This window comes from Patagioenas fasciata, chromosome 13 (genome assembly GCF_037038585.1).
Source record: "Patagioenas fasciata isolate bPatFas1 chromosome 13, bPatFas1.hap1, whole genome shotgun sequence".
Classification (NCBI taxonomy): domain Eukaryota; kingdom Metazoa; phylum Chordata; class Aves; order Columbiformes; family Columbidae; genus Patagioenas; species Patagioenas fasciata.
The window spans coordinates 21,428,125-21,572,303 of NC_092532.1; positions in this window are offsets into that span (position 1 = coordinate 21,428,125).

The following is a 144,179-nucleotide window of genomic DNA, read 5'->3' on the forward strand; positions in this document are numbered from 1 at the left end:
CTTATCCATTAAAACAGATTTATTGTGTCTTTACATAAATGAGTGCAAGTGAGATTGACACTAAAGGCTTCGACCAAAGACTCCTGACATCAACAGAAAACTCAAGTGACTTCAAAGAGCTTTGCACCCGACCTCGTATCATCTGTAAGACAAACCTACCATAAAAAAAGATATTCAGCATTGGATCTGCTAATTTACACTCCAACTATTATCCTTCCAACCAGCAGTTTAAGAAGGACAAGGAATTACTGGAGGGAGTCCAACCGCAGGCTACAAAGGTGATTAGCAGCCTAGAGCACCTTTCTTACACAGAGAGACTGAGAGAGCTGGGTCTGTTCGGCCTGGAGAAGAGAACTGAGAGGAGATCTCATCAATGTTTATAAATATCTCAAGGGTGGATGTCAAGAGGATGGGACCAGACTCCTTTCAGTGGTGCCCAATGATAGGATGAGGGGCAACGGGCACAGACTGAACCATAGAAGGGTCCATCAGAATATGAGGAGAAACATCTTTACTTTAAGGGTGCCAGAGCCCTGGACCAGGCTGCCCAGAGAGTTTGTGAAGTCTTCTTCTCTGGAGACATTCAAACCCACCTGGACACATCCCTGTGTGATCTGCTCTGGTGAACCTGCTTTAGCGGGTGGGTTGGACTGGATGATCTCCAGAGGTCCCTTCCAACCCAAATCATTCTGTGAAACCAGCATTTATTATGAAAGCAGATCTGATAATTGAACTGAATTCTACAACTGACTCTTTACAGGAGTGCTAATGATCTCTGCCTATTCAGAGCATTAATACAAGGCCTAACTCCGGGAGCCCCAGGGACAACTGTGAAACACTGAAGGTGGTCAGGGAGACTGTGAATCACATTACCACCTATTCCCACGGGGAAGAAACACACCATGCTGAATGAGTAAACATTCTCCAGAATTACGGTACTTTTGACAATTTTAAATGTACAGTGGCAAATAAAAATTCCTCTTTCGTATCAGTCCATAACTTCTTTGTGCAAATTTCCATCTAAGAAGGCTTAATGCCCAAATTAAACCTTTTTATTAGACCACAGACAATTCTTTTGTAAATCCTATGGAAACAAGACATCTTTATAGCCCTATTTAAACCAGAATACCACTTACAGTTCTTATTTGTCCTCTCCTGTCTTACTGAAACAAGGCAAAATGAAATGTTGTTGGCAAATACATTATGACAGCAACTGCTGTACAGCTATTTTGACTGTCATCCACATATTTCCAACAAGCTTGGAAGCACAGTCAGCACTGGGTCCTCACTTCTAGTGACCCAAAGCAAAGAGCAGGCTGTTCTTACTCTTTCTAATATCCTTACATGTTCAGATCACAGCACAGCCCTGGAAGTGCACAGTTCTGCCGTATTTATATGCATGTTTGGGAACATTTTGTTTAGAGAAAATTGCCATGCAATCCTCTCCCATTTAATTGCACTGCTGCAGTGTGACTGAAGAACTAAATTTGTACTATGAATAGAATATAGTCATCTTTAATATTTTACCTGTAAAAGACCTGTATTAAAATAAACCTGCAATTTCATCCATTATCTCTCCTCTCTGCAGAAGAAGGGAAATGTAATCAAAACAGAAAAGCAAAAATTAGTACTGGCTTCAAGGCATCTTTCTTTTATTTTAATGATGACAACATCTAAAAATCAGCAGACTGTCATCAACATCCTAAGACAAATAATGGTGTTACTTATCTTAAGTGTTAATTAACACAATATATTTGGGTATGAATCTTACTTCATATTTTCACTCTGAAGAGTTTATTTTCAGCCATTTTGTTTCAGTATACTCATTGTAAATCTACAACTCTTTGATCACTTTCCTACACAGTTGCAACTTGTGATATATTTTGCTATTACCTTCAGTCACTCCTAGTTTTTAGATACATTTCTAAAGGCCTTGAAATTGCTGGTCCTAAAAAATGGATGGGGAACTTTCTGCTAATGGCAGGATATTTCGCTCTCACAAAGCACGAGATGCCCACATTTTGTCAAGAAGCCATAATCTATGCACTAGTTGTGGTCAGCACTGGCTGATCCTTCAATGTCTGCTCTCCTGCCACTTACTCCATCTGACAGCTGCTACTGCCTTTTCCTCTATTCCAGCAGCATAGTAAATGGCACAACCTACGCGTATTGCTGCCCAAACAAACACCGCGGGAGCCCAGAACCCAAACTTCAGCAGACTTTTCTTCTTTTATACAGAAAGTAGTACAAGATACGCTTATTAGCACATATCAGAAACAGGACTATTGTAGCATATTCAAGCTGCTCATGAACATCCACATCAAAAGCTGGTATTCCAGCCATGACTGGTACAGGTTAGCCAGATCCATTCTGAGTCTGCAGTGAATTTTGAATCAGAGCAAGTGTATACAGATGAAAGTCTCTGGAGGTCCAGCCTAGATCAAAGGAAACAACATGCTCCTTGTTTTCACTGTCTACAGCATTTAGGCCAGTCGAAGGCTTTGGCAGTGGCCATCAGCTTCCTCTTCAGTTGCTATATGTAATTTTTATGGTCATTTAGGCACAGCTCTACATTCGGGTTTGAATTGACTGCAGAGAAAGTACCCACAATAGCATGGTGAGATCAAATGTATTTGCATCAAATTCCTATTGAAGCAGTGCTAGCAAGGAAGAGCAGATTAGCAGGCTGCCAAACCCCAACAAATGTAAAAGGACTGTGTAGACAACAAGCTTTCTCCTCTTCCTCAAACACAAGCAAATAGAAGCAGTATCTGCCCTCAGCAAGCCCCAGCACAGAGGGCTGGCACCTTAAAACATTCAAGAAGAACTCCCCATCTGCCTTCATGGAGTTGCCACAGAATATGGGCATTCTCAGGTGCACAGGATTTCAAGAAATCACCTGCTTTGCAACAGTTTGAAGGGCAAACACTTTTACAAAGTCATTTCCATATTGATGCTACAGTTTCTCTCTAACATAATAATCCACATACGAGCAACTTGAGAAACAAGACCTATAGACATACAATTCTAGCTTCGATCATCTTGCCTGGGCTTCCACGTGGATAAGAAGCACTGTGATAGTTCTTTATAGCGGTTTAATTTCAAAATCACTGAACCCTGAAGGCCTCAAATGAGCTTTGCCTTTCTGAAACAGAAAATAAAACTGCAAGACCCAACTGTTGAAAAGCTTCCCTAAATCTCCTGGGAATCACAGTGCAGTTTTATACAGCTCTAACACTCATCATACCCGTAATTCTTCATTAAAATACAGCCACAGCCACATAAGATAGAATATATCTTCTGTGCAACCTTTCTTACTTTTACTGTAATCTTCAAAAAAAATTGTATTTAAAAATTAGCATATTCAATTCTAACATATATAGGCAAAGTAGTAAATGTCTTCATGCATACAACACATTGATACTAAATGTGGAATTTGAGGGGTAGAGGACAAAAGTTTGATGTAACCCTAAGCACTTGACCATTTCAAAGACACATTGTAAATAGAATTTGGAAGGTACCATGAGTTATCCAACAGCAAAAACAGGTCACTAGCTAGGTCAGACTATTTCTAGAAGCAGCGTTTACAAACTGGTTTTAGTGAAACTTGAAAAAATGGCGAAGTCAAGGGACAACACAGTATTAAGAAAGAATGAAAAAAACAAACCAAAACTGAATTGGAAAAAGACTTTCACACTGATCACTTCCTTATTTCTGGAGAGATGTGCTAATTTTGATATAAAGACAGTAATGAAGTATAACCAATAGAATCCAATATAAGAAAAAAAAAAAGTAATGACACTAAAAACAGGAGGAAAAAGGCCAAGATGTGCAGTTACTGGAAATAAAACCAGAACCTTCTTAGTGCACTGCAAGAGTGCCAAGCTCCTACAATATATAACAGAGCTACCCACTGTGATGTACTCTGTCCAAGGGATCTGCTGCAGACATGCCCGGGTGCCAGGATGGGCAGAGCAAGGCTGGGGAGACACCGGGGTCCAGCAACTGAAGTTCACAGAACTAACGTACAGGAAGCAGACAACAATCAATAGCACAGCTTGAAGCGCGGGAGCCTGTACTGACAACCATCATGGCAAACTGTGTTATTTATAATAGCTATGGATTGCATTATCTTGCAATGACTTCTCATTTTATTCTAGGGAAAAAGGCTACAATATTTGAATGTTATTACTCCAATATGAATTACTTCGCTGTGATTCTTTTCTGTTAATTCTGCAGTGTTGACTCTGCAATTGAGCTGAAATATTTGAATCAACGGAATTAAACTTAGTGTGTTCTCAGGAGAAAGATGTAGGATAGTTTTCCAGTCCCAGTAAGAACCTACCAATATTTTATCCAATTATTCCTCTAATAACGCATAGATCATATTATTCATGTGCTTTCCAAAAATCTAGTTATCAACACTATTCTCACGTAAATAAGAACACCTGTGCTGGCTCAGCTAAAAGACCTGTTTGCTTTAATTGTTCACCTATCATAGCTCCAAAGTGTTGTAAAAAAGACAAGTACTTGCAAAATGATGTCTCAGCAATTTACATTGAGGGGCTTCCTCAGCCAGGTGTGATGCTTTATTCACAGTTCTTAATGGATTTCTTCTCCACAATTTTGAGTCACATCACAATCCGAACAAACTATTAGTTTCTTTACATTCTGTAGTAAGGAGTTGCAGCGCTTAACAGGGTAAATGTTAAAAACAGTATGGTATTTTAGATTAAAACATGAGTACTGAACACAGATTTTTCTACACTTTCCACTCAGTTTGTCTGCATTCAGTATGTGCTTGAAAAAAGAAAATTAATCTACTTTTTAATGCACGCTAAGGCTATACAACTGTGTGGATTTAGGAAGCTACTCTTAATGTGTAAGCGTTTCTAGGTTCAGTAGTAGGCAGAATACAAAATTTTAAACTGTAAAATAGTATGATGACTCAAGAAGGTGAAATGAATGATATTTGGGCTCATTTACTATCTGGCCGTTTGTTTAAATAGGAATTCAGCTGTTATACTCTGTCTTCCCTCAAGATGGTAGTGCTATCACACAAACCTTTCTCCCGGTTAAAAACCACAACTGCACAGTCTGAAGTCAGTCAAACGCCTCATTTTGTCATCCCCAATACAGAACTGAAACCATTTCAGGCAGCTGTTCTGAAATATTTTAATCCTGTTTCTTCTCTAATTTACAGTAATGTAAATACATAATAACAAGTTGTTTGCAGTGCATTACTGTGGAAAGAACATTTAATGAACTTGCTCTTGTACAGTTCTCACTTAGCTTTCCAGAGTGAACATTTCTACAGCTGGGAAAATAATAGATGTTCCAGTTCTGTACCCAAATCCTCAAAAATGGGGAGTGGTTTGGTTGATTTTCAACAGAACTTGAGAAAGGAAGACAGAGAGTGAAAACAGTGGTGACAAAGCAAACAAACCAACCAACCAACAACCAAAATCACCTTGGGGTAGCCTGAAATGCATCACCTGCCCCAAAATTACATATTTAATCAAAAGACACAGCACAGAAACGCTGAAAAATGTTGTTGTGAGGAAACAGTGAACAGTGAGGAAATACTTAAATGTAAGGGTTTATTTTTCATACAAGATTTCAACTTGAAACGGACAATAATGAAGCACTAACCACTTCCTTAGTTCTGGAGAGACTGACTAATTGTGGTATAAAGGCAATAAACATTTCAGTTGTCTTTCCAGTGGGGCAAGACAGACCCTTCATATTTAGGAGAAGGAAGAATTTGGAGGAGTGAGGACTATCACTGATATATATATATCTCTGTAAGATACATATAGGTTATATTCAAAGTCTATATATAAAAGATATCATTAACACTCAGCTGATGTTACTGAGCTAAGCAGCTTTCAATTTACATTTTTCAACTATTTGATCTATTTTATTTGATTTTTTCTTTCTTTACAAAATTGATTGATGTGCCAACAGAATATGAGCTGTTTTACAGCAGAAGAAATCCACAAAAAACCCCATTTTGAATGTTCTAATCTTCCAATAATAAAATAAAAGATTTGAGTAGAAGCTAAAAAAATATATATATATCCCATTAGAGCTCTTCATCAAAAAAGCTTTGTACATGCGAGGCAGCATCCTGGAGTCTAATGGGAAATCTCTTTAATACTGCTGGAGATGAATGATACAATGACTTGAATGGCAGACGATGTTCACCTTGTGTTGAAAATGGGTAGTATGAGGGAATGTTCTAATGTCTGCTCAAATAAGTGGGCAGGCCTGTTTGGATCAAGAACCTTGTGAGCTGTTCACCTCAAATAAAAAGCCTCTTGTTGTGTGAAAGATGATCTAATTCCTGTAAGAGATCTAGAGTCAGCAATAGGCAATATCACCTTGCTATTCTCTCTTCCAAGGCACGGAATTCTCATTGCTAGTTATTCTATTTATCCCAATCTGTGCTGCAGAACATTATACTTGAGTGTTCACAAAATACAGCTAAGTTGTCATGATTTAAGCCCAGCCAACCACTCAGATGTGCAAATACAGTGTCCTCTGCAAGAGAAATAGAAGAAATTGTACTGGATCTCTGCTTGCGTATCTTCCTAGAAATCCATCCTAGAAATTATTTTGCCCACTGGAAGCTTTAATGTAAACTTCCTATGGCTCTAATTCCTGATCTGAGCCAAGTCAACAACAGCACTTCTCAGTGATTTTTATTTTAAGCAGTATGTGTAATTTCTAATGGTCAGTTAATTAGCAGACAGGTTTGTTTTTCAGTATTCTTACTCGTATACGTAAATTACTCAAGATTACAGAATTTCTATGTATGTTTTCTGAAGGTGTATATGCTCTAAATAATGCTGCTGCATTTGGGAATGCATTCTAAATATTTTTGTGCAATTACAGAAAATTGTTTAAATGGAAATTATAGCCCAAATGTATTTCACCTTATTAATAAAAATGGCAGTAGTGCAGCATTTTTGTAACCTTTTGTAACCTTAATTTTGATACTAATCCAGCTCTCACTCTTTACTTTTGTATGTGTTGCATATTAATCATATTATTCTTGGCTCTGTTTATAGCTTCATGAAAACTATACAACCTACTTTAGTATTCTTTAGTCTTTAACAAGTGAGACTGGGAATTGAGGAGTAATCAGTAATGGTTATCTGCCTTTCTATTTAAAAACAATAATGATGTTCACTCATCCTGAACAAGGCCTTTAATTAATCATTGTAGGAATGCAGACTGTAGTCCCAGTGTTGCTATCACTGACGCATAACAGTAATGTACAGTCCTGCTTAAATGCTTTTGTTCTGCGAAATAAATCTTCACATCTATTCCCAATAATTCAGTAAAATTAAAATACAGCCTCGTCATTCTCTTCACTACAAAATTTTCAAGCAGGTGAACCTTTATCATGTAAAAGCTGAGAACTATACTTTATTTAGAGGACTTTTTTTCCAGGCAGTGCATAAATAAATATATTTTAATATATATTCAATCTATATTTTTTCTTATATATATATTTAATTCTATGCTTGTTTTAAAGATTACTCTGCTTTAAGGGGTGTGGGGAGCACTATGAAACCATGTGCATTACCTCCAAGACTGCTACCTCTCTTGACTGAAATACAATGTTCACCTTCTATTTGGAGACGTTCATCTTCTACTACTAACTAATAGCCTAATTAGAGTAAAAGTTACCCAGTGCACCGTCTTTTTCCAAGTGAATAATTCAAATGAAATGACTAATTAAATTCTTAAGGGAACCTCACAGCTATTTATGATGATAACTTGGAGTTCCCATCAAAGTGGCCATGCATGCATCTCATTCTACTGTCATATTTAAGTATATCCCCCTAGGTTGGAAACACTGTAGAAGTAAGGAACTATGCAGATAAATTCACTGGAGAGTAAGAATCAACTGTGCACAGAATTAACAAACTGGAGTTTCTAATGGAGAAAGAAAAAAACAAATCTATTTCTCCAGCAGCCTGAAATGTACATGGCTGCATTTCATCTTTATATACTATGCCATATACTGTGTCATACTCTGTAGACAATAATTGTACACAGCTGTTGGGGTTTTTTCACACCTGTCTAACTGGATTCCACATAGATTCTGTTAGGACTTGGTACTTCTTTTCTCAAGCCTTACCATGGCTTTATCTGCCACACCTACTTTGCTTTCTATCCCAAATTTTCTACAATTCTTATGTATGTCAATAGAAGAATGAGTCAGCAAGGCACTGAGACTACAGTGGTCAAGAAAGTGTGTTGGGTTTATGTTTAATGGGTGGCACAGAATTTCAGACGAGTCCTGTGCCTGGAATGCAAGGCACTCGCGGACAAATCTCTCAAACTCTGAGCTTTCATTATCAATTTAACAGTTGCGGATGCTCACTGTTTCCTATCAAGATCATCAGGTCAAAAGCACAAGTATCAATCAGTGGTTGTTAGGCACCTTGGTAATATTGAAATGAAAGTAATAAGTATTTGTCTAGATAGGTAGAATCCTGGTATCAAGCTCTCTGCATGAAAATTGAATCTGATTTTTAATGAGGCGATTTGGATAGGTGGTCTGGTTTTTGAACTTAAAAACACTGAGAAACACTTTCCAAGTATATTTTTGTCCTTTTAATTAGAGCCTTTTTTCATTTTTCCAATCCCTTTTAACAATCCTCTAATATTTTTACAGCCTTGCCTTTTGAGGGGCAGGCACAAAGTGAGGCAGATACACTGAACAAGGGAATATCAAAGAATGAATTTCCCCTGTCGCTTTAACCACATGAAAGCTCTCCAAATGTATTCCCTTGCTCCTCTTAGTGGTTTGTATAATGAGATCAGTAGAAGCGAATACTAACATCTCCCTGTTCCATTTGCAGCTGCCAGCAGCTGAAGGATAACTGTGCTATGGTAATGATTCTGTTTGAAAAGGGAATATTTGCTACTGCATTCTTTCTTCTTACTTTTTTTTATTATTATTATTTTTAAATGTTCTGACAGTGTTCTCCGTTTTGGTGAGGAAAGAGAAGGGAAGAGCAGAGCTCTGGAGAAAGGGATGATCCCAGTCTCAAGAATTTAAAATCTAAAGAAAGAAAAAGAGGTGGTCTCAGGGGACGGAGAGAATTTTATGATGGGGTAGGGAGGAAGGAAAGCCTCATGGTTGCTTATCAGTCCAACTTTACCTGGATGTGCAATGTCCAAGATAGGTCAGTCTTCAGAACTGGAAACAGTAAAGGTGTACTGAACACACGGTGTTTTCATTGGTGTATACTATAAAATTGCTACCCTTCATTGAATTCATGGTGGTGCCCTGTGAGCGTATAGCTGTATGAATTTTCTAAGGCATTTTCAACCGTGAAAAGTTTCTTGATGTTGCATTACACAAATGTCTGCAGGAGAAAATTAAAATTGAAAGACCGCATGCTTGCACATTGAGAAAAGAGATGTTCATCAGTGAGGTCAACGGAAATCTCTAAGTGAGCATGTCTGCACAGCAACCAAAGTTGGAACCACAGCACATCTATACAAAAACATGGCTTTTGGTGCTCAGCATATTTGCTCAATAGAGATAAACCTCAAACCCCTGTACATAAAAGAGGAGGTGGGTGTTCTGGTCTGTTTTTAAGAAGATTGATCCTTGAGTGAGGACTCTACATTCATGTTACTGTATGATTCCTCTCTCTCAAATTCACAAGCCAACCCCATGCTCCCCTACTACTCCATCCTCCTCCCCTTCCCACCATGCTGCTCTCCTCCTTACCCCACCCTTGTATTCTCACACTATAGGTTCTGATAATGGCTGAGTCCCTGCAGGACTACTAAGATTCTACTTGCATATTTATTTTTGTGATAATAAAAGATGGAAGCTTCCGTGTGTGGAGATCATTGGTATCTTGCTGCTGCCAGGGTAACAGTCACTACTTTTCCTGAGTTTGGAATACCAGCTTATCTGCAACGTTCTCTTACACTTTAACACCAATGTTTGCTGAGACGAAGTATGAACACAAAATATCTTACTCAAGGGGTTAGGAACTGGTATATTTGACCACACTGCCCATGAAACAGTCGCTGATCTCAGTTCCTGAGCTCAGCTGATCGGAGGCAGCTCGGCGGGTCCCAATTCAGCGAAATCTTTGAGGTACAGAGAAGCCTTTTTTGGGTTTGCTTTCTCCCAATCGGGCACTTTGGTTCTCGACAGCCCCGGCAGCTCCCGGCAGCCCTTGCGAGAGCAGTGACGTCATGGGCGGGTGATTTAAAACCCGTCCTAACTCGACCCCGGCACTCGGTTCTGAGCTCAGCTGATCGGAGGCGGCTCGGCGGGTCCCGATTCAGCGAAGTCTTAGAGGTACAGAGATCACACCCCCGCCTCTCGTTTTGAAAAAGCCTCCGGGAGGACAGCGACGCGCCGCTGCCACCAGGCGCTGGAAGGGGCCATCGGCTTGTGCCGCGGGTGAGTGGCACCCAGGCTGTGCTGCAGCAGCGGGTGTGGTAACTCGTGCACTGGGGTGTAGAGGTTGTCACCTTTTGCTGGTTAGACTCTCACCTATTGCCACTGTCTCATTTTAGTCTTTCAAAATCAGAGAAACTAGGCATTTAGGAACTTTACTAATTCTTTGCCTCTAATTACAACATGAGACAGGTGACATAGGACTGCTGTAACATACATAGGACAACAGGTCAATGGCAAGGAGCCCAAAATGGGGTCTTCAAGCAGATATACTGCTTTGTGGGCTGCTTATGTTACTAAAACCAATATCTAGCAACAGAGTTAAACACCACTTACCCCTCCCACCTTTGGTCAGAGAAAAATACCAGATCCTGGCAAGAGGAGGTGTTCTAGTTCTTCTCAGTGCTGTTTCCTGATTAGCTGTTGTTAAATGTGCATGTTCCAGCAGTTGTTAGTTCATTTAAACACAGAATAGGAAAAAACTTTCCCCCTGTTATTTTTTGTAAATGTTTGATGCAGTATGTCATTTTACACAGTCACAATAAAAAATTGATCAAACACTGAAATAGTTGCTTTGTTTGCCAGTCAGAGAACAATACCAGCTGTCAGCATTTGAATTATTATAGAGCCATTTGACATGTGTACAGGAAAGACTATGTATTCTTGACTTGCTTTGTATTGCATCAGCAAATAGAATTACTTAATAGGATTACTATTGAGCTATATTGTACACTTCTATTTCAGTTACAGCCTTTGTACATTGCCTCTCTTTGTACTTCACACATGTAACTATAGTATTAAAAATAAAACACTGAAGAACAGGCTGTTTTGCTAAAGAATTTTATGTGGTATATTTCAAAAAAATTATAAAACTTAACCAATGATGGTAACACAAAACTCCACTGAATCATCAGCTAAAAGTGATTTTAAATTATTTGATTATTAACATTATATAAACACTAAATTTGGCTCCTGTTATTTATGCTATCTAGTTAAAAATGGTGGATCAATCTAACCGATGGGCAAGATCATTATTTTGATTGGTCTGACCCAAAGGTAAACAGAGCAACAATATGGTATCACTGACTGGCAAGAGCGAAAATTAAAACTGCTCAACAGTAAATAAGCATCATCTGGGGGAGGCTACTCTTATGGCATCTGGTCGTAGTTGTGTTCTTAAGCTGATGCATGTCCTGCCATGAGATTAATTGTTCTGAACGTGAAAGAACTGAAAGATAGCTCTGACAATTGCAAGAAACAAGTGTTATGCAAGCACCCCCTCATTCTTACGGAAGCCCTGCTGGTTGAGCTTTCCCAACCTAGAGCGAGCAAACCTGAGTGATATTACACTTACTTTACAGAAGACAACCCTTTTTTCTCTTTAAAAACAAATTATGCATCTTTATCAACATTGTGGTTGCTTCATGCTGCATTTCCTTAAGATGACCACCATTCCGCTCTGAAGATACATTGTATCTGCTTTTCTCAGTTAGCTCTGTCATTTTCTTCTTGGGTCTCTGTTTGTTGTTTGAGGTTTTGTCGTTGTGGCTTGGTTTTTGTTGTTTTTTAAGCAATAGTCTGATGTTTTTAAAGGTATTCTTCAGATAGGCCCTTCACTATTTACTAGGGATGCCCTTTGGATGTAGAAGTGAAGAAAGGAGGGAAGTGGATCAATTTGATAGGACTAGACACTGTCATTTCTAAAGAATCTTCTTTAGCGGTAAACTGCTTCACAACAGATTAATGATACTGACTCCCACTGCTTGATACTGTACACCAACTCATTCATTCTGCTGCTGAGTTAATCTTCACAGCATCCCTTTCTGTCACACAACACTTCTACTCCAATCTTTGCCCAGACATAGCCTTTCTGTAGTAAGTTCCAAATTGAACAGAAACTTTAAGTGAAAAAGGCCTCTATTTCTCTCATTTTTCATGTTCTACAATGGTGCAAAATAAATAAATCAATAATATAATATTGTTTGCTTCTTTCAAGTAGGAGTAGATTATGTTATCTCTCCCAGTCTCCATGACATGAAATATTAATTGTATGGCAGTTATATATGTATCTGCATTTTCTTGAGATCAATTGCCTCAGGTCAAATGGAGCAAGTTCTGGTATCAGTTAAACTAATCTGTCCCACGTTGTGCCCAGTGACCCAGGGCTCCCAGAGTTTACTATACAAGTATTAAATGAGGACACTCCAGAGACACTGCTTTTTCCAGAAGGCAGTAAGACATGAAAACATCTGTTTATAGCATTTCTGAAATGGGGAAAACTGAAGTTTTAGAGGCAACACAATACATTTTTAGGATATCTTTAGCCACTGAGAAGTGCTAAGTATTTATGAAACAAAATAAATTCCAAATAAATACATTGGCTGATTACTGGAATGCATTTTAGGCACAAGACTGTCAATATGAACAGAGGAAGCAGGAGTGTAAGGATGCAGAAGCTAATGGGAGAGAACGTGTGCACATGTGTGTGGTTGTTTGTACGTGAGAGCAACAAGGGAATTCTATGTACCTTTTGGAGTTTCAATGGAAATCCACTTCTTTCCATGAGGAAAGACATTAATAATCTCTCTTAGTAAAAGACCTGCCACTTCATGACATAAATGCCCACTCTAAAAACAAAACTAGGATTTCTTAACTATCTTAGTATCCTATTAAAGCAAAAATACAACAGTGGTTCTCTGACAAGAACCTCAAGACACAGAAAAGCAGGAATCTGGCTTGAGACTCTTCATTTGTGGAATCGTGCTGAACCCTTACCTTTACATCTCGTCAGCACATGACAGAAGTCAAAGAAAATTCTAAGCACAAGACTTTGTTTGTCTCTAGGCTATAAAATACAGACTGTAGGCTTACATGTGTAGGATTCTGGAACTGTGATTGTTTTGACATCACTGTGTTCAGGCAATTCTTATTGTAGAAGAAATTGTCCTTATTCTTGCTCCTCAGATACATAATTCATGTCATGCTGAAATTATTTCCCTTGGACAGGAAGTTTGTATCTACCATTACAATGAATATAATCTGGAAAAAAAAAACGCAATAAATTTTGCAAACAAAATATTACCCATTAATAACACCTTGTCAACAAATTATATCTATGTAACTGTTCCCTACGGAATTTAGTAATATTTAACCTCACCTTTTCCTGATGCAAAGGAGAAGGTAAAACACAAACTTAAGCTTGCCACACAAGACAGTAATATAAATATTTTACATTACATTTTTGTTTGAGCTCTTATGTAAAGTCTTGATTTTAGGATCCAAATTTAGTTGGATCTCTTTCAGAATCAGATATTTCACTTGAGTCCGACTTTTTATTGCTAGGTCCTTTATTCCAATACATTATCCAGAAAGCTGCTAATAAGAACTACTATCTAAATTTTGGCGAATAATTTGTTGCAGCTGTAGTTGTTGCCATGCACCATCAACTCCCTGGGCACATTCAGAAAAATTTCCTGTCTTTTTCAGAGTTTTTCATAGCTTTTCTGCTATAAGACTTGTTAAACTAAGCTATGAAAAATCTCCCAATTCCCGAATATTTCCAGCCCTCTAAGAAAACAAGAATCCAAACGCACCTATTAGAATTATTCACAGTGGTTAGAGGCAACCATCACTTCTGTTTACAGTATAGGATTATAAATTATATTGAAATATCATTCAGTTATAGTCATTCTCCAACACTGCAAAGAGATAGATGGTCTCTAGGGTAAGGTTGTCATAAAAAGGAAAATCAAACCAGCTGAATAATACAATAAGTCTGTGTATCAAGCCAGCTCAACCAAGCAGTGATAAGAACTGTGGCATCCTTTAAGGAGCTAGCTGACAGATTTCATTTGTCTGAGTTCAGATCTTGCCCTAGTGTCATATGTCATATCTTCCCACCATCCCTTTGGTGTTCTACCAGCACCCCTCCAGGTGCTGTCAGGGGATTCGGAGGAGTCTGCCAGTTAAAACGCTTGAATGGATAAGTCAAGAGTACAAGTACAGAGCCTTTTCATTTCTTTTCCTTTTTATAGGCCACAAAATTGACACATCTTTTGCATTTGGTTCTGTAATTAGACATATATTAAACTTTAAAATATAAATGTGTAGTACTATGTTGAAATAAGACATTTCACGTATATATAAATAGCAATGAGAATGGAAAATGAAGATGGTTAAACTCTTTGACAATATCAAGAGTTATCTCTATATCCTATGAGTACTGATGCAATATCTGGAGCCACATAATTTGCTATTACTAAAGTAAAACATAAAGCCTTGCTTACTTGAACATGAAGCACACCAAACTAAAAAGTTATCATGTTTTAGCTACAATGTTTCCAGAGGAAATAATTTTAAAATAAAACAATCCCTCTCTAACTTCATTTCCTCATGGACTTTCTTAGTACATGGATTACCATTGCTTTACATTGATTTTAAATAATTTTTGCATTTCACTGCACTGAGGCAATTAGTAAAGAGTTATATTTTATGGACCTAGGACAGACTCCTGAGTTAGTTCTGAATGAGTTTTGGAGAACAATTCAGATGACTAAGGCAGGCAGACACCTTAGATGCTTAAGTATCCTGTCTGTTGTCCAGCTGTTGCTCTAGAACAGTGTGATGCATGCACATCGTATCTGCCATGGCTACTACGGATGTCATGGTTACACCAGGTGTGTCCAAAACAGCAATACATGTCTATGCTTGGGCATCTGAATCACAAAGAACGCATGCACACCATGGATCAAAAGCAATTGTGCTCAGTTTATGGAGGCAGCTCAGGTGTGTTAAGGTAACGGTGCAACCAGCCTAATATATGTAGAACAACTTTGTACCTGTGTTGCCCACTATTCCAGCTCAGCAGGGGCTAGGGGCGGTGTCACCACGAATAACAGATGTCCACCCAAGCACACACCTATCTGGGCCTTTCAGGGGACAACAAAATCATGAGGAACAAATCCTTCTCTCAGGGCTTCAAGCTGTGATCTTCAAGGCTTCAAGCTCTGGCACACAGCAAATTTCATCCTGTTTAACACAAATCTCTCTCTCACATTTACCTGCACACAAGATGTGTGCAACAAGAAAAAAATTCAACATAGTACTTTTTATGTGTAAAATTCAACATCACACTTTTGATGTGTAATGCTGCTATAATTTGAAAACCTAATATAAAGCATGCAAACTAAACAGCAGCTTTTTCCGAAAGTATTCTTGGTGAACACTTGATGAAAAGGTTAACATTTTAATCAGTTTAAAATCCTTTGCTTACAGGAAGAACACTTGGACATCATCAACACACTGAACAGAGTTGAGGGAGGATAAAGCACAGTTTGAAACTCAGTTGACATTTCTATTTCAGATCAAAATTGAAGGTTTTGCACAGCATTTGTAGTTAAGTACAAAAGGTTTCTAAAATCAAGGGAATAGGATTCAAATCTCATATAATCTATCTATCTATCTATCTATCTATCTATCTATCTATCTATCTATCATCTATCTATCATCTATCTATATCTATCTATCTATCTATCTATCTATCTATCTATCTATCTATCTATTAAAATCAGCAAATTCCACTTTATTTCTATTGAATTGACAAGAATAATTAATCCCACATCAATGCTAGGCTTTTTGATCATATACACATCTCCTGAACGAGGTGGCCAAAGACACAGGATAAATATCTAAACATTCCTGTAACGAGTGCCAAGTATACCTGAGCTACATAACACAAAAGAGAAGCAAGAGCCTAACTTTAGAAGAAAAATATCTCCAATTCCATCCCACATCTAGCCAAGATGCAGACTCACTTTAATCAGTAGCATTCAAGAATAAAACAGCTGTCAAAACGCAGTTTCACTGTATTGTAGTTATCAGTCCAGCCTGACGCCGGAATGCCTCCGGCAATGTTGTTTTGTCACACTAGTAATGTCTGCAACTTGTTAGCAAGAGTTGTATTAAATCACCTTGTCACCAATTCTGGCTTTTATCAAGTTAACTTAAACAAATTCACCGCTTAAAACAGAAACTATTGTTTTCGGTAAAGTGAGTCTAGATACAACATCTTGGGAATCACATTTCCTTGTCTATATCTAGCGCTAGACTTGCACATGTAAGACAGAACAAAGGGTAAGTCTTTCTGTTTATTAAAAATAATAATAATAAAAAAAGTAAAATTAAATTATTTTTCACTACCTTTTAAATGTTGATTTTAGCCAAAAGGAGAAAGAAACACAGGTGGTGGTGCTAGATTTATTTAACATCAATAAAGAGCTCGCTATAAGAAACAACACTTTTGAAGAGTCTAAATTTAGTACTGTCAGTCATATTTTGAAATGGGGCATCTTGAATACTTCAGGCCCCAAAATCAAATAAAGAAATTAAGTGATAGTGGAGTCAAAGTATGTATATTAAGGGTGATACAAAAAAAAATCACGTGGAAGCAGTAGATGGATTGATTGCATGACAGACAATGCTCTCAGTGTGACTCAAACATCAGCAAAACTGCCAGAGAAAAGGCATCCTGACCTCCCAAGAGAGCACAAACTCTTGAACGAACACATATGCACGTGTCCTGATGTTTGTGGAGTACGTTTACTTCCACTTTCACTACAGAAATCTGCGGAACAGAAAATTAATGCAAGCACTAAACACTTTCAGAGAGCTCATAATCAGAACAGCTTATTTTCCTGTGTCAGTCCCTTGTGTCACAGACAGAGCCAAGGACAAAAACACCAATAGAGCACCTCTGCATCCTGGTCCTCTGTCTATAAGCAGTAGTAGTACTCAGGAGATGGTTACTGCAAGTGAGTGCATGATACCCACCATGACTCTTTTCTGACTTTGAATTAGAGTTGCAACTCTAACAATACCTTGGAGAGTGGAATATTAGTTTTGTTCTGCTTTTAAATGGACTTTATCTTAGTTTCTTAGATACCAGTGGCAAAAAGTCCTACCAGCAGCTCAGTCTCACTTCCAATGCTTGCTCGGCTTTCTGAAGACAAACAAAAAAGAGAAGATGGGAGTAGAAGGCAAGGAAAAAAGCAGCGAATCTAGACTTCCACTTAAAGTTTAATTCAATTCTACATGAGAAAACAGTTGCTACTTTTCCCCAGTGAACGTCATGGCACATCGGTTTTAAACTTGGTGAACACTGGGAAAAGAGCGGACTACTGTATTTTAGTCTATCTAAGCTCTTATATTATGCAAAGATGTAATAAAAATGCCTAGAAATATTTCACCAGTTTCTAATTAAAATACCTAAAAAATATCCTGCATTCTCTTCACTAAAATCAACATAATTTTAGTTCTCATGGTAGATTGAATCACATCTAAGATTATCTTTATTTTTTCAGCCTACGCTTAGACTTCTAATTCAAGATTTATGTTGCTAACAAATTACTTGATAAGAAATTAAAATCATCTGCTTCTTTGTCAACCATTATTTACTTTCCTAAACTAAATCAGGCTGGTTTTGACAAAGTTGGCAGAAATTGCTTGTGGTACATCTCACAGGGATATCAGTGTCTTAGACAGAAAGATCTTAAACAGGGAAGGAAAGAGTTGGATGTGTAGCCATTTTCCAGCAAAATGATGGCTAGAGACACATGCCATGTCTCCTGGCTCTGGACTCACGATATCTGGGTCATGCACAAGCTTCCTAAACTTTCAGAAAACAGGGAAAGTTAACATAGCTCTCAGAGGAACGGGACTTCATATGTTCTTCTGGGTCAATAAACAGCACAATTGTTTTGAATGAGCTGTTCTGAGTCTCTTGAATTAGTGAGAGTTCCCAAAGGATGTTTTCCTACGCATGGAAAATTCTTTGGGGATTGTCATGTAAGCACAGTTTTATAAGAGAAGATTCTAAGTAGAGGATTTAGACTAAGAATGATTAATCCCAGTGTTCTACCCTTGTGATTAGGAAAGAAGGCAGCAAATATTCCTATAGAGAAGTGTTTGGAAAAAACTGCAAAATTACTGTCCAGTAATCATGCTGTCCATCCATGAAGAGTACTTGCTAAAACTTTACTATTCAAGATGGGGTTTTACACTGTCCAAACTGACCTGCTTTGCCAGCTAGACCTCTCTGAAGAAAATTACCTCCACTGGTCACCTGTAACAACAAGTCAAAAGCAAGCACCTTCCTATATGTAGAGAAGGACACTGCAAAATACCCCACAACTGACATGAGTGCTCCGTTCCCTTTGAAGAGCTAAATAGAATATCATCAGGGATTTCCTGCCTCTTTTCGAAAATCCGTCAACTACCACAGTACAGTATAAGGTGGGCAAACCTTACGCCTTACCTGGTAACTTTCATGATAGTTCTGCAAGACTGACTTACAATGCGTCTTGATGCAGAGCTGGTAAAACTCTTTAAAGTTTCATATCTTAGTAAAGTTGCTAAAGCTTTTTGATTTTTAGTAAATACACAATCACAGACTTCTGACCTCCTCTCTCTGCGATTTACAGCAAATGCCACGTTCCTCACCTTAAAAATTCCCTTGTTGCGAAGAGAAGTCAAAGCGGTGTCAGGAGGTGATGGCAGCCTTGTCTGTCACTCAGGCGTTTAGCGAGATTGTTGGGCTCTTGGCTGTGTTCTCTCCCTCTGGCTTGCTTGCAACACGGCTCTACAAAGGTGGCTGCTTAGAGGCCAATGGGCTACCTGATTCCAAGTGAATATGCACTAATGGGTTAGATTTAGTGTGCTGAACGACAAAAAACCTTTTCCCAATAGATCTTCTCATTACTCTAATTCTGGAAAAACATCAAGGAATCAGTTGCTGCTTCCTCTCCTCCAAAAACCATTAGGTAAATCATCAGTTGGTGGGTTTCTTTAGCATTCTGCATTAATACCGTGGTATTCCTCACACTTCACTGAGCTCTATCTTCAGTTAATTCCTTAGAGCATGACCGCTCATATACTCTCAGATAACAGCACAGAATATCTTTATCTGAGTGAGGGAGGGAAAATAAACGGAAAACTGACTTCACAAAGGCTAAGATTAGTATTTGTGTGACAATAAAAAGTCACCAATCTGCCCTTGACAACAGATGTCTAGAAATGGGATCCACTTTTTAATTAAAAACAAACAAAAAAATCTGTTTATGCAGAAAAATAAAAAAGATGAAAATATGAAATGTTTCATTTGAGTTGTAAAATTTGAAGGAATGACAAGTCTTTTAATATCAGCCTCTGAAATAGCAGATTGCATCTAGAAAGGTTTAAACAGTTTATTAATCTAATAGAGAACAAACTCAGACCCACTCAGTATGACTCAGAATAAAAACTAGAAAGTTCTAAGTCTGCACTCCTCAAAAAAAGGAAACAGCATCTTTCCCCTGGACTGCAGTTGCCATTGGATCAACCCTCAGAATGACCATATTTTAGGTAAGAAAAGAGTTGAAGACCATGAAGAGAGGTTTATCATGTCTTACGTTAATTGCAACTTCCAGTATTTATTCTGTCTGGTTAATTTTAAGACGTTTGGAACTAGAAATCTCACCACTCCTCTCCCTTCCTCTCTGCAAATACGTTGAACAATTTTGAGAAGCATCACAGATAGTTTTCATTAACAGAGACCTCTAAGCTACGGCAGGAAAATGTCCAAAGAAAGTTTAGTGAACACTTCTCCATGTTTAATAATAAATATTGATTACTTAATGGCCAGGTTTCCAGACGCTGAAATGACAAAAACCCAGTTGGCAGTTGGGAATCTCTACACTGAATATAAACTTAAAAACACCCAAAAAGTTAAATGCAGTCATGTTGGGAATCATTTTAATCCTCTAAGTGCAATGCCTCAGACCCCATTGGTTTTCCTTTTATTATTTCCTGGTCACCAAATTCTCCTTGTGCTGATGTTGTGCTTCAGTTAGTGATTGTTTCCAAACAAACCTTAAATTTAAGAAAAAGATTAATTTCAGCGAAGAGAGGAGATACATGTGCACATATACCTGTGTTTACACAGATATGGCTAGGAAATAACCTGGATGATTGCATACCCAGAGAGTTCAACAGCCATTCCATTTCAGTTTCTCTCAGATTACTCTTGTACATCAGAGAAAGCAGCATGTGTTTCCCATTAAAACTCAAAAATCTGCAAGGAACAGGGGTTTTTACTTCACCGTTGGTTTATGATAAGAATCAGTTTGAAGAAATACTTCAGAAAGTACTGTATTCTGAAAACTACTTGATTGTTTGCAGTATGTTAAGAGAGCTAATTACTTAATTTGATAGAATCACAGCATTGTTTTGGTTGGAAGAGATCGCTGGTGGTCATGCAGGCCAACCTTCTGCTCAAAGCAAGACCAACTTCCAAAGTCAGATAAGACAGATTTCATTGTTCAAAGGCTTATATAATATGTAGTACTGCGAAAAGAAAAGCTCAACGCCAGAATACAAGAAATTTATTTCTAAAGGGCCACATCTCGATCTTATTCTTTTTTGCCCACACAGTGACTGTAAATCTATAATAACACAACTGGAAAACTCTGCTTGCTAAAAGTGTAGATCCTTTCATGTGTTTTACCATTTCACTATTTGAGTGGCAACACCATTTTTAGCATATGTGTTTGTTACACATATGCTTAGGGTTCTATCCTAACAAACCTGTAGCCTAATACAAATGGTGGAATAAAGCAACTGTAAAATGAAACGACTCTTTCCACAACACCAATTTTGTGGTTATTGTTATTGAAATGCTTCTTGTTTGCTAAAAAATAAAGGGGTATAAGGAAAAATCACGTTGGTTCTTGTTTTGTATTTATTGACGAAAAAATCCATTTAAACTTAACTTGTTCAGTGCCTCATTACACACAAGGAACGTGACCTAACTAGTGCTGAACAACTTCGGAGAAGAAGCCTGATTGATTTCAAATCCCAGTCATTTAAGCATAAGCCGAAAAGAGCATTGGTCTGCAGTGAAGAAATGAATATGCTTACAATCAACTGTTTATATGAATCTAGGTAAATGGGGAAAGCTACCTAAGGGCAAACAGAGAAAAAAGAATGAATGTAGAGACATGTGAGCAGATGGGAATTGTTCATTATGTTTATACCATAATTGAAACAAAGGATGTTTCGAGAAAATCCAAAATATCTTAAAAACCATGTTATGCAAACTGAATTCAAAGATGCTATGTGCATCACCACCTGTTCCATGAGTTTTAGAGACTTCAGAGTGATTGTAGTCTGTCCAAAGGCTGAGAAAGTTCTTGAACCTGGTATTTCAAAGACTGGCAAACCTTCTGCAGAATAGGTTTGATGGAGCTTTCACACTTACAACCAGAGTTATCTTTCAAACGGAAATCATATCTCTAATCTCTTCTTGATATACATTCAGAATTAGAACTACCTGTAATTCTGCAAATAACATTATCCAATAGTCAGCAATTTGAAGCAATTATCCATTCAGTTTCGGGTATGGCACACAGAGATATATATTTGGTTTCTGATGAGGTGGAATGGTCTTTCATCTGAAGAAGACAAACCATTGAAAAAAATCTGTAAACTCAGTTTATTTATAGAATCCCAGAATCATTTCTGTGGAAGAGACCCTCACAATTGAGTCCATCCATAGCCTAAGCCCAGCACTAACCCGTGTCCCTGAGAACCTTTTCTAAAAGCCTTTTGAACACCTCCAGTGATGGTGACCCCACCACTTCCCTGGGCAGCCTGTTCCAAAGCCTGACAACCCTTTCCATGAGAAATGTTTTCCTAATATCTGATCTAAACCTCCTCTGACACAACTTGGGGCCATTTCCTCTTGTTATATCACTTGCTACTTAGGAGAAGAGATCAATACCCTCCATGCTACAACCTCCTTTCAGGTAGTTGTAGGCAGCAATGAGGTCTCCCCTTAGCCTCCTTTCTCAAGGCTAAACAGCCTCAGCTCCTTCAAATTTAATCTTTGAGAACCTCATTCTAAATAAGTACTGTAATATTATTTTACCATAGGTATGGCATAGACTAGAGATACCTGTGAAGAATGCTTTAGCATATAAAAATATTTGGCCTAGCATCCCTGAAGAGAGACAATAATTAATCTTTCATACACAAATGTTAAAATTTATTAAGCATCAGCCTGAGACTATTATATTTTAGATGGAAACACAGGATGAGAAATTCCACACAGCACAGCATGAATCGTGGTAACAATAGGCGAGGGATACTCAGAATAGACATCTCTGTACATAACTTACATAAGTATTACACGTAATAATGCCAATTAATAATGCTAATAATAATACACTCAACTGACAAATAAGAACTTCCTCTGTGACCTGCAAAGCTTGTTTCTGAAAACAATCTTGCTAAAGTCAACCTGAGTACTTTATAAAAACAAAGGAAATCTAAGCTTCTCTGATAAGGATCTGTCTCTTACTCAGTAAAATGGATTAGTACAATGGTTTTTGATTCTGAAAAAGACTTCCAGTGCATCTGCTTTCTTTTGATCTTTTTTTTCTTGGGGTATAACACTAACGATGAGAATTATATTTCCTGTGTTTAGAATAAAGCTGGTATTAGGTATGTGTTTTTAATTAAAGCTTTAAGTATTAGACAAGGGCATGAACAGAATTAAAGGTACTAAAATATTCTTTGAAAAAGTTTCAGCATTTTGCACTTTGCTTCTAGTGCAGAGATTTCCCAATGGAACCAGTGCTGAAGACGTTTCAAATAGGAGCGGCGTTCCAAAAGCATACAGAAGAACAGGAACTAGGCATCATTCTTCAATAATTGAGGTGCAGCAGAGAATGAAATTCAGTTTCAAAACCTCCTGTGCAGGAATCTTCTCAACTTTTTCTGGACTATGGGGGTTTTCACTCCCTCATTTGTGTTCAGTAGCAAGTGTGAATATTAGGGTGGTGAGAACTCCTTTTCTTGGGCCGCTTGCTGAGAACTTTATGCCATGGACTTCAGGAAGAGAAACCAAAATATGAAAACGCTGTTGGTGAAACCAAAGAAAGCGTTAACATCAGACCTGAGCATATTTCTTTGTCTAAATGAGTTAAAAGAAAACTTGAACTAGGTCTGCGTGACTCCACTCTTCATGTACACTGCTCTAGTTTTTATTGGTCAACTTGAACCAAATTCGACAAAGATATCACAAAGATAATTCAGTCCCCTCAGTTAAAATCTGAATGGGTGGATTGGTGAAGGAAAATGTCTTGTAACTGTTGTCATTGATGAAAAGACTTCTGCCACGGAGTAAGGCTCAAACTTGTAAGAAAAGCTCCAGTTCTCAGTTGATTTCTGTCTATAAGTTAATCTTTCTTTAAAGTGAAATGCCCTGTTTTGGAGACAAACCAGAAACTAAGTCAAGCCCCAGTGCATGTTTCTGTCTGATTATAGACATATTTCCTGGGGATTTTTCTTTCAGTTATACTTTGCTACTGAACTAAAAGCACCGTTAGTTCACCTTTCCACCTCAAGTCAACTGGTTCATGAAAAGTATAGAACCATTTGACCTTGGTTGATACTGGCACTGAAGTTGTTATTCATTTGTCCGTCATCCTTGACTAAAGCTGTGAAAACACTGTGCAAAGGATCTGAAACAAGCAAACAAACCTGAATGTCCACTCCTCCACCACTGAAATTGTTTCCTTTCCGAAATTATTTTCACTAACCGCGTTTATCAGTGGTGTTGCAACTTCAGTTAAGCTGCCAATAAAAACTGAAATGGAGTGGAGATGAGGAAAGCAATCAGTACTCCTCTCGGCAAATTAACAAGTTATTATGCCATTTTTGCATTTTGAAGTACTTTTTCGTTATTTCTCCAAAGCTAATAGAAAACGCTTTATCAGCTCATTATCTCAGTGGCCTATGGACTAAACCACCTCCCTCGCTCTAAAATCTGACACTATCTTCTGTGACAAAATACAGTAAGAAAGAGGCAATAAATTTATTGGCATAAATGAAAGTTGCATCTATATCTGAGAAGACCAGCTATGATCATCAGAGTTACTATCACCAAGGGAAAGTCAGGAAACCCTAATCCCTGGTTGTACGTATTTCTATTGGCCTTTTGAATAACTTGTCCAATTTCCACATACATTATCTGCATCACTGCCATGAACAGCATAACATGCTTTCCAAGAAAAGGCAATGAATAGCATAAAACATACCTCTCTCTCTTAAATAGATGTTGGTGTATGTAACATGTTGTTTTCAGCTATTAGGAATGAAAACATAATTACTAAGTTTTTTTAACCTCTGAAAAGAGCCCCTTTGGTTGCTATTACATACAATTAGGGATTTATGAGTAATTAGGGATTTATGAGTTTCACTGCAGAGACTCTGCACCTACCATATGCTTCTTTCATATCTCTAAACTACTGTAGGTTGCCATGGTATTTTTTCCCCTCACATCATCACATTTTCCAGAAAGAAGAGACATGGGGAATGCCACCAAATTTCGGATTTCTCAGGTGAAGTAAGGCAGCTGGTTATCCCTCTCTTCAGTTTTGCTGGGCAACTGTTATCAATTTGCTTCACGAGTCATGCTCGGTAACAAAACACAACAGGTCACTGAGGAGATAATTATTAAATATTACTTTGGAAGTAATGACTATGCTAGCTCTCTTTCTTTGGTGTTTTTAATCATGCTAATTGCTGTAAATACTTTACATCTTCATGGAGTAAATCAGGGAGCAGAAGTGATTTTGTAGAAGTGATGAAGTCAGCAGAAGTGTAAGTTTGAAAAAAGTGAGATCTGAATTGCAAAAGTAGTTCTGCATAACTTCTCGATAATGCTGGGATACAGAGTTCAGAGTATAATGTTATTTTTTAAATTTACATATTTTTGTGGTTTTTTTTATGGCAGTCTAGAATTATCCTCTTTCGTGTTAATTAAGGGTAAAACCCAATTTGCATTAGAAATATCTATTTGTAACTAGGTATTCTCCATGTAGAAGATCTGAATTAAAACTAAGTGCTGTTTTCACCTTTCTACATGCATGGTGACCTTCACTGACATAGCAGCTTGGACTGAATGTGGGGAACATTCTTACGGCAGAAGGTGAAAACACCTCTGTCAAGGTGCTGATGTAAGTAAAATCACACTTTCCCCATTGGATTTCTATCTGAGGGAATTCGACAGACTGGAGAAGTCAAGTGACACAAAGTGAATTCTATTGGTACTTGAAATCTGCAAAATTTATACTCTGATGCCGGACAAAATAAAAACCAGAAAAAGCTGTCTTTTTTTTAATAATCAAGGACCATTGTCAGTGCAAGTTACTGTGATATATAAAGGCCTGATCCCTTTCAGCCGCAATTCCGTACTCTGCTGAAATCAATAACAGTAAGTTCCTATATACTTATATGCCCCTGCTCAGTTTGGCTTGGATGTGCTACACCATAAATATGCCTTTTTCTGTGAAGTTTAGATCTCAGGGCTCACATTAGTCAACAGAATCCATGCTTCCACAAGTGCCGAGGAATTTTAAATACTGCAAATACCCTAAGCATTTGGGAATAGCAGTGAAAGTTCAGCTTCACTTGGGTTTGCAAGCTACCAGATATAATAAAAAAAGCTTGAACAGTCCCCCCTTGGAAGTTCTACCCAAAATGCTGAATCTTTCATCATTCAGTCACACTTCTAACATTTCAAACTCCTTACTGCCCCTAAAGTACAGTTTAAAGGAATTAAATCTGCCTCCTCTATTTTCAAATCATGAATCCACATGGTAATATTTTCAGTTTGTTGACTGACCTTTACAGGAATTTCTACCTGGCAGTTTTTATTCTTAGCTTGAATTTGCTACAGATTTTCAAGAGATGAATTGTCATCTGCCTTGAAAAGGGTTTTGCAGAGATCAATTGGGATGAGGTTATCTCTAGACAGCTTCTTCTTAGATTAGGACACCCACTTTCTTCTGTCTCAAAAGATTTCTTCAATCTTAATAGAGTTGGAAAAAAAGTCCGTTTTTTTGTGATAAGTATTTATTGCATTCAGGTGCTATAGAAATTAAACATTGGGTTTCTGTGAAGTACACGAGCTCATGGATCAAAACTATTTCCTCCAACAAAATGCTTGTGACAGTGAAATTAATTCAACAAATCTCACAGATGACAGGACTGGCTACGAGTCTACTTCCTGATAACAGCAATAATGATGATTTATTATTACTGCTCTATCATCATCTATGTGCTTAGCATGCAAAATGACTGAGGAGATTCTGCAGACATGTTAGGACAGTTTGTGGTGATTTTGATGGAAATTCATGGAGATGACACTGCTCTTGCATATCAGAAGAAAATCTTCATGTGACCTTACCTAATTATTAACAATTGCAAAGCCATGATCTAGTTCTGTTCTTAACTATGCTTTTTGGACAATATTGAATGAACAAGTCATTCCAATAGAGTGGGTTTCATGCAGGATCTCAAAACTGAATAATGTGCAGAAGAATCAATTTATTTCCAGTCAGTGAAGAAACAGGCAAAACTTTCTGTTCTGTCACAAATGATCTCTTGTTATCACTGAACTGAGCTGTAAAATTCCTCTTATATGGCGAGGATGATCCTGCCATAAGTTCCTGGCATAACAAAGAAAAGAATATCTGAATAAAAACTTTGAATGCAAATTAAGATGCAGAAGGACATCCATGCTGCATTTAGCATTTGACCATAATGTGATCATTCTTCCAAGCAGATCTCTGAACAGGATAAAGTCCATGCCCCTAAAATCTAGGGGCAGGATCCTGCTTTTTGCCTTGCTCTCTCCTGTCACTATCCTGAACTCTACAATCTCATGGTCATTGCAGCCAATGCTGTCCTAAACTTTGACACGTCCAGCCCACCCTTCGTTTTTGTAAGCAAGACGTCCACCATGACCTTTCAGAGCACGTCCTCTAATTGGACCCTCTATCACTTTTCATAGGAAGCTGTTGTTGGCATACTGCTCCTACATAGTCAGTGCTGTTTGTATTGTGCCTCCAGCAGATATCAATGTGATTAAAGTCCCCCATAAGGACCAGAGCCTGTGAAAGGGAGTCTACTTCCACTTGTCTGAAGAAAGCCACATTGACTTCTTCCCCATCTCAGTGATCTCACTGAGACTGCAACCCCGCAACTGCACACAGTGTTTTATTCATCCCATTTGTTTCTCATGCTGTATGCAGGTACTTCAGGAAGGCATAGGGTTGTGTCGGTTCCCTGGATAAGGTTTGAATGAGAGGTGTCCTCATAATGCTGTCCCGTAGACACTACTTTATTCTATGCATGCTCTAAGTGCCTAGCTAACGCAAACAGCCTTGGACAGTGGATGCTGTCCTACTACCGAAGAGAAGAAAAAGAAGACTTCCATAAATAGCAAGAACCTAGCTTTGCAATTAAAGGCATATAATGGGTTGAGTGTATGTAGATACATCTCTGTATAACATATTTTGTTTGGACAATTGGACAACAAGTCGTATCATATCAGAAAGGAATCTCTAAACATCTAAACCCCATGAAACTGGTAACAACACAGTAAACACTAGTTAAAATCCACTTATATTTTGCATTATATATAACTTGCTGTAATGGAATCAAGCTGCACAATAAACACAAACGGTACTTCCACAGTACAAAATATTTACAGTAGTAAAATGAATACTGATACATCCCTTAGTAATCCCTTAGGTTTCAGCACATGCTAAAGATTAAGTAGTGAGCAACATATTTGTCTGAGTATTAAAGATTTATCTTCTCCTCTCCTTTAAATAAAAAATAATCTATTTTCCCTGAAGCGAAAATATTTTGCTTTGAAAGTACTTGTTTTCATTAATGTGATTTTAATACTTAATTAAAAAATGAGGGGTTTATTTGAATGAATTACATGTCAGAGCTGTAGAAATAAAAATTAGTGTCACCAAACAAAATGGAATTTTAGTTACATTATTAACTGGATTCAAATTATGTGATCCTTCAGTGACACTACTGAGTTAACTCAGAATTAATCCAACTGAAGAATTTTGCAGTAGACGTCTACCATACAAAAGTAATTAGGTGGGGTTTGAGATTTCAAAAAACATCCAGTCTTGGTCTAACTCTTGATCCTCAAGAAGTCAATGATAAACCAGTCATAAACTTTAGTGGAATCAGAATTAAGCTGCTGGCTCACTTAGACTTATCACATAGAATACAGTTACTTTTCCCTCTTTCTGTACCCTCAAAATCTGTAATCATCATCCATTTGGGAAACTGTATACCAGAACACCAAAATTCAGCTCCAGGTATGTGTATCAATACCAACACAAATACAGGTCAAAGTGTTAGGTCATGTTAAATTAGGCGCAGACTACTAGAGAAAATACTGCAGTGGAAGATTTATTTCTCAAGAGTAGTTAGCACACTATCCTTCACTGGGGAAGTTACCATTCCCAAAACCCAGGATCCACATTTCTGTAGCATCTGAATAAACTTCTTGGATGTGGATGCACCAAAGTGGCAGTCTGCAAATTATGCTTCACGTACCCTGGTCTTGCAGATGTGTAGCAGGTATGCGAACACTTTTGGGAAAGTGAATCTAACTCCTTTTGATGAGTGATATTCAGTATTGAAAACCTGCTACGTATTGCAAAACCAGACTATAAAAAAGTCCCTGTAGGCATAAGATAGCTGGGAAAGATGAACAGAGCAGTGGAAGGTAGGGAATGGCCCAGGACTGAGTCTGGGCACTCCCCAGTGCTTGATCAGCTCACCTGGGGGTATCTTGCATTGAGACCCCATATCACTCACAGGCACTACAGTGTCTGCATGTTATTGCAGGGTGCTGCAAACACAACAGCATCACCAAGACAGGAAAGACACTGTTTTCATCTCCATGCCAGCTGGTGGAGAACTCAATCTAAAGTTTTTTAAAGCAGCTTTTTTCCACCTCAAAGAAGATAAGTCTTGATATACCAGAAATATGCAATACTTGGTGTAATTCATTCTAGACATTTACTCAGATGAAGAAACACTACATGGGTTAAAGCTATTAACTCAGTTTATGGCTTCCAGAAGGCTGCTGTTTTATTGCCTGCTTATGTCTTCTGTGGAAAAAGATAACTAGTATGGTTAAAGTTAATCTCAATACAATCTACTCAAAAGATATTCCTTTGGTGCTTGCGAGTTACTCTGTAATCTGCTTTTCCTTAAGGGCCCTGGTATTTCTTTTATTTACTTTTGTTATGTACTACATCATTACTTTCCAGAACATAAAAAATATCACCAAGAAAAAAATAGGCCGGTGTAAATGATTATCTTAGAAACGTGTCTTATTATTTATAATAGGGTAGCTTGTGAATTTTAACCCGGGCTACATATCTGTCTCACTTCAGCAGAGGTTGCTGACCCTCCTAGGGGTATTCTACCTTTCATTGCTTTATTTTCTCACTGAGTAACCAGATGCCAAACCACAGAACTACCAAATTCTGGTGAAATGTATGTCTACTTCTGTCCACAGAATACGAATTAGATAACTGATCTACATCAGCAGGGCATAATCAAATATTGAAGACTGCAGGCAAAGCCCTAAGTGATGCTTGCTTTGCAGTATTTCCAAACATACAATGCATTTAGAAAGAATAGTTTCAATATCCACACTCTGCTTGGTTCTGTGACTTTCCCTTTGTTTTCACTATCTGTCGAAAGGGTTTAATAGAGACCTAGAATAAGTATGGACAAATGCAACTACTATGATCGGAAGCATGTAAGAGGTTCAATATGAGGGGCAATTAAAAAGGCTACAAAGCTTCCCCTTCATAAAGACAAGACTGAGAAGGGAATATGATGGAGATCTGAAAGTTGCAACGGATGCAAATAGCAAATGGATGTGTATTCTTTCTCAAAACATATGAACCTGGGTTCATTCAGTGAAACCATCAGGCAGTAAAACAGTACTCTCTCATGCAACCGATGCATCTGCCACATAAAGGTATGAAGATAAAAGGTCATATGTGTTTAAAGAGGAATTAGAAAAATTCAAGGAACACAGGTTTAATGTTAGATATCAAACACAAATAATTGTGTGCCATGTCTTGTTCACAATACCCAGTTTTTCTTGAAGTTGGGAATACATGACTCTATGATATGATCTATTCCTTCCCTAAAAATCCAGTAGTGCCTTCTGTTGGAATGAGATGCCAAAATAAGATAACCTTAGATCCAGACTTGTGTGGCAGTTACATATTCAGCAAAACATGTATCAGATCTCATGAAATTTTACATTTTCATGAAGGAGGGAACTTCTGGTGGTGGTTTAAAAAACACCACAGAAATGTACGAGTGGCTGGGATACAAAATAATCTTTAGTTTCTGGACTGCTTTAATTCTTTTTGTTTCTGCAAAATTATCAAGCGTAATGCTTGCTCAAATTCACTTTTTGATCGGGATAAGCACACTTGATAATAATTTGTTATAGAAAAAGATCTTTTTCCTTGAGTATATACATGTAATCTGGATAGTAGGAGCACGAGGGACCTAATTAGCGCACTGTACTTTGTACCTAGGGATGTCAACAGAAGGCAGAATATATGCTTAAATAATGCAGAGATTTTGCCATGAAGACTGCAGTCACAGATTTCCTCCCTCGGAATGGCTGAACACTGTGTGAAATAGCTCAATGACAATTTCTGCAATCAAGAGGGGAACATCATGTTTGACTTAAGTTTCAAATTGAAGTCATACACAATCAGAAAGGGAAAAATAATACATCAAACAGAGCAATTACTCATTTGTGTCAACACATAAATACAGGTATTCCGGTCTATATTTAGCGCTCTTAAATTATAAAATACAACAAATGGATTACCCTGGCTAATATTTCATTAAGTGGAAACAAAAATTCCATGTTATTAGCAACACAAAAGCAGAATCACAGAGAATAATGGGACACGCCGGGAACAGGAAAAGCCAACCAAACCCCAAATCCTGCATGACTTATCCAGAAAGTTAGGAAAATGTGAACGAAAATATTCTTAGGTATATGCTGAGTATGTTTGTATTTACACTAAGAGACAGGGGTCACAAACAGTAACATTACAGCACGTAGTCTGGCAGTTAAAGGACACTGAAACAGGTATCATGGAGAAAATTCTAGTATGGAAAAGAGATTACCAGTTAAACTTCAGCCAACAAATTAGGCAGACCTCTGTAAGACTCTGCCTTTGGACAAAATAATCTTCCAGTGATTTAGTAAAGATAAGGGCAATAAAACATGACTTCAAATGCACTTAAATATGTTAAGTAGCACGATACTTATAAGGTTCCTACTATCGGTAGGAAGCCTGCGTTGCCTCTAATATGTCATGTATTTAAAATAATTTGAGTTTTAATTCCACTACAACTCTAGAAAAATATGAACTGAAATGTCTTTATGTGCAAATACTCAACTCAGGTTTTAGTAGTCAGATTAAACCTCAAAACACTTGAAAAACTATTATGTGATTAACTTCTAGTGCTAGATGCCGAAAGTAGTAAATGTGCTTCTGTGCACTCAATCTCAGTTCCTGAGATCAGCTGATCGGGGGCAGCTCGGCGGCTCCCGATTCAGTGAAATCTTCGAGGTACAGAGAAGCCTTTTTTGGGTGTTTTTCTCCCAGTCGGGCACTTAGTTCTGGAGAGCCCCGGCAGCTCCCGGCAGCCCTTGCGAGAGCAGTGACGTCATGGGCGTCACCACGGCGAGGGCGGGTGATTTAAAACCCGTCCTAACTCGACCCCGGCACTCGGTTCTGAGCTCAGCTGATCGGAGGCGGCTCGGCGGGTCCCGATTCAGCGAAATCTCCGAGGTACAGAGATCACACCCCCGCCCCTCCTCTTGAAAAAGCCTCCGGGAGGACAGCGACGCGTCGCTGCCACCAGGCGCTGGAAGGGGCACTCAGCTTGTGCCGCAGGTGAGTGGCACCCAGGCTGTGCTGCAGCAGCGGGTGTGGTAACTCGTGCACTGGGGTGTAGAGGTTGTCACCTTTTGCTGGTTAGACTCTCACCTGTTGCCACTGTCCCATGCTGCTGCTGACCATGGTGTTGGCCAGCAAGAGAGCTTGTCTGCAGAAGACTGTAGCAACTCAGGCAGAGTGTCTGCCCCGAACCGTGGCTGTTCAGGGAGTGCCAGAGCCTGCTGCTGCCGGGTGAGGATGGCCGGCATCCCACCTGTGTGAGGGGTGAGCAGGTGCAAGAGCTGCTCAGCATGGTTGCAAAGCTCAAGGAGGAGATTGAGATGCTGAGGGCCATCAGGGAGTGTGAAAAGGAAATTGACTGGTAGAGTAACTCCCATACCCCTGGGGTGAAATCCGTGTGCTCGGCTTGCTCTCTGAAATGCCTGCACACCAATGTGTGCAGCATGGGGAATAAGCAGGAGGAGTTAGAAACCTGTGTTAGGGCAGGAGATTATGACCCTGTGACAATTATGAAGACACAGTGGGACAGCACACCTGACTGGAATGTGGTCACGGATGGCTGTGTACTTCTCAGGAAAGACAGGCCAGCCAGGCGTGGTGGTGGAGTCACTCTTTATGTGAGAGAGCAACTACAATGTATTGAGTATTGTCCAAGCACGGAGGAGGAGCGAGTTGAGAGTCTATGGGTGAAAGCTGAGGGGCAGGCTGGCAAGGGTGATACTGTTGTGGGTGTCTGTTATAGGCCACCAGATCAGGGTGGGGAAGTTGATGAGGCCGCTACAGACAGCTGAGAGCAGCCTCCCAATCACAGGCCCTGGTTGTGCTGGGGGGTTTGAAGTTCCCTGATGTTTGTTGAAGGACTGCTCAGCCAGCCCGCCACAGTCTAGGGGGTTCCTCCAGTGCCTTGATGAGAACTTTCTGATGCGAAGGGTGGAGGAGCCGACTAGAAGAGGTGTAGCATGCATCTAATTATTGACACAGTGACTTTAAACAAAGTCAGTGATTTTATTTATTAGCAGTCTGAGTAGCAGAGGGGACGTAATCTCTGAAATAGTATCAACCAAATGAATTATAAAAGAGATTTAGAACTTTCATTTTATTTGAGTACAAATAACACTGGCTCTAACTAAATTACAAGATCTAATTAAATTACATGTTAAGAGCATCCTTATATCCCTTAATGCTGTACGAATTCACACATTGCCATCTGTCTCTCACATACAGTAATTAGTCATACAAGAATGAAAATCTGTTTGTAATAATACATTCTGAATTCCAGCTCCTTGAAAGACAAGCCCTATGCACGTAAAGCAAGCTTAAGAATTGGTTTTGTTTGTTGAGAGGGAGAATGTCTGTGGGGAATTAACTTTGTATACAGATATATTCCACTTCATTTGTTGTTTAAGCTATGACCTCACATTGTGTCCTACTCCATAAAGCACCTGTAAAGGAGTAAAAGCTGTCTTCACAAAATAAGAGGCTGTTTGAACAATAAATGAATAGGCTAAATGATGAAGAAACTTGCTTTGAAGAAAAATAAAATACTTAGTACATTATCTTAGCTGAGTCATTTAAATTCTTCCCACCACTGTGAAAAAGGCTCTCTAGGAACAAAACAAACAAGTGGGCAACAAGCACATGGTGTCTGCACACCTGCCTTTGAACCCCTGAATGCTGTTTTCTAATTAATTGCTTTTTTGTGATTACCTCCACCAAGAAACATGAAAAACTTCATTAGCCAAACACAACAAGCTAATATTCCTTGTACATTTGTGCTACTTCTTGTATTATGAAGATTAATTCAAACCTTCAAAATTTAAAATCTCAGGTCACTTTATTTGTAATACATCACATCAAGTTCAAGAGTGTATTATTAGTTTATTTAATAAAGCAGAGCTATTTTCTACTGAAAATTTTTAATTGAAATCCAATAAGCAGAGCTTTGCACCCAAACCCCTGGAATATTTGTGGTTTCTTTAGAGTCAGCATGATTGCGCTTAAACTACAAAAATTATATGAAAAAGAAAGAAGTCGCTGGTATCTTCTCAGTTCTGGTTTTTATAAAGTTATGGAACTGAAAAAAATCAGTAGCTGTTATTTTGTTATCAGACTAACAGAAGTGTTTAACTAACAAATATGCATAAACATTTTAGAACTGATAATTGAGAGGATCTAAAATAATGAGCAAAAATAAAGGCACAAAGTCAAAATAGGAGAATGAGCAGTATTTTTTAATAAAGAAGACTATAATAATCTATGGTTTTCATCTTATTCCATCTGGTTTCAATCTTCGAGCATTTTCACTGTAGTAATACGCTAGATCGACAGATTTTTATAACCATGATATACAAAGATTTCCCCTCACAGTATAATATAACCAAATAATAAAACAGTAGTGCTATTACATCTGCAAATATTAAAATCAGTCATAATTAATGTTAACAATTGTTCCTCTACTGTAAATTGCCATCTGTCATTTAATAAGAACAAAGAGCAACCCCTTTAAGGAGCTGAGTTTCATTTCTGTCATGGTTGAGATGGACAAACGATGTAGACAAAGTTCTTCCAAGAGCTGGGGTTCATTGAGGAACATGCAAAGGATATTATAATTACCTGTCACTGAATCAGCTTTGTTACTATGTTCCGTTTAATTTGAAATTGAAATTATGTAAATAACATTTAAGATTGTTCCATAATGTTGAAAGATGTTTAGAGCTGTGAGAGCTGCTTTTTTAACCCTATTATAAAGAGTAACAATGACAATTGGCATTGAAAGCTAAAAACTGCTACACAGTAACCTTTCTATTTAACTTGTGAAGTTAAAGTTTATTTAACTTTACGCTTTCTGATCAAATACAAACTGTCCAGTCTATGAGGCAAACACCATGTTAAGCACAAAATGAAACAAAGTGAAGATGTGTTATAATATGAGTGGATATGTCGGAATAAAGGAGACAGGACAACTGGCAATTTTAATAAATAGCTTTTATTAAGTAACTTGCATTAGGGCTTTCCTTTTCTATGGTAGCTGTTACAGTAAGCTCAGTAATTTACATATCACATTATACACAGGTACCATGTTACCTCATTATCAAAACGAGGATTTTCTTTTAGAGGATAATGAACTATGGCAATTAGACCACACTCTTCATTAATTCCCTTTCATAGTTTGTGATCCTGCTGAAATAAATGGTATTCACAGTTGTTACGGCCTATAACTCTGTCTTTCATCCACAATGCCAATGATCACACTAAAAATTTGTCAGTTTAAGGCCATAAATATTTTTGACATCCAATGACCAGGATTACACTCTTCCTTTCTAGCTATCAATTAATGTAAGATAAAATATCTTCTTCCTCACTCAGATGAGTGGCTTTATAGCAAGTGAACAGAGAAAGTTTCTTAACACAGTTTAGCTTAATTAGAATGAAGTAAATGAGATGTTGCTCAAATACTGTTATGTACTGTGAACTCTTATGTCAGCTATCAGATCAAGAAGTTGCTTGCAGTAGGGGTTCTTAATTACATTTTTATTTCAAAATTTGAATAGCTGCCCTTTGCACTTAATATTGAGCACATGAATAAAGGGATTTGTACACCAGTTTTATTTTAACTAATTGCAAAGGTTGGTGTTGATTCTATAAACTTAATTAACCATACTGACTGAAGACTGAGATTCATCGAGGCTCCGCACTTTGAGCAGGCGCTGAAGGCAACGTGAGCACAGAGTTCTCAACATCCTGAAACGCCATCACTGAAACACATGTTCTTGCTGCTCATCTTGAAAGTTACAAATGCAAGAAAAGAGTTCTGGTTCTTGGATTCTCGGCAAGCTGGCAATACTCAGTGCTAATACACTGTGGGTCATAACACAATGAGATTTTGATGTTGTTTTTTTTAATGTTAAGAAATTAGATGGCCCCATCAATTGAGAAAAAAAGATAAATAATATTTTATTTATGTGGGTGATTCACTACTAAAAGTTGTGTTTAAGCCCAGAAGGCTGGCACGCTTTTTGTGCTCTGAAGGTGAGATGCTTCTGTGTTATGTAATAAGCCCTCACAGAACCAAAAAGAAAATGTATTTGAAACAAAGAAATGACTTTATGTTGCATGCTACTGTACAGGAGAGCAAGGGGAAATCCAATCTCAAGACAATTTTCTGAAGCCAGAAAGAAAACAATGCAATTGCTAAGAAAGCAATCAGACACTTTTTTAATGCTACCTGTCTCGATTTTTAATGGAGAGCTCTCTCTCTCAAGACACAATTTGATACCAAATATAATTTATTTTTGCTGAATACAAAGAACTTTAAATTGTTTCTTTTAGAATATATTTAAAAAAAAAATGTCATTTACACTTAAGATATGCAAGGAAGAAAAATCCCACATGTATTAAAATAGTAAAATCTATTTTCTCACTTCCCTGCATATAAAATGGACAGCGCTAAGACATCCAAGGAATCTATATTCATAACTATTCCCTGTGTTTTAGTAATTCTTTTGTCTACTGGAAAGGATAGAAAAACTTATCTTTTTTCCTTCTTGTGTTCTCCTTTGGAGATAACTATTAAATGTAACGGTGTTTAACTATTTTTTTTCCTAACCCATTAACATGTAAGATAAAATTACTTGGAATCATCCTCATGTCTTCAGATGCCTGGGTCAAGACTACCTTCAGCATTTGTTGCTGCAGCATATTATTTTATAAATAACACCTGCAAGTCTAATTGTGCTCAGACTATGTCAGACAAAGCTATTTGACATTATTTTCTTTCTGGTAAAGTGATTACTACTGCAGTGCCTCAGAGGTCAGTACTGGGGCCTATATTATTCAATATATTCATCAACGATTTGGACAAGGGAATAGAGTGCACTATCAGCAAGTTTGCTGATGACACCAAGCTGAGAGAAGTGGCTGACACTGGAAGCTGTGCTGCCATCCAGAGACCTGGACAGGCTGGAGAGCTGGGTGGGGAAATATTTAATGAAATATAACAAGGGCAAGTGTAGAGTCTTGAATCTGGGTAGAAACAACCCCAGGTTCCAGTATAAGTTGGGGAATGACCTATTAGAGAGCAGCACAGGGGAAAGGGACCTGGGGGTCTTGGTGGACAGCAGGATGACCATGAGCCAGCACTGGGCCCTTGTGGCCAGGAAGGCCAATGGCATCCTGGGGTGGATTAGAAGGGGGTGGTCAGTAGGTCAGAGAGGTTCTCCTGCCCCTCTACTCTGCCCTGGGGAGACCACACCTGGAATATTGTGTCCAGTTGTGGCCCCTCAGTTCCAGAAGGACAGGGAACTGCTGGAGAGAGTCCAGCGCAGCCACCAAGATGCTGAAGGGAGTGGAGCATCTCCCGTGTGAGGAAAGGCTGAGGGAGCTGGGGCTCCGGAGCTTGGAGGAGACTGAGGGGTGACCTCATTGATGTTTACAGATATCTAAAGGGTGAGTGTCAGAAGGATGGAGCCAGGCTCTTCTTGGTGACAACCAATGATAGGACAAGGGGCAATAGGTTCAATCTGGAACGCAAGAGATTCCACTTAAATTTGAGAAGAAACTTCTTCATGGTGAGGGTGGCAGAGCCTGGCCCAGGCTGCCCAGGGAGGTTGTGGAGTCTCCTTCTCTGCAGACATTCAAACCTGCCTGGACCCCTTCCTGTGGAACCTCAGCTGGGTGTTCCTGCTCCATGGGGGGATTGCACTGGATGAGCTTTCCAGGTCCCTCCCAATCCCTGACATTCGGGGGTTCTGTGATTCTGTCTTCCAAGAACTCAAATGATCTTCCTATCTTGTTTCTTGCTGCTATGCAAAATGCGTTACACATTGTAACTCATATTCTATCTGGCAGATTGGAAAACATTCTGTTATAGTTTAAGTTGTTTAGATCGTAGTTCAATAGGTGGAAGTATATTAACCACCCTGTATCATTACAGCAAGCGTAGTGAAAAAGACTGGTGGCACAACGCTGATTGGCAGAAGGAGGTCAGAGGTATTGCTCATGGAAATTAAAATGAAACAACTTTCAATATATTCATTATCTCAGATGCAATAATTGCACTGTAAAAATAATAAACTTTTCCAGGAGGAACACTAAACAATGACAATATGGTAGAATATATCTATTCAAACAACTTAGCTGTGTTTGAACATCACAGTATTTTTCAAAGGTTCTAGAATTAATTTATGTCTGGGTCTGGGGAAGCTATTTGATATGGGCTTTGAAATAATTATTTCTTTTTTATTGCTAAGTTACCCATTTTTAGTACATTGATATTGCAGGTAATCTGTCTTTATTAAGTTTTATCATGAAACATTTTCATAGTCTACACTTTTAAAGAGTAAGTCTGGTTAAGAGGGAGGTGTTTAGGCATTCTTATTCATACTCCATTAGCCAGACTGCTCTTAAGGACATATCCAACATCACACTCATACTGTCTGTTCCAGCATGAGCTGTCTTACTCACAGCTATGTAGTCAACTCTGGAGATACAGTTTTAACCCTACACATTTTTAAAGGAGATAGGAGTAGTTGCACAGTACTCAAACTACATATGCTCAGATATGCCAGCATCTGGCTCTGTGAATATCATTGAGTGATTAGTCTTTCAAGTAAACAGTGGAGAAAGTAACTTAAATCATTAGAATAGAAATATACCCAGGTGAGCAGCAGAAACAGTATTTTAATAAATGCTTTCTATTCCATAAGCAGTCCCAGTAATTTGCAACTCAATTGCTTTTATTCAGCACGAGAGGCATTTGTGACTATGCAAGTTGCTTAAAGAAAGTACATAATACCTTAACATGGCACCAAATTGTACAGTACAATAGCATCTTGTTTCAGTTCTAGTTGGTACATTTAAAAAATGTCAATTATATGGTTCCACACATTTCCCAAATGGCACATGGACTCTTAACTCTTGTGTTCTTCATTCTGAATTCTATTACTGGCAACAGGACTTGTAAAGAGGTAATAATTACCTAATCATACATTTGTTGATTAATCTGGGTTAGAGTTAATTCAATGGTAATTAAGTTCATTCTGCATAGATTAAAGTATCCTCTAACAATTAAGAGTATTTATTTAACATATTCTATTAAACATAAATGAAATTGCTTGCATTAAGCAAAAAAAGACTTGCATTAAGCAAAAAAGACTATTTTCTGTACACACATTCACATATGCGTAAAAATGCAGAAATACAAGGTCAAACATATGAAAGGATTTAAACATATGGAAGGCATATACCAGAATCAAATTCCGACAAAGTTTTAGGATGGTCAGGTTAATCTTTTTTGAAAACAGTTATTTTCTTCACATGTTGACAAACTGACTAAGGATGCTTAGGACAACTTGGAATTATACTATCATGACGAAGTGTGTTAACTGCACAATAGTATGGGGACATTACAGTATTGCCATTATTACTAGTAGAAAGCTCTCTATTAGATTAAATCAATAACTGATCACATATATACTAGCAAATCTGCCATACTACAACAAAGCAGGGGGGAGGTAATTGTAATGTGCGGTAGCAGGATAATAACAATAATGCGGAGGAGGATATAAAATTGAAACTATTATTCACTTGACAGTGAGCAATAAGAATCTTATCCTTAAGTTATTGCATATAGAACACACTAGCTCAGTACCAGCTACACAAATCATTATTACACTGTATTTGCCAATCAGCACCATATAAGTGTCTTGTAGAGGACATAATCATGGCATCTGCAGGTTTCTCGGTGATGACTATTTCCATACGCCTGAGGGTACCAGGGTCTGGCATTTAACCCTTTCATAATCCATAAACTATCAGAGCCATTACCATAATAATCTGTCCTATTAATGACTGCCTTTGTGTTGTGCATGGTACAGTTTGATGTAATCTTCCCATGTATTAGGGAAAAAAAGTTAAGAACTCTGGGAATGTATAAGCTGTTCTATTTCTAATGTGGTTTTATAGCTCCAGTTCGTATTCTTCACCCCCTGACATTTTGCATGTCATACGGTGTGTTTCCTCAGGGAAAGTAAATCAGCTTCTCTCCTGGAGTGCAAGCTTCCTAATACACAAAAAAGTGCTTTGTTCGAGAGCAAAAGTACTGTACAGTTGTTATGGTAACTCGATTTTAAAAGGAAGTGCATCGTTTTGAGGGGCATCTGTTTAATTCCCCAAAAAATTCTTCACCCCGGCTGCCCTCAAAGGAATGATTTTAAATCAGTCTCTTGCAAGATGCAAAGAGCGACTTCCAGCTGAGAAGCTTAGCACAGTTCCCACTGGCTCGATGAAAAGGATGATCCCTTTATGTCAGCTGGAAGAGCTGCTGTTTATGAGCCACAAGAGTCCTCCGTTAATGTAAAGGGTGAATATGTGGCGAGTTCAGCTTAGCACTCACTGATTGTAGGGTTCTAGAGAATTTAATTGTATTTGGCAGAAACAGAGTACGCTCTTATTTTCCTGGACGTACATGCAAGAATAAGTTTCAATGGAGGTATAAAGTCCTGTACAAATAAGACAAAAACCACAAATGAAAAATCAATCTGGCATATTTGTGTGTGTGTGGCAGGGGATGGAAAGGGCAATGCTGATCATAGTTGCCACTGTACTGTCAGAATCTATCAAAGAAATTTTAATATGAAGATGTGAACAAGGAATTTAAGTTCTTTCATATTTTAAGAAGGCCGCTAATACTAGAGTTATCCATGATCAACAACATTGACTCTCAGTGGTCTATTATTGTGTGTAGGTTTACGTGTTTTCAACAGCAATATTTCACAGATGCAGGGTTTTTATCTTCTTTTGTGAAACATACAGCACTTGCATATGCAACACATATATGCAAGCAGACAAAATTACAAAAAGAAGAATATTCATAGAATAGAATCACTTTTGTCGGAAGAGACCCTCAAGATCACAGAGTCAAACCACAACCTAGCTCTTGCTCTAACTAGTGAAAAGCTATACCAGGACTAATGGCCTTGTATGCAAGAAATGTGGTCAGTCAAGGCACAAAAGATCATCCAATAACTCAGAAACACAGCTAAAGAGTCAGGTAAGACTCCTAATGTTGCAAGTGACACACAGATGCAATAAATAGTTCTTTCAAAGGAACATTTACCATCCAGCACAGACTGGAGTAAAGTAGAACAGGCAAAGTAACTGAACAGGCCGAGAGTTATGTGTTATATTACTTTCAACAATAATTAACCATCTTCTCAAAGCTAAGTCTGAATGAGATACAAAAGCACAAAGTCTCCTATGCCTTGTCAAAATGTGAGTGGCCTGAGAAAGGTTAAAATATTATATATCAACAATAAATATCAGCAATCAAAAGCAGAGAAACTAGATGTGGATTTAACTACAGCAGGGAGTCCAAAACAGGAGACTCTAAGTATACGTTACATTGTAGCTGCTAAAAATACACACGCTTCTCACCTGATGTTTTAAGTGCAACATTTTTGTTTCGCATTCAAAAGTCTTAAAATGTTAACAAATGTAAAAAGACGTAATTATAGCAAAGCATCAGTATTTTTTTTTGTCCTCATAAAAATAATACAGAAACAACATGTGTGAATAAGCTCAATAGAATGCACTACTTATATGGCTGCTCCACACCCTTTTCCTTTTTACTTCTTTTTAATAGTGTCTTTATGTTTTCAAGGCTGCTTTGAAAGATGGGCATCAGATGGCTCTTTATACATGTAAACAATGTGCATCTTTGAAAAAAACACTAAATTATATGTAGTTTGTAAACACTGCCAACTTTCTGCACCTGCACTGAGTCAAGCCAGGCTTTATATAAGGAGAAATTGTACGTTCACAGATGCATCTTAACATTAAAGTCCATTTCATTTACATGACCCTGGAGCCTTGTCCAAACAAGCTCACTTGAGCTTTACCCAGATGGTGGCCATTTGCTTGGGCTTCATTTATTACTATTCCCTTAAGTTAAGGCAGGCAGCCAGCTGGCAGAAAATCACAGGCTTTCGCTATAGAGATTACGTCTTCATCACTGTGTGGTAAATAAAGGAATGACAGTCAGATGTGCTAATGTTTGCATCATTTTCCTGCTTAACCTACTGTGTACAAGCTTGTTTTGTACCTGAAAATTATATATACATGCATTAATAGACACAGTCATGAAAGAATTGCAGCAAGAGAAGGAGATGTCCTGAATTAACAGGATAATAGTGTTGCAGTTTAAACCTGAGTAGAGCTCCGAACTGTAAAAGAAACTAGTGCAGGCAAAATAATAAAATCAAAATACAAAAGACAATAATGTTGTGAAGAAATAAACAAGTTTTTGAGCAAATTTTGGTTCTAACTACTTAAGCAGATTAAGAAGAAGCTTTTTCATTTTAAAATATTCTACTATGGTAGTATTAGTAAACATGCATGAAATAGACAAGCAAGAGTTTTCATTTAGAAATTCACAAGGCTTTATATTCTGTATCTTAGCACATATGAAAGGAAGACAGGTAGTGCTGTCTGCAGAAAACTGATACATATTAAGGTGGAAATTTTTACCAGTGTGTAATTGTGACTGTGCATTCCACCGGCTGCAGAAAGAAAATACTGCCCATATCACGAAAGTATCCTGGCAAACGTGTGTGACCTGCAAAAGCCGTCCTTGGAGAATCTATTCAAGGGAATTTTCTTAACAGAATAAACTATTATGAACCAAAGGCCATCATTCATGGTTTCTAGTAGGAATTCTAACTCTCTGTTTTTAGTTATATATGACTGGAGAAAGCTAATTGGATTTGTCATTTTACTTTAACAGATTGCACAAGGATTCATAATAAGTTTGTGATGTCAGCTAACAAATTTATTGCACTAGCAATTTTCCCACAGATACTATTTCTTGAAGGATTAGTACTACACAATGTACTTTTTTTTCAACAGGCACTCTCTAAACAGTTCAAGTACATCATGACAAACCCACAGAACAAAAATTACTTATTTTGACTCCTGACCATTTTTTACTTTTCTTGAGAAGCTGTAAAATATTAATTAAAATACAGAAGTAACTTAAAGACAAAGTTTATTGTAAGTAACATTCATAAAGGGCTGGTACCTTCATTGTTGTGTTAAGGATAAGGAGGGGTTTTAGGCACTCTTTTCCTCTGTTTCTGCTGACATTTTATCTGGAAGGCGGTGGGTGTTCATTTGTTGTTTTGTGGCAGTATTTGTATGCATGAGCATGCTTCAGTGAAGCCGAAACAAACATACAGGTCTCCTGAAATATTCCGTCTTCCTTGAGTACTTTCACCTTTTTTGTTTAGCTTGATAATTTCATTTTTATTGCCAAATTTCTGGAGTTTTACCTATGATACTGATGTAAATGCTTTTATAGCATCAATGGAAGTGTCTCATACATATTTCCACTGACATGATAACAGCCCCAGAGGAGCCATTACCATCACGTTCCAGGCGCTGGAGCTGTTACTGTGTCAGCCAAGTGTCTCTCATAGTTCCTTCCATGTGGTACCAGCCCCATGGGACTCATTGCATTGTCAGGGCGAGTACATGAGTGGTGATGATGTCAGTGGAAGTGCTGGTTTAATGCCACTGTTGAATGGTTGTGCAAAATTTCATGACTGTGATGAAATAAGAGAAATGCTTCTAATACATTATTTTGGCTACTCGGTATAAGGTTTGAATGTAAGTCTTGAAAGGAGAGAGGTCCTCTACAGCCTCTTAGATACGTACTTTGGCATGCTAGAAAGACAAAAATGAGGAATTTGCAACTTCTGCTACACTACATAGTACCAATATATTATAAAGGTGCACCACAGTACAGTTGATGCAATAGAGCGGTAACCATTGTCCTTAGCTGAACTAGACCAATGGTGACAGCATCAATCATGACACAAAGGGATGTTGAAAAACTGTGTTTTATTCTTCCTCTTGTCTGGGGTGGGTATATTAAGTTCCATTCAGTTCATGCCACCTGTTCTCAGAAATCCTGAGGTAGAAACATCCAAATTAAACCACCTCATTCATATAAACCTGCCAACTGTGCTATCCCTAGAAGCAGATCCCCTAGACCCTTTTCTCCATAGTTTGCACAAATTCTAGTTTAAAATTATTTTTTGTTTTTACTACTACATATATATACCTTTTGTGGGCATAATTGTGTTACAAGAGATATATTTTGAGAATGTATAAAAGACAGTGACATTGCAGTTTGCAATTGTAGGCAATTAGATGTTAAAGTAGTCTGTTTTAAAGATGTATGTTGAGAATTTGTTTGTCACTTCTTTTTAGGTCGAGACTAAATTACTTGATTACCTCAGTCTTGATTTTCACTACCTTGACCTCATTCTAATTCAATCAAGTAGCTTTAGTCAGTCTACAATGTGGGCAGCTGGTGTGTTTTAGCTGGTGATGATCTCCTCTGTCCTCTGCAGGTACAGCTTCTTTCCTGGTTTACATCACGTTTCCAGCGTGTTGTGATGTTCGGCACGGTGCTTCGCGTGGGAGAGAGGATCTCAGATTTTAGAAGACGTGTGAACTTCTGGTGGAGGTGGCCCTTCTATAACTCCAGGTAAGAGCTGCCTATGGAGAACATAATAAGCTTATGTATGGCTGACCACAGGACATTTAAGTTAGCGTGTGCTCAGAATATGCCATATTTTGCATGTATTAGGATATCAAATATTTTAATATCTACAAAAACGTTAGTTAATAATGACTTCATCCACTTTATTTCAAGGACCGTGGCTTATAAACCACAAGGAGCTTGAGGATTTGTAGGGGAATCAATTCTACTTTTAGGCTTTTAATGGATCTTTGTCAGAAGAAGTACAACAAAATTGTTTGGTTTTAATTGTGTTAACTAACAAAAAAAAAATCCTTTGCCTGGCTGTTAGCATTTAGTTTATAGATAATATATTAATGCAATACAAGACCCGCTTTTGTTAAATTTTGCCTATACCGTTGCTTCCAACATTCTCTCCTTGGTGGAGAGACTCAACTGAATGTGTATTTCTGTGTGTATTATTGTAGTGTCATTTGCTTACAATCAGAGTTCCACCTTTGTTTTTGGGACTGAGCAGTAAGAAGGAACAGAGGTACAAGCAGAGGCTTCTTTCTTTCAGTTACTTTCTTCAGGCACCTTCTCTTATGGTTGGAGAGGCTTTCTAAGATAGAAATATGCACCATAAAAGTTTAAATTATGGTTCATACACAGAATGGATGTTGTTTTCTTTACACCCCACATATTCCTCTTAGTGTTCTCTAGCTTTTGATGTTGGTATTTCTTCTTTGAATCCTTAAGCTGCTAATTCTCCCTGTCTGAACAATTTTGACTGTGCATACGATTTTTGTTTTGTGTGACATACGCACCTTCTCATAGGAGTCTCAACTGTGCTGTTTTCTCAGAAACTTGGGCCCATGTTACTTAAAGTATGAAAAATAGGTCTTAAATAGCAAAGTGCTATTGCTTAAAATAAAAAATACATATTCATGTAGATATATATACATACTGTATACACAGATGACAACAGAGGAGTGCCAACATAGAAGGAAGAGACAGAGAGATAGAGGAGGGCAGAGTCCTGTAAGAAAGGAGTGATGTAAGAAAAGAAATAAAAAGCCACCACAACCAAAAAACTTCTCTCACCATCTTCTAAATCAAGTATTCAGAAGCCTTTTGGTTTTCCTTTCCTGAGAATTAAATCCTCTATCGCAGTAGATCCGAAGCCACACACATAGTCACTGGAATCTGATACTTAACTAGGCATGACAGCAGATTATAGTCTTCCACGACTCTCAAAATTGGAAAAGGAGATCTTTTCCAAAAAGTGTCATAAGGCAAGAAAGAGATTGGAAGTTAGCACAAACTGAGCACTGTGAGTACCTAAAAACTAATGGAACCATTCTTGCAAGGGATGGTGTGTGGGAAACCAGTGTCAAAGTAACAGCAAGGCAAAGGCTTTGATGTTGCCTTCTGTGATGACCTTGCTGTGCTACCAGTGTGAGAACAAACATGACCTCTGACTTCACTATTTTTCGGTTTCATTAGATGGTAGTAGCGTCTGTCACAATCTGTTTCTCAACCATGCACAGTAACATCATGACTGTAGACTTCCTCGTGCTTTCATTGAGCATCAGAACATGTGTGGGAGTTGAGATGGTGGTTTCTGTGCTGTTTCTTTTCCATGCTGTTCTGAAATGTATAAGCCAATTAGTGAGATTCTGCATCCAGAGTATCACATACTTCTCTCTTCATCCTGCTGACTTCATGTGGTTTGAACAAAACAGTTTAAAGTTATTTTGTGGAATGTTATCCGTATTGTGGTTTTTTTTTCTACAGCTGAGAAATATTTTTAAATTTCTGCTGGTTTAGCTGTGCCACATTTCACTTACTGCTGTTTACTGAAAGCTCCAGGGGCAGCAAGTGCATGTGCTGTCAAACATTTGCCTACTGCTGATTGAAACTCCAGCAATTGGCTGCAGCTGTTGTTTGTCTGGGATGCATTTTGCTCTTGAACACCTTGATATGCAGAAATAGGACTTAAGAGAAATGAACTGCAGTTCATTTGGAAAAAAAATAGACATTAGCTTGTATATTCTTGATTTCTCTGAGGACATTCAGGCTACTTTTATTAGACAGCCAGCATAAATATTTGAAAGAATAAGTCTTGCTAGATAGACAAGTGGCCAGTAAGTTTGTTATTCACAGTAAGTCTTTGAAGACCTTAAATGAAAATGTCACAGGAACATAACCTGAATAATAACAATAAAACATCCTCCCCATACCCCTAGCTGAGTTTACATCTACTTCTAAGAACATGTAGGACTCTGCCTGGTGGAAATATTAGTTCTTTCCTTCAATACTTGGAGGTGGGGAAACCTGCATTAACAAGACATGAAACAGCTATCTAAAATGTCTTGTGTGCTGTCCTTCTAAAGTTCCACTGTTCATTCCTGACTGGAGCTATTTCAGTTATACCATCACTTTAACTGCCTTTTCCTAACTGCCCACTGTGACTCTACTTCCATCTCTCTCCCCACTTCTAAAAGATGTATTGTTGCAGTAGTAAGCATTTACATGTGTTAGCTTTGGATCACAGATGGGCCTTGAACTCTCAGTTTGTCATTCATGTATGCTCACTGTTTAATGGTCAATCTGTAAAACCTTATTCTTAGGATCAGATATTACTCATTTCAGGTAGGTGTAATTTTGAGTGATCTTTGCCCTAAGTGCTGTAAAACCAAACAACAAAATAATATTAAAGGTAGTATTTCAAATTTTAGAGAGAGCAATAGAAGTGTTGTATGTTTGTAGACGTAAGGTAATGCTGTGTTTTGCAATTTCTTATTTAGTGGCTTCTATCATGCAACCTCAGAAGTCTGGACACACTGTAGATAACTGCATTTGTGCTTAAAGGCAATAATAAACATAGATGTGGAAAAGAAAATGCTGCTGAATGACCTTGGAGAGCAATGCCTGAGGCAACATGCTGTGGCGGCTGACATCATTAACTGTGACTGTTATGCTCCGGTCCTGGAATAATCAGACTTTAGAGGAATATTTTGCAGGGGGCACCTTATGCATGTCAGCCTTTCATGCACTCATTACGATGCTCTGTGTGTTTGATTGTGTGAGAACAAGGAAGATCTACCTTGAGGCGTATCAGGCAGTCTAGCTGGAGGTATTAGAAATCTTGACAGAGTAAAGCAGAGTATTAAGAGCTTCCACACAGATGATCCTCTTAAAAATGAGACTTCAGAACATCTATTGCATAGTGTGATTCATCTAAGACATCAAATAACACATGTTCTTAGCCTTTGACTGCAGTCTTATTAACATTATGCTTCAGCTGGAAAGTAAAATTAGTAGTAAATTTTTAAATACCTAACTAATTTCTCCACAATATTGTGCGTATATCTTGTGAAGAGGTTGATTGTCGCAATCAGTCATTGAATCAGGAATTGATGACTGATGTAACTTTTAAATAAAATATTTTAAAAGTATATAAACTTATGCTTTCCACACTGGAAAGTAATTGAATGTAAGAATCCTTTGTAACACCCTTAGATCTGAGAGCTCTTATACTCTGTCATGTCTCTTTACAGAAGAAACATTTTCTTTTCCTTAGCACCACCTTGTGAACCCTGATGAGAGTAAGTCCTTTTCAGGACAACATGTGCTTGCGAATATTTTCTCTTGAGATAAGGCAGACTTCCCAGATTCTCAATCTTTGCTCTCCCTTATCCTCAAATATGGCTTTCCCCATACTTTTCCCTGCATTTCAAGGCATTTGAGACATGATGTTCCCAGGAGATAGGAAACTACTTCATCTCCTTTATCCATAATGCCATCTTCCCAAATGGTCTCACAAACTGAAAACTGACCACTTCCCATTTGCATTTGCTAGTATGTTGATAATATTTCATGATATTTCCAAGTTTATGTAGCAAGAATCCCTTCAGTTTCATGTTTATATCCAAACTTTGCTCTGAAACACAGGAATGGCATAAATTACCAGGCATTTTTGTGAAAGTACATAGAATTTCTTCCTTGCTTAGCACTTAAACAGAGGTAGTAGGAAACACAGCACTAAAAATCATTTGATTCAGTGGTGCTTTACAGTACACTTGTCCTTCAGATAAGAGCAGTTGTCATATGTACACTTTTACAACTGGAGAAACTGATTGTCCATTAAATGATTGGTGGTCTCATAATTTCTGAATTTTAGGCAGAGTTCTGAAGGATGAAAAGCTGAAGACTGTTATTGTTTCATAAAGTAACAGTGAGGAAAATACTGCTCTAATGCAGACTTTTTGCATTGTACAAAAGATGTTCAGTAACAGAGAAGTGATTTTCAATGATGGAAGCTTCAACATAAGCTCCTGCAATTTTCTAGTACGGGAAACCTGTAATTCATAGTTTAAGGTGTGATGTATTGATGATGGTGATACTACATGTAACACCAGAAAATCTGTAATATCCCATTGATGCTATGTGCGGTGCAGGAATCTCAAAATATTATTTGGTATTTTGTTGACAACAAGACTTGTTAAGGAAATCCTACATGACAAGTGTACCATGCCCCTGTAGATATGTAGATGCACACACACACATCTTCAGTAGTGGAAAATGCAAGTCTACAAATCCATTAAAAGCTTTGAGAGTGTGCAGTCCTCCTCCTCTAGCTGCTCAGGAGAGTTTGCTTGTTCAAGTACAGAATAAAGGACAAGAAAAGGCATGCTTTGGGGAAAAATAGTTGGTGAAATGGTGTCTCACTGTTGTCGTAATTAATTTCTGCATCTCTCATCAGCCAAATACATTTCTTACGGTGTTTGTGAGATGTTTGTTTCTATGTTCGAGGAGGATATTTCAGTGTTTCCCCTAATCTGTGGTTTACATTTGGTTAGCAAAGAATTGACGTGCTCAGAGCACACGGTTTGTTATCTCCAGCAGTGAGATAACATTGTTTGTATCCCACTGCATGCGTTAAGACTGAGATTGGCTGCTGAACTGTGGACATGAGGGTTACAGAGCATACATGTTCAAATCTAAATGATGGAATGCAGAAGAAATCTGCTAGTATAAACTAGCTGGGAATGCTCTATCAAGTTAAAAGCTTTATTTTGGAAACAGATGTTTCTACCTTGTCAAGAATTGAAACAAATTGTAAAGCAAAGCACACTTGAAAGTTTTGCTCTGGCAGTCCCTAGACAAATATAGTCTTTACTATGTGACTCCTTCATGTCTGGTTTTCATAGTAAGCCCACAGAGAGGCACAGAAATGTCACTGTAGTGTACTAACCGGAATGCCCAGAAGTGCTTGTCTCTGAATGGTAGAGTTCAGGTGATTTACTGTTTGAAATGTCACATTCCACACGGGACCAAGGTAAACACTGAACAGAAAATGAATCAACTATGATGTGTAATAACCATGTATCTTAACAGTTATGTTCTCATCACTGCTATGCCCTTTTTATTTTTTAATAGGAGAATTTAAGAGTTGGTTCGAATGGGAATAGCTGAACTGGATTCAGTGGAGTGGTTTTCTGCTCCCAAGCATCTGCTGCAGAGTTAAAAATAGCCTATAGTTTTAGATAAAATTTGAGTATATAATATCCATCTGTGGTCCTGAGTAATAAAGATGTTCAAGCAAAGTCTTTCAGTCTTTGATACCATAATAATTCTGGAATATGTAATATCAAACAGCAGGAGAAATGGGTAAAGATATGGCCCATGTGTATTTCTGCAGTTATTCTACACTAGTCGTTTCATTATTGGAGGTCATTGAAATAACTCTTTTTATCAGCATCGTTCTGTACCAAAACACCTACTCGGCCTACAGACTGAAAAATGGATCAGTTCACATTCTGCAGTGTAAAAATACTATGTTTAAAAAAACCAAAAGTTTTACACATAACCTGGGAATTGTTTGATTTGAGAGACTATGCTTCCAAGGCTTCCCTCTCAGATTGCTCTTTATGGCCAAATTCCAATATTAGTCTATGTAACTATTTGCTTCTGCTTGCTTTTAGCTGAATGATGTTTGCAGGTACTAAAAATTGGCTCTGTTTTGTTGAAGTCAACAGAGTTGGATCGAGGTTAGCTCAGAATATTGGTTTGCATAACTTTCAGTTCCTGTCTGGAAGTCCTGAGAGTTTTCTACCTTGAAAGGAATAAGCTTGTACAGTAAGTTAGCTAAAAGATGCAAGAGCTTTGAAATAGCAGCATACAAAAGATACTACATAATTGTATAATTTTGGGTTGAATTTTTCTGTTTATAGGTAATGGGCTTTAATATACCGCATTTTTTTAATATAAATGCTTTTAAGTGTAAATTAGTGTAAGCAACTGGGAGAACATGTGCAGAGAACACTCAAAATATATCCGCAAACTACACGCAGTATAGGATCTCATGTGAAAAACAGCTGCTGGAAGGAGGATAATCCTTCAAAGTAAATCCCTAATGAGTAGTATTTTGTCCAGCTAGATGTTACTTCTATACATGAAATAATTTTCACTACAGTTCCTAGGATATATAATGTAAGAATCTGATGTGTGTAAAATCCTTCTTTAATACTCTAAGGTAGTCATTTATAGTTCTATTTGATGTTTAGGTAAGATGCTCGCTCTATCAAATATGGTGATTAGTCACTCTTGAATATAAGAGAGGGATTTCTGGCAGCAGCAATCTATTTGCCTGTAAAACCTAGGAGGCCGGAAAGAAATCCTTCACACAAAAAATGTCTCTATATAGTTGCTCATACACCAGATTCTGAAAAGAACCTCTAAGCTGTCAAGAACTACAATATGATAAAAGCAGGAATGATGAAAAGGAAATGGCACCTTGCAGCTGACCGTATAAAAGCATCAATTCCTCCTGAGACTTCTGCATATAACAGATAGGTTTCACTACTTTTCTAAGAACACTGGATCACATTAACTTATTCAAATAGGAGGTCAGATCACAGTGTTTGGTTTTAAAGCTGTCCCACACAGTCCTTGATAAGAAAAAATTGACAAATCACACTTTTGAATAAACTCATTTTAATCCTTTTCTTCCTTTTGAAGTAATAAAAATATCCCTGTCATGCAGTTGCCATTGCATTTAATGGCTGTCATTTAGTGAAATGGAAAAATGATATCTGAACATAATGCCTTCAAATACGGCTAATAGCGTTTTACATGAGGAAAAATACTTTTATTTTACATGAATATGGCTGTTACTCTATGATTATTATTGAAAATTTAGCTGCTTTGCCTATTGTAGCAGAGTGATAAGAACAGATATGACTCTTTCCTGTCAACCATGTAAAATAATAGTAACCTGTAATCTTAATGGTTTATAGAGTTTTTTCAGACCTCAACAAATTCTTTCACAATTATCACTTTCTATAATTTTAATGTAAGTATAGTAAGGAAAGTATCGCAAATTTTTATATTTTAAAATGATGCAGTGATTATGGTTTTTGATCTGTTGTCATAAATATGCGTTTATCCCAGAATATGTCACAGTTGTTGAGATTTATGGCAATGCCATTGTGTAAATGGGCATTGTCTATTGAAATCCTAGTGACATCACATTTAGTTAATAGGAAAGTAAGGATGAGGTGTGCATGCATAAGGTTTCCTATCTATTAATTTTCTTCATAATGTCACAAACGTCAAATACGAAACCTTAAGCTGCAGTGCTGCTAATGCAATATGTTCCTCTTGTAGCTGCAACTATGGGATAAAAGGATTTGCTTTTCATTATAGGCCAAATTAAATTTTAATTGCCTGTGAAAACACGAATGTCAAAAGCAAATCTTCCACCCAAGATTGTGATCCTGTGTCACAGGATGTTATGTCCCCATTTAAAAGTAAGATAAGTGTTTTCTTCACTTTGTTTTTTTCACAGAATGTTCTAAAACTTTATTTCAAAACGCTGTGCTGTGATACACATTTACTGAACTGTGTCGTTGGTAGTAGAAGATAAGCTCAATTTACATGTCATATCAGAAACTTACGCTAAATATGTCGGGTTTTTGATGTCTGATCATAGTTTGTTAAATTGTATATTGTGGCGTGTACAGTTTACATACGGAGCTCATACTTTATTAGTGCTTATAAATCAATGGATCTTTACTATCCTTAATACTGCATGCTTTGGATTTGACCCTAACCTTCTTTTTGCTTAACTGTAATTCTTATGTATTTCCTGTTATTGCAAGCTGTCTTTAATATAAATTCTAGTTCAAAATCGCTATTAGGCATATTGGTGTGCTAAATATAACTCAGTAGCTGTTTCATACCAGAAGGTGCCAGTTCATTATGATCCACGTAGGAGAGGCATTTGAACTGGAACATATTGTTTAAAATGCTGTTTATTGAAGCTAAAACTATAAAGAGAGGAGAGTATAGGTTATCTTACACCCTTTCAGGTACTGGGAACCCTGAATTGTACAGAGTTGAAGAAATCTGTGGTCATGGCACAGCTTTCTGTGCAAGTTCTGTCCAGGAAGGGGACTCACTTTTTGGTCTTCAGAGTCTTTATAAGATTTTCCCGAAAGAAAGAACTCTATTCGTTATTTGTTCTCTCAAATAAAAATGGTGATAACATGAGAACTTGCTGCTGCAGTTTTACATAAAGGCAAAAGACACAAGTCATGTTGTTGCTGGTAAGATGTGTGAACTGTGTATAGAGCCTCCCAAGTTACAGATGGCTCCCCCAGTTTGTGCTACAGCCAGGGGATATGCACAGTGGAACACCAGCTACTTGTTCACCATCATCCAGATTTTACTTGGACATGAGCATTATAAATTGCTCTTCAGGTAGAGGTTACTACAGCAGTTATGACTTTTATGAATGGAACAAAATAGAGAATATTATTTTTAAGTCTGCAGGAAAGTAGACATGAACACAATGATTTAGTTTCATTCAATTATCATTCAAATATGGCATGTAATTGCAAAACTTATGGAACTATGAAAGTGGAAATTTATAATGATGCAGTCTTAATTTTATTAATTTAATCCATAAAGCAGATATTGCACCAAGACAGACATCAAATTAAAACTCTCAGACTCTAATTAGCTTTAGAAGTCTCTTATGTCTAATTTATACGGCTGTCATAATTAATTTAAATACTGATTTCAACGTGGTCATGATGCATTCGTACTCCAGTAGCAACCATTAAAGAAATATTAAGTTGGATCTCATTTTGTAACTGTGCTTTAATTTACAGTAAGATGTCCAAATGACTTACATGATTTGAACAATATTAAGGTACTTTATAGGAAAGAGAGAAATCTTCAGAAGTTAACTGCACCATGTATGACCAGGACTGCTTGGCTCGTCATGCAGAAGCAATGTCTCCAAGTGTTGAAGTAGATGTTTCTGTATGTTTTGTAGCAGATAATACTATTTCCTAAGTATCCTTAGGATGACACCATAAAGTCATTTTTTAAAGTTTTTAATTTGAAAGAGTATCCGTGTGCTTCATTGCCTCTTTTAATCCCAAAACATGGGTGCCAAAAAGGTGTAAACCATCTAAAGTGAGACAGTAGCAGAGTTTCAGTGCCTGTGGACCAGATTCACTAAAGGATCACAGAAATTTGTGTAGAAATATCAGTATCAGCTGCTGTCTGACATTTAAAACTATTATATTTGAAGCTCTCTGTGCACATAAAGCTTTGAGCAGTTCAGTAAATATTCTCTGGCACAGCCCTATTTAGTTATGGGTTCTATTAATAGCTTATGGAGGAATGAGTAGTACCATCTTCCTATTGATAAGTTTTCCACTTATGTAAGTCTTTAGCTTGATAAGTAGAATGGTCATCAAGTAATAAAACAAAACATACATTTCCAACTTCCTTAGGTGCAGGATGCTAAAGTGAACATCAGCAATCTTTTCAGGAGGTTGGCCAAACCCTCTGGGCAAGAGCCCTCCCCTTGAGACTGAACTGTGAACACACAGATTCATTGGTCTGTACAAGTGAGAAAATAACACTGCAGCCACCTTGTTGAGTCTTTTACTAGAACTTGCAAATGTACTGAAGTCATGGCCGTGTTTGAAGGAGTACTTATTTTTTTGTATGTTTTGATTCGGTAACATTTAAAAAATAGTCTTTAAAATAGAAAAATAGAATTTATTTTCTGTTAGTGAGTATGAGAACAGAATTGAGCGTGGGGGTGGGAAAGGAAGTAGAAGGAGGAGGGATGGAGAGGAGAGAGGTTTGGCTAGTAACAGCGCATTTAGTATAACTTATGATGTCATAAAATTGAAGTAACTTTAGGGTGGAATATGCAAGCCCAGCTATGTGATAGTTAAAGACAGTTGCATATAAAATCATTAATATAACTTGCACTTACCACAATGCAAAAATGACAAGATAAATAATAGTAAGAATTAAAAATTGCTTTGTTTGCATACTTTTACAGGCACAGCTCAAAGTTGAATGATTTGTTTCTTGCAAGCAGCACTATATCACCACATCTTAAGCAAATGGTGACTGAGTCTCAAAGAGTGTTTGGTGTCAGCACTCCTCTGTTGTATGGTAGACTGCAGCGTAAGTTCTGTTCCAACAATTCACCTCAGTGTGCAGCAGGCCAAAAGCTGTGACACTTCATTAAGAAGGGGGACTTAGACTGATGTTCTTGGTCCAAGTTAGGATGAGAAGGAAGTCGTACCTGTCAGAAGTTAGTGCTGGATTCAGAGGGATCTTATTTGAAGAATCAAGTAAGCTCTGAAGCTCCGAGAGAAGAGGAGGACACCTGGTTTGTAAATCTCTGCTGGTGATTTCTGAGCCCTGGAGCTCGGGTATGCAACCCTGGGCCAGGCCTTGGTGCACAGCAGGTTGGGCGTGTGTTGACTTGTTGCTCTCTCTTGCCTTGGTGTATGCTCCTGAGTGCACGTGCCATCAACAGTAATACTTTTCAAATGAAATTTAATGGAGGTAAGTGTATACCCCTGGGAACTTTTAAAATAAAAGTTATAGATGCGCATGGAATTAGTTGTGCCTAAATGCAGTCAGAGATTCGAGGCTTTGGATTTTGCACATGCACCCTGATTGATCCAGCCCTCTAAGTGTTTCATTGGGCTGCTTTGTATGACGTCCTCAGCTGATGTGAAACTGTATCTTCACTCACTTGTGCAACTGCATCAAGTATCAGCAGCTGGTTTTGAATGAGAAAGTTAGAAAGGAATAATTGGCAAGTTTTCAATTTACTGGATGTTACGTATTCCATAAATAGCTGTGTCTAATTTTCCAGCAGTTTGGGAACATTTTTGTTTTGCTTATATAATCTTTAAAATGTTATTAAGTTTTTGTCAAGGTGTTTGGAAGCTTAGGTTTATATTTTAGATTAAGGATGCTTATCTGCATGCATGTTGCTCATTTCTGGTCCATGAGAAAGTAGGTTTCATTTTTAAAGGGGACATGCAGCGGTGCATTAGGTAAGTGTAAAAAAGAATTTAGAAGAGTCATGGAAACATAAAGACAGATTCGTTACCAGGTTGTGTTTGATTTGGGGTTTTTTTGGCATACAATAGCTGTCATATTTTCCCACTTAAAATATGAACATGAAACATCATCATAAAAGGGAAGGAAAAACAACAACTGTAGAAAGATGTAAAATCTAATTTCTTTCTTTCTAGATATGATAAGGATATGAATCGCCATTCATCATATAAATGAATGGAGTCATTTGTTAAACTTATTTCACAGATGTGAAAGGAAGTTTAACAGTCTTCATTAAAGTGTATAGAAGATTTTGCAACTCCTGTGTTTTCCCTGAAATTGCTTCTTTTAAGGCTGAGGGAAAACAAACATAAACCAACAAACATTTTATTTGGTTTTATATCTATTGCAGCTGACTTGGTTGTTCATGGAATAGTTGATTTGCATCAGTTTATGAGGACTCACCATCTGACTTTGGATGAGATAGGTGTCTTTATTGCTGTCTGGGAATTTGGGTAACCTGCCAAAAAACATTGTCTCTAACAATCAATGTGAATAAAAGCTGACACCTTAAAAAAATTGAAGCAGTTGAAGAGTCTTGACAGTTATAATGCAGTATTTCTTAAAATATTTGCAAATACTGACAAATTTCTTGTCAGTATACAATCTAATTTTCTTTCCCACAAATTAGAAAATACCTTGAGAGACAGAATAGTTAAGGGGATTATTCAAAATATGCTTATGTATATCATTCCAGGATTTTTTTTCATTATGGTTTTTAGGAGACTTCAACTGTGTAGCTTATAATGTTGGTGTCATGAAAGCCATCCAACAGTAACCTGTGCTCTGTTATGAGAAATATGAGGGGCAAAAATATCAGAGTTTAATAATCCTTCCAGTACATGGAGGCCTTCCTTTGGTCAAGCCTCTATGATGCATTTCCCTCTCACCTATAGTGGTCTTTCAGAATGAGCACAGAAAAGCTTGAAACATCTTCTAGGAAAGAGCCATGCTATTTCTTTCACCTCTCTGATTTAACATGCATACTTCTTGGCTGCCTTAAAATGCTTTTCAAGTCTGATTCGAATCACAGTTTTCATATACTCTTCATTATTGCCAGTCAGCTTATCACTCTGCCAAGCTCAGCTCACCCTCCAGTTCCCACAACTCATTCTGAATGGCAAGAACTTTTCCCCAGAACGAGTCTGTTCTGCTCAAAACAAAAACATTGTCATCCTCTAAGTTTTGGTAAGAGTTCCAGTGAGAAATCAAGGTGTTTACTATGGAGATGCCATGATTGTGACCATTAGGCTGCCCTGAGTAGCACAGACCATAGAATGATGCATGAGTCTAGTAATTCCCCTTTAGTTATCCATGTGAAGTCCAAGATGTTTGCATTGGGAGGAAAATAGCAGCATAAAAAAAATTCTACACAAATTCAGGATTCAATTCCTTGCAGAACATTGGTGACACAAATTCTAATTCGTGAGGAAATAGGTTTTGCCAAATATTGTAGATTTGGGTAAGAAGCTAGTTCAAGGTAGTGGAGTACTGATGTAACACAATGTGTGTACACTGGTGCAGTTACAAGGCGCAAGTTCCTAGAACACAGCAAGCACTTAAATTCAGTAAATGCACAAGGGAATGTATTTTTACCATAGATAATAGCAGAAGTGCATATGTTTCTCTATAATTGCTAGAAACATGAGGGAGGATCTGAGTAACATAACAGTGGGAGGGATATAGGAAACAAATTATGACTGTTGCAGTTAGCAAGAGAGTGGAATACAAAATGCTGACGGTAAATAAATGAATAAATAGAGAATAACAGTCCTTGTTAATTTATTTTTACAGTATGATTTCATGCTTTTTGAGTTTTGCTCCCAAAGCATACAGAAAACTGACCTCTCCAGACTATCAATATTTCAGAGCTGGGTAACACTTCAATCACGTAGTAAAATACTGGAGGTAGCACATATACCATTCCTTTGGTGTACTCCTGCGGCTTCTTGGCTGCAGTGGAACTGGCAGTGTGCGTTGTTACACTTGTCATGATGTACGTGAGGAGTGTTCTGTGCGGGATCATTGGGGGTCATGGCTTTTGTAATCAAAAGAAGAGAAGGAAGAAAAGGATAAAACCCCACAAGTAAAAACAGTTGGAGGAAAAGAGTTTTATGAGTCTCCGTAAAGCATTAGACGAAAAGTTTAAAATTAGCATTAAAGACAATATCATAAATGCAAGTCTGCAATGCTATTTGGAGAATTAAAAATGAATGCATTAATATTTCACAGCCATAGCCAAGCTGCTACCATGCATACTCCAGGCTACTTTTGAATCTGGATATTTTTTTTCAATTGCCTCTTAGTTTAAATAAACTGATGTAAATATTTAAATGTTCAGCCTCTCTTTTCGTAACTATTATGGATAGGTTAAAATAAGGGACACAGAAACTACTTACAGAGGAAACCCAGGGAAGGAAAAACAGATGGACATCATGGGGTGTGGCTAAACCTGCCTGACAATGGCAGGTTTTAAACAGAGATTTGGGAGAATATTCTTTCAGAGTCAGCAGTTTAGTGATGTGTCACGACAGTGCTGATTGTTCACAGGATTTCATATAAGACACTGATGTTAATGAGAAGCAATCAGTTGAGATTATCCAGGGAAAGTTTGCACTATTTTCGTTGTGGGTGGGTTTTTTTGGTGATGTGGCTGTTTGGTGTTTTTCTGGTGTAGTGATTTTTTGGTGTGGCGTTTTGTTTGTTTGTGGGTTAATTAGTTTGGTTTTAAATTATCTTTTTTTAGTTTGTTACTTGTTTTTTAAAGATTGTGTAGATAGGGCTCCTAAGAAAGGGTTTTCTGTTAGAAAATACTGATCAGTTAAAAATTATCTGTGGAAATGATCACTTTCAATAGAACATCCATTGAAGCTATGTCTGTGGCTCAGCTGCCAGGTGTATCTTCTGAGGAATTGTGTGATCTCATCACATGATTGTGACAGAATTGGGTGGTTTCAGATGTGTATCAGCCCAGCAGTGTGGACTCTTCTGTGGCGAGGGGACTCAGAGCTTCCTGGTGGGTACACAGCTGCCTGATGGGCGTCTGCCAGCAGAACTCCTGCTGGAGCATCAGGCAATGAATGGAGGAAACCCAACCATGCAACCACATGGCTGAACCTGAAAAGCAAAGGGGGTGCTTGGTACAAAGTGGTATGTTTCTCCATTTCAGTGATGAAATTGAGGAAAATTATATCAGTTGTATGCAATGGCAGTTGAGATTCTCAGGAAGCGCATCTTATTTCTACAATGCAATTAAACCTGTTATTTTTCTAGATCTGTGATCTCTGAAACATTTGGAGATGAGTTTTCTTCATTTCAGCACAAGATACTTCAAAGCTACTCTAGAAGATGCATGCTTTTCTCCAGCCAAGTCTATCTACTTGTAGCACTCCAGAAAAGCATTAAGAGTATTGAGAAACTGTTAAAGTAGTGCTCAGGAATAGGAAATAATTTCACGTTGCCTCAGGTTGAAACATCTGGTTAAAGTGCAAATCGCATTCACATTGTCATACAGCTTCCAGTAACAGTACATGGGGCAGAGGAAACAGTCTGCTATGCTTTTTCTAAAACTCATTGAGACTTCAAGTTTTCACAGAGAAGTTCTGAGTTTGTAGCTTCCATCCACAGTCTAATACAATGCCTGTAAGCTTTTGTTTTGAAGGCTTTGTTTGCAGTTGCCTTTAGCTGTTGCATGACCTCTGGTGCTGCTGGTCTTGTCTGCTTTGTCAAGATCTGGATATGTCTGGCTTGCTATAGAGCTGGTACTTTGATAATTTGATCAAAAGCCTTTATGGCTGTTATTGTCGATCCACAACATCCTCTTAAAAAAGTATATATATATATTTTAGTATACTATAGATCTTGACACTGATTCAAGTGGGCTGCCTTTTTTCATGGGTCACTACTTGAGTGTCTGTCTCCTGCATAGTAGTAGGTAGTTTTTGCTATGTACCCTTTGAAAGGGTTCTACCTGGGAAAAAAGTCATAGCAAACAATTAATTACATGTACCTTTTCCTTTATCTTTGTTACTTCATTGGAAATAAAATAAAATTATTTGACTTAAGGAAAAAAAAAACCACACTCTATTGTTAATGAACGACTTTGTAGGTTTGGCTTTAGGTCATTGCTGGGCGTTTTTTTATAAGAAGTTGTACTTGAAGGCATACTTTGCACCATTTCCAGCTTCCAACTGAAACACAATATTAATGCACAAGATATTCAAACACTACTAATAAAGACCTGGATATTTAGTCATGTAAATAAAACCCTATGAATTTGATGAATGGACAAACAAGGGTCAAGGAGTGTTTTCTCTTGCCAAATTTGCAGCATCCTATTGTTGCTTTCTTCTTGTAAAGTGTTCCCCAAGCCATGACCTATTAATCATAAATATGCTATATATGTATATATACTGTTGCTATTTTGCCTGGTGTTACAGGTTCTGTTAGAGTAGGAATATCATCAAGGCTTCTGTTGCCATATACTGTTCTATTAGGGACAAGTATCATCTACTTTTGTTCACCTATATGAAATGTGACAAAAACAATAGCTAGTGAAAGGGAATATCAGCAATTCACAGAATAGGTTCATTCTGTAAGTGTATACAATATTTAAAATCCCAACAGCAAGACATAGGGAACTCCAGATGTGCCTCATATTTTGACTTGACGCTTTCAGGCTAAAATGGTGTCTTCTTTCAAAATTATTGTCAAATGGTTTTCCATGTACTCAAATAAAAACACTTGTTGCAATATGGGAGGTTTTTGCTCAGATCGTGAAAACAGGTTCAATATTACTATAAATTTGTGTTGTGCTAGCAGTATTCTTGGTGGCTTTATATAGGAAACCAGCATTGCAGTTTAAGAAAAACCAGAATGAAATCAGTAGATGGTGCTATAGTCTTAGTTTTAGCTTGTTCAACAAGTCTTGAAGACAGACTTACTGTGTGACTTTCTGTGCCATTGAAAAGGAAACATATATAAAAATGTAATCAGCACGATGCTATAATTATTTTATATGTTTGACATTTAAAATATTTTAATGCGGTATTTACTCTGAAGATTATGCTATATTTAGGTATAATTCTTGATGAGAATTTACTGGACAAGCAACAAGTATGTGATGTGATTCTGAAGAAAAGATCTAATTGTACCCACAGATGTGCATTGGGGTGGCTTCGCTTCAAAACAGCGCAGCTCCCAAATGCTCCCTGTTGTGCTGAGCAAAAGAAATCTGTTGCTTCTTTGGAGACTTCACATGGAATCTAAGAAACCTCTGCTTGTTCAGTTCCTCTTTTGCTCCTCACCAGCTCTTTTTCTCTGGGGAGGGAAAGGAGAAGGAGAGAGCATTTCCCGGAAGTCTCACCCAAGTCATTTTACTCTTCAGAGAAGAGGAGTTGCAAATGCAACCTGTTGTTAAGATGAACATCTCGGGAAGAGAGGGTTGTTGTACCCTAATGCTCTCGGAGGTGTGTGATCTGACATTATTGGCTAAAAGATATATGTAACTATATGAAGCTGGAAGCAGTGGCAGTGATAAGGATTCAGTCATCATTTGAAGATGGATTCAAAATTTAGGAAAGCAAGTAAAATCTAGTACTTGCAGTCACAAGCAGTTGCTGCATCTGATAAAGCGCTACACTTTGCTAGAAGTATTTTTCTGAATAATCTACAGTTTCTGCAACACAAGAGCTATAAAAGTTAGCATAGGTATCATCAAGGAATGGTAAACTGGAAAGCAAATATTCCTGGAATTTTTCTATACTATAAAAATTAAAGCATATTCCCCCTTTTCTTGGAGGCTGAACAGGAGAGATGAGCCTGAGCACATGCTGTAGGTGTGAAGTCATCGTGCAGTGTTGTTAATGAACAGCATGAACTGGTCACTTTGTACTGAGGTCAGGAAAACTTCTGGTAAGAAGAGTTTCTGCCGTTTGCAGTGTGAGCTCTGCACAACTTGTATATGTTTTTCTGTTTTCCTTCTGTATCACTTTTGCATGAATCCTGCACTGCAGTAGCCCATACACACAATAAGAAATAAAAAGTAGAGAGCGCAGCACGTTTTCTGCGGGTGGTAGAGTTATGCGAGTGTACAAGAGTGGATTACTCTTGTATTGATTGCAGAGGGCATTAGCGATGGAAAGAGTTTACTCCTGCTTTGTCTTGCATTTCTTTTCTAAACCTCTGTCTCTTTTACAATTACAGACTAGGTCATTTCAGGTAGGTGTGGCAATGATCATTTATAAAAGCCTCTTTAAAGGAAGACTTGTATTAAAACTTCCATATTAATAACTATGTATTCAGTTAAGTTTCATATAAGACAGTAAGACATAAAGATATAAGTCCTTTACAGTGGCATAGTGAGTGGGTTTGAAAAGCAATGTTATGGTAGAGTTACTGTTCTCTTGAATATAATGGTTCTGTTTTAGAATGACCAAAGCGTTGTGTTCCTGTGTCAACCAAACCAGTAAATGCTATTAAAACCAGGGAACGCATGTCTCCTACTGGAATCTTTTGGTAAAGCGGGAGATAAATACTTTTGTTGCACACCAAAAATTGGTTTTCACTTCTGATTAAATACATAGGAATGTTGAGTTCTTTAAATGAAAGGATCGTGGTTTGCAGTTCAGTACCTGTGTACAGTAGCTGTATGCTTGGACAAGGAATACAGTTTAGAGGCCCTTATTTGTGACAGTAGTCACAGGGACATTGTAACAGTTCCTAGTACATTATGTTATTAAAGTATTCACATTTTTATGCTGGGAATAGCTGCAGTAGTTAGATGCAGAACCATTTTGGCTGTGCGGGAGTCTTAACACAGCTCTAAATGGCCAGTGAAGATCTTAGGAAGCTCATGTGAAATCTCATCCGTACCACTTAATTGCTGAAAAGACTTCCGAGGTCCCAAAAGCAAGCATGCGTTATAAAGTATGAGCCTTTTGTCCCCAAGAAGATCTTAACTGCTGGAAAGACTCTGAAGTGGAATGTTTTATGAACGAGCATGTGACTTCATCTAATTTTTGCTAAGGAAACAGAGGCCGTATATGCAATAAATACAATACAAATCATAATCTGTAAAGGTTAACAGTATAAAACTTTATACTTGGCTTTATTTTACGTTGGTGATGGTTGTTTCTTTTATGAGAGTTCCAAATTGCTCTCAAGCAAAGATACATAGCAATAACACACAAGCACATTGTATTGTTAGGAAGTGGCTCATTATAAGCTCATCTTATCATATAAACCACCAGCTCAGGGATGCATTAATGCACTTGGAATGTGCCTTATGGGCCTGCACAAGAAACAGATTAATGCTTGTGAAATCATATTTTAATTTTTAAATGTTCCTTCAAGATGAAAGGAATCTTCTTAGTGCCATGGGTAAGCAATACTTTAAATCTGTGTGATTGTAATGGGGTTATTAGTTTAATGTATTATTCTCATACAAAACCACATATAACTGTGGGTCTGGTTTAAAGTGACAGTATTGCAGAAGCTAAGCATCCCTTTTTTGAGCAAATATAATAACATAGTCAATCAAAACCAAGCAATTAGTTTGTATTACTTTTATGTAGAAGTATACATTCCTTGATGCACTGGAAAGCACTTAATTGTTGTTAATAAAGTTATATCTATTTTATCTGACATGTCCAAATGTTAAAAATGGTATACATTGGGGAAAAAAATAAATACAAGAGATAAGCAGACAACCTTTGAAATCATATGGTATAACTATACAATATTTGTCTTCACTCTGTGAAAGCAAGAGACTACTGAAGTGCATTGTCTTAGTTGGAAATAGAATTAGAAGGATCTGGTGCATATCTAATATATCTAAACTCTTTGCAAATGATTCAGAGTAAATAAACAGCTGAACTTCTGAAGTTTTTAAGAGTTACAGCTGTCTTCAGATAAGCAGCCTTTTGTAAGTTATTAATAGAAGGATATAGCCTTATTCAGTTGTTTAAAGCTATAGGTAAGACATAATGGCAGAGTGTATAATATTAAAACCATAATTGATTCTGCCAGTTAATCCAAAGGATGCAACAAACTGATTTCCTTGATTGTGTTTTGTAGATCCTGATCAGGATCCTGTTGATCCTGATTTGTCTTCTGTAGAACTCACACTCAAAACCACGTGATCAGTCACTGATTCAAACAAGTATCCTGAAGGTGCCTCCGAAATAAAAACAGATATTAAGTGATACTTAAACATAATAAAAATGCTCTATTGCTTCTTCATATTGTCAGATGGCACTCATCAGAAAAATGTTTACTGTGTAAGCAGAAACTTGTTTACCAATATTTTAGAGTTGAACCACTTGTGCTAGGAAAGAGCAAAAATAAACACTACTTGTATTCTGAGGAAGCTCTTTAGTCACAAAATTGCTGTGTAAGTAGTAGTATCCTTCCAAACACTGAAAAGGTTCCTAGTTCTGCAGAATAAGAGGAAGGTGGGTGGTTTTTGTTTGTTTGTGTTTTATGGTTTGTTTTTTTTGTTGTTTTTCTGAATGACTACAAAAATCTGATTTTAAATTTAGTCTTTGTATCTTGTTCTTCAAAGAATGGTTGAGACTAGCGAACGTATCTCAGTCCCATTTTGTGATTTGTGCGCTAGCAATCAGAGCTCTGGTGGCATTTGTTCTGGCAAGAGCCTGTGAGCAGCACGCCCCGCTGTAAAACCCAGCGGTGTCACTGGTGTGCAATGCTTAGGGAGCTGGATGTGGGCAGCATGCTACTTCTGACAAGAAAATGAAATTTGCTGCATTTGTAGATAGGTTGTTAGAAGTAGTTAGTGAGTTCAGCAGGTCTTCTAGTTTTCACGTTATTATTTTGGAAGTTCTGGATTTTTCACAATTAAAGTTTAAAAGCAGTTGATCCCAACAAGCAGCAAGTTGGACAAAAGTGCCAGGAGGCCCACATTGGTTACACAAGGAGCTCCTGTCAAAACTCAAACGTAAAGAGGGAATATGCAGAAGGTAGAAACAGCTAGTTTCTCCCTGTCTGTAATACAGTTTTCACTGTGGCACTTGTAGATTGATACTTCAATTCTGAAAGGTCTGTGTCTGATCGGTTGTTAATTCATATATGAGTGGTGTTATTGAAAATTATTTAAATTGACTGATGCTTTCACCTTTAAACTGTGTTCCTGCCAGCAGGTCAATGACTGTGTTAGATGCGTGCCCAGTGACTGTTCTCGCCTTCCAAACACGCGTTGTAATGGTAAGCTAGTATAAAGTCAGGAGGGAGAAAACAGCAACTGACTTGGACCATGAAGAAAAAAATTGGGACCATCTTGCCTGATTGTCTTTAGCTAACTTTAATTCTCTTGTAAACATTTTTTGCAAGGTAACAGATTCCTTTAAGAAGCTGAAGAAAGAAGAGACTGGCATACCACACTTTTTAAAAGTATGGGCTGGCTGCACGCACAGCTTGACCTTCAGAGCTGTGCTGTGCACATCCCTTGGCCGCAGGATAAACTTAGCCAGTTAAATCTGAAGAGGATCCTATAGGCTTCCAATCGGTATCGGTGATTACACCAGTTCTGTGTCCCTGCCTTCACCTAAAAGTGCAGTAACAAGTTCTCACATGAGCATCCTTTTTGTTGGAGAGTAGAAACTAACAGAATGATTTTCTTCTAAGAACACAAATACCAAACTGGGGTAACCTTTGCCCAGCCAGGATCTGCATGCTATGCTGTACCCTGGCTGGGGGCCCATTCAGTGCCATGCAGATTGAGATTCCCAGTGTCTGAAAGGATGTAAAATAATCTACACTATCCTCTCTTTCTTCATGGTGTGAGCTTCAGTAAATGGCATTTTAATTGATACTTTACAGAGTCTGAGTACCTTTCTTACAGGGATCGTAACAAGCCAGCGCCTCCTGGAGCAAAAGAGACGTGTGGCCTATACACAGTCAGTTCTGAGCAATTATGCTGTGCTTGATTTACTTAATCACCTTTCTAATTTAACATTAATGTGTAGTTTACTGATGTTCCTGATACTCTCGTCAACGTAACACAGGAACATCCTTGGCTAGCCTTAGTCATTTTAGGGCAGTCAAACACTGACTCCGTGTCCAGTTAGTGAAGAATTCCCAGTGCCTCCAGGAGGTGACACAACTCACTATTGTAAGAGTCAGAGATCAGTTACTTAGACTTCAGTATTTAGGCACTAATTAGGATACTATGTAGGGATTTTTGTGTTGGTTACATATAGGAGCTTATTATATGCAGCTAAATTCCTAAAATGACCATAATTAAACATTTAAATAATTAGTAAACTAAAATTGCATATATGAATAATAACTAAAGAATGCAGTCATAGAAATACAGAGTTATTCTCGCTTAGGAGAAAACAGCAGAAGAAATAGAAGAGGTTCTGGCTTTGTTCCATGTATTTCTCAGTGAGGTTTGCTGGATTTTGGGTAGAGTGTCCTGTTAGTGTCCAACAGTTGCACTTGAAGGAAGTTGAATCCAACTTTTTAAAATTATCACTTGGCTCCAAAAAATCCATTTTTCCATTTCTTTGATAGCGTGTTGCTTTGAGTTTTGAACTGAAAAACTGTAACTTTGGAAATGTAATTATTGTTTCTAGCTGTGTTCTTGAAAGGTTGTTTTGTTACATATCTGCAAAATTCAAGATTTCAGAGTATGTTCTGAATTATCAACCTCAGTACAGATTACCTGATTCAAACAAAAGAACAGCTCTCATTTAAAATTTGGACTATATGGTAAGCCACTTTTAGTTGGAACAATTGGTTAACTCTTAAAAATAAGCCATCTTCATAATTAAAGTTCATTTCTGTACCTTTAAGGACACAGAAATACAAAAATACCCAAATCCCACTAGCCTGTGTTATTGAAATGGTCTTTTTCTGAAGCAGAGGGGAGAGCTATAGGGAGACTTGCCTTGTTAAGATTTCCATCCCACTTTTTCAGAACAAAAAAGGGGAGATGGGATTTTTCTGTGCCTGCAATTATCTGATTTCAATCTTCAGATTGTTAACATCAGCGATTGCCCAGGGGTACTGAACTGTACAAACTGACAAAGCACTTCTGAAGGCTAAAGTTCCGAAACATGGCCTTCATTACATGCCCAATTTTAGGCACCTTTATATAGTCTGAATTTTGGAGCTGGCAAGCACTTGCAGCTCTATGTCTGTCTGTTAAACCATCAAGTAACCTTGAAATGGACAACAAAGTTTGTTCAAACATTAGATGGCACATCTTAATATTTTCCTCCCATAGCCTGGTTTCTGGTGGTGCTGAGTGCCTGTTGTTGCTGCTGATTGCTTTAAGAATTGAGGCCATTCAGGGAAGCTCTCAGTACCTTCTTGATTAGGCTTCTCTGTTGGTAAAAACCCGGTATTTTGATTGTTAAGAATTTTAAAACTCTTTTGTCACAACCATGAGAATGGAATTTTAAGTGTGCTGCATTGTGGAGAGATACCTATAAATTACTGGTACTATGCGAACGCTTAATCAGTTCTTACAATGTCATCAGTTTGTGAGGAAATTGGATGTAAAAGTCTTTAAAATGCAGCAGAACAGGCAAGCGTGTGAAACTGTCTATAGACTTCCAGGATTACTGGCCTCAGTTTATCAGGGAGGGTAAATCATGAAGAATAAACTGAAGCTGGGTATCCCCAAAACTATACTAATTTTGAGAGACAGATTCTGCGCTTCTGGTGCTGGGTTGTCAGAGGCAATATGATTGTACTGAGGTGGAGAACTCTGCCTGTGATATCCATGACAGTTGACAAAGCCTGAAGCTCTGCCTTCAAGCTGATGTTCAACGTGAGAGAAGACTTATACATTTATTGTATTTGTGATTTTTCTGCCTTTGTTTCTTGATTAAAAACCTTATTCTACCAGTACTCAATCAGTCACACATTTTTAGTGTTCTGTGACTGTTGCTGAGAATTTCTAAATCTTCTTAAAGTCCTAATTTAGACAGTGGATGTCCTAAGATACATTGATCTGTGCTGAGGAATGGGGGGAATCATTGCAGGAGTACTGGGAAGTGCACTGAGAGCATCAACAGTCTTCATATGTTTATGTAACTCATCAAAAGACGCTAGAGGACTGTGTTTGAATCTCCTTCAGGTTCAGTATCCATCCTGGCAGCTGTACATTGCTCATATTTACAGCTTTTCAGTAGTGCAGGTCATCAAAAATCAGTTCAATAATTATTTCTGCAAGTTGTGTTTAATTCCTCTACCAACACACTATCATTTTTGAAGGAAACCTCATTGACTCCCACTGTCAAATTTAAGATGAATTAGCGAATACTTGTCTATTCTGTGTGACATGTTTGCTGAAGCCAGTTTATAACAGGGAAGAACAGAATTCTTCTGTTTTAGTGTATGAATTAAAGGAAAAAATTCACTTATTTGCCACTAAGATGTCAGTTGTATAGACAAAGGTAGAAAAAAAGCTGAATAGTATGTCAGAGAGCAGCTAAGCAGTGATACTCTTCAATTATTCATATGGCTTATGTAAAAATGGAACCTGAAAAATAGAAAAGGAAAGGCTATTATTTATTTATTCTACTGAAGAATAGCTCATGTAAGTGGAAAAGCAGGTGGAGTCTGAGTTTTAGTCGTATTATCTTTTATTTGTTGGGGTTTTTTTTTTGTTTGTTTTATTGACATTAAACTAATAAATCCATTCTAGTGGATATACTTAATTCTCATAAGAAATATTCTTGGTTAAAAATTCGGATGTAGATACAGAGTCTTGTAAATGCTTCAGTTATACTAGGAGAGGGTTTGAGCCACTGTCTTTTCAGTTTTCTTTCTAGACTAGTATAAAACCAGGAAATGCCACTGATGTCATCCATGAACATATGTATTTTTTCATATCATTATATATAGTGTGTATAGATGTGTATATGGTGTTTCTCCAAATCACTACAATACTGGGATTGTCATGTATGAGGGCTTAATGTGGTGAAGGAATCCTAACACGGATTTCTAATGCACTTAGAAAACACTGATCAGTGTTCCTTACATATTTTCATCTTTTTTGCTCCTTTATTTTCGTGAACCTTCACTCTTCTGATTGCTCCATCAGAAAGATTTCTTTGAAATTTCCTTCTCCCTCCAGCTTACCCCTCACTTTCAGCTTAACCTGTGTAGAGACTATTAGCTTTCATGATTGCTTTTCTGTTCATAATATTTACTTCAAAATGATCTATTAAATGTATAATTCATTTGTATATTTTGTATTTTCCCTGCCCCTTTTTTTCTTGTTGCTAGAGGTTTTTTCAGCAAAAATACAATTGATAGAGAAGATAAATTCGTGTACTGTTACTAATGTACCAAATGTTACACTGTTTTGTCAACAGAGCTCTATTGTTGAAAGCTATTTCTCTCACTGTGTCGATATATATGCCATGCTGTGTTGATATTAATGGATCTGCCAGGAAAGGCATTTAATTAATCAATTCCCAGAACAAACTCTGTCAACCTAAATTCCCCAGCTAACAGTAACGCTTGGGCCAGCATGGTTGGTCAGTCAACAGATGTTGTCATAAGTTAGATTCATGTTGAAACAGCCTTGGTTCAAGACCTAGAAAGGGTGCTTAGGTCAGCAGTTTGTTTCAGCTGTCTGACAGCCCTGGCAATTGCACAAGGAAAGGGAAGAGTAGTCCGCAGTGTTCCAACCAGTCATAGCATCAAAAACATTTGCCAAGTTTTGGAGGAAAACTAGGAATACATTCAGTCACCTGTTGATCGGCAAATTTTGCAGTTTTACTGTAGCTGAGGGTATTCTGAAACTGCAGTGTTACGCATAAACGCAGCTAAAATTCACCAGCTGGAAATTATCACAAACTTTTTGAGAATACTTGCATGTAACTTCCAGGATTTTGTAGCACGTGTAGCTGGTTTTTTGTCATGCTTTTCCGTTCAACAGATCTTGTAATATGTGAAATGAAATAACAACTTGCAGGTTACATTGTAAGGAAGAAAGTATCATCCAGTGCCTGTTATCAGTGGGAAAATACATCAGTGGATATTGTCAGAGGCATCAGTGTAAGAACAATTGCAGTGCCTAGTCGTAAAAATAGTTATTTCACAAAAGTTTAAAGAACATAGAGATGAGGCTGAGAAGCAGAAGTTAAAATGAGAGGTTAAAATTTTTAAATAAAGTCTCTGTTAAATTTCTCTTACTACATTTATAATCTTTTAAACAATATATTTGTGACCACTCTGTTCTGTATAATTTCAAATAGTTTTCCAAGTACCATTACCCCTTGTCCTATCATTGGTTGTCACTGAGAAGAGCCTGGCTCCATCCTCCTGACACTCACCCTTTAGATATCTGTAAACATTAATGAGGTCACCCCTCAGTCTCCTCCAAGCTCCAGAGCCCCAGCTCCCTCAGCCTTTCCTCACACGGGAGATGCTCCACTCCCTTCAGCATCTTTGTTGCCCTGCGCTGGACTCTCTCCAGCAGTTCCCTGTCCTTCTGGAGCTGAGGGGCCACAACTGGACACAATATTCCAGGTGTGGTCTCCCCAGGGCAGAGCAGAGGGGCAGGAGAACCTCTCTGAACTACTGACCGCCCCCTTCTAATCCACCCCAGGTACCATTGGCTTCCTGGCCACAAGGGCCCAGTGCTGGCTCATGGTCACCCTGCTGTCCACCAGGACCCCCAGGTCCTTTTCCCCTATGCTGCTCTGAAGACTGAATTAACCACATTTTATCATCAGAATTACAAATGGGCATTACTAAATTGTAAGGCTTTTTAGAAAGTTAAATTAAATGCATCACCATAGTTTGTATCAATGGAATGTTATAAGATCTTTAATAAAACTGTTAACAGGGTAAAGTAAGGGATTTAAAAAAAAAAAAAAAAGTGTTTTATTGACAAAAGAGAAATATGATCTTGTAGAAAAGTGCGGGTCAGAGTATTGCACAGACCTTGGAAGTGCTTTATGGTGAAAAATTGCACCCATAATTCTACTTCCACTTGTTACAGGCTAGGTGTGATGATTTAATTTAACAAAAGGAGTACCCCAGACTCAGTTGACACCAATAGTTGTAGTTCCCTTGCAGCTGGTGGAGCCAAGCCAGCTCATACTAGATAAAGATTTGTCTGCTTGAGTTAACTAAGATCCGAAGTTTTGTACTCCTAGAATAGCATATTCTTTCTTTTCTTTTTTTTTTTTTTTTGAAAGATGAAGAGCAATTTAGTAGTCAGAAGAAAATCCAATAGAATGTGCATTTCTGTGCGTGCTGTTAATATTTTATTATATAGCTTAGTTTTATCCACCTCTAATATTCCTAATTAGACTGGTCTAATTATAAAGACCTAAAAACTATTACACTAAAAACTGGGCACTAAAAATATATTGAAAGACCCTGTAATATAATATATAATATATAATAAAATCATATAATCCATTGTGGGGTTTAATATTGAATTTGTATTTGCCTGCTGTGTTTTGGCAAGGAGAGCGCACTTCAAAATGGAATAAAGATTTCTGGCAGAAGTGGCTGTGCCACTGTAATGCTGCTCTTCAAATGCGCAGTGAGGAATATGTATATCTAAGATATACATTCTCAGAATTATGAAAGGTGGCTACCCCAATGTATTAGATAATGATCCAATTCATGTATTAAAATAACAGGACTATTGTAGAGTTGAACTTAGGTGGGTCACTGTGGGGCTACTACCTCCCCCCTCTCAATTACTTCTTTTAATCTTTATAGTGCAGTTCTTCTCTTGCACTGTGTATGGTCCTTCAGGGACTTCATTGTTCTGCTTTCAGAAACCAGAATGAATGTGTTATAAGAGATCTTCAGCTAGAAATACTGTAACAGAAACTGTTAATGTAGTATGAAGCTAAGATGAAGATAAGGTCATATAATAGCAGCCCTAATCTTGCCTTCTGTAGTTGTCCTCCTGTTGAAGTTGTTACTGGTTGTGCATAACATTTGACCAGCAGAATACATACTGAGCATTCTGTAGGAAGAACAACATATTTATTCCAACATTAAACAGAAAATTTGCTGGCTGCTGGATATAAGATTTCCAGAAATTACAACCAGCAAATATCATGGGAAGACTATCTGTTTGGAAAATATCAACTTCAGGTATTAAATCACCACCTTAAACTACTTATCCATGAACCCATGAATAATATTATAGAAAAAAAGATGACACCTGCATAGTACCATATGAGCAGCGTAGGGGAAAGGGACCTGGGGGCTCTGAGGACAGCAGGGTGACCATGAGCCAGCACTGGGCCCGTGTGGTCAGGAAGGTCAATGGCATCCTGAGGTGGATTAGAAGGGGGTGGTCAGTAGGTCAGAGAGGTTCTCCTGCCCCTCTACTCTGCCCTGGGGAGACCACACCCGGAATATTGTGTCCAGTTCTGGGCCCCTCAGTTCCAGAAGGACAGGGAACTGCTGGAGAGAGTCCAGCGCAGCCACCAAGATGCTGAAGGGAGTGGAGCATCTCCCGTGTGAGGAAAGGCTGAGGGAGCTGGGGCTCTGGAGCTTGGAGAAGAGGAGACTGAGGGGCAACCTCATTAATGTTTACAGATATCTAAAGGGTGAGTGTCAGGAGGATGGAGCCAGGCTCTTCTTGGTGACAACCAATGACAGTACAAGGGGTAATGGATTCAAACTGGAACACAAGAAGTTCCACTTCAATTTGAGAAGAAACTTCTCAGTAAGGGTGACAGAGCCTGGCCCAGGCTGCCCAGGGAGGTTGTGGAGTCTCCTTCTCTGCAGACATTCAAACCCGCCTGGACACCTTCCTGTGGAACCTCAGCTGGGTGTTCCTGCTCCAGCAGGGGCATTGCACTGTGATTCTGTGAAGTTGGGGTAACTTTCTAAACCAGCAGACTTTCACTGTTCTTGGTTCAGAAGGCACGGTGGCAATTAACTCATAAACATAGTGTGAATATTAAACTGAGCAGGCTTATGTTAGTGTTTGGTAAGCAGAATAGGAGGAAGAAGAAAGAATGAAAAAAAGCATATAGAAGCAACAAATAACTCTTAAGTTATATATCTCAAATTTAGGGACAGAATACCCAAAGAAGTAAAACCAAAAATGAGGATGAAGTCAACCGTGTTCAATAGTTTGAATATCAGTAATTGGTGACCACTGTGTTCTTCATCACTGCCCTTGAGCGTATTTTCAAGCCCACGCAGAACTCATGACTGTCACCATCTGGACTTTGTCCAGCTGTGGTCCACACGAACCTCCTTTTTCAAACTGTTTGTGTCCTCCTGTGACTGTTTAAAGTCTGAAATTGTATGAATACATAGATAAGCCTAAATCAGTGTGATGATATGTTCTGACTGTTGGACAACCCAAGTGTATGACAGATTGAGCACGGATTTCTCTTATCAAGTAGGTCTTACTGTTTACATGCTTGCCATTTGCAATTCTGGTGTAATTCAAACACCAGTTCCTCTGTGTGCAAACACCAATTCCTCTGTGCACAGTAGATCCTTAAGGGACAGATAGATTATAGTGAGGTAGTAGTTCTGTCTACAAGGAAGACTAGAGTGTATGTTTCTTTCAGAGTTAAGTGTCATAGATTGTAGTATATCAAAAGATTACATAGCTGTGGCTTCACAGATCTTTTCTGGTTTAAGGAAATAGAAGAGAGTTATAGCCCACTTATAAGTTCTAATTCTTTCTCCCTCTGTTCATGTGTTCGTATACATGTGTGCACACACACTGGACAACAAATAATATCTGCAAACATCAGAGAGCTAAAGCTCACATGGCAAGTATTTGAGGAGCTGACAAATCTGAAGTACTCTTCTCTTTCCAAACTGTGTATTTCGTACTTGGATATAAATGATGATGCTGATTTTCTTTATAGTCCAGCTAGAGTCCTTTTTATTTGTGGTTATTTACTGCCTGAGACAAAAGAGATGTAAGCTGGGTTCGTGGGATGCTTCGATGCAGTTGCCCAAAGTAGCACCAGATTTTCAGTCAACTGAGAATTGAGAGAAGTTTTAAACAGGAGAGGATGGGGAATGGAACAAGGTCTTCTGTTTCAATGTATTCTTGGAATGTAATGCCATTCAAGCACTAATGATTATTTTTTTTTAATGAATTACGATTTTTGAAGATGTCTTAAATATGGGACCTAAATTTTTTTGTTAACTTCAAACGTAGGGCACTTTAAGATGTCCAGAGCTCAACAACCTCACCACTTCAAAAGTTACGTGTAGTTCAAAAGACACTGTTTTAGTTGAGTATAGTGCGTTCATTTCTAGCTATGTGATATCTAATCTAGAATTATTTGGTTTAGTACCATTTAAGTCTTTGCATTTTCAACGCTGGTTATACAGCAACAGTGTATTAGCCATGTAATTTATCAATATTTATTCATTATCCAAACGGCAGACTACTTGTCCTAATTAATTATTGAAGTAATAAATAATCTTATTAATAAAAATTGATTACAAGAACAGAATGATTTCCTTGATAAAGACTGATGGCAGATTTTGGTATCTGACATGACACTTGGAACTGTGTGCAGATTGAATCTAAGGCCTCCTGCACGGATAATAAATTGTTATTTCAGAGAATGAAATGATTGATACATTTGCTTTGTGTGGAGAAAGCACCTGGGACAAGATTCTACTCCCCAAGTTATTTGAACAGACTATGGTGAAATTTTCTTTCCTCGTGACAAATTTAACTTTCCAGGGAAGTGACAGCTCTTTGGCAGAGAGGGAGGAATTGATGCCTGTTTGGGGTCCTTGACTTACAGACTCTCCTAGAAGTCGTATTCATTTGAAAATCTCTTGGCGTTGCTGCTCGCTTTGCATACTTCTTTGGCAACACACATAGGAGCGGCTGCAGCACAGCAGAAGGATGATGGGAAAGCATGACCAGGCGACACGGCAGAGTATATTCTGAGACAAATGAAGCCTGTCAGATATTTTGGAAAGACCGCTGCTGTTTTTATTTCTCTATGGCCGAGTTGGCCTCTGGTTCAAACTCATTGTGTTTTTTTCATGGGTTTGATCGTACCTTCTGTGACAAAGCAGCCCCAGAGACTAAGCATCTTTTGACAACTTGGAAATGGCTGAGCTGGGGGGAAAAAAGGCTTCCACACAGGATAATGATTACAAAAACCCTCCAAACTATCGTATGTCTCAGGAAATGATTTATTCATAAGCAGTATTATTGCAAATTAAAATATAAACATTATATTTGAAAAGCCACCTGAAGGGTCCATAAGATGTCTGACATTGTGTTTCCTTAGCATCAGGAGAATACTATATTTTGTTTCCTTTGGTGGAGCTTTTCCCTCCATTTTTCCATATTTTAATTGAACTTAAAGGAGTTTCATATATACATATATATATATAGATAGATATATATATGACATAGCTCTGACATATGCAACCAACTTAAATGTGGAACTCCTGTATAATTTCCCTTTAATTACTTTCTTAATAGCTTAGTTAAGGTCGTCTATAAAATCAGTCTCTAGAACCAACGAAGTCATGATATGGAGATTTATAACAGTTCTGACAAATTCTTGTCCTTCAGTAGCTGAGCACTACATTGACACTATTAGAAAGAAACGGTAATAGAAGATGCTATTCTACTGACTGCCTGCCCCAAGGTCCCTTCCAATCCCTAACATGATTCTGTGATTCAGGTTTTCTGTTTTTTTCTCTTATCTGATACTGTTACTTTTGTCTTCATTCCCAAATAATTTCAACAGCTGGGTTGTTGAGCATGCATTTCCTCTTTAGAGAATTGCCCAGTTGTTTACATGTAGAGTAGAATGTAGAATTTATGTATCTTACACAGCTCTTTTTGTTCTGTGTGGGGTTTTTTCTTTTCTTTTTTTTTAGCCTTTTTTTAATTTAACACCAGTGAATCAGAATAAAATCTAGATGTCCTTTAAGTGTTTGTAAAACTTCTGTCAGTAAGGTATCTCTTATATTTAATAATTTAAGCTATGTAGAATTCTTTGGGGTTTAGCTCCCGTAAATTCTATAGCATTTTCCCAAAGAGACAATCAAATACTTCAAAAATTTCCAAATAAAGAATGAAAGGAAGAGAAGCAGAATATGTAGCACTGAGGTGGAAACATTCTGCAGAAAACAAACTGAAGAAGCTGATGAGAAGCTATTAACATCTGCTCCCTGTGCTAAAATCAGCTCTAAAGTCTGAACATCTAAAAGAATTCTGTTTAATAGGAAAGCTTATGCAACCTGATTATTACTTAGCAGGTGAGAGGAAAATCAGGAAATTACCAGAACTCATTTTTATGTATAGAATTAATAATAGAATAAGTTTTAAAAGCAGCTTAGATGGCAATAAGAGACTGCGAATGAAGTGATGATTAGGTAGATAACAGGTGGCTCTTATGCAAGGTTTTCCAGGTTAGCTTAAACGACCTGAGATAAGTTTATTGTGAGTCACCTGACTGCATCATGAATATAGAAGAGCTAAATGCCCTGCTTCTGGGCCCTTTTAGATGACTCTTGATGTAAATTTTGTTTATGTAGTTTCAACATGCACTCAGATGAAACATCCTATTTTCATGTTTTTAAAGTAAATTACTCTGAATAGAGAGGAGATGATTTGCAATATAATCAGGCTAAAGTGAAATCCAACTTTCACACAAAGGTCAAGTTATCCTCTATTTTACCATTTACAAAGTTTTTACCTTTTCTGTCGGTCCATGTCCTCTGAGTGCTGTTTCATTTCATAACTGATAGATACAGCTTCGATTGTTAATAGTGCCAGTGGAACTAGTTAGTTATTTTTGCTGAATTATAAGTCAATGATGTGCTAAATCACAGACACAGAATTTTTTTACAATTGTCCTGTTCTGCGTATGTTGACAAATGCATACATTATAAGCTAGACTTATATATCACACAGTGGCATGTTTGCAAAATCATTTTGAACACGAACTGCTTTTTCGGTTCTTCAGAGAGTTGTCAAGAAGGTGGAAGCTTCTCTTTTACTAATTAAAAAAAGGAGATAAACTATTTTCAGCTATGTTTAAAGTAAGACATGCTTATGCTCTTTTACATCAGATATCCACAAAAGTTTCCATTTTGCAATTACTCAGATTTTTGAGAAATGGCTCTCAAACCACTACAGAAAAAAGCCCAATATGAGTCGCAGTAATAGTATAATCTTAGAGGCTCATTGTTCAGTCAGAATGTATTTATGTCCAGAATGATGAACACGAAGAATTGCGCTCTCAGCCATCTAAACTAATGCAATTCTTCTACTGCAGGTGGACCAACATCAGTTTTTACAGAAATATTGTGCCATAGTTTATAGTTGGAAATAACCCCTTGGAATTACAGTGTTGTCTTAGGTAAATAAGAGAGCCTTTTCTAAAGTGGATTCTAATGATGTGTCTAGGAGTAATAGCTGCATTCATATAAAACCTTTCATTGACTTGCACTAGACGGCTACGACATTACTATTAAAGTCTCTCACAGAGTGCTTTATGTGCAGTAGTCTATTATCCAGTCACTTCAGTTGCTGAACAACAGGAAGGATTAATTTTTAAATGTTTAGCATTTTGAGGATATGTTTCTCAGGCGTATTGTGGTTTCACCTAGGAAATCCAATTATACCCTGAGATTATGTGGTTGGTCTCTCTTTACATGATGCTACTGGTTATCACTGTTAGACCTGGAAGGAAATTCATACACTCCTCTACAGAGTTCATGGATTTCTAAGGTTGGATGCACCTACACTCCTCTGATCTCAGAAGTGTTCTTACCATACTACAGTGAATTTTAAAGTATGACTATCAATCACAAGCTGAAACCATTCAGATGATAAGATCGAAATATCTTTTCAGCTTGGGGTCTATGGGACACCTGTGGGCTGTGAAATGTCAGGAGATGATTTACCAGGAATTGGAGAGCAATGCCTTGGAGCACATGTCCTGATTCCCTTAGCAGGGGCCAGCACTCAAGTTTCCTAGCAGCTAATAACAGTGTTTCTAGACCAGACAGTTAAGTTGTTCTTTCTGACACTCCATTGAAAGTAATGGGTTCTGGCAGAAAAAGAGCCAGTTGGGTAATAAGGAGGACCCTGTCAGGCTGCTCGAAAGGGTCCTTGTTGTCTTCCCTGGTCATAGTTCATACCAGCCTTGCGTACCCTGGTCAGACAGACAGCAAGAATCCTCGTGTTTCCTTCCTGTCCTCATGGAGGATGGTATCTTCTCGGCTCTTCTTGTTTATTTGTTGATGACGAGCACAGACATGTACAGAGACAGCTTACAAAGAAAATAAGAGTAATTTAAAGAGTATCATTTTTATCCTCATACCTCAGTCCCCTGTCCATATTGGAGTCAAATTTTCACCACTATCCAATGTGGATTTTAAAAAGTTAACTTAGGCTTTTTCTTCAAGTTCATTACTTTCTGGAGATGACGCAACTATTTTAAAGACAAAATAAGATTTTGTTCCACTTCACGCATTAACACCAAAATCGTTACCTGAGTGCAATTACAAAATGGTTTAGCTTGGTTTTCTTGGGCATCAAATACCCACAGCTTTTATTCACTATATGGGAAATTAAATAGGTACTTCTGGAAATGAGGGCATTCATTAATATTGGGTATGTTAATCAAGCCACTAGAAAAAACATAGCTTGACGTGTGAATTCAAGGTTGAGACTCCTACACGTCTTCTCTTGCTCATATGTTATGAGCATATTTTATGGTGACAGTGAGAAAGGAGAAATTATTCATAATGATTATTAGTGTCAGTTTTAGAGGAAAAAGCAAAATAACATGGGGAATAAAAATAGGACAGCCTAGTGAGCTAGTTTTATTTCCAGATGCTGTTTGCATACAGACACAGAAGGTAATAGTGGAGCTCACCAAGTTAAAACCAGTTCCAAAAATATAGTGCAAAGGATTAATTCATGTAGCTCTGCATACATTCGTATATTATAATCAGTAAGAAACGGCTGAAACTGTTGTAGGAGTCTTGATACTACATTTGAGAGATCTAAACCCAAGTGTCAATTAACTAGGTTATGGCTATTCAAATTAAATGCTTGTAATCATAACTGATATGTTTAAAATTATTCTTTTAAGTATCTTATTTATCATTTATCAGCTGCCAGGTGAAGGAACAGTGGAGGCAAATTGTTAAGTTTAACCATGTGGACTCAAGGGATCTTTATAAAACCTGTTTCTGCTTTCAAGCTGAATTGTATACAAAACAGGACTGTTTGCAGTCAATCTGGTCGTCTTTCCATAGGAGCGTTAATGTATCCATTCTTGTATTACCAATTAAACTATTTTCCAAGTCAACCATTTATTCAAAGTTCTGTATGAAATGCGATGCCAGTCTTGTCCTGTCATTAGTGTATAATATATAGGGCACTAAACCCTCTGTAATGACTATTTATAATTGAAAGTGGAAGATATATTATTAAATCTTAATCTCTTGCATTGATACAATGTCCTCCAGCTGCTGGCTTGTTTGTTTTTGTTTTGATTTTAATGCATTGTTACTAATGCAATGAAGAGATGGGGAAGTTGGAGAATAGTATTTAATGTAAAAGGTGAGCTGTGGGCATTTTGGAAATAATACATTACAGATGAAAGCAAGCATTAATGTTGTTAAATCTATATGTATATTTAATCCTATATCTGTGCACTTAACAAGAATGCTCTTCACATCTGTTTCAGCCATCACTAACTGAAGCAACTTGATTGAGGGTTATATTAGACTTTAGAGCTAACATGGCTTTGCTTATCTGCAAGGTCAGTGGGATTTGGAATGACAATTTATTATAATGCATTATACTTTATTTATAATTCACAAATGACTTAGAGATTTAGGTTTTTGTTATCTTATTCCTAAATCCCCTCTTCATAGTGTCAGTACCCATTAGACATGATTGCTATGGACAAACGAGTTTCCTAAGTAAATGAAAATCTATCAGAGATTCATCCAAAGAAGCTCTGAATGAATCAGCAGGTAAAAGTATTAGCAAGAATCTTCCATTTAAATGAGCTGGAAAAAAATGTGCAGTAACAAGACTGATATCATGGAAAACTGAGTGATAAAATATACCATGACTACTTCAAATATTTTTAAGTTACCATTTATTTATGTTTGCCCAACTTGAGAGCAATGGGCATCTCCATGTTCCTAAAATAACCTCCTTTATGCTGCCATCTTGCAAAGCAGTGTGCCATTATACCAGTTATTACGACGGTAAAAGGAAGTTGTCAGATGACAAAAACAGTTCTGTAGCCATAATTATTCAGGGAAGCCTGTTATAACTGGATAAAAACTATAATGTAGGGACAAAATGTGTGGTATTTTTTAAACAGGGTATTTTCTGTAAGCTTGTCTTTGAGTGTGGTAGTAATTGTGTAACTTAAAACCTCTTAAAAGGTGAAATATAATAGAGGAAGAGAATATTGTATTATGCACAAAAAAAAAAATACCCCCCAAAGCTAACAATTATTCTAAAATGGTAGCAGATAAATGGAACAGTCATGCAACAATTCTCTTGGGCAGAGCCGTGCCGAGTGCTGCTTTCCCCCTCCAGTGGAACCCACTTTGGTGTCTTCCAGAAAAAACTGAGGATAATTTGTTCCTTCATTTCAAACTAGGTGAGAAAAGACAACATTATACAGCCCTGACGTTACTGTAAGAAAAGCCAGTTCATGTCGGCTATGCGTGAAGTAATAGAAGAATATAATTTGAACAAAAAAAATGTGAATCCGCAAATGCACTTTGGATTATTAGCCTGGCTAAAGTTCAGTACCAAGTAGAGTTTGTGGAGATTTCCATGAATTATTTTTGCCTTTAATTGTATTTGTGTTCATACAATTTCTTGGTCAAGAGAATTTCTAATATCTCATGATCATTTGTGAAACTTTGGAAAGTCTAGAAATTTAAAAAATTTGAGTATAAATGATCTGTTCAAGGCGGTTGGTTTGGTTGGTTATTTGGGGGGGTTGTGTTTGCCATGTGGTATTGGACAGTTAGCAGGTTCTGTTCACATGCTGTAATGTATTACAAAAGCCATGTGACCAGAAACAGGCAAAGTGTGAGGAAATCCCAGTCTCTTTTTCCTGTAGATGAAGGAAAAGGATAATTTAGTAGTCCTAATATTAGTGAAGTGCAAATATTTCAAGTTATTAATATCACCAACTCAATACTGCAGCACAGAGAACTGACACAGCAACTGTTTATGAAGTGTTTTGTAGAAACAATGCTTCGAAGAAGCAGAAACGTGACTGTAATGCTTAATATAATCACTAGTCTTTCTCACTATGTTAACATGAAAATTTAAAAACAGCCATAAGGGGATTAACAAAATTTAGAAAAGAGTTCATTTTTTGGTACATTGTATAATGGAATATACAAGTAACAAAAAGAGACGTAACAGGTTTTCTTTAAAAGAGCCCATTAGAAGATTCTTGTAGTATAATGGGTAAAACTCCCAGTTTCAGCAGTGACTGTTACATGTGAATTTCAGGTGGTTGGCAGATTTTTCCGTGGGTTCTGCTTCCCCAAGTCATCATTTCATTGGAAAGAATGCCTCTCACCTGTAGTTAAACACAGTAAATGCGTTAACAGAACCACATTGTCTGCGGATAGAATTCCCCTGTTTAGATCTGTCCCCATTTCAATTAGAGGTATTATCTATTGGTAACTCGATATCGTTGACAGAAATTCCCTTCTTTAGTTGCCTACAACATCCTCAAAATGTAGCTCTAGCCCATCTGCACTTGAAAACTTGTACCGTGAGTCCCTAACTTACAGTGATGGAACAGAACTGATCAGTTCCAAAGTTCTGAAGCATTTCAGAAAGTAGTTTATGTCAAGCCAGTTAGCAGTTTCTCATCTGAAACCACAAAGGTCATTTTGATTTTTTCCATAAGGCATTTGGATTTAGCAAAGTCTGTGGCTAAAGGTGTGAGATTAGTTCCTCTGTTGAGAAGAATCTCAGTGTTAAATAAGAGGACTGTTGGGGTCAACATCTGAGATCCCTGTGTGTTCTCCCTTCTCTCACCCCAATACATTTCTATTAGGTTCTTGTATTTGGCTGTAAGGTATAAGATGTTTTGTACTTCTCCTTTTCTAATTAAATCTGCTTCAGAGTAGGTCTTCTCAAGTGCATCACTTCAGTGTGATCTGCTTTAAATTGTTGAAGTACTGTTGGCTACTATAAGTGACACAGAAGTTCCTGTGAGAAAAGAGTGCTTGTGAGAAAAAAGTTCTCAGTTCTTGTGTGAAAAGGAATAACTTTTTCACAGAATCATAGCAAAGTTACCTGGATGGAAGCCCCACAGGTCACCAAAGCCAACTTTCCACTTGAAGAAGAATGACTATCAGCCCACTGCTACATGAGGTCAATAGCTTTGTTCAGCAAAGGTTTGGAAACCTCTGTGAATGGAGATGTCCCTACCTGAAAATGGAAACCTATCCCAAGGGTACACTATCCTCCTTAAAAAAATGGTGCTTTGGGGTGGGTTCTTTTTGTTGGTTTGTTTTGTTTGATGTCAGGTTGTTGTTTGGTGTGTGTTTGCGGTTTTTCGTGTGTGCTGGTGTTTTGAAAACAAGTGATGCAAAGGCAACCACTCACCATCTTCCATGGGCAGACCTAAGGAAAAAAAATGGCGAGCTTCCCCAGATCCGCTCTCTCCTTTTTCATTGCTGAGCATGTCTTCATATGGCAGGGAATATTTTTGGTTTGTTTGGGCCATCTGCTTGGTCGTGTCCACACCCAACCCCTTGCACGCCCCCAGTTGTGGGGCACAGTGAGAAAAGGCAGCTTTGGCACTGTGGAAATGCTGTTCAGTGATAGCTAGAACATCCGTGTGTTGTCAGCCTTGTTTTGGTGACAGATCTAAACCACAGAGCCATAGGAGCTGCTATGAAGACAGTTTACTCAATCCCAGTCAGACCCAGTACACCATGGTAGGGACTGCTTTCCTTTCTTTTTCATAATGTTATTCTAAAACTTCAGTAAGTTTCCTTGCTTCCTGATAATAAACTGTTCGATGCTTCAGCACTTCTAGTTCATGGAATAGTGGCTATGGAGGAGTTTAGAGGCTCTAAATGTGCTTACTATGTAACTCAAAACTCTAATGAGTAGCAGGTCTTGCGCTGGTTATTTCTGCAGAACCTTTTCTCTTTGCCCGCTGTGACCAAAGTGGCTGCTGCAGCCCCAGCAGATGACGCTGTTTGAAATCATTTATTACCTCATTGTTACAATACATCGATGTATTCTGCTGTGGGCAGGTACACTTCTCTTCATGTTGTTTATCTCCACGTTCAGCTACACAAGAAGTACAAAAGCTCTCATACATCTTCTAAAGAATCTCTTCTCTTGTACCTTGCAACCACACCTAATTACATCTATAGTGCATTTTGATATCCAAGCTAGTGCATAGCAGATTTGCCTCAAATAGGTAACAAATTATTTTTTAATTTATAATGATGTCGAAAGAACACAGTAAAGCTTTTCTGCTTTGAAACAGCAGCTCATTACAAAATTGTACTCCACTGATGTTGTAATGTAAGGCAGTGATAGTTGCATGACATGATGGGAAATGGAAATGATGGATTTCATTTGAGAAACCTGGATGGCTTCTCAATTTATCTATCACTTTTTTAATCAGTCTACAAAAAGAGGCTGAACGAGCAGCCAGTTATTTTTGTTAGGATGTTTGCTGAAGATCCCGTTGGTTTATGCAACAAAATAAAGCAACATTTCCCTCCATTCCCTCTTGCGTTTCTGAGCTCTCTTTCCCTTGGTGGCTTTAGCAGTGCATGATGATGAAATGCTGATATTCAGACTGGTGCCAGCTGGTCATATTATTTTCATTTACATTCCAGGTATGGGACCTAGTTGCTTTGTAGTAATTATTAGTTGCTTTTACTGCTCCAGCTAAAGGCAATTTTAGTACCTGTTATAGGAAAGATTTTTAAACAAGATAATTAGCTCTTTACCATTAATTGTTGCAGAAGAATAAGATAAACTTCCACTATGCCACCTGAAGTATTTTCTTTCAAATCCCTGGTATAGATTATCAGCTGTGTTAATTGGCTTAATTTGATGGAAGCCAAACCCAGCAGTGGTTTATGTACCTGAGGATCTGGCCTATTCTTTCCCCCTTTTCCAATCAGTATTATTACCTTGTTTCATGGTTTTGATTTGCCTCTTTTTTCCTGCTGTCTGCTTTGATGAACTTCAACCACAAAAGATAACTATTCTTAGCTTTATTTTTCAAGATGTATGTATGTGTGTGCACACATCTGAAAAAGGGAATATCAGCTTTGAAATTCAAGTCTTTAAGAGTTCAGAGATCTGATAATTAAACTTTCATGCATAAACTTTATTTTTTCTCTCTACTTGAGATATCTGGAGCCTTTTCGCTTTCAGAACACTTGACATTTTGATAGCCTTTGCATTTTAAGCCAGTTTCATTTTATTTCATTCAACACCTAGTTCAGTCTAATGCCACTTTTATATAAGAGAAACAGAGATGGTCTGCAGCTTGGAAACATTTGATTTCCACAACTTGGAGAGCATTATATAGGAAACCTCTTTTAAAATCAAGAAGACAATCCAATTCTTGGAGCAAAACATACATGTTTTACACGTAACAATCCCTTTTTTTATTACCTGTTTTGCTACATACCTTCCAGATTCTGGAGTAAAATAAGGGTTCTTAACATCCTTGTTCATTTATAACTTAAGTTATAACTCTAGTGCATGTGTGGAGCATCAGCTCTCAGAAGCCTTGTTTCCTTCTGCAGAGTTTTACACTCCTGCTCTTTGGACCATGCAAGTCTTAATCCTCAATTTGGAAAACTTTTGCTCTCTACATTCCCGACCTCACTATCAGTGGAACTTTCTTCTGAACGCAACACTATGCATTATCTGTCAAACAACGGCACAATAGGAAACCTAAAAATGCACAATCAAGCTCTGCAGAACAAGCCCTGGTTCCAGCATGGCTTCTTGAACCCCCTTTTTCTCCAGCTGACCCGATGCACCTACTGAAACCCCACAGAGCAACCTGAATTCGAGGTGACTCCAGGAGGTTGTGTTGAAGGTACAGTGGCAGTCAAAGACTGGGTACCACGTAAATACTCCATGCAGTTTATGTAGGCTAAACAAGCACAGATACAAGAATTTTTTCAGAGTCTATTTAAGGATTAGTGGTCAAATAGTTGTTATGAGTCTAGCTGCAATGGTATTAACATTTGTAGTTGAAAGAATGCAGAACACTAATTCTCAATAATACTACAGTTAACACTGATCTATTACAAGCTTTCTAGCACTACCCTTTCTTGGGTGTCATGGTCAGCCTTTCAGTATCCCTGGGGGTACTAAGATGGATGGTACTAGTTTCCCTTACGATGAAGGTTGGAAAGGGGGGTTGTGTTGAGTCAGCAGCAGCATTTCTGACTCTTCTCCGAGAGGAGTACAATGTTAATAGTAGGAGGCTTCTTCCTTTCCTAAGAGGTAGCTGAGTATTGATAACATGAAAATGATTACATTCTCATTCTCATACTGGGTTATTAGTTGTTTAGTACACTATACATACTTATCAGTCTATTCTTAGAGAAGTACTGTAATTACCTGGCATTTGGAATGTAAATTTTACTGATTGAGTTTCCTAAATGAGAGTTTATTAAAACAGCAATGATTTTCTTCTGAGGATTATTTTCTTATTCGTTATTGGCCTGATCCAAACTATTCTTAAATGTTCTAAAAAGGGGAGAGAAAAAACAAAGATTCAGGTGCTGTTTTGAATAGTATACATATATCACATGAAATCCGTGAGAATTTGCTTGATTCCATACTTTATTTCTACGATTTTTACCGTATTTTTTATGCAACAAGAAGGTACAGTAAATACTCCTCCCTAATTTCTTCTCTGCAAAGAAATTCCACCCCATGAACTTCATCAATATGTGCAGTATTTCTTTGTGACAGTGTCATCCAGTGTGCTGAGAGAGGCATGCTGGAATGAGCAAATGAGTTTATATTAGTGTCATTATTAATTGAGTTCTAATGTTGGTGCTCGTTAACACAGAAGGAAATGCATCACTACAGCCAAGACTTTCCTATTAAAAATTACAACATTAAGTGGCGTGCATGATACTAAAATTGTACTTCGACCAAGAAGGTACAATATAGTTTTTTTGTTAGATTGATATCCTTTGTTAAAAATACAGTAGTTATGAGTTCTGTCAATTTATGAAAGAACAACTTTATATTACAAAAATATCAATTAAATACTATCATCTTAGTAGCTTTTTGAGGTGATATTCTTAAATAACCATTTACTGTAATCTCGGACTGGAGTATTTGCATATTTTGACTTGCATGTTTTTTGCTTGTTCAAGCTGGAAAATACCTATTCAATTAACAGCTTAAAATCAATGGATTCAGTTGGTCTTGTGCTGTTCCTGACTGAAACAACACCATTGTGCTGGTAACCAAATACAATGAGTGCCTGTGATTTAGAAAACCTGAGATAATAAGCATGAATAGCAAATCATTACGTGCTGAAATGTGTCAATTCTGTCAAAGTACAGGTGTCTCACTGGTAACAGTTAATAGGAGATTCTGTCCTTTACGACTCTTTCATGAGAAATATGAAACTAGGAGAGCTGCTGCTTTTGATCTTGTCAGTTCATCCCAGCCTCTGCAATCTTCAACACTTCTGCTTTTGGGTGTTTTAATGGATCAAGCACATACACCATTGTAATTCTTATAAATTAGACACTCTGGGACTATTCTTATTGATTAGACATATTATCCTGCTATGAGTAGCCAAACATCTTGCAAATTGTTCGGAAATGTAAAAATCCAATAAAAGTAAATCACACAACACTGTGTGAGCCAACACTTGTTTGGTTTTTATTTAATGATGTGATTGACCCAGTGATCAAAGGAATTAGTAGGCACTATGGACTGGACCTGAATGAGAATGAAGTTGTCTGATACACGATTTTTTGGAAAAAGAAGAATAGCGAATAAATAAAGTAGAACTGAAGTTTCGGTAAGCTCAGAAAATCGTCAGGTAAAATCTGATGTCTAAGGGGAAAAACTATTCTCAGGGGCTTGACAGTTACTTAAGGAAGAAATATTAAGACTAAAAGCAAAAGCTGTCCTAAAACAAAGAAGGTATAGGAAGATTAGTTTAGCACCACGCTGGCTAAGTAATGAGTTCCTCAATGACTTGATTATGAAAAAGAAGTCTGTAGAAATAGGAGTCAAAGTATTAAAAGCATAAATATAAAAAAATTGCAAAGAAATATAAGCAAAACTTCAAAAGACCTGATACAGCTTGCAAGGCACATAAAGAATAAAAGGAAGAATTCTGTAAGTGCAGAGCAACATGAAGGAAAGAGCTGGTCTGCTTCTCAGATACAAAGGCAAATAAATGATAGCTGATGTTTCTAGAAGGTCAGAGTGCTAATATCTTTTCTGCATCAGTCTTAACTAAAATCTCTGCTGTGATAATTTTGAAGAAACGAACATTAGTGGTAAAGGAAAAAAAATTGTGATAGTATAGGGAAAAATCAGAATTGAGGCTTCTTTCTAAATCAGGAGCTTACACATTAACTGATGTGGAAGAAATTCACCCAAATTACTTGAGAGAATTGATTGAAGCTGTTTGAGTCATCACTGGTTACCTTTGAAAGAAGAGATGGAAACAAGGTCCAAACAAGGGCAAAATGGCAAGCATATTACCTGCTTTAAGATAGAAGAGAAAACAGGAGGCTGGGCTCATTAATTAGATTGGAACAAATAATGAAACAATTAAACTGTTTGTAATACATAAAAGTAGTGAGAAGATTGATAGTACAGAATCATTTAAAAAATCATGTCAAAACCCCACATTTCCTTTTGTTACAGGGTATTGTATTGATATGTATGAGGCATTAGATATTGTATTTATCTTCATTTTGTTTTTCTGAAGCATGTAATAGTATCTAATAGCAGGATACTCTTATTAGTAAGCTAAAACTATACCCTAAAAGAAACTATTATGAGTATCTTAGACAAACATAGCCAGGCAGTATTTTTCAGTGGCCCACTATCCATCTGGAAAGATTGAGAGTGATGATGTCGGAAGTTAAATAGAACATTAGGAAAAAAACTACTGAAGATGAGTTTCACCATAGAAATCGTCTTGAACATGGACCATACTTACCTCAAAAATACTTTCAATGCAGTTGATATTTGCACAGAGCACAGAATAAGCTGGGTTTTCCTTCAGATTTTTTTATTTTTAATATTTGTACCCCAAGAGTAAAATGGTCATAATTTTCCAAAAAGAGACAAATAACTAGTTTGATATTTTTTTTTTTCCCCATAAGAATTAATAATATTGTTTAAATTTTTATGCTTTAGTGTTGGGCTGAACTTTTGGAATTTCTATCAATTGAACACACTTCTTAGTCCAAATTCCACTTTTGAAATTGAATTTCCTGTAATTGATTATTAGAAGGTTTGAGAAACTAATAGTATATGAACCCCGATCCTTTTGCAGGCTTTCACAGCTTAAAGTCATTGCTTTGTCCTTGAAACTTATTGCTTTGAACCTACAGTAATAATTAAAGAAGAGCTTTTAAAAATGCATGACTTTATATCATACCTTCCTAACAGAATTATACAGTATAATATTCTGGTATCCACTGCATTTGTATTCCAGATCTCCTTGGACTGTTCTTTTTGAAGCAGGGTAGAAGGCCATTTTCTCCTTCCTCTCTTGCCCTTGAAGCACAGACCAAACTCTGATTATTATAAACAAACAGGGCTGATCATGAGACTTCAGATGTAGATGTGATTATCTCAACTCATTTATGTTGAGTATCTGTATTAAATTTAATTATAGGAAGGACTTTTGTGATCTTAACTAATAACAAAATGGTGCTGGAAAATAATGTCTCTCAGAATCCCAGAATGTCAGGGGTTGGAAGGGACCTGGAAAGCTCATCCAGTGCAATCCCCCCATGGAGCAGGAACACCCAGCTGAGGTTCCACAGGAAGGTGTCCAGGCGGGTTTGAATGTCTGCAGAGAAGGAGACTCCACAACCACCCTGGGCAGCCTGGGCCAGGCTCCGCCACCCTCGCTGAGAAGAAGTTTCTTCTCAAATTGAAGTGGAACTTCTTGTGTTCCAATTTGAACCCATTAGTCCCCTTGTCCTATCATCGGTTGTCACTGAGAAGAGCCTGGCTCCATCCTCCTGACACTCACCCTTTAAATATCTGTAAACATTAATGAGGTCACCCCTCAGCCTCCTCTTCTCCAGCTCCAGAGCCCCAGCTCCCTCAGCCTTTCCTCACACGGGAGATGCTCCACTCCCTTCAGCATCTTGGTTGCCCTGCGCTGGACTCTCTCCAGCAGTTCCCTGTCCTTCTGGAGCTGAGGGGCCACAACTGGACACAATATTCCAGGTGTGGTCTCCCCAGGGCAGAGTAGAGGGGCAGGAGAACCTCTGTGACCTACTGACCACCCCCCTTCTAATCCACCCCAGGTATCATTGGCCTTCCTGGCCACAAGGGCCCAGTGCTGGCTCATGGTCACCCTGCTGTCCACCAGGACTCTCTGGTCCCTTTCCCCTACACTGCTCTCTAATAGGTCATTCCCCAACTTATACTGGAACCTGGGGTTGTTCCTATCCAGGAACAGGATTTACTTCAGTAGTGTTATGTTTTATATGTATATGTTTCAAAGTATCGATCATTCATAGAATGGGTGATGAACCAGACATAAAGCAGATGTGAGCTTTCCCATTCTCTCCTCGTTGCCCTCAATGTAACAGGCATGCTGACGTGCATTGAGATGTGTCAGTGAATCTCCAATCAATATGAAACACTCTGAGATAATTGCTATTTACCATCTTGGTTTATTTACAAATTGATATGCAATAACACAAATGACAATTTCCATGTCCGTTCCAGGTGTGCAGTTTAAGCAGAAACCTGCACCTCAGTGTTATTTTTCAGCGATGTTCATACAGTTGGCGCAGAAATGGTGGGTGAGCTTCAGAAAGCACGATCTGCCCAGACTGCACGGTATTTGTTGTTTTGTTTTATTGGAGGATATTTGTTCTGTTGTTTTTTGTTTTCAAAAATGAAAAATATATGGAAATCACATTTCGTGTTGTGGTCAGCTACCTTTCCTCTGAAGGTCTGGTTTAATATGAAAAATGGTGGCAGAAATGCAAAAAATAAGTGAGTGGGTGAAGCTTGTAAGTACTGTTACCAGTGCTTACTTGTTCAGAGCCACATTGTTGGCACTAGCAGCATTCCTGAAAAGAGAAACTGGGAAGGAAATGATCCCTGAATAATGTTGTATACTTTTGGATGTGACAATTGCTAAGATCTCTGATCATATAAGATGATTCTGTTGCTGCTATTAGACATGTCCAGAAATCTACCTGACCACAAATTAAGACAAAAAAATTCCCTGTGTAGTGAAGACCCCCTAAGACTTTCAGTCCACAAGAGGGCTGTCAGCAGAGCAAGTTTATACAAATTCAGAAAATCATCTTTATATTGGAAAGAAAATTTGCAGTATTTAGCAGCATATGATCATTTTAGTTCTTGATTGTTGGGTAAAATAATGAAAACAGGAGAAACAGTCTCTCAGTCAAAGATTAATTAATCTGACACAAAACCATCTCTCCTCCTCAACCCCAGCATCCCCCACTGTCCCCCCAGACAAAACCAAAACAAATCAAATACACCAGCCCCCCCCCAACAAATTAAAAAACCCCAGCAAACTGCAGAATCTGATATCACAGTGTGAAAACAGAGGCAGCAAAAATGTCCAGTCCTCCTTAAGAATGAGATCATGGCATGCCTCTTTTCGCAGTGTTTTACATTTGCTAGATTTAGCCCCAAAATGAAAACACACTTTCCTTTTGCACATACTAATAACCTCTTATTACAGGATTAAAACTCTAATTGAATTACACAGTTCAGATTTGTAGCAGTCTAGAGGGAACTTGATTGTTGTGCTGGTGTGAATATCTGTACAATGTGATGATCGGCCATGGTACATCCACCCTGACCTGCTAAGCACATGAGCATCTCCTTGCAGTTTGCCCCCTCTACACCGTATCGCAGTGTCCACTTCTGAAATTAGCTTGGCCTTAATATTTTTATCAGCAGTTTTCATAATCTTCAACCTTTAGTAATGTTGATTTTTATAATCTTCAACTCTTAGTAAGGTTGAAGATGCAATTACTTCTAACAAAGAGGCATGAAATTTGTGCTAACTGTAAAAACAATGAATGCTGTGGAAATGGAATACTTATGATGGCAACCTTAATATTGGGGTTTTTTTAACCTTAAAGGGAATGCATTTCTAGGGAAATTGAGACTGGCTGTTTATCTCAGTAGTGGTCTAACCATGCTATGTAGTCCTTAGTGAGGATGTCTTAGGTAAAAGGTATAGTATAGATAAATATCTAGAATGTAGTCAGGAAAAGATACCAAAGCTTTCCACTTCTGAAACTTAGTGGGACTAGATCAGAGAAAAGTAGGTATCACAAAACTGCTTTTCTCAAGAATAAAATACAGTTTCTACCTGAGGATACCCTAGAGTGTAGTAATGTAGTATATGAAAGGTACCCTGCAGAAAACACTGGTACCTTTTGGGGGTGGGGGGTGTTATCTTCTGTTGGCCCAAAAATAGAATATATGTTTCTTAAATGATACTGTAGAATGATCTTTAAAAGCTAGGACTTGTTAAGTAATATCAAACAACCTTTGCTAAAACTGTCAGATATCTTTCCTCTAATTTAGAGAAGATAATAGCTGTGATACATGATTCATCATGCACCGTCTTCTTCGTTATGCAAACACGAATAAGCTCAGATATGGTAAAAACTGAGATTAGTCTTTATGCCCTTTATTATGAATACAAATATCTTTACATCGCTGACATTGAGGAATCCCAAAGAAGTAATACAAATAAAGACAAACAGATACAAGTAGCACATTATGAAGCATGCATAATTAAAATACTCCGTTTTTCTTCAAGAACAGAATGACAGGAATGACCTCTCACACTTTCAAATAATGAAAAAGCTGCTAAAAAAAAAGAAGCCTTTAATTATTTTACCTTATATATATTGACATGATCCTTAAAGACAAAGCTGCTATTGGTGCTTGTTACAGCTGCCAGTTTCTGCATGAAAGGTTCTGTTTTCAGTTTCTTGTAACTTTACAAATCTGGAAAGGAATAACCAATAATTCTGCATGAAAATTCTGTTAGTGGAAAATTCCCTGCAATCCCAAATTCCCTTCGTATTAGAGAATTGACAACTTGGTGAAGTGATTTCAAAAGAGGAAATAATTATGAAATGTTTTGTTTTAGTGTGGCAAAGAGAATGACAATTTTTTCTTGAAGAAATGGCAAGAGTTGATGTTTTCAAAGTGGAACGTGATCTTTGACAGATGAAGAACCTTTGGGGTGAAAGTGCTCGCTGTTGGCAAAGTTGCCCAGCTTTGAAAAATTGCGTATTACTCAGGTTGCAATTGGGTCAAGCTGCACAATTTCGAGGACCCAGAGAGATCAACACAAAAAGCCATGTTCCCACTCTAATCTTATTTAGAAACTGAGATGGAAACCAAGACTTTTGAGTCTATTCATTTCCTTGTCCCTGAAACGCAGGGTCTAGTCCCTATAAGAAATGACAGTCTGCTGTTGCCATCAGTTGTTTGCAGTTGCGTGCAGTAAAGATTTGATTTTTAGCATGTTGTGTGTCACTAGTGGGAATTATGGTAGAACATCACATGTAAGCTTAGACCTTGTTGTTTTTTCCTTGCCATTAAAGAAAAGGAGATAGTACAGAAATTAACTCTAGAAATTATTTGAGAAGAAGGAAAGATTTTAGTGAGAGATGTAAAGCTCCATCTGTTTGGGTAAGCAAAGTATTAACTGGTCATGGTGAAGTTCTCAAAAACTGACCTGCAGTCAAGTGAATTGTGAACAAGTGCTGGGAAGTGGGCATTTCCAAGCCAGACTATGTGGCTGATTACAATAGCAAAAGCTTATTCCTCTGAAAAACCAAAACCTTAATAACGTTCCTGCATGTAGATGATGCTCTTAGGATACTTGCTGTATTTTGCTTTTTCCTTCCTGGTGAAAATAGAGCAGTTCACATTCAGAACCCGTTTTCCTTTAAAGAGATTTTCTACTTCAGTCTATGGGTTTTCTCACCTTAGGAATGACATACTCAATGATTCTGTTCTATTTGCATAACTGAAAACTTTGAGAAAACTATCATAAGCAATGCAACAAATATATATTCATTTTCTAGCTTGGTCCACAATTAAATTGATAATGATCAATATGTAGAGAAATATTCTTGAGCCTCAGTGTACATGCAGGTCATCAGATGCATCTTCTTGAACTGACTCTTAAGATGATCTTTTAATACTTTTCAACATACAGGACACTTAATTCCATGCAATTTGAACTCCAAATTTGAGCAACCCTATCTAAATTTCAGTTTGACTTCTGCCTATGCACTGACAACAGGCGATTTTTGGCTTGTCAGCTGCACGCTTGTCCGCTATAAATTACGGCAAATTACTTTGCGTGAGACAGAATGCACAAAAAGTATCAAACATTCAGTTAAAAGTACAAATAAAAACACAAGCCTAGTTCTTGTAGGCTCAAATTCTCTGTCTGTGAAGATGAAACATTTGGCATTGGCAGCTTCAAATAACTTATCCTAAATGTAGTGCTTGCTGCAGTACTGCAGGCCAGCTGAATTTGCATGCACTTTTAATTCATGTTTTCTTGCACAGTTGGTTGTTCTTTTCCCTAAGAAAATTGTTGGAGTGACGGCAGCCCGCCTCCTTCTGAAATACAGGAATTAAAACGTTTACCTTGAGATTTCTTGAATACATATTTGCAAAAGGTCTGAGTTAAAGACATGGGACAAATACCAGTGAGGATTGTTTTCCTCAGAAAAAATAATTAAAAGGCTGCATTTAAATGTTGATATCTGGAGATTTTCGGTTGTGCTCTGCAAATGTTGTCCGAAAATTAAGCATCTGCTCCCGTTCACTGGGTAGCAGAACTTGGCCAACAATTAAAAAAACCCCCACTGAATTAATTTGCTTTTTTGTTTAATTATCCTATACTTGGATATATGTTGCTCTTTCTTCTGTTTGATCCTGTTTCTCCTTTAAAATCAATAAGGTTTTTATCTTTGCCTTTTATGTACCCATTCTTAAAGCACTTGTGCGTGTTTAATTGTATGCACTGACACTGTTCTGAGGTCAGATAAGTACATGGAAACGATTTTTCAAGAGTGAAGAAGAATCAAGTTCTTGGTGAAGCAGTGGAGTTTTATCTTGGCTGTTAAAAATGGGACAGACACAGATAAAAACTTCCAAACTTCTCTATTTATCAGTACTTTTCAAAGCATTCAACCGTTGCAATCTGAGACAGCTCTAGCCACTGGTTGCTAGGTCTACACAGGTATCATATTTGTAACCATTAATATGCAGACAGGAGATGATTAAATGCGCTAGTGATAAAATGTGACACCATATTATAAATGAGAATGGAAAATGAATTTATAACTATAAATCATGTATTAAAATATATGTGACAAGCTTAGACGGATGAAGACAAAGCAGAAATAACAAATACTGTATATGTCAGGTTCATCATAAAAAGGAGGTGTTTTCTTCTTGTAATGTTCTGGTTTATGTCTGGTTTTTGTTTAAATTCACATGCCAGAACAGGAAATAACAACAGAGGTGTGCTATGGCACACCTACTCACATTTAGTGGATATCAGTCAACATTCCTTTCCAACATTAAATACATGAAATTCTTCTCCAGAAACTTCAATAAAAATTGAACTGAATTTAGCTCTTTGACCATAATAAGCATGTTTATAAACTTGTGCTATAGAAATTGAAGATTCTGTCTAATTAATATGAAAGCATGTGTTTTCCCACCCAGCTCTCCAGCCTGTCCAGGCCTCTGGATGGCAGCACAGCTTCCAGTGTCAGCCACTCCTCCCGGCTTGGTGTCATCAGCAAACCTGCTGATAGTACACTCTATTCCCTCGTCCAAATCATTGATGAATATATTGAATAATTCAGGCCCAGCACTGCCCCCTGAGGCCCTGCACTGGATCCAGGCCTCAACTGGACTCTGCCCCATTGACCACGACTCTCTGGCTTCTTCCCTTCAGCCAGTTTGCAGTCCACCTCACTACAGTGCAATGCTGTAATTCTCTACAGAACACTAAAATGAACTAAATTACTTTTATGTCTTTAATCTCATTTAACTATTTTTACTATTTACTTGTATTTCCCTAATATTTAAAGACGCTAATCAAGATTGGGCAGGAGTGCCTGAGGTAGTTCTGTGAACACAGAGGAAAAGACAATGTTTTGGCTGTAAAATTTCAAAGCTAGCTAGGCAGGACAGCAAATCCAGTGTGGGAACAGGCACAAGCAGATAAACCAATTTGTTTGAGGTCACACAGAAGGTCAGTGGTAGAGCTCGGGGTAGAACTCACGATTTCTGACTTCCAATATTTGAGTCCTAATAAATAATTCATTTAATTTCCCTGTTTTTATCTGCTTGCAAAATTGTAGTGAGTGTGCTCTGACAATCTCCAAGTCATTCTGTATGCATTCAGGAATCCTTTTTTATGAAAAGCTCAAACACACTTTGATTATGGTTATCTAACATTCTAGATCCTAATTCATGTTTCATGGATCATTTAGATGGGAATGTAAGGCCTTTTTTGCTCAACATGCTCACCTCCATTACAGCATCAGACCCTCTGAATTCCACAGGGCTGGGGTGGGGTTGTGCAGGGCGGACAAAAGGGTCAGGGTTATTCAGGAAAAGAAAGAAATTATGGTTATGCTTCAACGCTTACAAGATCAAAGATGTTTTGGGTTTGTTCTGAATAGTCAGCAGAGCATTTGCTTGTAGCCTTCTGGAATTGAACACTATGAGGCTGCAGGACACTTATTAATCCAAATTTTCCTTTAGACAGGTGGCTGCGGGTGTACTGTCTTCACCTAATGCCCCTAATGAGACAATTATTTTAGTTATCATCTTTTCAACTTTCTTGGTGCTGAAATCCTGTTTTTGATCATGTCCTATTTAACTCAAGACATGAAATATGTTTTGTTGTTGCTAATGCGTGGGGTTTGTCATCATCTTAAGGGAAAACAGTTTCCAAAATGTTATTCAAAAATTAAAAATGTTCTGTTAAAGTGAAGACTGAGTTGATACACATATGCAGAGAGATTCGCCAAAAGGGTTTCTAGCTGTCTTAATTTTCATATGTGCTACTGAGTACAGGCTGAGGCTTTTGAGGTTTAGCTGTAACCAAGCAAACCTGTCCCCTGGCAGAGCTACAAGGAAAATCTGAAGATGTGATATTATAAAATGGCAAGAATCTTTCCTATTGCTATGCAAAAATACAGTGCAAAAAGAGTCAGCCAGGAAAAAAAAAAAAATGGTCACACATTTGTATCGTACTAGGAAAAAAAATCACAGAATCACAGAATGGACTGGGTTGGAAAAGATCTGAGAGATCATCAAGTCCAACCCTTGGTCCAACTCCAGTCCATTGACCAGATCATGGCACTGAGTGCCATGTCCAATCTGTTTAAAAACCTCCAGGGCCGGTGAGTCCAGCACCTCCCTGGGCAGCCATTCCAATGCTGACCACTCTCTCTGCACAGAATTGCTTTCTAATCTCCAGCCTCAATTTCCCCTGGCAGAGTTGAAGCCCATGCCCCCTTGTCCTATTGCTGACTGCCTGGGAGAAGAGCCCAATCCCCCCTGGCTAGAACTGCCCTTCAGGTCCTTCTAGAGAGTGCTGAGCTCACCTCTAAGCCTCCTCTTCTCCAGAGTAAACAAGCCCAGCTCCTTCAGCCTCTCCCCATAGCTCTTGTGTTCAACAGTCCTGTTAATGATATCAGAAAGAATGTGGGAAGAGACAGATGGGAAGAGAAAGGATTTGACTGAGAAGGTGACTGGAAGAGGATACTGAGTTTCTGGTTGATGATGCTGTCAGACCCCTCTCCATGGTTGTCTGTAATCCAGAATCTATGGAAAATTTGGAAGTGGTGTCAGTGTAAGCATCGGAGCGCTGCCTGGACACAGGTGGGGCCATTTCTTCCTTATGGATTGAACAGAAAGCTCTCCGGGGGAAATGGGGTTAGGCTTGGAATCCTTGTGATACCTCTTTTTTCTGCTTCTTTTAGATCTATTAAGAAATATTCCAGAATACATCAGATTTTAGAATAATATTCAAATGTGTGTCATGTTGCTATTTTACGTCATTGGGTGAAACGTACAAGTTTATTCCAGACTTTGAGCTGCTTCATGATGGCTTTTGTAAAAGGGAGAGGCAGCTTTGGACAAGCAGTGCATTTTTTATTCTGACTACTGTTATACCTAAGGAATTTCACTAAATTTTGTAGGCCTAAACAAACTTTCCAAGTTACTCATATGCAGATGATTTTGCATGCTTTATTTCACAAGGAATTGCAGAAATACAGGTTGTATCCTGTATTCCTTCTGAAAACTGTAATAGAGAAGCGTGACGAAATGTATAAAATATTGACTTAATTCTCAGGAAATTGGTCTTTTCCATAATTTCTGCAGGTCTTAGGAAAAGAAAAGCTTTGCTGGTAGAGAGCATTTGCATTTTCTGCTAGGTTTGTTTTATATGCTTTGGAAAATATCACAATGACTCCTATATAAACATTATTAGAAAACAGTGCTTTATTAAGACTCTGTGTTCTGTCTGGTTAACAGCTTCTATATCTTCTAATAATGAGTATCAATACCATTTTTAATGTATTTTACATCGCATTTTTGACATTGTGAAAGTAACTTCACAAATTAAACCATTCTTTTAAAATTTGCATAGAAATGTTTGTTTTCTAGTGACTTTCATAAAAGTTTAATGAAAGAGAAGCTATGAGGTTCCAGCTCTTTTTCTTTTGTAAAGCACTCTGAGCTTTGAAACACACAATATGTTCACATTTTAAGTTGCCACAGCATATCAATTAGTAAACATGCTTATGAAATTGTCCATTTAAACCAACATTTTTACACTACGTACAGGCTTGTAAATCACAGGATGCTGACAGCATGAAATGCCAGCTGCGAAAAGAGAAACTGATGAAAATGCAGTCATTCTGAATTTTAATATAATATAAAGCATGTCAGCAATATTGGTGAATAGCAGTTGTCAAGATTTCGTTTGAACTGCGTGTATTATGGTATTTCTATATTCTGTTCTTGTCTGCTAATTCAGACCTTCCTCTGCCCCCTCCCAACCTTTCTGCATGATCAGCTTTGCAAGGATTGGAAATTTCTAGAAGAATTTTGACTGAACAGCATGAAGTGGATTGTCACAACATTCAAACAGCAAGACTAATTACAATAATCATTAAAATTGTGTTCAGAAATACCACACACTATCACACTGGGATTATGTATTTTAAAAACTCAGTATTTCTTTAAACTTTCAAAAAATAGGTTTTATTTAACAATGCGATGAGTACACAAGAAGAGATGGAGATTTCCACCAAATGAGTTTGTGACCTACACAGTCAAATCCTGCAAAGAAATTCAGTGGATTGAAATGGTTCTTTATTGAAGTGGTTTGGATATGGAAGTAACTGCAGAATCAGATGGACGACGTGTGGAATGTGGCAGCTGTGCAGTGTCTTGCAGTATTTTGTGCTTACTAAGCAATGAAAAGGACTTTAAAAGCCAGCGTGCATACACAGTTGCAGGTTAGAATGTCTAAAAGGAACACGTATTTCCTGAGTTCTTTGTTACTGTGTATCCATCTAAGTCAAAGGAATTTGTCTGTAACTGTAAAACCTCTACATTTTCTTATATATTCTCTGAACTCTGTTTGCTTTTTATTTCCATCATCTTTTCAAGGGGTCAAGAAAAACCAGGAAATGCTGCTGTATTTGAATGTGATCTGAAATGCTGGTGTTCAGTGAGTGATGCAATCAGAACTAAATGAGTTGCCTCTAGCATGAAGAACGTACATAGATTCAGGCGTCTGTCAGTGGAAGTGACCCAATTTGCATTGAGTTTTAGGAAGATAAAAGTGAATTGCTGGCGTGATTTAATACAATTTGCTTCAAAAATCAATGTCTAAAATCATTTAACTCCATGCTTTGAATAGCAGCAAAGAAAGAGTGTAGAACAGTTGTACCACAAAGCTGCGATGTGATTTTACCCCATACAACTCATACTTTGCAGCGGAGTGCAAAATACAGCGAACTCTCCTAAACCTGCCAAACACAGTAATGAGAAAGCTGTGTGCCTTTAGAGAAAGGAGCAGGGAACATTTCAGCTCTTGCTTTGATTTCCCAATCAGTGTCACTTGGCCTTTCCAAGGTTTAGGTTGGGTAATTAATTTTCATCGAAGGCTTGATTTGTTGTAAACATTGTGTAGGCACAGGTGCTGCTCGGAGGTGCGGGGACATCACCTGCCAATCAGGATGCAGCTCACTGCCTGGCATTCTGTTCCTCATCTTCTATCTAACGTATAAATAAATATGTAAAAGAAATGTAATCAAGAATTCTTTTCTGAGGAAGCCACCATGTTTCAGTCGGCAGCGTGATTTCATGCTCAGCTGCCAGTGATTGTAGTGAAACCCAGAGGGCAATCAAAAAAGCCAGAGAACTGTAATTTGAAGAAAAATCTGTAACATTTCCCTGAATACAGTCTGGATATGGCAAAAGAGAAGGGAACTTTAGCAAATACAAATGTCAATTGAAGATAATGAGGCATAAATACACTTTATCGGGGAAAAAATCTCTAAATAATATAGAAAATAATAGCTTTGCAACACACGAATACTCTACAAAAACTGGAGTAAAGGAGGCCAGTGTTTGCAAACCATGAAGAATGTTGACCCAAAAGAAACCAGTGGCAAAAGACATTTCCTGTAGTATTCATGCTATTCACTAGTTGCAAAGAATGCTAAGCGAGGATTCATATCCAGAATGGAATAAATGACTTGTTTGTATACTTGCAAACATATATTCTGTTATTTCAGTAACTCCCTGTTATGTGCACATTGACACTGAGTAAACTAACGAATTTCTATTCAATAACAAATTGGTAACTATATTGAGAAAGTTTAGATAACTGTGTTTTTCTGATTCGCAATTCCTTTTTGTGGAACATGGAGCTGATTACAGTTACTTATTCTGGTCCAACGCTGTCAGGTCACTGGAAAATGAAAACAAAAATAACTATTTTTATCCACTTAAGAGTAGATTTTCTTTTTCCCCAATGTAGTGGTGGCTGTGCAATCTGAAAGTTTGGAGCCCTTTATCTGGATATAAGTAGAGAATGTGTCTTTCTATTTACGCACAGGCAAATAGTTTGTGAAGAACTTTAAAGATTGAGAGAACAGGCAGGGACTGACAAATCTTGTATCCTGGTACGAGGAAGAGAAAAAACCATTTTCTCACTAAGACAAGAAGCAATTGGAGTAGGATTTTGAACATTTTAATGTTTGTTTGTTACTCCTACATGACAATCACAAAATCGTTCATCCAAATTAAAGGTAGTTGTATATGTGAGTGAACTTTGGAGGTGGTATTAATACTTGTTGGCTTTGAGACCATGTCAAACCATAGGTCTGTTTCGTTCAGTATCCTGTTTGCAGCTCTGGCCGGTAGCACATCTACAGCATAGGGCATTTGAAAAATGATCTTTCATTTTATATAGGCCTTTAGTTTCCAAATGTCTTATGTTTAAATGCCTCCAGAACTGGTGGCAGCTTTGGAACATTGTGCTTCATAACAAATGATAAATGCATGCTAAATTAGAGTAATCTCTTTTCAAACCCTGTTTTACTTGTGTTCCCCATTGTACCTTTGGCAATGACTTCCAGAATTCTGACTGCATGAAAAAACACTCTTTTCCTAAGAAGGAAAAAAAAATCCTATATATTTTTTCTCCTTAAGAATTTAGTGACTACTCCTTCGGCCATTTGTGTTCTAAGAGATGTTTCAAAATACTTATGTTACAAATCTTTATCACAGACCCTTTGGGGGATTTCTTCTGCCATATGAAGAGGTTTAGTCTCACTGCTCTATTTAATTTCTTGTAGAGATGCTGTCTCACAGCTCTTATCAGTAATGTCTGCCTCTCTATACTTTTTCTGGGTTCTACTTTATATTTTAAACAGAAGTGACAAAAATTGTTGCACTGTTGCCGACTTATGTAGTGACATAGTAATGTTGTTTTCTTTTCAGTAATTTCTAGTGCTGTGCTCACCTTTTTAAACAATTTGATTCTGGTTTGAACATATTAGAAGAACAATCTGAAATGAATGACGTTCTGTCTCTTCAGTGAAAATAGCTAAAATATATATATATATATCCTGATGCTTATTATTTTCTATTGGCATTTATTTGCATCTATCATTATTCAATTTCGTTTGTTATTACCCTTAGTATTGTAAAGTTCTTCAACATCTTTTCATGCAAGGGCTGTATTTCATTACCCTAAATAATTCTGTATCATTTGCAGACTTTTTTTACCTCATCATTCTGTTCTTCTTCTGGGTCACATATGTTGAATGGCGTATGTCTTAGCATAAATCCTTCTGTAATCCCGTTGGTACCTTTCCTATTATGAGAACCAGTCTTTCTTCTTATCCATTATATGCCATCTTTTAAGCTGTCAATAGAAACTTCTCCTTTATCCTCTGCCGTATCTTTTCTCTTCTGAGCCTTTGCAAAGAGATCTCATTGAAAAAAAGAAGAAAACCCTCTGGATCATTCTCTGTAGCCACCTGCAGTCCCTTAAGGGAATGAGATCAATAAAGCTGGGTTCACTCTATGCCTTTTTTTTTTTTCTATTTATTTATCCATTTGCTTAGCAATGTTGTTCTTTACTCAGACTCTTACAAATGTTCTTAGTCTAGAGGTCAGACTTGCTCGTCTGTGCTCATGAAATCATCCCCGGGTCCCGTTTTAAAAATGGATGTTGCACTTACCACCTTCTGTTCAGTGGCTGAGGATGACTGAGCTGGTAGATAACACATCATCCTAGGAGTTCAGTAATTTCATATTTAATTCTTTTAGAACTTTCAAGTGAATAGTTTCTTGTACTGGCAATTTTTGACTTCCTAGTATTTTTTTTTCCTAAAACCTCTTTCATTGAGACTTCAAATTGAGGCAAATGGAGAACTCATAACTTTTAAATAATGGCCTTAGCATCAAGACATGAAGAATCCCCCTAACCTTCACGGTAAGCAGTGATGGAAGGAGCCTGTTTAGCTTTTCTGTTGTGGTTTTAACCTTCCTTGAGCTCTCCTCTCATTCCTTGATCATCTGTCAGCCCTATCAACTCTGGCAGGCTTTATGCTTCTGATGTGTTTGAAAGAGCTTTTATTATTTGCTTTTATGCCCTAAGCAAGTTGCTTTTCAAACCATTTTTGGCCTTCCTTATAATGATTTTATATGGAACTTTCCAGAGTTCAAATGGGAAAACTGCAAAATGGCGACAAATTGAAAATAAAAAAGTTTAATTTTACTAGTCATTCTAGAGTCATTCTCACATCCCTCCATTTCTTCTGGAGTTCCTACACATCTGTGAACCAGAAGGGAAAACATAGGCGTTGTTACACAAGATCTGTTGACTTTCTTTGGAAGTCAACATCAGGTCGTAGAAAGTGAGATCCAATGGTGTCTGAGAGATGGAGTAACCTAACCATGGGGAAAGGTTTGCTTAAAACTGTATTCTCCTCTTACCCTTTTTACTCGCTTTCCACTCTTAGAAGAGATATCCTGGTAATTGGTTACAGGATCTTTTCCAGCTTCTGACTGCTGAGACTAGACTATTTGCAGATGTTCTATAGGGACTTGAAAGCATTCATATGATAATTAGGTAAGTTGAAATTCTAGGAATATGAATAAACAAGTTTGTAAATACCAATTATAATGCATTTATTTAGTCTGAGTTGAACAAATTTTTGTAAGTGCTTTATTTGGAATGGGAGTTCAGTTACAAACTAAGCCTTAGAAACCTCTGCCTTGGGACTTTATAAGTAAAAGATAAATAAATGGTTTATACATTTGAGCTCTTTTTCTCATCACAGAATCCCAGAATGTCAGGGATTGGAAGGTACCTGGAAAGCTCATCCAGTGCAATCCCCCCATGGAGCAGGAACACCCAGCTGAGGTTCCACAGGAAGGTGTCCAGGCGGGTTTGAATGTCTGCAGAGAAGGAGACTCCACAACCTCCCTGGGCAGCCTGGGCCAGGCTCTGACACCCTCACCAGGAACAAGTTTCTTCTCAAATTTAAGTGGAACCTCTTGTGTTCCAGTTTGAACCCATTACTCCTTGTCCTATCATTGGTTGTCACCGAGAAGAGCCTGGCTCCATCCTCCTGACACTCACCCTTTAGATATCTGTAAACATGAATGAGGTCACCCCTCAGTCTCCTCTTCTCCAGCTCCAGACCCCCAGCTCCCTCAGCCTTTCCTCACACGGGAGATGCTCCATTCCCTTCAGCATCTTGGTGGCTGCGCTGGACTCTCTCCAGCAGTTCCCTGTCCTTCTGGAACTGAGGGGCCACAACTGGACACAATATTCCAGATGTGGTCTCACCAGGGCAGAGTAGAGGGGCAGGAGAACCTCTCTCAACCTAGACCACGTCCACCGCTCTGCCATCATCCATACACCTTGTTATGTCCTCATAAAAGTCAATGAGGCTGCTCATATTTCTTTGTATCTCAAAAATCATATTTGCAGTGCCACTATTGCACAGCTGTGGCTCTTTTTGGATGGAATAACCTTTCTGGCATCTGAGCACCAGCAAGACTAAAATTTGATTTTTTCTGATATTTTTTTTGCAATATGTCAAGCACTGCTGAAGATTTTGGGAATGTTTCATGTGACAAGGTGAGCTGTAACATCAAAATATTCTGAGCTTTCAGCTTGAACTTCACAGTTATCAGTATACCGCTAATTTTCAGAGCTATACATCTGTGCAGATTGTCCCTCAGAGCAACACAACCTGAATTTGTTAGAACATGGGGAAGTCGAAGTAGTCAGGCTGCCAAACTCATCCTTCCTCCGCAGGGATGGTTTTTCCATCTCTCATTCATTTCCTTGCCTATCCCAGTTTTTCATGTGGTTCCAAATCAATTTGTACTCATCCAAGAGGAGGAATCAGCGAATGTCAGATTTGTGTGTTCTCCTGCTTGGTTGTGTTAATCTTGTGATTTGTTGCATTGCAGTTCTCCATAGTGAAACAAGCAATTGTTGCCAAATCCGCAGTACTTCTTTTACTGGAGATCTTAACAGTTAGCAGCACTTCATGTTTCTGTGTCTTCTGCAGGCAGATTTTTCAGGTCAGTTCTTTGGTCAGACAGGTATAGGAATTTCCTGGATAAATGCTACGAAAGAACACTTTCAAAGAAAAATTACTTTCATCACATTTTCTACATTTAGAACAGACATACAGTTGATTTCTGACTAAGAAACTGAGGAACTACATAACTTTTCATCACTTCTTTAAAAAACGCTAATTCATATATCTTCTTTAAGTTACTTCGTCATATAGTTCTTGTACATGTGGATTACAATTCTTATGTTTTCTACAGAATGAATAATCACCCTCAAGAAGGTGATTATTAATGAAAAGAATGCTGAGTTTCGGTGGAAATCAAGACAATCCACATTGTTTCTTTTACTGTTACGTACAGACCTCTGGTAGCACTCAACATAAGAAACATTTCCTCTTTCTCCAATTATGAGTGCTTTACCTGCTACCATTGTTATATTTTTTACCTAGAAGTGATATTAAGGCTACTTCAAGCATGCAGAAATTAAAACATAGGTCTCCCATAACTGCGGAAAAAAACCCCAGCAACTTATAAATAAAGCAAAAGGGGTTTTTTTCTAAGACAATATATTAACACCAAAACTGTTTGAATTTTACTCACTTTTCCTCCATTGTTCTGCTAGCACCTACCCCTTCAACAGAAGTTGGTCACGTATGCTTAGATGACAAATTAAGTCCTTTAGAGATGCAGACTTAGTGCAGGCTGTCACTCCAGTGTGTCTAACATCTTCAGATCCTTCACAGAAATAAGGTGACATGCACCTGCCAGTCCATCTTCACAAGTTTCTGCCTTCTTTGAAGGCCTGAGGCAAACACATGCGCCCAGTCACTGAAGGATTTGGTACCGTTCCTCCAGTGCAGTTAAGTCTCTACCCCAGCAGCTGTTGTGTAGTGATAGATCAGTGAAGCAAAAAATTATGCTGGTATAAAAAATAGATCTTGAGCCACAGCTTTCATTCTTATGCCTTTGTTCTGCATTAGTGGGAAACCTCTGGGATTCATTTAGCTGTAATCATTTGTTACTGAGGGGCAGAGCATCTTTCAGATAGTGCTGATGGAGTCACCTTTGAAACAAGCGCAAACGAGTAGAAATCATTTACCAATCCACCCTACCAGGATTCCGTTTTAGAACTGGCACATACTCCAAGAGCTTGCTCAGAATGTGTAACACGAAGATAAACAAAAGCATTTTACTTTTTTATTCCTATTTTTTATGAGACAGTTTAATTACTTTACCTTCTGGATTTCTAATTCTTTATTGAAGAACGACAGACATATAAAAGCACCAGGAGGCAAATTCTGGTTTTGTTTACACTGAGGGACAAAGAGACCTACTAGGTATCTGATTCCAAACTCAGTGGAAAGAATACTAGTGGCTTTGGATTAACTGTAGAATTACCGCTAGAAGATACTCGTGGTTGTTTGGGGTGGGTTTCAATAGTTACACTATTTTTTCATTCATTTTCCAAAATCAAGTTGCAAAATGTAAGCTTTTTATTATTAATACTTGGATTATTTTGGCCAATAATAATTTCAAATGAAATACTGAGTCAGTAGTAAGTGGAAAAGCATCTCCTGTATTCGCACATAGCTAAACAGTGCTAAACTGAGTTTAATGAGTATAGCTCCTTCACTCTTATAATAATTACATATATATATAGTATCTTCCTCAAGCTTAAATATACCACCACTTAACACAATCATCATAATAGACAACTTGCATTTAGTCTATCACTTAAAATACCTAGCAAAATTTGTGACTGCTAAGTTAAATTTATTGGCAGTAATTCCCATGGAACTACTACAGTTGTAAAAACAGAGTTGCACAGTTATTTCTAAATATGCCAAGTTTTCTTTATGTCTTTAAAGGTCATCTAAAAGCATGTGCTTGCCCCAAGCATTGAAATTACATATCTAGTGATATTCCAGACAATGATGTAAACACTCTCTTTTGTCTAAGTCATGAGCTTTTAACCTGTTTTCCTCTTTCTACAAGTCTCTCGAGTTCATGAAATTGCAAAACGTTGAGCACAGTTGTGGACTTTGTTCTGTTATAGCAACAGGACTTGTGTCATGGGGCACATCAGTTGGGTCACAGAAGTGGTCAAACCTTTATGGGCAGAAATGTGTTGAGCAGATCAATCTGTTCACCTGCGGTGTACATAGCTGTTGAAGAGCCCCTGCTGTCAGCACAGCCTTTGCATGTTTTCCACACTAATATGCCATATATATCCACATACCAAAAACTCGATTGAGCTGATCTGTAGGCTTGTTCAGCAGTCACTGTAGAGTTCCAGTCTATATTTCGGTTAGAACTAACTGAAATCTTGATAATAAACGTTAATCATAAATATGTGGGAACACACCTCAGTCCCAAGGTCATATGAAGAATCTCTTATTTTAAATGTGATAGCCACTGTCATATTTCTAATTTTATGTATTATTCAGACCTTGTTTTCTTCCCTGAGAGGTAGTACATTCTTCCCATGAATGGCAGTAGTAATTGTCCAGCCACTTTCCAGCTGTGTCCAGCTTCTTTTTGCATGCTCCATCAGAGACAAACCTGATGATGTTAAGGATGCAGACTGGCAAACTGCAGGTTTGTTTTGACAAGTATAGATCTTGAGCAAATCAAGACTTTAGTACAGTGATTCTGTCTTTACCTTGAACTAAGAGATGGACTCTGTATTAGAATAATACTGAGAGAGTAGCTAAAAATTACAGGAATTATTGTATGAAATAATACCTGTGAGAGGATATCTCACATTTAATGGAAAGAATTAACTGGTTTACAAGACTCCCTCAGGCTGAATAACAACAGAATTAGGTAGCTGTGAAGTTTTACATTAAGTTTGTGATGATTACCTAACATTTGTGAACAAACAGCTTTCAGAATCAGTCTTCAGTTCATCAAAAGTAACTTTTTGGACGTGTGTTAGTTCAGAAAGTTACATGCTTGTGCAAGGCAAACGTTACAGAGCCTGGACAGATCTCTGTGCGTGTTTGCAATAAGGTCTCCATCTAGGGGACAGCCTACATATAGCATGAAACCAATGCATTACACTGAGGTTCTGCAGGAAAGTAAAACCGAGGGCTAGATCTTTAGTTTAACTCTACTGAAGTCAGAGATATTGTATGGATAAAGGATTCTTCAAGTAAAAAACACCAAATAATCCACCGCACGAAAAACACAATCACCATTGCTATCTTCAAATTAGAGAAGTTAAACAGAAAATTACTCCAGTGTTTCCTGACTTCTTCATGCATCAGGAAAAAAAAAAAAGAGAAAATAAATAAATGTGATTTTATTTCCTTTTTAGGCAGTTATAAGTACAAATGCTTTGCCTAACAAGTTATTGCTGTGAGACATGCAGCTACCAGACTAGAGATTGTGTAATGTTTTGACTTCAGGCCATGTTAGATAGCTGGTTTATGGCTTCCTTTGTAGGCAGAACTCACTGACTAGTTCGGTCACTGTCATGAGCATGGTGGTGAGCAAGCCAGCACTCTTAAGCTGAATATGCAGCTATTATTTCTAGAAGGTATCTCATAATGATTAAGGAAAAAGGACTGAGTGGCAGGAGCAGGAAATAGAAATAGTGAAGAAACTAGAGGTCACGGTCAGCTTACATAAAGAACAAAAGATATTGGAACCATATAAAATTGTAGTTTATTTTATGCTTGTTATCTAATGTAGACCTTTATTGCAGGATGGGCACAAGTACTTTTTAATCCACAAAAACATTCCAGTTGAAAGCACCGATAGTTTAATGTCTCTGCTGAGAATATGTACCCTTTAATCAAGGCTGATACCCATCAAAGGCAGCTCTCCTGACCAGCATGAGAGAGTACAAGGCATTTGTGTACTTTTTAGTCTGAAACATCAACCATAACATTCTGGAGACTGAGCATATTTTTGCTTAGGCACACTTTAACAACTGCCTCAGCTGCCTGTTGATCAGTGCATGTTGCAAGGTTATTACTTCAGAAGGAATTGAATACTCACGCCACACCGTTAGTAGGAGCAAGGTTGTGGTAAGGAGGCTTGACTTATGAAATATTGGTTATTTTGGGGTGGACTATAATTGTTAGCCAGGTCTGCTTCCTTTTGAATAGTCAAAAATCTGAAGGGCTGTTGTCAAGAGAGCTTGAATGATTTTGCAGAAGTGCCTTGATAAGGTGAAAATAATGTCACAGGTGGCGTGAATGGAATGGATCAGTCCACAGCTCTGCATGCAAGCAACGAATCTTGAGTGCTGATATTAAGTAGTTCGGTGGTCAAGAAATAGTCAGGCAATGTGGAGAGTTGTGTACAAATAACGGAGTGTATGGATCAGTGATTTCCTGTAACTCTATTAGATGTATGAAACAATATCAGTAGCGTAAAAGCAGCTGTCATGCCAGACATGAAAACTCTTCAGACATTAAACAGTATATTTAAACATTGTAACATTAAAGCATCACATTTAATGAACACTTACAGTGGTCAATGTACTATTTCTCAGGTATACTGTTCAAAATAGCTAGCAACACTGTCAAGTATGAACTATTTAGAGAAATCAGATTTTCTAAGAATATCAACCACTATGTATTTTGTTGTTGCAAATGTAAAGACAACTTGTGAAAACAATTCCTTGTTTTGCATGGTTATTTCTTGCATTAGTCCAAGTGAGGTAATGCATCCATGGTCTGTTAATCTTATTTGACTTTTTTTACTCTTTGCTTTAATGCTCAATTATAATAACATTTTGTGTTGCATCTGACTCTTTGCTATCTAGTACAGAATCCAAAAAGCACTATTAATAGTGGGTTCAATCAATTTCTAAGTGCATACATTTCCTCTAGGTACTGATCTAATTGCAATCATAGAAGACATTAAAGAAACATGCTCTAAAAATGGGAAATTTTTATAAGTTAGAGTGCCAGATACAATGAATAAACATGTATCTCATTCTTCTAAGTGCTTTTGGAATGGAAGTTTATTAATCCACATAAATTCATCTAAATATCTCTAATCAAATGCATACTTTAAGCTGCCTCCCGAAATGTGATTTAAACACTTGTCTTCGAAGACAGCAGACACTTTCAGCAACTGTATCTACATTATGGAGAATATGGTTCAATTTTATCACAGTTCTGCCTCTTTAGAAGTGGATTTAATGCATTGGGAACCTGAGAGTATAGATAGTGGCCCTGACCCTCCTCACCTGGGGCTCCTACCTCTGTGTGCAGAGAATGTACTTCTTGTCCTTTCTGCTCTCTCTTGCCCCTATATCCCTATCATAGGGTCAATTTGCCAGGTAGCAAAAGAGTCTAACTGTATTTCTGGGTAAAACAAAGAAAATCATCATAATACTTACTTCTAAACTGGTAGAAAATAGCTTTGATGTTGGATGGGGTCTGATGTATGCAGCTGAACTGGAAATAGCACATTTTCTTGTAAGATTTTTCTTACTTTAAGCTGCTTTCCTGTGGTTTTAACCTGCAATCAAAATATTCTGATGCTCACTTTCAAGGGCTATGTAGTAACTGTTGAACGCATTATGCTCCCAAATGATATGTTTTCCATGCTGAAGTTATCAAATGTATTATTATACATTTAGTCATGTACCTTTAGTTTTGCTCTTTTAGGTTTGCTTAGGGCAAAATAGTTTTCTCTCCAATACAGGAGTGAATTGCAGCTTCCAGTTTGTCACGAGGTCCTAATGTAGGCACACAGAGATGTACACGTTTGATAAAACAAATACTGAGGAGCAGCTGATCGGAGGCAGCTTGGCGCGTCCCGATTCAGCGAAATCTTCGAGGTACAGAGAAGCCTTTTTTGAGGTGTCTGCTCTAAATCGGGCGCTTTGGTTCTGGAGAGCCCCGGCAGCTCCCGGCAGCCCTTGCGAGAGCAGTGACGTCATGGGCGTCACCGCGGCGAGGGCGGGTGATTTAAAACCCGTCCTAACTCGACCCCGGCACTCGGTTCTGAGCTCAGCTGATCGGAGGCGGCTCGGCGGGTCCCGATTCAGCGAAATCTCCGAGGTACAGAGATCACACCCCCGCCCCTCCTCTTGAAAAAGCCTCCGGGAGGACAGCGACGCGTCGCTGCCACCAGGCGCTGGAAGGGGCACTCAGCTTGTGCCGCGGGTGAGTGGCACCCAGGCTGTGCTGCAGCAGCGGGTGTGGTAACTCGTGCACTGGGGTGTAGAGGTTGTCACCTTTTGCTGGTTAGACTCTCACCTGTTGCCACTGTCCCATGCTGTTGCTGACCATGGTGTTGGCCAGCAAGAGAGCTTGTCTGCAGAAGACTGTAGCAACTCAGGCAGAGTGTCTGCCCCGAACCGTGGCTGTTCAGGGAGTGCCAGAGCCTGCTGCTGCCGGGTGAGGATGGCCGGCATCCCACCTGTGTGAGGGGTGAGCAGGTGCAAGAGCTGCTCAGCATGGTTGAAAAGCTTATGGAGGAGATTGAGGTGCTGAGGACCGTCAGGGAGTGTGAACAGGAAACTGACTGGTGGAGTAACTCCCTGGTGTGCCACTCAGAGAGGCTCCAGGGGACACCCTCCCAAAAGGTGATGAACCTCTTGCCCTGTTGGGCAGAGGGAGAAGACCTGAGACAGCCCCTGCCCTGTTGCTGTTGGGCAGAGGTAGGGGACAGAAAAGATGACAAGGGTTGGAAGCAGGTTCCAGTTCAGGGCCATGGGCAATCCCCCTCCCTACCTGCTTTGCTTGCCCAGGTGCCCCTCTGTAATAGGTTTGAGGCCCTGGATCTTGAAGAGGAGGTAGGTGAGGGTGTGGTGCAAGGCCCACCTACGAGGTCACATAGAAAGAGGCAGTTGTGAACCTCTGAAAATCTTACTCATCTGCGTTTTTTCCGTTCAAGCTCTGGTTGTCAAATCATAGCAAAGCTGGACCAGTACAGAGCAAGTGCAGCTGTGGGAATCTCTGCTTTACTCAGGGGGAGCAAACTGTTTACAAAATAGAGAAAATGAATTCTGACAAGTTTCACCTTTCTTTGTTTTCTTTGAATTTGCATCAGTTCAAAGTACCAGGAGGTACCAATGACTCTGAATTCTTAGCACAATAATTTTTTTTTCATTTATCTTCATTTCTGTAGAAGTAACAAAAAAAAAAAAAATCACCAGATAAAATATTTCTTGTGTGCAAACTTTTCAACCTTAAATTTATTTTTAAATTCATGAGTGAAACATTGGGGTTTTTTACCTATTATTATGCTGCAAAGCAGGTGATACCTTTCTGTTTATATACTTTGAAGCATGCACATGGAGATGAATCCCTGTGGTTTGTCTCAGCATAACATGCTCTTTATCCCTATTTTTAATAGCTTCCTATAATCATTCCTCTGGTACATAGAAAACCTTTTGTTCCCTTTTGAAATGTGCTTATCTTTCTTTCTTAGAAAACTATGAAACAGAAGTGATCAAGAGAGACTATTGATTCCAGAGAGAGTGATCTTGAAAGCAAAGGGGAAAACCACAAAGGGACTGGCATATTTTTGTGCTCGTTTCCATGGGCCATGGCACTTGATTGTGACGTTTATATCACGTTCCCAAATGACAGATGAAGAGAACGTTGTTCTAGGAGTGCAAGTATTGTGATTCAACAGGGTGAAATTTCCTTTGATGGAATATGTTTTAATGGAGTACATAGTCTGCTCCAATCATCAATAGAATAGGTGCTTATTGCATACCAGCATATTTACATTGTCAGCTTATAAAATAGATGATTGTGTTTGCTTTCTGTTTTGTGTCCTGCTGTCGAAGGAGGTGCTACTGCACAACTGTCTCCTGGTAGTCAAGGACTTGGCAATACATCTGTAGAAAATAGGGCCTCTCATTTTCCTTGCTGGTGTATAGCCGTGTCTGTAAAGTACAAGATCTTTAGGCCAAAGCTGTCTTCCATAGGTATAAAGCTTGGAAACACAAGAGCATTTTTTGCGTCCTGTTACTCAATTCCTGGAAATAAGTGTTCTACTGCAATTGGGAAGTGTGGATAAAAATAAAAGGCACTGAAATAGTCTGTGCAATTTTTTTTTAAATCATTTGACCTGGTTGCAGTCCATAATCTTAAGCTTTTAAATGCAGAAGAACAAAGAAATCTAAGGTAATTCTTATTCTTCTAAAACTATATAAGCACTCCCAAATGCTTTTGAAATAATTGTTTTTAAAGATCCCCGGCACCGTTTCGTGTTCTTTTAAGGCAGACGTTATTCTGCGTGCTGTGGTGACGCTTTCTGGTGCAATCAGTAGTCAGAATGTGTCAAGTCTCGCAGAATTTCCTTGGTGGGATCTTCCATCTGCTATGGATCGAAGGTCAGCAAATCTCTATATAGTAAATACGAAACACCTGAATTTCATAGCAAGAAGCTTTAAATTAAATTTATTTGAAAATTTCATTTAAATACATTAATGAAATAAACAAAAATGTGTCTGTTCAGCATGCCAGCACTACAGTCTAGTAAGAGTTCCTATTGCCAAGCTTCAAAGAAAATGTCATCTCTTAGTTATTCCATCTTTTAAAAGTTAAATTTCACACAGCTAGAATACGCAGGTCACATTTGTATTGTTGTTCTGTCACATTCATGCATTCACCAGTAATTTGACAAACGGCTTAATTTTTTTGCTCATAAACTGTTATTTCCATTGGAAGATTTAATTAAATACCTTATTTAGGGCACCTTTTTAAACACCATGATGTGGTGGCTGCACACTGATGTGGTGTTTTACGATGGAATATGTGCAAAATAAAATGGTTCTAATCTATCATTTAAGAGTAGGATAACTATCACAAGAAATGAGACAAAAATACATAAACCTCTTACATGTTCTTTCATTGTCAAATCGTGCTCCATTATGAAAATATAGAAAGAGAAGGAAGCACACTAGTTTGATGCAGCTTGTGCATATATACACTTTTTACCTTTCTAAACATAAAATTAAAAATGTCAAAAATAGAATATAACTGGTTTGCAATGTATTCTCTTTAAAGGAAAGCAGACTGTTAGTGCAGGTAGCAATATATTCTTGGGGGTTTGTTTGTGTAGACAAAGTAAGAGCATCAAAAGCCTGACTTGTCATTACAATAAAGTGAAATCTGCATCTTTTGTGGAAAAGACCAGGAGCATCGGTCAGTTCTGTGCCTCCTGTTCTGAAGTCTTCATATCACTAAGCACAGATTTGCAGTTGGAGAAACCTTGTCGCAGTACACTCCTCATTAACAAGTGCTTACTTGAGACACTACTCTCTAGTGCACTAGTACTACCAATGAGTATTAGAGCAGACAGAAATCTTCCTTGCTTGCAGGCTGTCCCCATGATCAGCTGAAGATGGAAAGGTGGCTGGAAAGTATTTCTTGGTATGGTTGAACAATAGCTGCAGTTTAATTGGATACATTGTCCTGGTTTTATTAAAAACAAGACCACTTCTCTTCAAGTTTTCCCATGTTCCACTGTGAGAGGGACATGTTCGAGGATGGGTGGAGTTGCCTTGCTTTAAACTTCAACATACACGCAGATGTCTATTAAGTCAGTCTTGCATAATGGGTTTTCTGGCTGTGGGAGAATATATAGGTAAGATAGTTTTGATTCCTTGTGACAGTGCGTGATAAGTTTACAAATGAATGTAACAAAACATGCATAACTGCAGGCTAGGTACCTCTACACGTAGGATGTGTCAGCCCCATGTGTTGAATTTAATTAATATACTAGTAATTAAACAAGTTACTATATTTAACGTATGTTATATATATATGCGTTTTACCATTTTAAAATCTTTGCCTTCTGTGTGAAAGGATCTTTTTTCCTTCTTCTCTGTCAAAATATTGTTGTAAGAATTATATGATCATTGACTATTCTGATGAGGAGAACTTTTTTCTGCATTTTTCCTGCTTCAGAAATCAGTAACATGATATTACTGTGACAATTGTTAGACAAAGACATCTTTCCTTTCAAAATTATGATGAGTTCTATTGTATTCATCAAGGCTTCCTTTTAGTCATTGGCCTCTAAACATCCCTTCTAACTTTTTTACTTTGGGCTCTGATGATAAGATGACATGGAAATGAGTCAATGAATGTGAGAGATCATCAGAGTAGGTGGAGTAATGTTGTATTTACTTATATATTTCTTACCATCCGGTGAACCTTTTCATGATTTTACTGCATAAAAAGGAGAAACCCATACAGTCAAGATCTGATTTTCAGTGTCATATCCTGTTAATTTGATTTTGTGTTCTACTTTAGCTTTAAAAAGTGATTTTTAAAAGACAGTTTGGATTTAAACTTAAATAATAATGTTCACATTCAGTGGCTTACTTAGAAAATATTAATGAGGTATGCAAAACTGTGGTTTTATGTGTGTAAATGTGTATGTAAAGATGAAGTTATGCCTGGTTTATCTAGAGTTCTTGAAGTATTTGTCTACAGGGCTTGGTTCCTTGTTAGTGGATTCAGAGACCAAAATGAGCAAGAACCGTGTTTAATAATAATAGGCTTTAAAGACTTCACATTCTCACAGATATTTAGGACTTTAATTTGTCTTGAATATTTAAAACATGCATTTGATTCACATTCCTTATCAATGTTATTTACATGTCTTCCCAACAAACATGACTAAAGAGCATCCCCTTGGTATCTCACAGTTCAGCATAGCTGGGGAAAGAAGATTGACTCTTCCTAAAGCCATGGTCAGCAATAAACAAAATAGAATTTAAAATAATAGATTTAACCAAAATCATAGCTTGTTTTTTTTTTTCAGTCTTCAGCCAATACTATCTAACAGATAATTTTGCTCCTTTTAATTTACTGCTTCTGTCTGGTATCATTAATCTTCATATTTTAAAAGTAAGGTTAGATGAACTTTAACACAGGCGATATCTTTTTGTGGTGACAGATACTGCTTTTCTTCTAGAATTACTTTTAGTATTTTAAGTTGACACACAGATAAAGTTACCTTCTCCGAGGCCTCTACGGTAATTTAGAACAGCCTCAGGATTACTCTAATTTTCACCTATTTTTAGTGTTCTCTTTTGCTGTCTCTGCTCCTAATAAGTACAGGGAAAAGCTACAGTATAAGGCAAGTTTTGTGCTGCACCTGATATAGAATCATAGAATCGTCTAGGTTGGAAAATACCTTTAAGATGGAATCTAACCGTTAATCTAACACTGCCAAGTCTGTCTCTAAACCATGTCCCTAAGCACCACATCTACATGTCTCTTAAATATCTCCAGGGATGGTGACTCAACCACTTCCCTGAGCAGCCCGTTCCAGTGCCTGACAACCCTTCCAAGTGAAGACATTTTTCCTGATATCCAATCTGAACCTCCCCTGGCACAACTTGAGGCCATTTCCTTTTGCCTAATCACTTGTTAACCTGGGAGAAGAGACCAGCATCCTCCATGCTACAAGCTACTTTCAGGTAGTTATAGACAGCAATAAGGTCTCCCCTCAGCCCCCTTTTCTCCAGGCTGAACAGCACCAGCTCCCTCAACCCCTTCTCCTAAGACTAGTGCTCCAGACCCCTCGCCAGCTTTGTTGCCCTTTTTTGGCTACAGTGAGCCTGGTTTTATTCCTTTCCCCCTTCAAATCTAATTTAAAGCTTTCAATGAACCCTCCTGGCTCCTTTGCGAAGATCCTTCTCTGAGACAAGTGTATCAGACCTGTTGCTAACAGGCCTGAGGTTGTGTAAGCTGACCCATGATCAAAAAACCCCAAATTCTGCTGGTGACACCAGACTTGGAGCCAGGTATTGATCTGCTGGGTCTTCCTGTTTCTCCCCTCGTGGTTCCCTGCAACTGAAAGGACAGAGGAGAACACTGTTTGTGCTCCTAATTCCTTAACCAGCTGTCCCAAGGCCCTGAAGTCTCTTTTGGTTGCCCTCAAATATCTTGTTGCAACTTCATCACTGCTTACCTGCAAAATCGATGGGCTGACAACCTTGGCAACACCTCCAGGCCAGGTGAGCCATCATCCTTGTTATTGTTTGGATCTATTTGCAGAGTCTTGTGCCTATTATGCAATGACCCCTGAGCCATTGGAGTGGTCACAGAGCTGTGATAGCCAGGAATTTCTTGCCATTGTCACCTGTCCCTTAAGTTGCTGTGCTCAGCAAGGGGGAAAGAGGATAGGGAATTCTCCATATCGTGTGTCCTGTCTACCTCTCAGGTGTGTCTTGAGGAACGTAGGGTGTGACTTAGTTATACTCAGATTCTCCCTCAATAGGAGGCATTTCCAGATGACTTTTTTATTTCCCTCCAACAAATATTTATGGGAGAGATTATTAAGAACTCCGTTAGTTTTCCCTTCAGTGTTCTTCTTCTACTCCACCCTCACCAAGCAAGTGCTATGATTCTTGTCATACTCAAGCTATTATTTGAGTTTATCTAAGGAAGTTATGAATATCCGTGGTTCTTATTGGACAAATTCAGGTCATTAGTTACCATAGTGCAGGAAGTATATTAATCAGAGGATGCTGCAGAATGTTGGTTTCTATAAAAAAACAGTCCCAAAGATACTGTATTTCTTTTCACATTAAAACAGGATTATCTTTAATTCAGGTGGCTATGTTTGTCCTCTCATACTTTATCTCTCTAATAGTTATACTGCTTTCTTTGCGTTGTTCCTTATTTGAGGTGTGTCTTTTACAAGATTACCTTTGTCAGAAAGATTTCCTCAGCGCCACTTAAAAACCTTTCCATCTTCTTCCCTGAGCTCTTATTTTTTCCTGTATTACAATTAATTTCCTGTTTAATCTTATCCTGTAGTACAATCTACATTTCATTGCTACCCATGCTGGAACCATTTTTCAAACCTGCAGATACATTCGGTGTTCTTTCTCCTTCTCAGGCAACGTGCTGTATCTGACACATTCATGTTTTCCAGTTTTCATTAGCCTTTCAGTTAGTTTTTTTCCATGTAGCTCCATATATCTAGTGACAACATGAAGCCTCCAGATATCGAGATTTTATTCCATTTCCTCTGTCCTTCTACTTTGAAGGAAATGCATCACCAATGATAGGACAATGGGTAATGGGTTCAAACTGCAACACAGGAGGTTCCACTTCAATTTGAGAAGCAACTTCTTCATGGTGAGGGTGTCAGAGCCTGGCCCAGGCTGCCCAGGGAGGTTGTGGAGTCTCCTTCTCTGCAGACATTCAAACCCGCCTGGACACCTTCCTGTGGAACCTCAGCTGGGTGTTCCTGCTCCATGGGGGGATTGCACTGGATGAGCTTTCCAGGTCCCTTCCAACCCCTGACATTCTGGGATTCTGTTTATCGTTGGACATTAGCTGTGATAATATACAGAATTTGTATCATTTATGTAATCAAAAGTTTTCAAGGTGAAGAGTTCACAGAAGAACATAGAACTTGTAAAGCTGGTTCTCCAGATTATTTGGAAATATACCATTTTAGTGCTCTAAATATAATTAATTTTAGATCAGGCTCTCTGTTCCAGTATCTGAAGGGGAAAGCAGGAAAGAGAGGTAGAAGAGCTATATTTAAAGTGAATGGTGGGAACTTTTCCTTTGTTATGTATCAGCGATGGTTCACTGCTGACTTTCATCCTTTTGCCTAAGTTACTTTCTATATTGAACAAATATTGCTTTCTTTGATCCTGAAGATCTTTGCTTACCACTCAAATCAGAAAAGAATTTGAAGCTAATGGAAAAGAATTAATACCTGTTTTTAGATCAATTCTTTCTGACTTCTTTCCATTCTTTTGATACCACTAATCTATCTAATTTTAATATATTTTTATGGAATTAAAAGTCTAGCTCAATGATCAAGACTGAAGGGAGAAGTGTCTACTGTTGCTAACATGGATTTTAAGGCTTTGCTAAGCTTGAGAAAGCATTGTAAAGTTTTGGGTTTTTTTCAAGATTTCTACGTCGGATACAGTAATTTAATTCCTTTAGCAGTGGTTTCTGAGTCTGGCATAATCCAGATTACAAGGAAGCTGAGTTGAATGCAGCAGTGAAACAAACAGGTTTGTGAGAAAGCTATTGATAAGTTCTGCATCCCTTCTGGCAGCTCTTTTCCTTTTTCCCCCACCTACTTTTTTAGGGTTTGCTTTGGAGCACAGTTAAACCACTGAATTTCCAGACATTGCCGAACCCTTCATATATCTTTTATCATAAAATGCTGTTTAGCATCGTGAGAAGAATTACTGTCTTACAGACAATTGCACAGGTTAGGTCAGCTCTTGGAACCACAGGCTTGGAACTGAGGACATAAAGAAACACTGGGGAGCTCTGGTTACCAAAGTAGGACAGTAGATTGTATACACAAGAGCACCGCAGGCTTAGATTGCTTCTTAAAGGAAGGCGTCAGACACATGTTCCTTTTGGGTTTTGAATGACTTGGAGAGACTTTAAAGGTGCTCTGAATGAGGAGACTGCATGTGAACAGTGATTCATGCAAAAGAGAAAGCTGAGCACAAAGGACAAAGTAGGGGGAAAGAGGAGACAGATCAAAGCTTAACAAGTGACGGACTAATTAATTAAAAAAAAAAAAAAAATCAGGCATGTCAACTGTTTGTAAAACTGCCAAGAAGGAAGTAGCTGTTATTGCCACAAAATGGATTCTATTATTTCAACACTTTAGTTTATATTTGGGATATTACACAGGTGCATTGTAAGTTCTGGAAATGAAGATCATTTAGCGCTGCTGACATCTGTTTGAAACCAACAATGAATCTTCCTGTGATAGAGGTGAATGAAAGAAATAGAGTGGGAACATGAGACAGGCATAAGTCATCAGGATGAGATTGCTTGCATTGATTTTTACCTACATTTTACTTGTGCTAAGGAGAAAGATTTGGAAATTTCTTCTGCATGAATGAAGATTTGATTCATGTTGAAGTCTGTAAAAAAATCCATTGATTTCCATATGACAAAAATTCAGAGTCTCTACCAATGTATTAAACATGAGCATATCCCAATGACTATTGCCCGAAGTGCTTTGATTTAGTAGATACAAGACCTCCTTCCTAGAAGAAAAGATGTTATGCTGATATTGCATTTAGTTTTCATTACAATAATCATTAATATTCTCCAAAAACCCATTTATATTCAAATAATAGCAGTGCTTAGTATTTACACAATGAGTTTTGTATTGTTTTTAGAAGCATGAACTAATGGATATTTTAAATCAGAAGCAAATGCTGTAAAATTTTGGATACAGCTGCAAGGATTCCCTTAAAATAAGAGATTCCAAAATATTAGCTGCAATATGGCAATTTTATGTTGTTGACTGATAATCATTCAGAGTGGAACCTTAGTGAGTTAATCAGATTTTTTTCCCTCGCTTCTGCACATTTGCTTTAATTAAATTGTCAGCTGAGCTCTGTTTTATGTAATGTACACTTTATACAAATGTATACTAAACAACGAAGCATTGAAAATCAGTCATTTGAGATAGGAAATAATAAAGAGTAAACTCTGCAAGCATCGATTTGTGAGAAAGTGAAGCTCTGGTTTCATTCAGGCACTTTGAGGATTTCCCTGCTTCTCCAGGTTTCGTGCTTGTAGCTTTTGAAATACAGAGCAAACTGAAAACAACCCTCAACGTGATGAATACCATTAGATTTTTCAGACCAGCAAAATCCCCATAGCGCTTTCCCTTTCCCTGCTGGCGTCCTGCATGGTCTCAACTGGCAGAGATTGCCTTCCCGCGCTGCATTGAGGCAGGACAGACCACATCAGCTCGGAGCCCGAGAGAACAACGCCTCATCAACAATTACACATATCACTGTATATTTATTTCTGTAGGAAAATCCTCTGTCCCAGAAGAACTATAAGTACTACGGTTTGCAGGGATAGCCATGTTAAATCCATAGTTTTTGTAGGACAAATGAAGAAGCGGCTGCTTCTAGCAAGGGATTGTTGTATTGTTTTTTGCCAAACTTCTGCCCTGGGACTTTTATTTCCATATATGTATACATATACATTTATAAATATATCAAACATAAAATAGTATAAATATATATTTATTTGTGTGCATGTATTTTATATATATGTTTTATACTGGTGTAAACTGGCTCTAGAAAATACAAAATATCTACTTTTTTTTTGACTGTATTAGGAATATCAGGTTCCATCTCTAGAATTCTGAGTTCCCTATGGATGAACATAAAGAAAATAGTGGATCCCACAAATCACACAAGATCATATTTTTAATTAAAAAGCTACCTCATAGTGTCCCTGGGGAGGGTTTGTTTGGAAATAATGGATGAATTATACACAAGTGTTTTACAAAGCACACAAAGCGCAGCACTTGAAATCTTTTCTTTGCGTTTCTTGGCTGTCAGATATAACAAGACATACACTGGAAAAAAACCCTGAAAACTCAGTTTGGCTTAGGGAACGTCTTATTTATTCCTTTGCAACACAGCCTCCAGTTGGATTGACATGCTTAATGAGTTGTAAAAACACTTTTTCCTTTGCCCACTTTCAACTCGGAGACCCAAATACTTTATGCTTATTTTATAACTTCCCCCTCCAAAACTATTGTGTTAAAACCATGCAAAATAACTGTTTCATCTTGCAAGTGTTTATGCATATGTATTCTTGAAATTGCAACCAAGAAGCCTGAAGGAGCAAGTAAGTCTGGGTAGCAAATCATTAGTTTTTTCAACATTAAGAACCGTTCCTAAGTGAAGAGGTCTCATATAATGAATTAGAAGTTCTGTTTCATGTTCCATTGTGAACTAAATCTTCACCTGCTCATCTGGCATCTCTGAATTATTTTGTTGATGCCCTTTCAGAAACTCTAAAGTGAGGAAATACCTCTTATCAGTTGAGACATCTCCGTAGATATGTGAGAATAGTATGAAAAACTTTAAAGTTCACTAGAATATTTCAGATACAGCAAGGCATCGAGAAGAATCAGAACTACTTTTAGAAATTGCATTGTTATTGCTGTGATTTTTGTCCTTAGAGAAGTAAGGTGTACAGGTATTGATGGCTCTTTCAAGCTGAGATTTTCAGAAAATTACAGAAATTTACTAAATTTGGATGACGACTGTTCGTAGGATGTGGTAGTAACTACAGCTGAGGGTGGTAATCACTGTGCAAATAGACTGGATTGTTAAACTGGTATGTACTTAAGTGCCAGCTATTTAACACAAGAACATCGCAGAATCCCAGAATGTCAGGGATTGGAAGGGACCTGGAAAGCTCATCCAGTGCAATCCCCCGACCGGAGCAGGAACACCCAGATGAGGTTACACAGGAAGGTGTCCAGGCGGGTTTGAATGTCTGCAGAGAAGGAGACTCCACAACCCCCATGGGCAGCCTGGGCCAGTGTCTGTCACCCTTACTGGGAAGAAGTTTCTTCTCAAATTGAAGTGGAACCTCTTGTGTTCCAGTTTGAACCCATTGTCCCTTGTCCTATCATTGGTTGTCACCGAGAAGAGCCTGGCTCCATCATCCTGACTATCCTGTTTGGATAGTCAAGCAAGGAAGTAGGATAAAATGAGCATATCTCATTTCCATGGTACAATACAGTTTGTTACTCCCATTCCTTCGAGCTTTGAGAAGGCTTTTCTACACTGTTCCTCAAAATGCAGATGTGTGCTGTATATTAGCCTACTAAGGCAGCGTGTATTCCAGGTCAGATTACTGTATGGTTCAAATCCTTGATTTTGAATCAGGAACACAGGTGTTCTGTAGGAAGGCTCGAGTACCTAAGTTAGAACTCCCGTGTACTGCTCACCCAGGCCATTAGCCCACTGGAGGAGTCATCTCAATTGTTGATATGGTTAATTGTCCAAAGGTAAAATGGAGTGGGTGCTGTCATTATACAGTGAATTTCTCCAGGGGAGTATTCTTTTTCACTAGGGAATTGCTTAAACATGTCGATTTTCCAAGGAAATAATCCTGCTTCTGTTAAAGTCACTGTTCAAGGATTTCACCAACTCCAGTAGAAGGCCACTATATAAAGTAGCATATAAAAGCAAGTCATTTACCTTTTTTTTCCTAATGAGATGAAGCATAAGGAAAAAGCCAGGTTAATGTTCCAAGGAGCTTAATTAGAATCAGGTGAGAGTTTGAAAAGGCAGCTAAGGTGCTTTCAGGCAATGCTTATATGAAAAGCCTTAATTAAGAGGACTGATGGCCTTTTATTTAAGTCTCTACAAGAGTATACAGAGTCCTGTTTAACTACTCCAGATCTGGCAGAAAACCACAGTTGAAATTCCACCGTGTTTCTTAGTAAATAAGCAGCATCTTTGTGGCTACAGCGGACTGTACAGGAGCCTGTGTTCTCAATGCACTCACAGCAAAGCAGCGCCACAGACGGGTAGAGAAGAAAATACAATTAAATAGGAATTAAATAAAAAGTTTACTGACAGTTGAAGCATTCATAAAATTACAAGTATTTCAGTACAACTGCAGTGCAAACAGTCAAAAGGTAGATTACAAAAGTATTTTATAGCTAAGACTGCTGTGATTTTTCTAATATGTGTGCAATACGTAATCTCACATGGAATTCATTTAGGCAGCTTAAAAATCCACATAAGCCTTGAATTTATCACTTCAGTCAAGAGGTTTTTTTTCTCTTTTTCCCTCCTGTAAGAACAATAAGGTATATGAGATATTTTAGCTGCAGGGTGCATATTTGGAGAAAGTGCTTCCTGCAGAGCTCTTCTGCCTTTCTTGTAAATTAACTGCAAAAAACCCGGTCATGTTACAGGATGACATTTAGTTTTCTAATCGGTTTAATGCCATGGTTTGCACATGATGTGTTCTGATGTGCTTTTATGTTTGTGACACTAAAAAAACCACTTTGGAGTTGCAGTAGGGATTCTTTTCACAGACGATATCACTTGTAACAAATTGTGTATTTCAGAAGAAATTTAACAAAAGACCTCATCTTTTATCATGTTCATTATTCTAAACATACAGCCCGCATCCTATTGCTCTGTTTGTTGCTGTAACGCATGAACACCATTTTGGAAGCATGTACACCCTGCATCCCTAACAATTGTATTCATGCATGTTTTAATGACTTAAAACTAAAAGGAAGAGTGTTAGCATTTAGGTTGTCTCAACTAGTCCCTTGAGAATTTTTGTAATCAATCATTCATTAAAAAGACTACATAGAAGGAAGGGAAATGGTTTATTATACTCCCTCTTCTTCAACCCTTACCATTTCAGACTAGTCTTAAACCAGTTTTCTTGAAGCAGCATCAGTGGATTTCATCCAGCTTTACATAACTGGTATTTCAGAACAAGTGCTAAAGACTTTTTTCTTAAAGGAAATCAACATTTTTGCTGTAAGGATTCTTATCTTCTCTTCAGATAATTTCAAAATACAAATATATGTAATGGGAAGGAGTCTGGGGTTAAGAGGTGAGAAAGAAGAACTGAAAGACTTGAAAGTATTCAAAACAAAAACTGAAGACAACTTTTTTAGAAAATGTGACCTTATCCTTCTTCCCTGCCCCCAGTTTTGGTTTTGATCTATTTCTTTAATCACAATCTTGGAAATCCTCATCTCTACATCTGAAAATCCTACTTCAAAGGGTATTGCCATAAGAAAAAGGAAAGAAATAATCCAGCCAAACATGCAGAAGGATTCAATCTCGGCAATGTACTGAAAATTAGTTACGACACTACTGTCATCATTAAATGAATTATTCACTGAAGAGTACTCAGCCTGCTAGCTGGCAGCTCGACTTTTGTACTCCTATCCAGAACAAAGGATTTCGGATTCTGATCCCGTTTACATCAGGCACAAAATTTCCGTGCACAACAGACCACCATCATTTTTACACACAAATTAATCTGCACAACATATTCACCTAATTGCATGTTCAACATTAGATGATGGAATGATGAAGAGCTAGAAGCTAAATTCCAAGGCATGTTTGTCTATCTGAGTCTCTGCGAATTCATGTGTTCTGCATGAGGTGGATAGATTGTGTCGAAAAGTTGCATTAAGCTACAGATGTGGATTTAATAGCATGCATTGAGCAAAACAGACAGTGGAAGGCGATTCTTCCAGATCAAGATTAGTATTAGTAAAACTCTTTGCCTTTCTAAGGGATTCTTTTCCCTTAGCTTGCAAGTGTCCATCATTTCTGAAAGGTTTTGGCATCTGGGGAAGGTGCCTAATGACTGGAAAATTGCAAACGTTATGCCAGGCAAGAATGGGGACATGGGGAAATACAGGCTTGGCAGTCTCATGGAAGTCCCTGAAAATACAATCTAGAGAGGAGCTGCTGGGACAGAGCAAGCCCGTGGAACCATAAAAGTAGCTCTGGCAAAGTGGGTCACCATCCACAGAGAGTAACGAGGAGTGCCCGTGGGTCAGCAGTGAAGGCTGCCCACTTAGCAGCAAGTTCACAGGCAGGACTTCTAGAGAAAAGATAATTCCCATGTATCAGTAGTTTTGGGGAACCATCTTGAATTCTGTGTCTAGTTTTGAGCCTGTGTGGGTAGGAGCAGGTCCAGCAAAAGGGTAGTAAGGCGTTCAGAGGGCTGAGCAGGTGATGGATGAGGGGAGGAGGAGGGAGCTGTGGTTGTGTAGCTTAAAGAAGAGAGGCAGGGTACCTCGTTGCAGTATGTCACGTAAACAGATACGCAGAGTACATGTTTCTTCAATGAGCATTTTTATTATGTGAAGTCGTTTGGGAGTTGTCTGTTGCATAAACACTGAAGTTTGCTATTCTCTTTACAGTATAAGCTTAGCATCAAAACAAACAAACACTTTAGGTTTTAAAATATTTTCCTTTAGTTTCTTAAAATATTTAATCTACTGCACATTGTTTCTATCCCTGTAAATTGCTTTTCATGAGCTTGGAGTATTCAGCAACATAAATTTTCTGTTGTTTTTGCAGTCTACCATCTCAAGATTAAGAATAGTTTCTCCTTAATGTGTAACTTCTACAATTGTAGTTTGAGTCAGCATGGGACAATTCCCACATACCATTTTCAATTAAAACCAGTGAACTAAATTTAGAAGCATTAAACTGCCTAAATTCTAGTTTAAGGAAGAGTTAAGCCATGGGTAAGTACCTGAGGTGCTGAGACATTCAAGGACACACACTCAGGCATCACTGAGCTCTTTTCCATGGCCTCTGGCAGCCCAAACAGGCATCAAGAACACCTTAACACTATTTAATCTAGAGGTCTTACTACATTAATTTGTCCTTTGGTATTTCAAAGAAATGCAACAAGGTGGCACTTGGACAACACCGGTTTGGGGAAAGAAAAGTTTTTATTTTTAATTCAGAATATTTTCTTCTGTTTTAATAACACATTGGGAAAGCAAAATAGGCAATATAAATAGGTTAAACAAAATCTGAACTATGAGGGTAAAGCACCAGATGAACAGCTCTCCTTAAACTCTCAAGAGGAAAATGACTGAAGTACAACAGGTCCCAGTGGTAAGGACAAACCCCTTCTAGTGAGAACTGCAACATCTAGAGCCCTGACATTACAAGCAGAAAACATATTGAGGGGAGGTCATGTTTAACTTAGTTATTATTTATTAAGGTAATTAATTACTGGTTATGTAAGATACTGTGGATTAAAGCAAATATTATATTGTTCATATTATTCATTTTTGTCTCATTAAAGAATTTTCCATAACTTTTCACTTCCTAAAACACTACTCGGCAAAACTGTCTCTCCTACAGTCACCCCAAATCCAGATGTATCTCAACCGGCTCTCACCTAACTTAGAAAGCCTATTGTGTTTGTGGCTTCTTCCAAGTTTGCCGTGGCTGTGTCCTACCTTAGCGCGGCCCTTTTCGAAGGGGTTAGCCAAAGTACTGCTTGTGCCAGAGGCACAGCCTTATCTAGGCTAATTTTGGATAGCTGAAAGGTCATAGCCACAAAGAAACAGCAGGTACAATTACCGCCTCAGTAGAAGGGTGCAACAAATACATATGAATGCCCAACAGAGTTCAGTATTGTCTTTTGAAGCGGTGTACATAAAGTCCTGATCTGAGGAACAGAATGGAAAGCAATAATTAGGGCCTTTAATTTATCACCGAAATGTTAAAAGAAGTCTGACAGAGTAAACATCAGTTCTGACAAAAAGAGCAGGAGTCATGTGTTTATGGCAAAGAGGAAGCCTTGCGGGGAGTTATTCTGCCGCTGCTGGGCACAAGTCCCATTGACAACTCCAGGAGATATTATTATTTCCTCACTTTATTTCTCAGACTTGTGGGAGGAATAAACATAGATATTTTAGGTGAGTGATTCTGGTAATTAAGCAGACCTGAGCCTGCTAATAAAGCATTAGCAGAACACAATATTTTTTTTCCAGCAATTTCATTATTTATACTCTAAGAAGAGACATAATTGGCTGCACTAATTTAATTCACAGAGCTTTTCGTTTCCCTTCCTGATGTGCCGTGTCACATAAGATTGTAAAAAAGTGCCCAAAGAAAATGTAGTGCCAGCAGGCAGAACAAAGTATTTCTTCAAACACAAAGCTTCCAAACCTCAGAAATGAGCAAATTTATGTTAGTACCATTAATGTGTTTTCTCTTTCCAAAACATCTCATCATGGTCTTGAGTTCAAATGGCCTCCTCTCCTTTATCAGCAGAGACATTCGGGGAATATTTCAATGTAGCAGCACTTTTAAAATTTTGCCATTGTTTCATACCAACCCTTTTGATTGTTTTTGTAAATCAAAATTGCCCAAGTGTCAATTTTCTGATTGCTGTTCCCTGCCATACCAGTGGGACGTTGCTACCTCTTACATGGAACTTCCTCTGAGATGTTAATTCTGTATTCTGTTGACTTATCATACTACATGTTAAATTGGATTCCTTAATTTCTTTACGCGTTAAGCACAATAACATTGAAATAGTCAATATATCTGTTCCATTTTTACTTGACAAGGATTTCCTCATCTTGATCACAGACTGTAGTTTAGTCCTGTGTCCATGGGGTTGTTTTAATGGGTGTTGCTGGCCATCACCACAGTTTGGCGCAGATCAGCACAAGAGGCAGTCAGAACTCAATACAGGTCCAGGGCATTGTCTGTGGAGGCCTCAGGATGTCACTTTGCCGTATCAACACTGTTACAGTCAAAGCCTGAATCGTTACACAGTGTTCTGCAAGAGACAGAACATCCCTATCAGTGCTATAAGGACCTAAACCGAAGCCCAGGGAAAAACGAACTCTGAAACGATCAACTTACTGCTTTTACCAATTGCTCTTCCCCAGTGTGAAAGGTTTTTCAGAATATACAACAGTATGAGGAAAATTCATTTAAAATTGTTCGGAGTGTTGATTTTTTTTTTCCAGCTGTATGACTGGAAATTTACTAAAACAATTTATCATTTTCTCTTTTCCTTTATTTTAGAAGGAGGGGGAAGAAGGAGCTGAAATAAACCTTTGAAGCTTAAGTTTTTGCTGATTAAAGTTTAAAGAGCAAACAAAAATGCTCAGAACCACTCCATGACAAATCCTTTTAAAGAAAAAGCTAGTTTGGATTTTCTGATTGTTGTGTTTTGTTTTGTTTTGTTTTAATGTACTTACAATTAAAAAAGCCTTTTTTGATAGTGAACTGCAGAAAAATGATGATTTTTTTTTACCTTTATTTGCCTATGGCATCATAGCTGAAATGACAGAATAACTATAATGAATTAGTTAAGATTGATGTATCATACAATCTAGAATCGATAACTATGAGAGCAAACTGACTACTTACAACATTTAACGTGTCCCAGGCACCTAACTGCAGCTACTCCAGTTCTTTTTGAAGTTATTGCGTGTTCACTATGGGGGATACGTCAGCAGAACTTTCTGCTTTCACTGTAGCTTTGAGACAATAACAAGTCCCAGTAGTTAATGTAGGTAGAAGCACTTGCAGACTAGTTAAGCCCAATATGCAATTATTGAACTTAATGTGACCTATGAGAAGATACCTATTGAGACCTGCCAAAACTGCACTGTTGGACAAATGAAGATGTTGCAGTTTACACATTTTGCAGACCTACGCTTTCCAAAGTTGGTCCAGAGGCGTTCTTAGGTGCAAAAGAAAAAGCTAGCTACAAATCAAAGCATTTTTAAAAAATTAGGTCACTAAAAATGAAATGTAAAACAGCTGGGAGATTTGTGCGTTTTCTGAACCCGTGCCCTGTAGGATGAATTAGGCTGCCAACAGTATATTTGTTAATTGCTGCTGTTGTGATCCAAATAGCTTCTCAGACGTTGACACTTATACTGAACATCGAAATTAAATTCCCTCTTGATGATGTATATGCAAAGGTATCTCAGAAGAGCCTTTTACGTTACCTCATGAACATTTTCCACTCTAAAGGTCTATAGCAAGTTTTCTCCTTTTCGCATTAATCTTTCTGCAGGCAAATTACTGTCTATGCAGCTAGTGATAACATTTTATTAACTCACCAACTGTCTTCCAAATTCATTTCTGTCATTATTGGAATGTGATGCCAGTTTACAAAATTGTCTGTTAGTGTAGAAATAGGTTGTTTTTTATTCACTGAAAACTAGCGAGTAAAATGTTAAGATATATTTTGGATATCAGTAGGTTAACCTACATAACAGTTTCTGTTTCAGCTGAATGAGATAATATTTTCCTTTAATATTTAATTGTGTTAGCTATGTGAAAACTCACTGGATCTCTCTGGACGTGGCTTTATAAATTACAGAATCTGAAGTAATGAACTACAAACACAACCTAGCAGAGGTTGCTAAGGTCACAATGCCTGTTTCTTACCCATTGTGTTAATGATGTGTGTTTATTACTGTGAAGATAAAAAAGAGCTAGAGAAGGTCCAAATTGAATTTATGCCAGACAGCTAAGCTTTACAACAGGTGGAAATGTGCATTTTGTATTCCTCGTACCTCTGCATGGCATTTTAGCTTCAGCTAGCAGCAGTCTAGTTCTGTGTCACTGTGTCTGGATGGAAAATGCAGTTTGTAAGAACATCCTAAACTTGAGTTACAATGATATACGCCCCAATTACAAGTGCAATATGTTGGTAGCCTTTATATGAAATGTGTCGCAGTTTTGGGAACTGTCAGTCCCCAGATATCCAACATATGACATGGGCATGTGGTCATGGCTCCCATTCCCCCTGGCTGTGTATTGGTTCTCACACCAAAGGCAGCAGGAATCCAAGCTTTCATTCGGGATTCCTGTGTTTGCCTCAAACCACTCACCAGCATGGTTTTGTATCCAACTTTGACAAGTTTGGATTAAGGGATAGACTCAGATTTATGCTTAAATGCAATTCTTAAATCAATACAACCATTTGCAGTGCTACTCCTGTGTGTCAAACGTGTATCTCCAAGAAAAGGAAAACAGTGTTAAGCTTGATAATCCAGTTTGCAGGAGCAAAGCATTAAAAAGAGATGGGGACATATCCAGATTTTCTGTAAAAGTAACTCAGACATTAGAAATAATGAAAATACAAAATGACCTTAACTTTTTCCCCCTTAGTGAGGTAGCCTCCTTTGTTCCTGTTTTGTAAGAGACTATTTTCAGATCAAAGACTTTATTACTCTACAGCATGTGGCTTGCAAACTATGTAACTGCTAGTTGTTTAAAATATAAGATGATTATTGGAAAGGGGTGTCATTAAAGTTGATTAATTTGTGTTTGGAATCTGCAGATAAGTTGAGGTGCACATTGTGTAAATAAGATCACTATTGGTATTCAGACTGTGAGGTTCTGGTTTGGGGGAGGGAATGTTTGCTTTCTCAAACAAATTTGGCAATTTCAGTACCATATAGCAATCTATAGAGAGTCACAAGGACTGTCCAAAAATAACAGAATCATTAACTTAACTTAGCCATGTGGGGGAAGTCTGCAGTTTCACTTCAACTTGGTAATAGCTTTATGCACAACCAGAGTTTTTGTCTTGGTGATTTCCCTCCTCTCCACCCCCCAGTTTTTCAGTTCTCTTCTGCAATTCCGCAAGGAGTGGTTCATAACAGAGGTTTTACTGCTTGGACTTCAAATAGTAAGGTCGTCCTCATCCTCAACCTTACTCCACACATCCCTTCTCCAGATAACATGCACACAGACACACAGAGACGGAGTGTCAGAGTTGGTGTACTGGCTGGCTGTGTTGTTTCTTTGCTGCTAAGATGTTGTTCTTTAAGCAGAACGCCAAAGAACTCCTGTGCTCTCCAGAACAGCCAAGTGTTTGCTGGCTGTGCTCAGCAGCTTCAGTATTTATACAGCATTCAGAGGTTTTGTCCAAGAAATTTTCCCCCGAAGCTGCAGCTAAGGTAGGAGCTTGCTTTGCAGTTTCCTGCACCTCATTCCAAAACAAACTGACCTTCAAAAACACAAGAGCGACAAACACCCCTCAAACAACAGTGAATAGAGACTAATACTCTCCAGTTTTATTGGTTTGGAAACTAGAAACCGATGTAATGTGTAGCAGTACTGTCTGAAGAAGTGATCCGTTTTGGGCAGAATGTAGTTCAACCAAAGACACTTGTCACCAAGATGCAACGTCAGTGTCGGTGGCCGCAGGGGAGCCAGCTGCTCTGCGGGGGCGAGCGAGGCAAAGGCAGGCAGGGCCAAAGGCAGGCAGGGGCGGTGATCACCACCAAGAGGCTCAATGCCAAAAAGGCCGGTGTGGCAAGGTAGCCTGACAGTCTGGTGACTGCCAGATGTGACTGTCACCATGAGGTGGCTTTGAAATCACGTCAGTAGGTCAATGCCACGGTCAGCACCATGTGTGGCCAAGCACAGATAACTGCCCTTGTAGGCCAGACAAGGGACTGTGGCAGAAGCCTGAGATTAATTGTGGCCCCCCAGCAAGGCTTCTTACAGCTTTTTCTCACCTGGTTTTGCTTTTTCACACAAGTCTGACCAAAGATGATACAGCAGCACCACATCAGAGCTGGCCTTGAAGAAATGCAGCTAGAAGTCCCTTGGGAAGGAGGTATTGCATAATCTCTACACCTTATTCAGAGCCCTGATAGCAATGGCTGAGAAAACTAATGAGGATTCAGTTGTACCTAATATAATATGATCAGAACATTTATGTGTAATTGACACTATTGGCTTCAGGTTTAGTCATTTTCAAGCTTTCCTATAGCACATTGTACGGCGAGAGGTAATTTTGGTTTATTATTCTTCAGAGGTAAAAAAAAAAATCATTTCCTTCCAAGTAGTTATTTTAACTTCCAGTTTCAAATTGCTGCTTTTGGAGTAATGATTGCTCAATGACTGGAGTAATGAAGACTCAAAACTAGTGCTTATTGCTCAGTAATAAATGCAATTGGTTTTCCTAAGACTTTTGGATTGCTATGGAAAATTTTACGATCGAGTTATTACAGTAAGGTGAATTCAGATTTTTCTAGAGAAATGAAACCTGCTGAAAATTGACTCATACCCAAGTCTGTCACCAGGAAAAAAACCCTGAAGTTCAGGACATTGTGTTCTATATCTTTTTTGCTCCTTAGCCATTCTCTCTATTCCTCTTCATTTTGTAGTAACCTTTCTATTCCACTCAGATCAAAATAATAGAAAAGTATTTAACCACATCTTACTGGTTATGTTACTACTCTCTACTTTTACCATAGCAAGTAAATTTATTTACTGTGTAAATGTATATAAATTTTCCACTGGACGTTGTCATCATGAATCAGTTGTCTCATGTGAGAACCCAGATTCCTTGTTTACTTTGATTTGTGTGTCATGATCTTGAAAATTTCCTTTTGTGTCTGATATAGTTCAGTTTCTGAACCTTTATGCATTTTAGCAACACCGTTCCCTTTCTGTTCCTGCTGTAAACTGGTAGAGCCTATATGTCTATTGGACTAGATATTAACTTTAATATCTTTCCCGTCCTCACTGCGTAACATCCATAGTTTTTGCTTAACTTGGAGTGATACTTAATTCTGTATCTCTTGGGCCCTGATACAACCTTTTTCATGGAATAATCCTTCTTTTTCTGCCCTTTACCTTCTCACAAGTTCACATCACCTATAAAACATGACAGGAAATTCAGTTAATTCGAAGAGACTTTTGCGCTCATCCAGGAACATTGCTGGGTACACAGGGTTCACAGAGCTGGCACCTTCGACCAAAATGTTTCAAGGATTCTCTCTGTGCAAATCCCAGTGGTCTTTAGTAACAGACGGAATTTGTTCTCTTTGTTTCTCAGTATTTTGGCCTTGTAGTACACATCCTTACGTAGAAAGCTACTTCTGTACACTCCTCTGCACAACTGATACCTTGTGTGATGATTTTACATGAGGTTTCCTTTCTCTGCACTGTCCTACATGGTGCTCACCACTGCCTAAACCCAAACACATGGGTGAATCTTCAAGGTTCTTCAAGTGAGCACTCACTGAAGACCTTTGATAGCAGTTCTATGTAAAAACGCATGATAATATAAATTGGAGCATTTGTTCTGAAGTTTATGTTGGGAAAAATGAATCCTATATTAGCAGTATACAGGCCCATATAAAAATTGTCAGCAGCAGACTCCCAGCCCTACCTCAGAAGATTCACTTTACCTTCCTTCCCAAAAGGAATACGATATAGATACAATGGTTGTAATCACCCAACACATTGGTAAAACTGGAGATTACTTGGATTGGAATCCTAGTCCTTCTGTTTTTGAAGATTCATGTAAGAGAACACTGAATCAAGGTGTAAGAATGGCTTTATATGAGTAAATACTAAAAGGCAAAGTAACTACATTATCCATCAAAACTATGCTGGGAAAAGTTTTGTTGCTTTTAATTATTTTCACTGTCATTCCAAATGCCAAATTTTCTGTGAAATTTGGAGGTTACATTCTTGAGCAAACCACAGAGAACTCTAAAGTCACAAATCAAATAAGCAGGAAAATCAATTCATTTAACTGAGGAAAATTGTATGAACAAGTAATCCTAATAGCATTTTTTTCTTGCAACCTTCCATGAACACATTGTATACTGACATAAAAATAGATTACACTATCTCTAAAATTGAAAATGGATTTGTATATATATGTTTCCAAGACATTCTGGTATTGTACAGCATTTGATCAATTCTCGCCCTCTTTTATAACCATTGATGGAACAACAAATTATTCAGAAATAACTGATCAATATTAGAACCAGTTCCTGGACTTCTGATGTTATCTATGGATATGTTACTACTTTCTAATTTGTGATTGTATTTTCTTATTTATTGTTTCAAGGCTTAAGCACGTCTATATATCAAACCATCAGGAAATTATTTAAACACTTTTATTTTCTAAAACTCTGCTTAACGTTGCATACATAACCTTGCAACACTGGTACTGCATCCTCTCTGTTCTCATCCATTTATTCTAGACAAACCGGAGGGCAATTTGTTGACTGTGTCTTCAGCCACATACTTTAAACTGAAATATTCCAAATCATCTGCTTTAGAAGATGGAAAATGATCAATTAGTCTTTCAGAAAATGACTTTTCATTCAGTTGGTATGAAGATATGTATTTATTTCTCTTCCCTGTAAGTTATCAGTATAAGGCTGGAGGGGTAAATGTGAGGGCTTTTTAAAAGCACAATACCAGTGTTACCTTGCAGTGGAAAAGTGTGCTATGGTATTTATTTACGTAGTGGTTATGGTAGTTCATCATCACACCATTTTTAAAATAGGGCAAGTGTGTTTATGGGATATAAAATCACCAGCTGTTTACTGTGAAACCCTACAACAAGTGCATTAAACAGATTTTTGGCAATGTAAATCTACAATTGAAAATCTTTCATTATCATGTCTATTTTTAAGTAGACTGTGGCTTAGTATAGCACTTTCCATATTAAAGTTTTTAGAACAGGACCATGCCATTATAGATATTAATCCATTTGTGCTCAAACTAGGATTTTCCTGAAACATAATTAATTGTTGCCACAAGAGATCTGGGAATTAATGTTTTTGTAATCCACTTCCAGTTTTAGACAATATTTTTTGAGCTAAAACCCCCTGTATTTGATGAAAATAAGGTATAATGGCTGGAGCAGCTTAACTTTTCTGCAGCCTTGCCTTCCAAAGGCAAACTTCTGAGGTAACTATCTTTTCATTCCTGCCCCATCCCTCCTCACCCCATGATGTGACGTGTCCCAAAGCTTGTACAGTTCACAGCTGTTCTAATCCTCCTAAATTAACAAATTAATGATGCTTCCCTGTCTGTGTAACACTGTGGTACTTAAACTTGCATTGGCCCATGCAAATTAGAAACAGTGGCCTGGGTTGTGCAGGTGTCAATGCAAGAAAGAATAAGGTTGGAGTGTTTTTAGAAGTACTGGTTTTCCTGGAGAAAACACAGCCCTGTCCACTATGTTAGAAGAAAGTTAAGGTTACAAAGACAGTCACAGAATTCAAAAGTGCTGGAATTAAACTTACATGAAAAACGCTTTTAATGTAATTCCATTAATGAAAAGCTGAATGTTAGGGTTAAAGTTTTCTCTACTTTCAAAGCAGAAATTGTCTTACATGCAACCTTACCAAGCTCTATATAATTCAGCATAGACATTTGCTTCTTGAGCAGCTGGAGTAATAGTGAGGAGCCCATGAATAGTAGTAGATTGTAATCAATTGCAGGCCAGCCACTTGGTAGTGTTGAAGTACTTCTGCACAGATGGGTTTTCCAGCTATTTACTGACTGCAGAGGATTATGGTGTCCTCTGTGGTATCCGAGGTTATGAGGAGTCATAAGATGTACATGTTTAGTGGTTACAGAGCATATAAAACTTACTTCTAAATCTCAGAATCTGAAAATCTAACTTTGGAGTAAAAAATCTGCTTAGCCATATAGCATGGAAAGTGTTGGTCTCTTCTCCCACATAGGAAGTGATAGGACAAGAGGAAATGGCCTCAAGTTGCACCAGGGAAGGTTCAGATTGGACATTAGGATAAAATTCTTCATGGAGAGAGTTGTGAATCAGTGGAACAGGCAGCCCAGGCAAGTGGTGAAGTCACCATTCCCAGAGGAGTTCAAAACACATGTAGATGAGGTTCTTAGGGACATGGTTTAGTGCCAGAGCCAGGTTATAGTGGGACTCGATGATCCTGAGAGTCTCTTCCAACCAAAACGATTCTGTGATTCTGTAAGGTGGTAGGACCTAGACTTGAAGACTTAAGGATCAAACAAGCCGTTGTAGAAGTCAGGAAGGTACCCAAAATGTGTATTTTCCTTAATTCAGATAACTAGACATGGGATCTAAGCTTCATGGTTGGAAAATGTCACTTGTCCTATAAGTTATGTGAAGTGTGAGGAATCTCTCGATACTCAAATGTATTCTGCACAACATTTTCAAATGCTGACTTACTATCGAGACGAATTCCCATTGTACTTTAGAGAAAAACTTGTCTGTTGGCCAAGAAGCCCTTGGAGAGAGGGCGTCAACTATGCTTATCATACGGAAATCTAACATGAGCTAGAGCTGGTTGGAGAATTTTGGCTGAGGGTTGTGATACACTGTATAGATACACTTGTATGTGTGACTATACAAAATATACAAATAAAAAATTATAGTATGGAGTCTTTGCAGAGAACGGCACAATTCTGGTGTATTTTTCAAATAGTTACCCTGTCCTGCATGTCCGGTTCAGCTTCTGTCTTCCTTGGCAGTACATTAGGACACTGAATTAAAATGACCTACCTACTAAAACACATGATGCCGCAGTGCTACCGCTTTTTCGCTTCTGGCTCATTGGGCTTTGTGGATAAAATGGTAATAGGTATTTGTCTTCTGAATCCAGTTTTCCAATAGGAAGGTTAAAGCTGTCTGTTTAGCATCATCTTTATTTTTTTAATTGTAAAAAAAAAGAGAAGTGTTCAGCTAGAAATGTTCCAGAATTACAACTTTTCCAGAGTTACAACTTCTCAGTTGAGTCTTTTCTAGTACAAGCAGATGTGACATCAGGTACCCAAACGTGATGTGCATTCAGTCCGTGCCTGAAAGCAAATACCTGAGCAGAACCTCACAGAACAAGCAGCTTAATACTGAGATAATGTTCCAGTTTAAAACAATATCGATGTATCGCATGGAGAGGCAGCTGAACAGGAAAGAAATCTGTTTAGGTTTCTGTTGTCCAGGAAAGCATATCTCTGGAGACATCCCAGGCCAGGCTGGACGGGGCTCTGAGCAGCCTGATCTGGGGGAAGATGTCCCCGCTCACTGCAGATGGGTTGGACTGGATGAGCTTTGAAGGTCCCTTTCAACCCAAACTATTTTGTGATTGTATAAAAAACAGGCAAAAAAACAGATAAAAAAGAGTCTTATACACTTGAGCTACTCTGAGAAAAAGAATAATAACAAAAAAATAATAACCAAACCTGTTTCATATATGTTGTTCTTAGGTCTCTTAAATGACAGCTGTTCTCATAACAGCCAAATAAAGTGCACATTATGTTGTCACGTCATGTGTTTTTGAAATGAATAGTAGCAATCATCCTCAAGGATGTGCTAGTATAATTATATTTCTATTTTTAATACGTTTTTAATACATGATGCAATTTATATTTGTCTTTAGATATGTAAATTTACATTCCATATACAAATACCACCAGGGCTCACTATAGTGTAGTAGGAACTGCACTGTATAAATGCTGAACGAATTATAACTCTCTATAAGAGTCTAAATGTTATAGTTGAAATATTCCTTATATAATATGGAATCCAAACTAATGGAAGGAAGCCTTCTGTTTTCATGAAATATCTAAAAGCTGAGAGTCTCTGAAATTCTTATGTGAAATTCTTGCAGATTCTGCAGCTGCTTGTGCTGTGATAAGAACCCTCAGCAAAGCGCAAACACATTTTTGCTGATACTCTGAAGAAGGGAGGTAGTGATACAGTCTATGGAGTTTCTGTGCAATTCTCAGACAAAACTGCAGTTTGGACATGAAAGCACTTCTCAATATCAAAAGCAGTTAATAATTAGTACAAAATTTAATACATTTAGCAAATGTTGGCAGAGAGTTGGAATCTCAGAATGATACACCCTTAGTTGTTTTTTCTTCAGTTGTGGACCTATTGCAGGTGATTAATTTAGACCATCATTTAAACAGGTCCACTTTCTGCTACATTTGAAATTGCTAATCTCGGAGGTAAAAAAGTAACCTCAGATTTTGACAGTTTTTCATATAGCCATTGATGATAACTATCTTGTTGCCAATTTTACCATGTAGTAGGAAAGTAATGATGAAAGCTTCTTTTAGATTTCAGTATATTTGAAAACAAATCTTATTTTCCCTCATCTGTTTTTCCCCAGTTAACAAAGTAGAGGCATTCTACTCTGAGGTATTATAGAAGGTAAATTGTACCCAGATTTGTTGCATTATAAATGTATATATATGTGTGCATGTATCCCAAGGTACATTACAGCTGCAGTGATGAATATTCTAGCATAGAGAGACTTAATTCTTGTCCACTGTAGATTCGGGCCTTCATTAAGTAATTTACTATATAGTAAAGTTGTGTGTTGTCGATGTTGACTGATCTAGGATTTTCTCACAATATGGCACTAGAAGAAACACTATTAGTTTATTTCCCTTCTTAATGCCTCTAGGAGCCATTTCAGCTTTAATCTCGCGCTCAAGATTTTCACAAATACCTAAAGGCTCTCCCTGACAGTCTTGTCAAGATAACGTCACCATTCGACAGCCAAAGCCTTGGAGGATCAGGAGAAAGATACCCAAGAGCTGTTCTTTTCCATGCGGGTCTGTCAGTGCAGTTACACTGTAGTGACCAGGGACAGATCATGGCTTAGGGTGTGCTTAGACAGAACAATAGCTTTATCAGGTTCAGCAACAATCAAGTCTTTTAGTGAAACCTGCTCAGAGCACTGACAGATGACGGTATTCTTTGTTTGTTTTACAGGCCACTATCTGGGGACTTCATATTCTGTGAAATAAGCAATAGTGAGGTCATGGAGAGAGACGCTGCATGCTTACCCGGTCCTTGCTGCTGGATCTCAGTGGAGGGAGGGTAAGGTTGGTCTTCCCTGGTATGAACAGCGTGCTCGATGGAAGAAGCTTCTGGAGTGAAGGCAGAGGAACATGAGAAGGTGGGCAGTGATGGTGGCTAAAAAGAACAGGAGTTTGATACAGAGCCCAGGCCTCTGACACAGAAGACTTCTAAGAGCTGGTAAGGAAACTTGGAGTTTGTTGCAATCTAGGAAGCAACCAAAATTGCTTAACTGAGCAAAGGAAAGGACCTGACTTTCAGAAGCTTAGTAGACAGAGGAAGAATTACATAAGTCTATTATTTTACTTTTTTATTCACTTGACTAAAGAAAAACCTGAGAACTGAAGCACACTGAAACCATTGAAGTGTTCTGTTTCTAAATTTCCAAATTCACAGAAGAGTTGAAATTCAGGTTTTGCTTTCTTTTGCTATAGCGAAAGCTCAGAAAAGCTTTATGGTGGAAGGACAGTGCTTACGATCATTAGCACTTGCATGCTGGCAATGTAGCAAATGTAATTAATTCATGGAAAAGGCATTTAGAAGTGAGAAAAGTGCTTTAAATAGACCCAGTTAGAACAGCATTGAGTGTAGATTCAGCTCTGGTTTCACAACCGTGGAAGAAGGAACTCCTTGTTTGCCACTCAGCCAAAGACAGACCTCACAGAATCCCCGAATGTCAGGGACTGGAAAGGACCTGGAAAGCTCGTCCAGTGCAATTTCCCCATGGAGCAGGAACACCCAGCTGAGGTTCCACAGGAAGGTGTCCAGGCGGGTTTGAATGTCTGCACAGAAGGAGACTCCACAACCTCCCTGGGCAGCCTGGGCCAGTGTCTGTCACCCAGGCTGGTGAATCAACATGTATTAGTTAAAATTTACTTAAACTTCTGCTTTGGTATTCATCTTCATATAGATTCACTCATTTAAGTTAATCTCAGACCAACATTTACAGCCTATACTGTCAGTTTATCGGGTTGAACCAGGTGACAAAGCCATCAGGAGATTGGTCCAAAAGAATTAAAATAGAAAAACAAAAGCAATAGAACTGCAAACCACAGCAACAAAAGAAAACCATGAAACAAACTCTTCATGCTTTGTGATAAGACAATATCATTACGAGTATTAGATTATTAGTCAGAGGGTGGGATATAATTAAATATTCAGGGTCTCACACACTTTGAAATGTGAATCACAGTAACTGAATTTGTGCTTTACAGTAACTTTCATGAAGAGCTGACATGGGGGTGTTCTCTAAATAGTACAGCAAAAAGGGAAGGAGCAGATGAAAAAAACATAATACAGATGACTCTTTCTGGAGAGAGCAGAAAAATCACAGTAATCCATATTAGAGAGCATGATACAGATGCTACAGAGGATTGGAAAACACCGGGGAAATTTAATTCAACTAGGTTTTGCTTCAATAGAGAAATAATGGTGATTCATTACATTAATTCCTTTGACATATTAGGAGGCTTAAGGATTAGGAAGTGAGATTCAGCATCTAGATAGTACCGTGAGTATTGTTTGGGTAGTCTGTTCAGGTCTACCACCATGTTTACCACTGTGTTTATTGGCTGGATCCCAGAGATCACTGAGATGGTAACAACCATTGATCAGACCTCACACGCTTACAGTATAGTTAGAGTCTTTGGGGGCTCTTAGAATACAGATAACAACAACAAAAATGTCTCTACAAAAGATGGTGAAATGCAACTTTGCATTAGAATTGCAAGTGTTATAGACACACATATTAAAATCATTAAGTGAAAAAGAAGCAAAGTATTTTAATTTGCTAAGCCTTATTAAAAAACACTTAGAGGCAAATATGTTCGTTTCATACAGATTTTAAACTGGGCGAGATTGTCAAACAGCTTAAATTATATGAATAGTGAGACATTTGCACTAACACTTCGGTAAACAACACTTGATTTTCTTAATTGCCTTCAGAGACTATTTTCTGAGTATGAAAATTTTAATCTGTACCTTTGATTAATCAACATATTTTCTTGATTAATTGGTTTAATTAATTAAGATTACATGATACATATTTACAGTCCACAAACAGTGTTACAATTATACCTATGATTACTTTTTCTCCATGTTATTTTACAAGAGGACATGAGAGATTACTTCTTTGAAATTCTGGGATCCCTTTACCAGACTATCATGCTCAGACTCATCAAAATGTTTTCTAGTAAAGAAATGCAAAAGCATCATTTGTGATCTCTGGTTACCATCGTGATCCATATTCGAGTAACTGGCTTGTCTTGGGTAGAAGCCATCTATTTGTTCATTAAAATTAATGATCAGAGTGCTTTGTGATAATCTGCTTTTAGTTCTGTGCCAGACAGAAGAGTTTTCCTGTCCTAGGAAGGAAAGAGGGATCTTTCCAAGATTCTTCATTGAGATTCTATTACCTGAACTCTACTCAGATAGTTTTCCTAAATGATCAGTAGAGCTCTGTCTAACTTTGCCTGACTCGTACCAGGATTTTCTGAACTGTAGCATTGAATGGAGCATCATAAATATTGAAGATATTATTCAGAGGTGTTTAGCCATTTCCAAGTGGAATTTAACTTTAAACCAGATTTTTAACTTTCTTATTCTCATTTTGTTTGGATTCATGCTAAAAAAATGAAGTTAATTTGAACGTTGACCAAAATAGGCTTTCGCTGTAACTAAAACACAGTCATAGGGAAAAAAAATTGTTTTGAATTTGTTTTGTTTGAATATGGGGTTAAATTTTTTAAATTATTAAGTTGAATTCCCAAGGCAAAAGAATGTAGTGTTACTCAAGCAACTGCTCATACATTTCAATTTGAATTGTGAATTCTGAATATTGCCAGTGAAGAAATTTGAATTTACTGGGTTAGAAGTTATGTCTACAAAAGATAAGTCACACAATCAACCGAAGACTTCAGTAAAGGTCTCTACCTTTGCTGAATACGTATTTTACATTACCATTTCATCCAAATCTGCCTGTGAGCAGCTCGGGTGGAGATGTTCCAATGAGGTTGTTAGCTTATAGGGGCTAGAAGTGGTTATTTTTGTCCAGCCAAATTTGGATATTTTGCATGGAAATCAATTTGACCCATACTTGTAGATACCTCATATTTTGTATTATTTTCTGTTGTCTTAGTTACATGCTGAGAGAAAAGAGCAAAACGATAGATAAACATGACAATTAAAGGAGACAAGTAAGCTATTATCCATCCTTTGACTGTTTACACCGAATAAAATAGGCATTAGTATTCCAGGCTTGTGAGTCTACCTCTTGGCTCTTAGACTTTTAAATGCAGTTGCTAATAATCTCCAAGCATTCATGCATGCTGACAGATATGCCACAACACTTTAATCAGCACTGGCTACAAGGCTAATAAAGGTTAGTAATAAAATAAAATTCTATAGTAGCTCCTGCTTTACAGGCAATATCAAGCCCTATGAACTTCTAATGCCTACTCTGTCTATTTAGATAGTCATGGCTCGAAGCTTGTATTAAAAATAGCAAGGAATGCTTATTCTGAAGTGTTTGAAAATATTGCAAATTACACTGTAGTATTGGCTTACTCCAAACTAATCTTATAGCTTACTGACCTTTGCAGAAACACTTCTCTTTCATTTGGCAGTTTCATTTCCCTTCTTTCTTTCTGTCTTATTGCCCTGTTCTTTTACCTGTAGTTCATTTAGTCATCAGAAATTGGTGTGATGTGGCCGCTGCTTTTTAACTTTGTAGCTGATAGGTTTGTTGTGTTCATGCAGAAGCAAATACCTATTTCTCATTCCATTTCCATTGCAGCTTCATTTTCATCTCAATATTGTATTCCTCAGGAGCTGCACAATACATTTCTTTTGAGGAAAGCAATGAATGTATTTACTCTTCACTTTACCTCTGTGGAAGGTACTGTGGATTTTCCTGTCCTTTCTTTCCCTGTGTATTTTATATATAAAAAAATAAATTCATCAGAAAGCTAAAAATAAATGCAACAATGAGTCGAGAAATAAACACGTACACATGCATTTACAATAAAGGTCTTTCATTAGTGTTATTTTTGAAAAATAGAATAGAGTACAATAGCAGTGCAAAATTAGTAACCCCCGTGGAAAGCTGAAATCTTCTCACAATGAAAGATGGATGTGTCTTGTATTCCTTAAGATCACCAAGCTTCTATCAGGTCTAATTCTACCCTGGTAGTCAATATAATTTTCCAGACTTCATAATGGAAACAAGATCTTTTTACAGTCATGAAGAAAAACGTGAACTTGGAGCAGTCTTGACAGACTGAGTGCGTTTAACTATGGAACTGCTATGTCATTTCAAACCACATAAAATAAAATACCCAGACATTGATCTGTACCATCCTGTTGTTTCATCTCAGACTCTTCAGTCACAGGACTGGGAGATATTGGATTCTTGTTTCCAGGCTCCCATCCTAACCCAGCAGTCAAAGGGCTTGCCAGACTCCCATAAATCTGTGGCAAAGGCAGTCTGGCATTGACTGTGGTTGCATTGCAGCTGTTGTCATGTAGCTAGTTTGTGAGTTTATAGATCGTCTGATTCATTCATCTGTAATGACATTTTAATTGTATTCTGAATATAACTAGTTCCAGTTGTGCCAGAGCCATTGACAGGACAGTTTTACCCAGTGCTCCTCAAAAGGAACCTTATAATGCTGTAAGATATCACCCTGTTATGCTGTAGGCATCTCCAGTTTCCATGAGTGAGCTACCCATATTGTCAGAGTACTGGCTATATTGATTACCAGTGTGTTTTGGAAGGTCCTCCTTTGCAGAGGCTCACTGATGTTCTCACGTTGACATTCACAGCTTGATGGGATCAACGTCCATCCTCAATGATAACATTTAAGATGCCTAGAAAACTGAAGGCTCCTGGAGGAGAAAAGAATCTGTAGAACAATTGCCCTCACTTTCAATTACTAAAATTTGGGTAACCTAGGAATAGATGAATTGATATTCTGTTTCTACTCACCATGTGATGATGAGGGGCCCAGAATTATCCCAGAAGCAACGAAGGACATTTCTTCCTTTTCAAGACTACTTTTCAGTAGGTTTCTAGTAGGTCTCATAACATACTGTAAGATGCGACTCAAACTCAGATGCAGAAAGGATTCTTTACCTCCTTGAAAGGTCAGCGAACTCCTCTCAAGTCTTCTCGTTCTGATGACGTCTGTCTTCCCTTGTGGTGACAGGAAAGGTGTTGCACTGGAGGGTTGCTCCATTGAAGCCTTCTTCAGACTTTTCTACCAGATCCTGAGTTTTTACCCTTGGTATTGAACCTGAAGTATTCTCAGGATGTCCCAGAGATGCTACGGGTAGTCAGAGAGGTCCAGAGCAGCCTTGTACTGACCATACTGCAGGTTGCTTGCCAGCAATACTAGTGTGTCTGCCACACTAACAAATACCAAACAGTTCTAGAAGTGTCGGCAGTATAAGCTGAAATACTAGGAATTAAAAAACAACAAAAAAAAACTTATTAAAGTTCTAAAGCAAAATAGCAATAAGCAACACAAAACCAGAGGTCCTAAATTTATTTTTATTTTTTATTTCTTTTCCCCTGTTTGGGATCTAT